Source organism: Pseudophryne corroboree, chromosome 4, assembly GCF_028390025.1.
Source record: "Pseudophryne corroboree isolate aPseCor3 chromosome 4, aPseCor3.hap2, whole genome shotgun sequence".
Classification (NCBI taxonomy): Eukaryota; Metazoa; Chordata; class Amphibia; order Anura; family Myobatrachidae; genus Pseudophryne; species Pseudophryne corroboree.
This window is the reverse complement of record NC_086447.1, coordinates 2545552-2689730: the sequence shown is the minus strand read 5'-3', so window position 1 is coordinate 2689730 and position 144179 is coordinate 2545552. Positions and strand designations below refer to the sequence as shown.

Genomic DNA, 144179 nt, shown 5'->3' with positions numbered 1-144179 from the left:
ACCCGCTAACTGGGACCCTGGTGTCTGTACTCACCACACCACGTCTTCGGCATCTGTTAGGGGTGGCGGAATGCTGCCGGCGTGGGCTCACACCCTGGGGCATGAGAAACAGCTATGTCCTGTCAGTGAGGATACGAACCATTAACTCCGAGGAAGTCGGTTCGGTCCCTCCCTAAGTCACATGACGCAGGAGACTGGTGCCAGCAAGCACTGCCAGAAAATAATAAACTAAAACTCTCTGGGGAGCAACAGAATGCACCCGGCTCCTTGGGCACATTTTCTAAACGGAGCCTGGTAGGAGGGTGTCAAAGTCGAAAAATATTGCAGTACACACATCACGTACAAACTACACACAGATGGCCTCCGCTCGTGTACTTGTTCTGCTGTGCGTACACATATTCGCAATTTGCATATGGTCGCTCCCGCGGTCGTGCGCATCAGCTCGTGGTATGTGTATTTACGGTAGAGTTTGTGAACGCATGGAGAGCCATCAAAACACATTACATATTTAATCCAAATAGTGCACAATGTACACATAGTCCCCCTGCACCGCATCAGAAAGTAACAACAGTTTAAATGATTCCAGAACAAAGGGATTCACCTTTACAGGATAAGAGGGGACAGACTAAGGTTATAAGGTGGTGTTTGGTATCCAGTTGTAGGGTATTTTAAGGGTAACATTCCGGTGTTGGTCTGCGGAAGATCGCATGTTCCTGCGGATAGTTATGTGCAGAAGCAGAATATAGATATAAACTGTATTTACTGTACATTATGTATGCGGCGGGAATACAGAGGAGACCACCCACAAGAGCAGTGAAAATAGACATCGCCCACCTATTCAAACGGACCTATGACCTCTCCTGTACTGTAAAAGTGCATTCCTGTGTCCAATGGACAAAGGGATTACAGTATCCATTGTATTGCTTTTGGAAGAATTGTATAAATAAAGCCTGCTGCAGCCGGCCTGGTACAAGACTCACAAAGTTATCTATCAGATGACCGGGGACTGGCCGGGTTGCGCAAGCGATTCCAATCACGTATGTACATTGACTGTAGCCATTCACTCTGTTATATTGTAGTGTATTATTTGTATTGTAAACCCCCTTTCAGCAATAATCCACTGTGGTGTCGAAACCCAGCGGTAAAATCACAATTGGTGTCGTGTCCTCATTGCCCTGCTAAGGTTTAAAGGGCTTTATCATTGCATTACATTGCCCTGCTAAGGTTTAAAGTGTTTTATCATTGCATTGCATTACTGTAAAGGGTTAAAGTGTATCTCTGGGAGTGCGCGCGCTGTGTGTACTTTGTACCCCCAGCGCGGCGTTTGTACGCAAAGTCCGTACAGTGATACGGGACTCCGTACGCAAACAGTGTATAAAGTACGTAGCGTGTGTACTAAGGTTAGCGGCCGCAGCGGCTCCATGGTAAAGTGTATTCTAAGTGTGTATAAGGTATAGCTTTCTTTCCTGTAAGATAATCGACATTATTAATTGGGGGCTCCTCCGGTTTTCCACATTGTTACTGCCTAACAGGTCACAGCAGACTTAATCTATCAGCATAAGGGTGGACAGAAAGTATCCTACGTATCCATTTCTTGGTCGGTGGATGCACTGAAAACCCTACTTAATTGCTGATTAGATGGCGTCTGCTCTGTATGGTTTGTAGAGATGCTGGTAGAACTCGTAAGGTAAACAGGAAAAAAGCTATTTAAAATCTGTGAAAGTTTTTTTGGTGCCAAAACCGTACACAGCACCCATACTCTTTGCATACCCTCTCACATTGTTGCAAAACAAAGTTCAAATAAGTCATATTGTGTTGGATTCAGATTGGATTGTTTATCTGTTAAGTAGGTTTAAAAACAAAATAGCTGCATAGCCTTGGTATAGTTTTTTTTTTTTTAACTCAGGCCTAAAATAACTTCAGGTGCTTGTATAATGTTTGATTTCTTTGTGACAAAGGAAGCCGCATGGTCTGTCCTCCATTTTGGACTAACCACATGGCCTGTCCACCAGTTTGTGTAACCCTCATGGATGTGGAAGGGGGAGGAGCAGCGGCCATTTTGGGAAGGTCATTTTTCTAAATAGTTGATTTTCACCGCACAGAATAATCAGCTTTCCTTGGTCACATGAAACACGATTTATGAGTTACCAATGCATTTATTTAACCCAAGCCATAGTCAATTACAAATAGTTCCAATGGGGCCTAGTGAAAGGTAATAGTGAGATGAATACTTGATGTAAGAACTACACACAGATAAAAACAAAGTTTTTTTCCCTTCTACCTCTAGGATTCAGTTAACTCTGCTTGCTAGTTTAGGATAGCCATTGAAATGCAAATTAACCTGTGTAACTGCTTTTTCTTAGCAGTGAAAAATAAAAACCACTTTTACAGGCAGACAAAAGCACATAGCTTTGATATGCAAATTAGAAGCACTGAATGGGTTAATGAGTCTCATAGGAGACCAGTGAATGGTACATATATAATATTATTATAATTATGTGTATATTTATATCAGTGTATGTTCTGCAAGATAGCTATCCAATCTGAATCATACCATTTGAATTATTGATTATTGCTAGATTCATTTAGAACTATGTGAAACCGGAGATATTTGTTGCTATATAGTAAAATAAAAATAAAAAAATGTTAAGGAAGTGTAAGACACACACACACGCAGCCTGGCCTTGTTGTAAAGGTTTATACAGAAAGAAACTGTGTGTTGTGTTAAGTGAGCGATTATAGTTAATATTGCTCACATTTATAGAATTGTGTGATTTGTGTTATTGCGGACGTACGGTTTTGTACACGTGTCTCGGACAAAGTACAGGACTGCGTACGCAGCGTAAGAGGCGCGCACGATCGCGTGCTTACGCAAATTGCGTAAGAAGTACGGTCGCTAAGTACAAATTACACAATAGTTCGTTTAGTTTAAAGGTGGGACAGTAGCCACGCTACAATAGCACCAAACTACCCAGTTTCTAAAGAAATTTAGTATAAAAAAATTTTAGTATAAATAATTTTTTTAAATTGCCTCTGGGGGTAAAGCTGCCAACTTGAATGAATCCTAATTTTCTGTACAGAAAAGAAAAAATAAGATTTTACTCACCGGTAAATCTATTTCTCGTAGTCCGTAGTGGATGCTGGGACTCCGTAAGGACCATGGGGAATAGCGGCTCCGCAGGAGACTGGGCACAACTAAGAAAGCTTTAGGACTAACTGGTGTGCACTGGCTCCTCCCAACATGACCCTCCTCCAGACCCCAGTTAGGATACTGTGCCCGGAAGAGCTGACACAATAAGGAAGGATTTTGAATCCCGGGTAAGACTCATACCAGCCACACCAATCACACCGTATAACTCGTGATATTATACCCAGTTAACAGTATGAACATAACAGAGCCTCTCAACAGATGGCTAAACAATAACCCTTTAGGTAACAATAACTATATACAAGCATTGCAGACAGTCCGCACTTGGGACGGGCGCCCAGCATCCACTACGGACTACGAGAAATAGATTTACCGGTGAGTAAAATCTTATTTTCTCTAACGTCCTAAGTGGATGCTGGGACTCCGTAAGGACCATGGGGATTATACCAAATCTCCCAAACGGGCGAGAGAGTGCGGATGACTCTGCAGCACTGAATGAGAGAACTCAAGGTCCTCCTCAGCCAGGGTATCAAATTTGTAGAATTTTGCAAACGTGTTTGCCCCTGACCAAGTAGCAGCTCGGCAAAGTTGTAAAGCCGAGACCCCTCGGGCAGCCGCCCAAGAAGAGCCCACCTTCCTCGTGGAATGGGCTTTCACTGATTTAGGATGCGGCAGACCAGCCGCAGAATGCGCAAGCTGAATTGTGCTACAAATCCAGCGAGCAATAGTCTGCTTCGAAGCAGGAGCACCCAGTTTGTTGGGTGCATACAGGATAAATAGCGAGTCAGTCTTCCTGACTCCAGCCGTCCTGGAAACATAAATTTTCAAGGCCCTGACTACGTCCAGTAACTTGGAGTCCTCCAAGTCCCTAGTAGCCGCAGGCACAACAATAGGTTGGTTCAAGTGAAAAGCTGATACCACCTTAGGGAGAAACTGGGGACGAGTCCTCAATTCTGCCCTATCCATATGGAAAATCAGATAAGGGCTTTTACATGACAAAGCCGCCAATTCTGATACACGCCTGGCCGAAGCCAAGGCCAACAACATTACCACTTTCCACGTGAGATACTTCAAATCCACGGTCTTAAGTGGCTCAAACCAATGTGACTTTAGGAAATCCAACACGACGTTGAGATCCCAAGGTGCCACTAGAGGCACAAAAGGGGGCTGAATATGCAGCACTCCCTTAACAAAAGTTTGAACTTCAGGTACTGAAGCCAGTTCTTTCTGGAAGAAAATCGAAAGAGCCGAAATCTGGACCTTAATGGAACCCAATTTTAGGCCCATAGTCACCCCTGACTGTAGAAAGTGCAGGAAACGACCCAGCTGAAATTCTTCCGTTGGGGCCTTCCTGGCCTCACACCACGCAACATATTTTCGCTATATGCGGTGATAATGGTTTGCGGTTACTTCTTTCCTAACTTTAATCAGCGTAGGAATGACTTCCTCCGGAATGCCCTTTTCCTTCAGGATCCGGTGTTCAACCGCCATGCCGTCAAACGCAGCCGCGGTAAGTCTTGGAACAGACAGGGCCCCTGCTGCAGCAGGTCTTGTCTGAGCGGTAGAGGCCATGGGTCCTCTGACATCATTTCTTGAAGTTCCGGATACCACGCTCTTCTTGGCCAATCCGGAACAATGAATATAGTTCTTACTCCTCTTCTCCTTATTATTCTCAGTACCTTTGGTATGAGAGGAAGAGGAGGGAACACATAAACCGACCGGTACACCCACGGTGTCACTAGAGCGTCCACAGCTATCGCCTGCGGGTCTCTTGACCTGGCGCAATACTTTTCTAGCTTTTTGTTTAGGCGGGATGCCATCATGTACACCTGTGGCTTTTCCCAACGGTTTACAATCATTTGGAAGACTTCTGGATGAAGTCCCCACTCTCCCGGGTGGAGGTCGTGCCTGCTGAGGAAGTCTGCTTCCCAGTTGTCCACTCCCGGAATGAACACTGCTGACAGTGCTAACACGTGATTTTCCGCCCATCGGAGAATCCTTGTGGCTTCTGCCATCGCCGTCCTGCTTCTTGTGCCACCCTGTCGGTTTACATGGGCGACCGCCATGATGTTGTCTGACTGGATCAGTACCGGCTGGTTTTGAAGCAGGGGTTTTGCCTGACTTAGGGCATTGTAAATTGCCCTTAGTTCCAGAACATTTATGTGTAGGGAAGTCTCCTGACTTGACCATAGTCCTTGGAAGTTTCTTCCCTGTGTGACTGCCCCCCAGCCTCGAAGGCTGGCATCCGTGGTCACCAGGACCCAGTCCTGTATGCCGAATCTGCGGCCCTCTCTGAGATGAGCACTCTGCAGCCACCATAGCAGAGACACCCTGGTCCGTGGAGACAGGGTTATCAGCCGATGCATTTGAAGATGCGATCCGGACCATTGGTCCAACAGGTCCCACTGAAAGGTTCTGGCATGGAACCTGCCGAATGGAATTGCTTCGTAGGAAGCTACCATCTTTCCCAGGACTCGCGTGCAGTGACGCACCGACACCTGTTTTGGTCTCAGGAGGCCCCTGACTAGAGATGACAGCTCCTTGGCTTTTTCCTCTGGGAGAAACACTTTTTTCTGGACTGTGTCCAGAACCATCCCCAGGAACAGTAGACGTGTCGTAGGGACCAGCTGTGACTTTGGAATGTATAGAATCCAGCCGTGCTGTTGTAGCACTTCCCGAGATAGTGCTACCCCGACCAACAACTGCTCTCTGGACCTCGCCTTTATCAGGAGATCGTCCAAGTATGGGATAATTAAAACTCCCTTTTTTCGAAGGAGTATCATCATTTCGGCCATTACCTTGGTAAATACCCTCGGTGCCGTGGACAGGCCGAACGGCGTCTGGAATTGGTAATGACAATCCTGTACCACAAATCTGAGGTACTCCTGGTGAGGATGGTAAATGGGGACATGCAGGTAAGCATCCTTGATGTCCAGTGATACCATGTAATCTCCCTCTTCCAGGCTTGCAATAACCGCTCTGAGCGATTCCATCTTGAACTTGAATTTTTTTATATATGTGTTCAAGGATTTCAAATTTAAAATGGGTCTCACCGAACCGTCCGGTTTCGGTACCACAAACATTGTGGAATAGTAACCCCGTCCTTGTTGAAGTAGGGGCACCTTGACTATCACCTGCTGGGAATACAGCTTGTGAATTGCCTCTATCACAGCCTCCCTGCCTGAGGGAGTTGTTGGCAAGGCAGATTTGAGGAAACGGCGGGGGGGAAATGTCTCGAATTCCAGCCTGTACCCCTGAGATACCACTTGAAGGATCCAGGGATCAACTTGTGAGCGAGCCCACTGATTGCTGAAGTTTTTGAGACGGGCCCCCACCGTACCTGGCTCCGCCTGTTGAGCCCCGGCGTCATGCGGCGGACTTAGAAGAAGAAGCGGGGGAGGACTTTTGTTCCTGGGAACTGGCTGTATACTGCAGCTTTTTTCCCCTACCTCTGCCTCTGGGCAGAAAGGACGCGCCTCTACCCCGCCTGCTCTTTTGGGGACGAAAGGACTGTACCTGATAATACGGTACTTTCTTTGGTTGTGAGGGGACATGTGGTAAAAATGCTGACTTCCCAGCCGTTGCTGTGGACACTACGTCTGAAAGACCATCCCCGAACAACTCCTCACCCTTATAAGGCAAAACTTCCATGTGCCTTTTAGAATCTGCATCACCTGTCCACTGCCGAGTCCATAACCCTCTCCTGGCAGAAATGGACAGTGCACTTATTCTAGATGCCAGCCGGCAGATCTCCCTCTGTGCATCTCTCATGTATAAGACAGCGTCTTTAATATGCTCTATGTTTAGCAATATAGTGTCCCTGTCTAGGGTGTCAATATTTTCTGACAGGCAATCAGACCATGCAGCAGCAGCACTGCACATCCATGCTGAAGCAATAGCTGGTCTCAGTATTTTTTATCTGGACAAGCCCACGCTACTTCACACACTTCATTTGATTCTTCAGAAGGGGGAAAAACTACTGGGAGTTTTTTCTCTCCAAACATTTTAGAGCCCCTGATGGCCTTTGAGACGTCTGGGCAGGCACGAGCTGAAAAGCCGGCTGTCCCGCATTTGGCATGTCGTCAAATTTTTTATGTAAGGAGTCGACACTTTCACGTAATTCCTTCCACAAGTCCATCCACTCCGGTGTCTGCCCCGCAGGGGGTGACAACACATTTATAAGCACCTGCTCCTCCTCCACATAAGCCTCCTCATCAAACATGTCGACACAGCCGTACCGACACACCGCACACACACCGGGAATGCTCTGACAGAAGACAGGACCCCACAAAGCCCTTTGGGGAGACAGAGAGAGAGTATGCCAGCACACACCAGAGCGCTATATAATACAGGGATTAACTAAATTATATCCCCTTATAGCTGCTATATGTATATTGCGCCTACATTTAGTGCCCCCCCTCTCTTTTTTACCCTTTCTGTAGTGTAGACTGCAGGGGAGAGCCAGGGAGCTTCCTTCCAGCGGAGCTGTGAGGGAGAAATGGCGCCAGTGTGCTGAGGGAGATAGCTCCGCCCCTTTTTCGGCTGACTTTTCTCCCGCTTTTTAATGGATTCTGGCAGGGGTATTTATCACATATATAGCCTCTGGGGCTATATATTGTGGTATTTTTGCCAGCCAAGGTGTTTTTATTGCTGCTCAGGGCGCCCCCCCCCAGCGCCCTGCACCCTCAGTGACCGGAGTGTGAAGTGTGTATGAGGAGCAATGGCGCACAGCTGCAGTGCTGTGCGCTACCTTGGTGAAGACTGATGTCTTCTGCCGCCGATTTTCCGGACTCTTCTTGCTTCTGGCTCTGTAAGGGGGCCGGCGGCGCGGCTCCGGGACCGAACATCAATGGCCGGTTCCATGCGGTCGATCCCTCTGGAGCTAATGGTGTCCAGTAGCCTAAGAAGCCCAAGCTACCACCAGTTAGGTAGGTTCGCTTCTTCTCCCCTTAGTCCCTCGCTGCAGTGAGTCTGTTGCCAGCAGATCTCACTGTAAAATAAAAAACCTAAAATATACTTTCTCTCTAGGAGCTCACGAGAGCCCCTAGTGTGCATCAGCTCAGCCGGGCACAAGGGTCTGGAGGAGGGTCATGGTGGGAGGAGCCAGTGCACACCAGTTAGTCCTAAAGCTTTCTTAGTTGTGCCCAGTCTCCTGCGGAGCCGCTATTCCCCATGGTCCTTACGGAGTCCCAGCATCCACTTAGGACGTTAGAGAAATAAAGTGTATTTGAGTGAGCGAATGCAAGACTGAGTGGATACTGAACCCAATAACTAGGTGGTCGAAGCTAGGTGGTCTAGGTGGACACACTGGGTTAGTAGAGGCCCGGTGGCGTAAGGTTCGCAACCCTGCGTTATTAACTAGGTGGTCTTGGTGGACTGAGTGGTATCCCATACAACGCTAGGTGGTCTGCTAGGTGGTCTACAGCAATCGTAGGGCATATAGATAGCTATTATCTATAGGCTGTGCTATTGCATCACATGTCCGTTTGTTCTGCACAGAGAAACGTGATATTATTGTGTCATATGCGCTGTGGAAGAGCATACGCAGACGTGATTGTATAGACAAAGGGGTTTTTCTTCGATGACTTCGGGAAATCTCCCTGGTGGGCTTCACTGGAAAGGGTGAAAGATAGTTATCTAATTTCTCTGTTTTTCACCCTACAAACAATTCCAGTTGAAAGATACCGAAAAGGAAATATTCACTGCCTCTCTCAGGAAAATATTCCAAACAGAACTTCCACCGAAAGAAATTACGGTGTTGTAAGGTCTGATAGGAGCCCTAAGTTGGGTACATTGCCTTCGCTATCAACAGTGTATGGTAGTACTGGCCAGCGTGGGCGCGAACGAGTGGAAGGCACTCAGGTATACTTCCACCGTCTACTTATATTGAGTATTTTGGTGTTTGTGGGAATTTTTTAAAGATATTGGAAGAGACCCACAAATATGGGAGCCAGTTGCTCAAGTAAGAGACGTTTAGACAGGGTTCAGGCTGAATTGTGGCCAAAAGGCTCAGCAAAGTTTATCATGTGTGAAAAATATGGTTCACACACCGAAGTCTTATGCAATGAGTGGATATGTATGACTAACAATGATAGGGAACCATTCCCTAGGGTGGGCAGCTTTGAACCAGAAGTACTGCAGAATGTAAGCAGTAAAATAGGTCTTCTTAAATCCAGAAAACAAAGGATTAGACATAATGATTGTTTAAAATTATGGCAACAGGAGGGGGATATGCAAAGAGAACAAATTCGCAAAACAGGTTCAAAACCTAGCGGGAATGGGAACACAAACACACCATTGTCGACACAGGTCGAAGGGGAAGAGATGGCTACAGTCAATGGTATATCCGTAAATGATAGTAGTATGCAAAAACAATGTATTAACCCTAATTTTTGCAAGATGTATCCTGTTTTGAAGTCTTTTCAAGGTTATAGGTCACAAGAAGATGAAGGATCCAGCCAAATTCCAGCTCTCCTCCAAGCAGTCACTTTGCAGGAAACTCAGGTGGGGCCTGTCCAACCAGGTAGAGCAGTAACAGTATTCCCCAATGAAAGAACTGGTGAGGTCACAGCTACCGGTAAGTGTGACACAGTTCATTGCACAGAGACAACAACACCTCACAGTAAACAGGTTAGGAACCGAATGGTAGGATTACACCCTGTCTTGGAAATAGTAACTCCCAATGGGGGAACCGATAGTCAGGGAGTAATCCTCACCAAGAATAATGCAATATATTGCCCGTGGCCCAGAAATGAGCTGCGATCAATCATTTCAGAATTCCCCGACCCTCGGAAGCATTTAGCCAGATGTCAGAAATTTATCAGAGATCTGGGTAATGCGTATGAACCGACAAACAAACATTGGCGGATATTTTTGAAAGCGTGCTTACCCCCTAATATTGACACCCAAAAATTTATCACTGATTGTAGATTAGAGTTGGATAGTCTTTTGACTGACAGAAACAACCAGGAAAATATAGAACGAACTAATAGGCAACTAGAGTTGTGTTTTCCGACTGAGTGGAGAAGAATTTTCTCCATAAAACAGAGGGAAAATGAAATGACATCTGAATATTTCCATCGGGCCCTGCAAATAATGGATAGATACATGGGGGTATCAGATACAGGGAACGATGCGAATTATAGGGAGGTAGCTGTCTCTGTGCTAATGGACGGACTCAATCAGACAGTAAGGGACAGGGTACAAACATCTTTGCCTAATTGGAAAGGGGTCACAGTAGCTTGTCTTAGAGAGTGCGCAATTAAACATCACCAGAATATTATTAGGCGTAGAAAACAACAGGAGGAGAGGCTGAGGATTGAAAGTATACAGGTCCTTACACCAAAGTCTCATCAACCTAAACCTCAAAACACGGATAGTAAGAAAGAACCTAGGATATGCTACACTTGTAGGAAGGAAGGGCAGTTTGCCAGAGATTGTAGGTATAGTAGAACACATAGCCAATATAGGCCCCTAGACAGAGAAAACAAGCCACGTTATTAAACACATAGACGGGATAAAGGGACATATAGTAAGGAATCACGAGCCATATAGAGAACACAGATTCGGTTACTGGGAAGAACAGAATAAATGCAACTTTACCCTTTTGACAGAACTTGCTGGGGTTAGGAGGAGGCCTCTAAACTTCTGCTTCTCTCTCTAGCAGAAGTGACCTCTAAGTAACTTAACAGAGGTTTTGTTAGAGATGGTATACATATAGAGTGCTCCCACCCAGGAAGCACAAAATATGTTGGATACCCACGAAGACTAATGTTGCATTTCACTGTTCTAGATGCTTGTCCATCACAGGTAGAGGAAATTATCTCAAAGATACCGGGTTCCCTATGAACTTAGAATGGACAAGACACTGGATTGATGGCTGGGATAGTCCCAGTAGAGATATAACACACAGAATTTTTTTTAGGGGAACAGACCGATTAGGGAATCATTCCCCGTAGTGCCCAATCCAGATGTCAAACTTTGTAAAATCTTCTTTGCCTCTACAAACTTATCGGTTACTAAACTCTGTGATTTGTCTTCAAAGTTTCCTCTTCATCTCTTACGTTCACCGACAGGATTACAGTTCAAACGTCACATGCCTACTCGGTCTTTTCAGAGTTCTGCCCAAACCCAGTATATCTCACCAGCATAGGGACACCAGTATCAGTGTGTCTGGTCATGCACAAAGGGTGGAGAATGGTGAAGGGAGACTGTGCATAGATACCGATATACATGATGGTGTGACAGCCTGATGGTGAACGCAAATCTGACAAATTTTCTTTTTATTATTTCCCCTCTCTTTTCACTTTCCACAGATGGTTTACTTCACACAACTGATAATACACAACAGTTAAACACATTGAAATGCAAGATTTATGTTCCCTACAGAAAGGACGCTGACCCGGAGAGAACTCGTGACAAAGAGCAGAGTGTAGAGAACATCGTATCACTGGAGTGTCTGTTCCGGGAAAGCTGAGAGGCAGGACTGTTGAGACGGCACCTGAGCGCGGAGAACAACAAGACCAGAGGCAGTTGTCGCACCAGTTTTTCTTTTTCCATCTCCCACTACCCTCCTCCTCTTTTTCCCCCCTTCTTGTCTCCCTCCTCTTCCCTTAACAAGATGGACCTACCCCAAGAGACTGCGTTTCGAGTTTTCCTGTAAATCCTGTTGTTGACCAGGACAGTCTGTCTCGGTGAGGGTCCCAGAGAGGTCGAGCAAGGATCTGGAATGGGTTCTGATGGCGAGGATGGATTTGTAGAATCTCAGGAGCAAAACATCACTCGAGCAAAGGCGGGTATCAGAAAGCGCTCTGGTAGTCAGGGAGCTCGGGGGCAATGTGAAGGGTTATTGTCTGAGGAAAATTGCATTTGTAGGAATTGTGAGAACATAGTCGAGGATGGGTGCATCCAGAGATGTCAGTCCAGCCTTAATATCGACATGGACCGTCATCCGTTGAGTGATTACCACTCACTAGTGGGTAAGGTCTTAAACCAGACAGAATGCTGGGTGTGCTCACAGGTACCTCAAGGTCAGATCAAGTCAGGATTAGTACCATAACCTTTAGCAATAGATGAGGTACTCGAATTACGGGGTGGGAGACCGGTGGACAAGAAATTCAACATTTCTAGGCCCCCTAGTTTGAAGCTCCACCAGTATCATGTAGATAGATCCTTATTATGTTTCAATATTTCCAATTACCGAAAACCGGGAATTGGGAGGTGACATGGAATAACCAGACAATGGCCTTTTCACACAGAGCTGATAGGATAGCCATAGACCCTGAACTTGTGCGCCAAATAGCCAACAGTGGAAGGTATTTTCGGTATAGGTATACTCGAGGAAGCAAGACCATGTGGGTTGGAGAAGTATCACCAGGGTACTGTGCTCATATCATCCAGCCCGATACTTGTTCTGAGCAGATGGGAGAACTAGGGATTCGTTTTTTCACTTGGAAAGTTTGTAATATGGTGATGTCATATTCTGTCCCATATGTTCTCCCCGATGATGCCTATTTCATATGTGGGAGGAAGGCGTATAAGTGGCTTGCCCCGACCTCAGAAGGATTGTGTTATATTGGGAGAGTACTACCAGAGGTCATGACCATAACCCATGATAAGATGAAAGATGTTCACCGCAGTGCTCAGGCTCCTTATACTCATACTCCCTATGAACACATCGTCAAGAGACCCCTCATAGATAGGACAGAGCACGTAGCCTCCGATTTGATCCACGAATCCACCGGGATTCAATTCCTTCTCGCATTTGACATCCCCCGTACTGCCAGAGGAATTATAAATTATAGGTATATCCATGTGCTAGCGAACTTGATAGATAATATCACTGAGATGTATGACGACACCTTCAGGTATACGGGAAGGGAGTTACAAGCTTACAAGAAGAACTGATTCAGCACAGGATGGTTCTAAATTATATCACAGACGTGACGGGTGGGTACTGTGTTACTCTGGCAACTCAATATGGTGTGAAGTGCTGTACATATATCACGAACAGCACTGACGACCCCACGGAGATCATCGATCAAAAGATGGACGATATCTTGCAGTTGAAGTGGGAGTTCCGAAGGAGACACAACCTTACCCTGACTGCTGTGAGTAATGAGCTGACCGGCTGGGTCTCATGGTTGAACCCACGAAATTGGTTCTCAGGATTAGGAGAATGGGCTCAAAATGTTATTATGAGTGTAGGGAAGTTTCTCCTTTGTATCCTGGGAGTCGTCATAATTATTGGCTTGATATTTAGGTGTGTTCGAATTCTGACACGGCGCAAGCACGGCACAAATTTGATGAGTCTAAGGAGTGAGGGCGCTGTTATAGCAGCAGATTTAATTTACGACCCATCCATAGAGACAGTGTTATGATAAGGATTGCAAATGAATTCCATGGTCTGTTTCTTTCACCCGTTTTTCTTTTGTCTCCCCCTCTGCCCAGATACACCCATCCGGAAAAGACATCAGCCCTACACAAGAATGTTTCTGTAAATGTTTATGTGAATGTATTTTAGATATGTGTCTTATTTTCATCTCTACAAACTTCAGTTAATGACACACATATAGTCGACAGGTGATATCCACATATACTAGCACTCACATATGTTCCCCCTCCATGTATCATCAACTAAATGTGCACCCCATTTGTTGGAACAAGAAGCCGAAAAGAGCTCGGTAGTGTTTGTCGGCCTACTTACAGACCCTTAATACGGGATAAGAAGGATTTAATGTATACTTCGCAATACCTCGAAGCTTATTTAGAACATATACGGCACGATGATACATGCCCCTCAGACATGGATTCATACATACATGCTTTTTACTATCCCACCAGGTCATACATTTCCTACCTACCACTCTCACCCGACCATCCAAATCTTCTGTAGATATTGTGTAGATATTTTTCTGTTTAGTGATTAGATAGTGGCAGTTATTGGTGACTGCCAAAGGGTGGACTGTCACAGTCGAAAAATATTGCAGTACACACATCACGTACAAACAACACACAGATGGCCTCCGCAAGTGTACTTGTTCTGCTGTGCGTGCACATATTCGCAATTTGCGTATGGTCGCTCCCGCTTCGTGCGCATCAGCGCGTGGTATGGGTATTTATGGCAGAGTATGTGAACGCATGGAGAGCTATCAAACCACATTACATATTTAATCCAAATAGTGCACAATGTACACATAGTCCCCCTGCACCACACCAGAAAGTAACAGCAGATTAAATGATTCCAGAACAAAGGGATTCACCTTTACAGGATAGGAGGGGACAGAATAAGGTTATAAGGTGGTGTTTGGTATCCCGCTGTAGGGTATTTTAAGGGTAACATTCCGGTGTTGGTCTGCAGAAGATCGCATGTTCCTGCGGATAGTTATGTGCAGAAGCAGAATATAGATATAAACTGTATTTACTGTATATTATGTATGCGGTGGGAATCCAGAGGAGACCACCCACAAGAGCAGTTGGGAAAGACATCGCCTACCTTTTCAAATCGACCTATGACCTCTCCTGTACTGTAAAAGTGCATTCCTGTGTCCAATGGACAAAGGGATTACAGTATCCATTGTTTTGCTTTTGGAATAATTGTATAAATAAAGCCTGCTGCAGCCTGGCCTGGCACAAGACTCACAAAGTTATCTATCAGATGACTGGGGACCGGCCGGATTGCGCAAGCGAATCCACTCTCGTATGTACATTGACTGTAGCCATTTACTCTGTTATATTGTAGTGTATTATTTGTATTGTAAACCCCCTTTCAGCAATAATCCACTGTGGTGTCGAAACCTAGCGGTAAAATCACAATTGGTGTGGTGTCCTCATTGCCGTGCTAAGGTTTAAAGTGTTTTATCATTGCATTACATTACTGCTAAGGTTTGAAGTGTTTTATCATTGCATTACATTACTGCTAAGGTTTGAAGTGTTTTATCATTGCATTACATTACTGCTAAGGTTTGAAGTGTTTTATCATTGCATTACTGTAAAGGGTTAAAGTGTATCTCTGGGTGTGCGCGCGCTGTGTGTACTTTGTACCCCCAGCGCGGCGTTTGTACGCAAAGTCCGTACAGTGATACGGGACTCCGTACGCAAACAGTGTATAAAGTACGTAGCGTGTGTACTAAGGTTAGCGGCCGCAGTGGCTCCATGGTAAAGTGTATTCTAAGTGTGTATAAGGTATAGCTTTCTTTCCTGTAAGATAATCGACATTATCAATGGGCATAGAGGGGAGGAGCCAGCCCACACTATTCATTTCCTAAAGTGCCAGGCTCCAAGCCTAACCCGATCTATACCCCATGGTACTAATGTCAACCCAGTATCCACTAGGACGTTAGAGAAACTCAGAATTCCAACATGGCGATGAGCCACCAATACAGAAGAGACACGGGGCTGGATATGGCACTGTTCTAATGATTATTACTCTGGATGGCGATAGCTGACGAGCGGTACGTGAGACTGTGACACTATCTGCAGCGCTGTGCGGGGAACACTGGCAGCTGCCTGTATATCTGGGGTGGGGAGTCTGGGGAGACCCCAAGTCTCTGTGGGCTCTGTAATGAGACTGTATGGAAATATGATTCTCAGCCCCTCATCTTGTATCCCATCTCGAATGTTCTGGTCACATGACCACTGCGTCACTTACTGGCGCACATCACCGCCGCGTCACTTACTGGCGCACATCACCGCCGCATCACTTACTGGTGCACATCACTGCCGCGTCACTTACTGGCGAACATCACCGCCGCGTCGCTTAGTGACTTACGCATCAGAGCAGAGAATAAAACACGTCAGTCTATAGATGCCAATCATTTTATTAAAGAGTGGTCATCCAAAGAGTTGGCTCAGCAAATCCCTTATATCCAACTTAAAGGCCCTACAGACTGGGCGACCCGCCGCCGAGCTGCCCGACCACCGATACGGGAGACGGACAACCCGGCGGCGGGGGGTGGTGACGGGGAGAGTGCTGTTTCTTCACTCCCCCCCATCACCCGGCTGCATAGTTTAGCGATAATAAGATGTTTCGCCATTGCAAAAATACAACTCGCACCTTAAACATTCCCAAAAGTCGCTGAAACGATAGGCCAGCTTCTGAGAGATCGACAGAAGCATGTACAGGTCCATGAGAAAAAATAGGATTTTGGTACTTACCAGGTAAATCCTTTTCTTTGAATCCATAGGGGGCACTGGAGTACTCTTGGAATATGGACGGCTTTAGCAGAACCAGGGCACTGAATATTTAAATGTAGTAACTCTCCTCCCCTCCATATTCCCAGAGTACCTCAGTGTTTTTTACTGAGCCGAACAGGAGCTATAGAGAGGTTGACAATGGAGAATTACATATAACATAACGGACAACAACAAAGTTGACACATAACGTTACTGACAACGAAACAGTTGACACCATAACCAGAACTTGATAATTTGAACCAGTCGGTGAGAGTGTGTTACCATAAGATCCTCTGAACTTACCACAAACCAGGTAAAACTGCTCTGGGTGGGCGTCCAGTGCCCCCTATGGATTCAAAGAAAAGGATTTACCTGGTGAGTACCAAAATCCTATTTTCTTTTTCATCCACTAGGGGTCACTGGAGTACTCTTGGGACGTACCAAAGCTTCCCCATTGGGCGGGAGAGCTGTTTGGCACCTGTAATACTAGGCGGCCAAAGCTAGATGCTGATGCCGCAAACGTATCAAACTTGTAAAAGCGCACAAACGCGTGCACTGATGACCATGTAGCCGCACGACAAAGCTGCGTCGCAGAAGCTCCACGACCAGCTGCCCATGAAGGTCCCACAGAACGTGTGGAATGAGCTGTTACTGCTGTAAGCGGCTGTAACCTAGCATGAAGGTAAGCCTGACGTATAGTCAGTTTTATCCATCTGGATAAGGTCTGCTTAGACGCTGGCCAACCCATCTTGGCAGCATCATAGAGAACAAACAACAAATCCGTCTTACGAACTGTAGACGTTCGGGATACATAAACGCGTAATGCGCGTACCACATCCAGAGTTCCAGAATGTCCTGTTAACACAGGAACTACTATTGGTTGATTGATGTAAAAAGATGACACTACCTTTGGTAAGAAAGCGGGATTCGTCCGAAGTTCCGCTCTGTCATCATGAAACACCAAATACGGTGGCTTGCATGACAAGGCACCCAAATCTGAAACACGCCTTGCCGAAGCTAAGGCTAGAAGAAAAATTGTTTTCCAAGTGAGAAACTTTATACCCACTTGCTGTAAGGGTTCAAAATATGAAGACTGTAAGAAATCTAAAACCAGACTCAAGTCCCATGGCGCTGTAGGTGGAATGAATGGAGGCTGTACTCCGAGGCCACCTTGCAGAAGTGTGTACCGACGGCAATAGAGCCAATCGTCTTAGAAAATAAATTGACAACGCAGATACCTGCACCTTTAGTGTAGATAAACGCAGTCCTCCATCTAACCCCGTCTGTAAAAATAACAAAAGACGGGATAACCTGGAATCCCCTTTCTTCTTAAGAGTGCGGTCTCAATAGCCACCCCGTCAAACGCAGCCGCGCTAACTTGGGGTAAAGGAACGGACCCTGTTGTAATAAGTCCGGACGTAGTGGGAGCGGCCAAGGATCGTCTGCGAGTAGTCCGCGGAGATCCGAGTACCAAGCTCTCCGAGGCCAATGAGGCGCCACTAGTATGACTGTGACGGACTCTCTTTTGATCCGTTTTAGCACCAGAGGGAGCACCGGAAATGGTGGAAACAGATACACTAGGCTGTACGGCCAAGCGATTGTGAGAGCATCCACCGCCACTGCCTTTGGATCTCTCGTTCTGGACACATACTGGGGCGTTTGGTGATTGTGGCGAGATGCCATCAGGTCCACCTGAGGGTAACCCCACCTTTGGACCAACATGTGAAACACCTCTGGATTTAATGCCCATTTTCCTGGATGAAAATCCCGACGGCTGAGATAATCCGCCTCCCAGTTGTCCACTCCCGGAATGAACACTGCCGACAATATCACTTGGTGATGCTCGGCCCAAATGATGATTCAAGCTACTTCCCGCATGGCCATGCGGCTTCTCGTTCCTCCTTGTTTGTTAATGTACGCGACCGCCGTCGCGTTGTCTGACTGCACTTGGACAGTCTGAGACCGAAGCATGTGCACTGCTTGTCGTAGCGCATTGTAAATTACCTGGAGTTCCAGGACATTTAGAGACAGAAATCTTTCGTGATCTGCCCAGAGACCCTGGAGCTGACAATTTTGAACCACAGCTCCCCAACCTCTGAGACTCGCGTCCGTCGTTAGAATTATCCAATTCCAGGCGCCGAACCGTTCCCTGCGGTTAGATTGTGTACTTTGAGCCACCAGAGTAGAGATACCCTTGCCCATGGCGACAACCTCACCCTGTGGTGAATCTGCAGATGCGAGCCCGACCACTGTGCGAGCACATCCAGTTGAAAAGGACGCAAGTGAAATCTTCATACCTGAAGCGCTTCGAAAGCCGCCACCATTGTGCCTAAGAGGCGAATGCACAAATGTACCGAGACTGTGCGTGGCTTGAGCACTAATTGTACCAGATGGCGAATAATCTGTACTTTCTGTTCTGGTAGGTAAATTCTTTGATTTACCATATCGAGAATCATACCTAGGAATTGAAGTAGTTGAGACGGAATTAGATGTGATTTCTTGAAGTTGACAATCCAACCGTGGTGAACCAGTACCTTGTACGTTAGCAGCGCATGTTGGAGGAGCATCTGTTGAGACGGAGCTTTGATGAGCAGATCGTCCAAATACGGAACTATTGTCACTCCCAGGGATCTGAGATGAGCTATCATCACAGACATCACTTTGGTGAATACCCGAGGCGCTGCCGAGAGGCCAAACGGTAGTGTAAGTACGCATCCTTGAGATCCAGCGCAATCCTGAATTCTTGCGATTCTAAACCTGCAATTACTGACCGCAGAGATTCCATCTTGAATCTGTAGTAAGTGACGTACTGAATGAGACCCTGTAAGTTCAATATTGGTCTGACAGAGCCATCCGGCTTTGGTGCCACAAACAGACTGGAATAATAACCCTGACCTTGTTGGTGTACAGGGACCGGAATCAAAACTGCGGAATTCAGCAGAGACTGAATGGCAATTTGCAGAACCGCCCTCTTGTCGTCCGACACAGGCAGTCTTAACAAAACCGCAGTGACGGGAGACAGTCAAACTCTATTTTGTAACCTTTTTACACTAAATTGCGGATCCACCCATCTGTGGATGTCTGGAACCACGCCAAATGGAACGTCTGAAGGCGTGCTCTCACAACTGGAGATCCGAGATAGCCTGGGAGCCCGTCATGCCACTGGCTTGTCGATGGTCTTAGCGTCCTGACGACGGTTAGTGGTTTGTTGAAACCACGTCCTCGACCACGTCTACCGTGAGTGGTTGTTCTGTATCACGGCCTTGAAAGGGCTGAAGTCTAAAGGATTGGAACGCTGGTCCAGAGTATTACCGTCTAGGTACCTCAGAAATCCATATGTCCACTTCAGGACCAAACAATTTCTCGCCAGCGTAAGGCAACGCTTCTATACCTTGTTTAACCTCTGCCTCCGTCTGCCAAGAACGCAGCCAGAGGGCACGTCGTGCCGCAACTAGTGAAGCTGAAAGGCGATAACAAACCTGGCTGACGTCCATAGAAGCCCTCCCTTCACAGATGTGATCAGTGAGAAGTATAAGGTGGTCTTTCTGTAGGCTGACCTGAGATGTGTTATCCACGTACAGTAACTACAGCCTTATTCTCCCAAATTCCCCCTAAAGTAGGTCTAAGCAACACCCCGGCTGCTGTATACATTGACTTTAGTATAGCTTCCAGCTTACACTCTGACGGGTCTTTAAGCGTAGTAGCAGATGGAATGGGTAACTTCTGTGAAAGTTTTGACACCAGCGAATCCACAGCCGGTGGATTTTCCCATTCATAGACTCTGGTTTATAAAGAGAATCTGAATAAGGAAAACACACTGGAGATCTCTGTTATTTAGCAAATAACACTTCATTTGAAATAGGTTCTTCAGTCTGTACAATCTAGAACCTGACGTACTGCCCTGATGAGATCATCACTGGCGGGGCTAATAGTACCCTCACTATCCGACTACTGGCACACCTCACCCTCCTCATATTCTTCTTGCGATACGAGGTCTGGCATTGAATCGTCATAACTATTTTTCGGAATAGATCTAGACTTTTGTGCAAAGTCCTGGACGTCTCCTGAGCCCCTACTGGTATCTTAGGAGGCATTGCCCTAGCCTCAGATCTCGCCGTCTCACGTTCCTTACATGCCGTGGCCATTTTCGATTGTAAACCCGACATTACATCCTCCAGCCTTGGTATGGAGGCTGAGGGGAAGGGAACGTATTTGTTGTATTTACAAACATATTGTGTGACACTCGCACAGACGTTGCAGTTAAGCTGCCTTTGAGTTAGCATTAGCCGTACTCATTATGTACAGAGACAGACAAGTAAACAAAGATAACAAGTCCCACGACTCAGTAAATGTGACTAAAGTGTATATAAGCCTGAAGTGCAGTGCACATGGGCTACACTACATGAAACCTGATCTGTGCAAAACTCCTAGTAACACCCATGCTCCATCCGATGGCCGAGTGTAGTAGGACAGCAACTTCCTGAAAAAAGAAGCAGGAAGTAGAGTTAAAATGGCGTCCTGCCATGTGCTTAATATATATAAAGATATATATACCTACATCCATTTGTATTTAGATGTATAGAACGAGATCAGCTCACCGGGTGCCCTCCACAGCAATAGCAGCAATATAGGTAATCCAAGCAGGCGGCACTCACGGGTTTTCAAGCAAACAAGAACAGAGATCACTCCACCTTGTATGAACTTAACGTTTCGGTTTATTAACCGTCGTCAGAAGTAACAATAACATTGAAAAGACAATCTTACCTTTATATACTATACATTCACCCCGTGTACTTCCTTTGAATCCCAAAGGATTGACTTCCGGTATCGTCATCAACTAGAGACAAAACTGTCAATGAGAATGTGTTCTCACACACATAAACACAACTAATGAATCAATGAGAACACATTCTCATGATTTTTTAGATCTGAATATGTTTCTGCATGTATTTTTGAACATCTTTGAATATTTTTAATGATGATTTATCATGGCTTCATTACGTCTGTAAAATCATGTATTTTAGTTTGTTTGAGGAATACAAATTCGATTTGAACTTAGTTCATTTGGCAACATTACAATATCGTATTTGAACATTGGTAAATGTAATTGAACTCTCCTCACAAGCAGTGTCATATTGTTGTTTAATTGTCATGGTGATGGTTTGTTTCACACCGGTATACGTCATTCTCATTGACAGTTTTGTCTCTAGTTGATGACGATACCGGAAGTCAATCCTTTGGGATTCAAAGGAAGTACACGGGGTGAATGTATAGTATATAAAGGTAAGATTGTCTTTTCAATGTTATTGTTACTTCTGACGACGGTTAATAAACCGAAACGTTAAGTTTACACAAGGTGGAGTGATCTCTGTTCTTGTTTGCTTGAAAACCCGTGAGTGCCGCCTGCTTGGATTACCTATATATATATATATATATATATATATATATATATACACACACACACACACACACACAGACCAACACATATACATATATATATCCAAATACACAAGCATATATACCCATCTATTTAAAGCTATATGCAATACAGGCTGAAAATCCTGAACGTGTGCTGTGCATATAATGTGCTGCTGCATTAAAATGCAGCTTAGTTTATAGGGCCTCTCGCTTCTATGCGGGCCCAATCCTCTCACGCGCGACCTCCCCCCTCACAGACGGACCGCGGCAGCAAGCACTGTCCGCGGTCAGTCTCCCCTCCCCCGGCAGAAAGTGCCGCGCCAGCCGCTGTTCGCCGCCCGGAGCTCTGAAGAGGAAGGGAGGGGGAGAGCAGCGGCGCAGGGAGCCGTGCGGTGGGGAGCGCCCAGCGGCGGCTGCTAGTACTAGCAGTCCGGGGGGTGGGTAGTGGCCGGCGCTGGCGGGCGGCTGGGTGTGGTAGCAGCGGCGCAAGGTGGCTAAGAATAAAATAGCAAACTTTCCAGACCCCACATGGCGGGCGGCTGCGTGAGCTGACCGCCCCTACCCCCAGCAATATAAATAAAAGGAGCAGGGCCCCTTACCTTATGGTGATGGTGGAGGCTGTGACAGGGCTTTCTGGTAAGTTCTGTCTCCCTCCTGCAGTCTCAGTGACTGAGCTGCCTGTAGGCTATGAGGGTGCTCTGTAGTGAGGACCGACATGCCAAGAGCTGCACGCAGCAGCTTCCACTATCCCGGACCCACGCCTTTTGGAAGGGGGGAAGGGATGTGTGTAAAGTTTACTAAAAATGAAAATCAAAAATAAAAATAAAATATTCAAAATAAGTGTGTGAGCTCCACACAAGCCTTGTTGCTACTTCGAGCACAGAAAAAACATTGAGGTACTCTGGGAATATGGAGGGGAGGAGAGTTACTAAATTTAAATATTCAGTGCCCTGGTTCTGCTAAAGCCGTCCATATCCCAAGAGTACTCCAGTGCCCCCTAGTGGATGAAAAAGAAAGTAAGAAAAATTAATAATAATAATAATGACGTGGGTCCCGCAAATGCATAACCACCCCCCGGGCTCTTTGAGCCGGTCCTGGTTGAGAAAATACAGGGGAAAAATTCACTGAGGTCCCCTGTATTAACAACCAGCACCGGGCTCTTGGACCGGTCCTGGTTCCAATATGGGGGGAAAAAGATGCAGGGCTCCCACGTATTCTTGAAACCAGCACCGGGCTCCACTAGCCAGGGAGGTAATGCCGCAGCCGGGGTACACATTTATACTGATCTCGCCCCTCCCCCCCAAAACTAGTCAGCCTTGGTTGGGGATTCCTGGTGGAGTGGTGACCCCCACAACAAAAGAGTTCCCCCCCCCCCCCCCCCCCTTTAGGGCACCCAAAGCCAGGGCTGAAGCCCAATGCTATCCCCAGCACCCATAGCCGAAGGTGTAAAAATATAGAAATAATACTGTCCTTTACAGATGGCACTACAGGTCCCAGCAAGCATCCCATGCATGCTTATACTTCAAGAACCACAAGTACCAGCATGCGGAGCATTAAGGGCCCGCTGGTACCTGGAGTCTCCCTGTAAAATAAATATTACAATAAAGACAAAAGGGGGTAATCCGGACTGCATCGCTGTCTGAATTACTGTGTGGAGTGCGCACCCCGGGAGCCCAGTGAGATGCTATCAGATTGATTGACAGGCAGAGGCGATCGCAGGGTGGGAGGGGGCATGCCAACGGCATTAGAACACCGTTGGCGGGGCGCGGTCCGGACAACGGAGGTGTGTCCGGACCGCTGGGGTGGCGGGCAGCAGCGTTTGTGTGACATCACAGGCAGACGTTGCGACCCGGGGCAGCAATGAGTAACTCCCGGCCAGACGCAGGAGCTGCGCTGGCTGGGAGTTACTCTACAAGTACAAAAGCAACGCCGCTGTGCGATGCTTTTGTACTTGTGCGGGGAGGAGGGGGGGGGGAGGGCGGCCTGACATGCGGGCAGACTAGCCCTGTGCTGGGCGTCCCCCCGCATGTTGATCGCAGATGTGATAAATTTAGCACATCTACGATCAGATCTGAATTAGGCCCAAACACCGTAGATAGTACAAGTTTATTACACACTCTTGCACACTCACATACATACACACACTTCTCTAGATTCAACCGTTACACTTCAGTCCACTTCACCAGTAGAAATCCACGGTAGCTGTAATTAACAAAAAGAATAAAACCTCTCATACTCACCTATTCCAGTGTAGATCAGTCCTCTTCGTTCCAATGTAGGCATTCAAAGGGATAAAAAAGAAAATCCTGAACCATCCGACTGAGAATGTGTTTCCACATACACATTGTCTGCACAACTGAGCGGCACCCAGGTGACTCGCGTCGCTGTCGGAGCCGCCAGCCAATCTGCTGATTGGCTGTGTGCTTCCAGACTGTAAATCCCAGCTTCCCCATTGAAGTGTATGGAGCGGCTACACTTCAATGGTGAGAACCGCTACATCACCTCAGTTGACCTTGTGGTCAGAGATAGATGCCTACTGTGGAACGGAGAGGACTGATCTATACTGGAGTAGGTGAGTATGAGGTTTTGTGTTTTTACAGCTACCTTAGATTTCTACTGGAGAAGAGTAACCAAGGTGTAACGGGGGATTGTAGGTCTATGTAAGTGTATATAAGTGACTGAGTGTGCAAAGGCGTTTAATAAACTTGTACTAGCTATGGTGTGTGACTGTACGGTCTTTATTGTAATATTTATTTCACAGGCAAGGTACAGGTACCAGTGGGGCCTTGATGCTCCGCATGCTGGTACTTGTGGTTCTCCAAGTACCAGCATGCGGGGAGACCTGTAGTTCCACCTTTAAAAGACATTATTTCTATTTTTTTTCACTTAAAATCTATCAACTCGGCACCCACTACCCACGGGGACAGCATTGGGCTTCAGACCTGGCACTGGAGGGGGAAACCCCTTTATTACAGGAATTCCCGGCCAGGGCTGACTAGTTGGTAGGAGGTAATGATACTGCCACCAGGACCAATATAAACGTGTCCACCTGGCTGTGGCATTAGCTATTAGCTCCCTGGCTAGTGGAGCCCGGTGCTGGTTTCAGAAATACAGGGGACCCCTACTTCTTCCCCCCCCCCAGTATTAATGGAACCAAGAGCCCAATGCTGGTTTTTAAAATACAGGGGAACCTCAGTCACTTTTCCCCCTGTATTTTTACAACCAGGATCGGCTCAAAGAGGCCAGTGGGTCGGTTATGCTTTTTATTTTTTTTTATTTATAGGGGGGGCACACATACATTTTTTTTATACTTTTTAACTCTTACTTCCCTATCACAGACAGAAGCATGCGTGGACCTCGCTGATCTGTACAGGCTGCCGTCAAACTTGTACAATGTAATGAAACATATGAGAAAACTCGTACACACTCACGCAATGTAATAGCCTCCTTCTTATAAACCCGCACCTTTATATGGGGGTAATTCAGAGTTGATCACAGCAGCAAATTTGTTAGCAGATGGGCAAAACCATGTGCACTGCAGGGGAGGCAGATGTAACATGTGCAGAGAGAGTTAGATTTGGGAAGGTTATATTGTTTCTGTGCAGGGTAAATACTGGCTGCTTTATTTTTACACTGCAATTTAGATTACCGTTTGTACACACCCCACCCAAATCTAACTCTCTCTGCACATGTTACATCTGCCCCCCCCTGCAGTGCACGTTACAGCTGCCCCACCTGCAGTGCACAAGTTACATCTGCCTCCCTGCAGTGCACATGTTACATCTGCCCCCCCCCCCTGCAGTGCACGTTACATCTGCCCCCCCCCCCCCCCCCCCCTGCAGTGCACGTTACATCTGCCCCCCCGCTGCAGTGCACATGGTTTTGGCCAACTGCTAACAAATTTGCTGCTGCGATCAACTCTGAATTAGGCCCAATATGTGTTACTTTGTACTGCACAAAACAAATCTCAGACCCCATTACATTCGCCCCTTAGTGTCAGCTATTCCCTGCCGTGGTGACCCTCCTCTATCGCAGGCTATACCTTTATTCTAGCAAAGAAGAGTGTGACGCAGGATCCACCCCACTAAGAGGAGGGGAGCGTAACTTGTGTCCTGAGCTGGAATTGGCTTATATCACCTGGATAGGACATGTCCAGACCTTCAGCCCCGGCTCACAGTAAAAAAAAAAAAAAGTGTGTCCCAAAACCTGGTTATTCTAGTCCTAAAAAAATGGCACTTTGAACAGTTGTTGTCTAGATTACAAAACTTTGTAAAAAGGACAATAGCACCACACTACGTCAGGAGCTAAATGTTGTATCACTAGCTATTTATAATTGTCCAATGGACCTTGTATTAGTGCAACCTATGGAATCTGTCCAATGGGCCTTGCATCATTAGAGCTTGTAGAGTCTGTCTGATGGACCATGTATCAGTGGAGCTTGTAGAGTCTGTCTGATGGACCATGTATCAGTGGAGCTTGTAGAGTCTGTCTGATGGACCATGTATCAGTGGAGCTTGTAGAGTCTGTCTGATGGACCATGCATCAGTGGGGCTTGTGGAATATGTCCGATGGACCATGTATCAGCAGAGCATGTGGAATCTGTCCAATGAACCATGTGTGTGTGGAATCTGTCCCATGGACCTTGCATCAGTGAAGCATGTAGAATCTGTCCAATGAACCATGTATCAATTGAGCGTGTGGAATCTGTCCGATGGACCACGTATCAGTGGAAATGGTGGAATCTGTCTGATTGACCATGAACCAGAATAGCTTGAGGAATCTTTCCGATGGGCCTTGTATCACTGGAGGGTGAGGAATCTGTCTGATGGGCCTTGTATCACTGGAGTGTGAGGAATCTGTCCGATGGGCCATGTACCAGTGAAGCTTGAGGAATCTGTCTGATGGACCATGTATCAGTGGAGCTTGTAGAGTCTGTCTGATGGACCATGTATCAGTGGAGCTTGTAGAGTCTGTCTGATGGACCATGTATCAGTGGAGCTTGTAGAGTCTGTCTGATGGACCATGTATCAGTGGAGCTTGTAGAGTCTGTTTGATGGACCATGTATCAGTGGAGCTTGTAGAATCTGTCTGATGGACCATGTATCAGTGGAGCTTGTAGAGTCTGTCTGATGGACCATGTATCAGTGGAGCTTGTAGAGTCTGTCTGATGGACCATGTATCAGTGGAGCTTGTAGAGTCTGTCTGATGGACCATGTATCAGTGGAGCTTGTAGAGTCTGTCTGATGGACCATGTATCAGTGGAGCTTGTAGAGTCTGTCTGGTGGTCCATGTATCAGTGGAGCTTGTAGAGTCTGTCTGGTGGTCCATGTATCAGTGGAGCTTGTAGAGTCTGTCTGATGGACCAGGTATCAGTGGAGCTTGTAGAGTCTGTCTGATGGACCATGCATCAGTGGGGCTTGTGGAATATGTCCGATGGACCATGTATCAGCAGAGCATGTGGAATCTGTCCAATGAACCATGTGCGTGTGGAATCTGTCCCATGGACCTTGCATCAGTGAAGCATGTAGAATCTGTCCAATGAACCATGTATCAATTGAGCGTGTGGAATCTGTCCGATGGACCACGTATCAGTGGAAATGGTGGAATCTGTCTGATTGACCATGAACCAGAATAGCTTGAGGAATCTTTCCGATGGGCCTTGTATCACTGGAGGGTGAGGAATCTGTCTGATGGGCCTTGTATCACTGGAGTGTGAGGAATCTGTCCGATGGGCCATGTATCAGTGGAGCTTGAGGAATCTCTCTGGTGGGCCATGTATCAGTGGAGCGTGTTGAATCTGTCCAATGGACCATGTACCAGTGGAGCGGGTGGAATCTGTCCGATGGACGTGGTTTCTCCTTGTCCAGTTGCCAAAATGACTGATTTGTGTATCTTGGAATATCCTGCAGATAAATTTGTACCAGGAAATTTCACGTCACTGCCTCAGGGTATCCCGGCTGTTCTGTGCCGGCATCTGCCAGTCTGAGAAACAAGACAGAAGGAGACCGTAGAAACTGCTGAGTTTGTGACAGACAAATCAGATGAATCATGGGAGACAATAATTAGAATGGTTGGGGGAAGAGACAGCAGAGCTACATAGACAGGGTGTGGGGTGGCAGCAGTGAGAGGAGCAGGCAGAGAAATGTGTTAGAGAAGAGAATAGTCATGTTAGGCTGATCAAAACGTCACACGGGAGAAGAATACATTGATGAAAATACAGAGATATGATATCATAGAGACATGTTAGAAGAGAGTATGGAGGAGTAATTACAGAGAGGAGAGGAAAGTAGCATCTATGGAGGAGTAATGATACAGAGGAGAGAGGATAGTAGTGTATATGGAGGAGTAACGATACAGAGGAGAGAGGACAGTAGTGTCTATGGAGGAGTAACAATACAGAGGAGAGGAAAGTAGTGTCTATTGAGGAGTAATGATACAGAGAAGAGAGGACAGTAGTGTCTATGGAGGAGTAACGATACAAAGGAGAGAGGACAGTAGTGTCTATGGAGGAGTAACGATACAGAGGAGAGAGGAAAGTAGTGTTTATGGAGGAGTAACGATACAGAGGAGAGAGGACAGTAGTGTCTATGGAGGAGTAACAATACAGAGGAGAGAGGACAGTAGTGTCTAAGGAGGAGTAACGATACAGAGGAGAGAGGACAGTAGTGTCTATGGAGGAGTAACGACACAGAGGACAGAGGAAAGTAGTGTTTATGGAGGAGTAACGACACAGAGGAGAGAGGACAGTAGTGTCTATGGAGGAGTAATGATACAGAGGAGAAAGGACAGTAGTGTCTATGGAGGAGTAATGATACAGAGGAGAGAGGATAGTAGTGTCTATGGAGGAGTAACGATACAGAGGAGAGAGGACAGTAGTGTCTATGGAGGAGTAACGATACAGAGGAAAGTAGTGTTTATGGAGGAGTAACGATACAGAGGAGAGAGGACAGTAGTGTCTATGGAGGAGTAACGACACAGAGGAGAGAGGACAGTAGTGTCTATGGAGGAGTAATGATACAGAGGAGAGAGGACAGTAGTGTCTATGGAGGAGTAACGATACAGAGGAGAGAGGACAGTAGTGTCTATGGAGGAGTAACGATACAGAGGAGAGAGGACAGTAGTGTCTATGGAGGAGTAATGATACAGAGGAGAAAGGACAGTAGTGTCTATGGAGGAGTAATGATACAGAGGAGAGAGGATAGTAGTGTCTATGGAGGAGTAACGATACAGAGGAGAGAGGAAAGTAGTGTCTATGGAGGAGTAATGATACAGAGGAGAGAGGAAAGTAGTGTCTATGGAGGAGTAACGACACAGAGGAGAGAGGACAGTAGTATCTATGGAGGAGTAATGATACAGAGGAGAGAGGACAGTAGTGTCTATGGAGGAGCACCGATACAGAGGAGAGAGGACAGTAGTATCTATGGAGGAGTAATGATACAGAGGAGAGAGGACAGTAGTGTCTATGGAGGAGTAACGATACAGAGGAGAGAGGACAGTAGTGTCTATGGAGGAGTAACGATACAGAGGAGAGAGGACAGTAGTGTCTATGGAGGAGTAATGATACAGAGGAGAAAGGACAGTAGTGTCTATGGAGGAGTAATGATACAGAGGAGAGAGGATAGTAGTGTCTATGGAGGAGTAACGATACAGAGGAAAGTAGTGTTTATGGAGGAGTAACGATACAGAGGAGAGAGGACAGTAGTGTCTATGGAGGAGTAACGATACAGAGGAGAGAGGACAGTAGTGTCTATGGAGGAGTAATGATACAGAGGAGAAAGGACAGTAGTGTCTATGGAGGAGTAACGATACAGAGGAGAGAGGACAGTAGTGTCTATGGAGGAGTAACGATACAGAGGAAAGTAGTGTTTATGGAGGAGTAACGATACAGAGGAGAGAGGACAGTAGTGTCTATGGAGGAGTAATGATACAGAGGAGAGAGGACAGTAGTGTCTATGGAGGAGCACCGATACAGAGGAGAGAGGACTGTAGTGTCTATGGAGGAGTAACGATACAGAGGAGAGAGGACAGTAGTGTATATGGAGGAGTAACGATACAGAGGAGAGAGGAAAGTAGTGTATGGAGGAGTAATGATACAGAGGAGAGAGGACAGTAGTGTCTATGGAGGAGTAACGATACAGAGGAGAGAGGACAGTAGTGTCTATGGAGGAGTAACGATACAGAGGAGAGAGGACAGTAGTGTCTATGGAGGAGTAACGACACAGAGGAGAGAGGACAGTAGTGTCTATGGAGGAGTAATGATACAGAGGAGAGAGGACAGTAGTGTCTATGGAGGAGTAACGATACAGAGGAGAGAGGACAGTAGTGTCTATGGAGGAGTAACGATACAGAGGAAAGTAGTGTTTATGGAGGAGTAACGATACAGAGGAGAGAGGACAGTAGTGTCTATGGAGGAGTAACGATACAGAGGAAAGTAGTGTCTATGGAGGAGTAATGATACAGAGGAGAGAGGAAAGTAGTGTCTATGGAGGAGTAACGACACAGAGGAGAGAGGACAGTAGTATCTATGGAGGAGTAATGATACAGAGGAGAGAGGACAGTAGTGTCTATGGAGGAGTAACGATACAGAGGAAAGTAGTGTCTATGGAGGAGTAATGATACAGAGGAGAGAGGAAAGTAGTGTCTATGGAGGAGTAACGACACAGAGGAGAGAGGACAGTAGTATCTATGGAGGAGTAATGATACAGAGGAGAGAGGACAGTAGTGTCTATGGAGGAGCACCGATACAGAGGAGAGAGGACAGTAGTGTATATGGAGGAGTAATGATACAGAGGAGAGAGGACAGTAGTGTCTATGGAGGAGCACCGATACAGAGGAGAGAGGACAGTAGTATCTATGGAGGAGTAATGATACAGAGGAGAGAGGACAGTAGTGTCTATGGAGGAGTAACGATACAGAGGAGAGAGGACAGTAGTGTCTATGGAGGAGTAACGATACAGAGGAGAGAGGACAGTAGTGTCTATGGAGGAGTAATGATACAGAGGAGAAAGGACAGTAGTGTCTATGGAGGAGTAATGATACAGAGGAGAGAGGATAGTAGTGTCTATGGAGGAGTAACGATACAGAGGAAAGTAGTGTTTATGGAGGAGTAACGATACAGAGGAGAGAGGACAGTAGTGTCTATGGAGGAGTAACGATACAGAGGAGAGAGGACAGTAGTATCTATGGAGGAGTAATGATACAGAGGAGAGAGGACTGTAGTGTCTATGGAGGAGTAACGATACAGAGGAGAGAGGACAGTAGTGTATATGGAGGAGTAACGATACAGAGGAGAGAGGAAAGTAGTGTCTATGGAGGAGTAATGATACAGAGGAGAGAGGACAGTAGTGTCTATGGAGGAGTAACGATACAGAGGAGAGAGGACAGTAGTGTCTATGGAGGAGTAACGATACAGAGGAGAGAGGAAAGTAGTGTATATGGAGGAGCACCGATACAGAGGAGAGAGGACAGTAGTGTCTATGGAGGAGTAACGATACAAAGGAGAGGGAAGTAGTGTCTATGGAGGCGTACCGATACAGAGGAGAAAGGACAGTAGTGTCTATGGAGGTGTAACGATACAGAGGAGAGGGAAGTAGTGTCTATGGAGGAGTAACGATACAGAGGAGAGAGGACAGTAGTGTCTATGGAGGAGTAACGATACAAAGGAGAGAGGACAGTAGTGTCTATGGAGGAGTAACGATACAAAGGAGAGGGAAGTAGTGTCTATGGAGGCGTACCGATACAGAGGAGAAAGGACAGTAGTGTCTATGGAGGAGTAACGATACAGAGGAGAAACGATACAGAGGAGAGAGGACAGTAGTGTCTATGGAGGAGTAATGATACAGAGGAGAGAGGACAGTAGTGTCTATGGAGGAGTAATGATACAGAGGAGAGAGGACAGTAGTGTCTATGGAGGAGTAACGATACAGAGGAGAGAGGACAGTAGTGTCTATGGAGGAGTAACGATACAGAGGAGAGAGGACAGTAGTGTATATGGAGGAGTAACGATACAGAGGAGAGAGGACAGTAGTGTCTATGGAGGAGTAACGATACAGAGGAGAGAGGACAGTAGTGTCTATGGAGGAGTAACGATACAGAGGAGAGAGGACAGTAGTGTCTATGGAGGAGTAATGATACAGAGGAGAGAGGACAGTAGTGTCTATGGAGGAGTAATGATACAGAGGAGAGAGGACAGTAGTGTCTATGGAGGAGTAACGATACAGAGGAGAAAGGACAGTAGTGTCTATGGAGGAACACCGATACAGAGGAGAGAGGACAGTAGTGTCTATGGAGGAGTAACGATACAAGGGAGAGGGAAGTAGTGTCTATGGAGGAGTAATGATACAGAGGAGAGAGGACAGTAGTGTCTATGGAGGAGTAACGATACAAGGGAGAGGACAGTAGTGTCTATGGAGGAGTAACGATACAGAGGAGAGAGGACAGTAGTGTCTATGGAGGCGTAACGATACAGAGGAGAGAGAACAGTAGTGTCTATGGAGGAGTAACAATACAAACGAGAGGGGTATGTAGAGTCTATGGAGGAGTAACGATACAAAGGAGAGGGAAGCAGTGTCTATGGAGGAGTAATGATACAGAGGAGAAAGGACAGTAGTGTATATGGAGGAGTAACGATACAGAGGAGAGAGGATAGTAGTGTCTATGGAGGAGTAACAATACAAAGGAGAGGGGTATGTAGAGTCTATCGAGGAGTAACGATACAGAGGAGAGGAAAGTAGTGTCTATGGAGCTGTGAGTATGGAGAATTATCACCAGAGGAAAATGGTAAGCAGAAAAGGAAAAACAATGGAGGTATCATAGAGAAATGTTAGAAGAGAGTATGGAGGAGTAATTACAGAGAGGAGATGAAAGTAGTATCTAAGGAGCAATGATAGTGGAGAGAGGACAGTAGTGAGTAAGGAGGAGTAACAAAGGAGAGAGGACAGTAGCGTCTATGGAGGAGTAACGATACAGAGGAGAGAGGACAGTAGTGTCTACGGAGGAGTAACGATACAGAGGAGAGAGGACAGTAGTGTCTATGGAGGAGTAACAATACAAACGAGAGGGGTATGTAGAGTCTATGGAGGAGTAACGATACAAAGGAGAGGGAAGCAGTGTCTATGGAGGAGTAATGATACAGAGGAGAAAGGACAGTAGTGTATATGGAGGCGTAACGATACAGAGGAGAGAGGATAGTAGTGTCTATGGAGGAGTAACGATACAAGGGAGAGAGGAAAGTAGTGTTTATGGAGGAGTAACTATACAGAGGAGAGAGGACAGTAGTGTCTATGGAGGAGTAACGATACAGAGGAGAGAGGACAGTAGTGTCTATGGAGGAGTAATGATACAGAGGAGAGAGGACAGTAGTGTCTATGGAGGAGTAACGATACAGAGGAGAAAGGACAGTAGTGTCTATGGAGGAACACCGATACAGAGGAGAGAGGACAGTAGTGTCTATGGAGGAGTAACGATACAAAGGAGAGGGAAGTAGTGTCTATGGAGGCGTACCGATACAGAGGAGAAAGGACAGTAGTGTCTATGGAGGTGTAACGATACAGAGGAGAGGGAAGTAGTGTCTATGGAGGAGTAACGATACAGAGGAGAGAGGACAGTAGTGTCTATGGAGGAGTAACGATACAAAGGAGAGAGGACAGTAGTGTCTATGGAGGAGTAACGATACAAAGGAGAGGGAAGTAGTGTCTATGGAGGCGTACCGATACAGAGGAGAAAGGACAGTAGTGTCTATGGAGGAGTAACGATACAGAGGAGAAACGATACAGAGGAGAGAGGACAGTAGTGTCTATGGAGGAGTAACGATACAAAGGAGAGAGGACAGTAGTGTCTATGGAGGAGTAACGATACAGAGGAGAGAGGAAAGTAGTGTCTATGGAGGAGTAACGATACAGAGGAGAGAGGACAGTAGCGTCTATGGAGGAGTAACGATACAGAGGAGAGAGGACAGTAGTGTCTATGGAGGAGTAACGATACAGAGGAGAGAGGACAGTAGTGTCTATGGAGGAGTAATGATACAGAGGAGAGAGGACAGTAGTGTCTATGGAGGAGTAACGATACAGAGGAGAGAGGACAGTAGTGTCTATGGAGGTGTAACGATACAGAGGAGAGAGGACAGTAGTGTCTATGGAGGAGTAACAATACAGAGGAGAGAGGACAGTAGTGTCTATGGAGGAGCACCGATACAGAGGAGAGAGGACAGTAGTGTCTATGGAGGAGTAACAATACAGAGGAGAGAGGACAGTAGTGTCTATGGAGGAGTAACGATACAGAGGAGAGAGGACAGTAGTGTCTATGGAGGAGTAACAATACAGAGGAGAGAGGACAGTAGTGTCTATGGAGGAGTAACGATACAGAGGAGAGAGGACAGTAGTGTCTATGGAGGAGTAACGATACAGAGGAGAGAGGACAGTAGTGTCTATGGAGGAGTAACGATACAAAGGAGAGGGAAGTAGTGTCTATGGAGGAGTAACAATACAGAGGAGAGGAAAGTAGTGTCTATGGAGGAGTAACGATACAGAGGAGAGAGGACAGTAGTGTCTATGGAGGAGTAATGATACAGAGGAGAGAGGACAGTAGTGTCTATGGAGGAGTAACGATACAGAGGAGAGAGGAAAGTAGTGTCTATGGAGGAGTAACGACACAGAGGAGAGAGGACAGTAGTGTCTATGGAGGAGCACCGATACAGAGGAGAGAGGACAGTAGTGTCTATGGAGGAGTAACAATACAGAGGAGAGAGGACAGTAGTGTCTATGGAGGAGTAACGATACAGAGGAGAGAGGACAGTAGTGTCTATGGAGGAGTAACGATACAGAGGAGAGAGGACAGTAGTGTCTATGGAGGAGTAATGATACAGAGGAGAGAGGACAGTAGTGTCTATGGAGGAGTAACGATACAGAGGAGAGAGGAAAGTAGTGTTTATGGAGGAGTAACGACACAGAGGAGAGAGGACAGTAGTGTCTATGGAGGAGTAATGATACAGAGGAGAGAGGACAGTAGTGTCTATGGAGGAGTAACGATACAAAGGAGAGGACAGTAGTGTCTATGGAGGAGTAACGATACAGAGGAGAGAGGACAGTAGTGTCTATGGAGGAGTAACGATACAGAGGAGAGAGGACAGTAGTGTCTATGGAGGAGTAACGATACAGAGGAGAGAGGACAGTAGTGTCTATGGAGGCGTAACGATACAGAGGAGAGAGGACAGTAGTGTCTATGGAGGAGTAACGATACAGAGGAGAGAGGACAGTAGTGTCTATGGAGGAGTAACGATACAGAGGAGAGAGGACAGTAGTGTCTATGGAGGAGTAACGATACAGAGGAGAGAGGACAGTACTGTCTATGGAGGAGTAACGATACAGAGGAGAGAGGACAGTAGTGTCTATGGAGGAGTAACGATACAGAGGAGAGAGGACAGTAGTGTCTATGGAGGAGTAACGATACAGAGGAGAGAGGACAGTAGTGTCTATGGAGGCGTAACGATACAGAGGAGAGAGGACAGTAGTGTCTATGGAGGAGTAACGATACAGAGGAGAGAGGACAGTAGTGTCTATGGAGGAGTAACGATACAGAGGAGAGAGGACAGTAGTGTCTATGGAGGAGTAACGATACAGAGGAGAGAGGACAGTAGTGTCTATGGAGGAGTAACGATACAGAGGAGAGAGGACAGTAGTGTCTATGGAGGAGTAACGATACAGAGGAGAGAGGACAGTAGTGTCTATGGAGGCGTAACGATACAGAGGAGAGAGGATAGTAGTGTCTATGGAGGAGTAACGATACAAGGGAGAGAGGAAAGTAGTGTTTATGGAGGAGTAACGATACAGAGGAGAGAGGACAGTAGTGTCTATGGAGGAGTAACGATACAGAGGAGAGAGGACAGTAATGTCTATGGAGGAGTAACGATACAGAGGAGAGAGGAAAGTAGTGTTTATGGAGGAGTAACGATACAGAGGAGAGAGGACAGTAGTGTCTATGGAGGAGTAACGATACAGAGGAGAGAGGACAGTAGTGTCTATGGAGGAGTAACGATACAGAGGAGAGAGGGAAGTAGTGTCTATGGAGGAGTAACGATACAGAGGAGAGAGGATAGTAGTGTCTATGGAGGAGTAACGATACAAAGGAGGAGAGGGCAGTATTGTCTATGGAGGAGTAACGATACAGAGGAGAGAGGACAGTAGTGTCTATGGAGGAGTAACGATACAGAGGAGAGAGGACAGTAGTGTCTATGGAGGAGTAACGATACAGAGGAGAGAGGGAAGTAGTGTCTATGGAGGAGTAACGATACAGAGGAGAGAGGACAGTAGTGTCTATGGAGGAGTAACGATACAGAGGAGAGAGGACAGTAGTGTCTATGGAGGAGTAACGATACAAGGGAGAGGACAGTAGTGTCTATGGAGGAGTAACGATACAGAGGAGAGAGGACAGTAGTGTCTATGGAAGAGTAACGATACAAAGGAGAGGGAAGTAGTGTCTATGGAGGCGTACCGATACAGAGGAGAAAGGACAGTAGTGTCTATGGAGGAGTAATGATACAGAGGAGAGAGGACAGTAGTGTCTATGGAGGAGTAACGATACAGAGGAGAGAGGGAAGTAGTGTCTATGGAGGAGTAACGATACAGAGGAGAGAGGACAGTAGTGTCTATGGAGGAGTAACGATACAGAGGAGAGAGGACAGTAGTGTCTATGGAAGAGTAACGATACAAAGGAGAGGGAAGTAGTGTCTATGGAGGCGTAACGATACAGAGGAGAGAGGACAGTAGTGTCTATGGAGGAGCACCGATACAGAGGAGAAAGGACAGTATTGTCTATGGAGGAGTAACGATACAGAGGAGAGAGGAAAGTAGTGTTTATGGAGGAGTAACGATACAGAGGAGAGAGGACAGTAGTGTCTATGGAAGAGTAATGATACAGAGGAGAGAGGACAGTAGTGTCTATGGAGGAGTAACGATACAAAGGAGAGAGGACAGTAGTGTCTATGGAGGAGTAATGATACAGAGGAGAGAGGAAAGTAGTGTTTATGGAGGAGTAACGATACAGAGGAGACAGGACAGTAGTGTCTATGGAAGAGTAATGATACAGAGGAGAGAGGACAGTAGTGTCTATGGAGGAGTAATGATACAGAGGAGAGAGGAAAGTAGTGTATATGGAGGAGTAACGATACAGAGGAGAGAGGACAGTAGTGTCTATGGAGGAGTAACGATACAGAGGAAAGTAGTGTATATGGAGGAGTAACGATACAGAGGAGAGAGGACAGTAGTGTCTATGGAGGAGTAACGATACAGAGGACAGAGGAAAGTAGTGTCTATGGAGGAGTAACGATACAGAGGAGAGAGGACAGTAGTGTCTATAGAGGCGTAACGATACAGAGGAGAGAGGACAGTAGTGTCTATGGAGGAGTAACAATACAAATGAGAGGGGTATGTAGAGTCTATGTAGGAGTAACGATACAAAGGAGAGGGAAGCAGTGTCTATGGAGGAGTAATGATACAGAGGAGAGAGGAAAGTAGTGTATATGGAGGAGTAACGATACAGAGGAGAGAGGATAGTAGTGTCTATGGAGGAGTAACGATACAGAGGAGAAATGAAAGTAGCATCTATGGAGGAGTAACAATACAAAGGAGAGGGGTATGTAGAGTCTATCGAGGAGTAACGATACAGAGGAGAGGAAAGTAGCGTCTATGGAGCTGTGAGTATGGAGAATTATCACCAGAGGAAAATGGTAAGCGGAAAAACAATGGAGGTATCATAGAGAAATGTTAGAAGAGAGTATGGAGGAGTAATTACAGAGAGGAGATGAAAGTAGTATCTAAGGAGCAATGATAGTGGAGAGAGGACAGTAGTGAGTAAGGAGGAGTAACAAAGGAGAGAGGAAAGTAGCGTCTATGGAGGAGTAACGATACAGAGGAGAGAGGACAGTAGTGTCTATGGAGGAGTAACGATACAGAGGAGAGAGGACAGTAGTGTCTATGGAGGAGTAACGATACAGAGGAGAGAGAGGACAGTAGTGTCTATGGAGGAGTAACGATACAGAGGAGAGAGGACAGTAGTGTCTATGGAGGCGTAACGATACAGAGGAGAGAGGAAAGTAGTGTTTATGGAGGAACACCGATACAGAGGAGAGGATAGTAGTGTCTATGGAGGAGTAACGATACAGAGGAGAGAGGACAGTAGTGTCTATGGAGGAGTAACGATACAGAGGAGAGAGGACAGTAGTGTTTATGGAGGAGTAACGATACAGAGGAGAGAGGACAGTAGTGTCTATGGAGGAGTAACGATACAGAGGAGAGAGGACAGTAGTGTCTATGGAGGAGTAATGATACAGAGGAGAGAGGACAGTAGTGTCTATGGAGGAGTAATGATACAGAGGAGAGAGGACAGTAGTGTCTATGGAGGAGTAACGATACAGAGGAGAGAGGACAGTAGTGTCTATGGAGGAGTAACGATACAAAGGAGAAAGAAGTAGTGTCTATGGAGGAGTAATGATACAGAGGAAAGTAGTGTTTATGGAGGAGTAACGATACAGAGGAGAGAGGACAGTAGTGTCTATGGAGGAGTAACGATACAGAGGAGAGAGGACAGTAGTGTCTATGGAGGAGTAACGATACAGAGGAAAGTAGTGTTTATGGAGGAGTAACGATACAGAGGAGAGAGGACAGTAGTGTCTATGGAGGAGCACCGATACAGAGGAGAGAGGACTGTAGTGTCTATGGAGGAGTAACGATACAGAGGAGAGAGGACAGTAGTGTCTATGGAAGAGTAACGATACAGAGGAGAGGAAAGTAGTGTCTATGGAGGAGTAATGATACAGAGGAGAGAGGACAGTAGTGTCTATGGAGGAGTAACGATACAAAGGAGAGAGGACTGTAGTGTCTATGGAGGAGTAACGATACAGAGGAGAGAGGACAGTAGTGTCTATGGAGGAGTAACGATACAAAGGAGAGGGCAGTAGTGTCTATGGAGGAGTAACAATACAAAGGAGAGGGGTATGTAGAGTCTATGGAGGAGTAATGATACAGAGGAGAGAGGACAGTAGTGTCTATGGAGGAGTAACGATACAGAGGAGAGAGGACAGTAGTGTCTATGGAGGAGCACCGATACAGAGGAGAGAGGACAGTAGTGTCTATGGAGGAGTAACGATACAGAGGAGAGAGGACAGTAGTGTCTATGGAGGAGTAACGATACAGAGGAGAGAGGACAGTAGTGTCTATGGAGGAGTAACGATACAGAGGAGAGAGGACAGTAGTGTCTATGGAGGAGTAACGATACAGAGGAGAGAGGACAGTAGTGTCTATGGAGGAGTAACGATACAGAGGAGAGAGGACAGTAGTGTCTATGGAGGAGTAACGATACAGAGGAGAGAGGACAGTAGTGTCTATGGAGGAGTAATGATACAGAGGAGAGAGGACAGTAGTGTCTATGAGGAGTAACGATACAAGGGAGAGGGAAGCAGTGTCTATGGAGGAGTAACGATACAGAGGAGAGAGGACAGTAGTGTATATGGAGCAGTAATGATACAGGAGAGAAAAGAAAGTATTGCGAGTATGGAGGAGTAACGACAGAAAAGAGTGAAAGGTTTAGTGACTATGGAGGAGTAATGACTGAAGAGAGAAAAGTAATGAGTATGGGGGAGTAACAACAGAGGAGAGAGGAAACTGTTGAGTATGGAGAAGTACTGACAGATAAGAGAGTAGAGTGTCGAGTATGGAGGAGTAACTACTGAGAAGAGAGGACAATAGTGAGTATGGAGGAGAAACAGAAAAGAGGAAAATACAGTGAGTATGGAAAAGTAGCAATAGAGAGAGGAAAGTAGCGAAAATGGAGGAGTAGTGATAGAGAAAAGAGTAAAGCATCGAGCATGGAGGAGTAACAACAGAAGAGAGAGGAAAGTTTAGTGAGTATGGGGGGTAATTCCAAGTTGATCGCAGCAGGAAATTTTTTAGCAGTTGGGCAAAATCATGTGCACTGCAGGGAGGGGGGCAGATGTAACATGTGCAGAGAGAGTTAGATTTGGATGGGTTATTTTGTTTCTGTGCAGGGTAAATACTGGCTGCTTTATTTTTACACTGCAATTTAGATTTCAATTTGAACACACCCCACCCAAATCTAACTCTCTCTGCACATGTTACATCTGCCCCACCTGCAGTGCACATGGTTTTGCCCAACTGCTAACAAAATTCCTGCTGCGATCAACTCGGAATTACCCCCATGGAGAGGTAACGACTGAGAAGAGAAAAAAGTAATCAGTATGGAGCAGCAATGTCAGAGGAGAGTGGCAATTGGCGAGTATGGAAGAGTAATGACAGAGGAGTAAGGAAAATAGAGAGTATGAAGTAGTAAGGACAGAAGTACAAGGAAAGCAGTGAGTATGGAGGAGTAATGATTGAGAAGTATAGAGAAGAAAAAACAGATAAGACAGGGAAGTATAGCGTGGAGGGAATAACGATGGGTAAGAGAGGAAAGTAAAGGGTATGAAAGGGTAACAATAGCAGACAGGAAAGTATAGTGAGTATGGAGGGTTAATGACTGAAGAGAGAATATTAATGAGCATGGAGGAGTAAAGACTGAAGAGAGAAAATTTATGAGTATGGAGAAGTAACAAGAGGAGAGAGGAAGGCAGTGAGTATGGAGGAGTAAGGACAGAAGAAAGAGGAAAGAATTGAGTATGGAGGAGTAACGATTGAGAAGTATGGAGAATAAAAAACAGAAGAGGCAGGGAAGTATAGCGTATATGGAAGAGTAGCGACAGAGAAGAGAGGAAAGAATTGAGTATGGAGGAGTAACGATTGAGAAGTATGGAGAATAAAAAACAGAAGAGGCAGGGAAGTATAGCGTGTATGGAAGAGTAGCGACAGAGAAGAGAGGACAGTAGTGAGTATGAAGGAATACCAAGAGAGAAGAGAGGAAAGTTTAGTGAGTATGGAAGAGTAACGACTGAAGAGAAAAAATTAATGACTACGGAGGAGTAACAAGAGGAGAGAGGAAGGTAGTGAGCATGGAGGGGTAATGATCGGTAAGAGAGGAAAGTAGAGCGTATGGGCCCTCATTCCGAGTTGTTGGCTCGCTAGCTGCTTTTAGCAGCATTGCACACGCTAGGCCGCCGCCCTCTGGGAGTGTATTTTAGCTTAGCAGAAGTGCGAACGAAAGATTAGCAGAACTGCTACTAAATAATTCCCTGCAGTTTCTGAGTAGCTCCAGACCTACTCACAGATAGCGATCAGTTCAGTCAGTTCCGTTCCTGGTTTGACGTCACAAACACGCCCTGCGTTCGGCCAGCCACTCCTCCGTTTATCCAGCCACTCCTCCGTTTCTCCAGCCACTCCTCCGTTTTTCCCTGACACGCCTGCGTTTTTTAGCACACTCCCGGAAAACGCTCAGTTACCACCCAGAAACGCCCCTTTCCTGTCAATCATTCACCGATCAGCAATGCGACTGAAATGCGTCGCTCGAACACCAGCAAATCTACTAAGTTTTGTGTTAAATAACTTGGCGCATGCGCTCTGCGTACCATGCGCAGTAAGCAACAAATCGCAGCATAGCGAAAATCGGCAACGAGCGAACAACTCGGAATGACCACCCTGGAAGGGTAACAATAGAATAGAGTATAGTGATTATGAAGTAATGATAGATAAGAGAGTAAAGTAGTGGGTGTGGAGGAGTAACAATAGAAGATAGAGTATAGTGAGTATGGAGGAGTAATGACAAAGAGAGGAAGGTAGTGAGTATGGAGGGGTAATAATAGGTAAGAGAGGAAAGTAGAGCGTATGGAAGGGTAACAATAGAAGAGTATAGTGAGTATGGAGTAATGATAGGTAAGAGAGGAAAGTAGAGCGTATGGAAGGGTAACAATAGAAGAGAGTATAGTGAGTATGGAGGAGTAATGATAGAGGAGAGAGGAAAGTAGTGGGTGTGGAGGAGTAACAATAGAAGAGAGAGTAGAGTGAGTATGGAAGGAAACAATGGTCAGCATTGGTGTCACATATCTGTGTAGAGTTTGTATTTTGTATGTGTTTGCGTGGGTTTCCTACGGATTCTCCGGATTCTTCCCACACTTTATAAACATACTGGTAGTCTACGGAGTACAATGATCACTAGTGTGAGTGTACGTGTGAGTGTTAGGCCCCGCGTGGGACTGGTGTGAGTGACCATGATTCTCGTGTGTAATATGGGTGCGTTATATGAACAATACTGATAACAATACAGACACCACTGCAGTTGTCACACGTTACCCATTGTGTCTGCACATTCCTCCATAAAGCAGCTTCAGGAAGAGAAGTTTTATAACAGATGAGTGGTGATGACACCCATATAATGTACAAGTCAGGTGACTAGTGATGTCAGAGAGGGAGAAGGAGAAACATTTCCAACCACAACACTAACACCTTCTGTCCCCCCCCCTACTGGCCCATCTCCCGGGTGCACGTCATCAGTATAACCACCACCCCAAATACACAATGCAGGGTCAGTACGTGGACGCTTTCCTGTACCAGAAGATCATACTACAATCCTAATAGAAGTACTAAAGTCATATCCTTCTACCTCTCAGGGTCTGACATCTCTAGTCATCATAGATAATGGTGGCCACAGCAATATAACAGTAAGAGGAATTTTATCATTAACTCCTTCTGTTTGAGCCCACTGGGGAACACTGGGACGCTGGTATATTGTGGTGGTCCATAGATCCTCTAACCTATATCCATGCCGCATTGCCTTCAGTTATTATCATGTAACCAACACAAGAGGAGAGAGGAAGGAAACATCAAAGAGAAGACAGAACAAGAGCATTAAGAGCCGTGGCACAGTACCCCACAATGCACTAAAGAAAGTACAGAACCCTCCTCCTACACCTCCCAACGCTGGAAGAATACACATGAACCTTACAGAACCCTCCTACACCTCCCACCGCTGGAAGAATACACATGAAGCTTACAGAACCCTCCTTCTACACCTCCCATCGCTGGATGCATACACATGAAGCTTACAGAACCCTCCTCCTACACCTCCCATCGCTGGATGCTTACACATGAAGATTACAGAACCCTCCTCCTACACCTCCCACCGCTGGATGCATACACATGAAGATTACAGAACCCTCCTTCTACACCTCCCATCGCTGGATGCTTACACATGAAGATTACAGAACCCTCCTTCTACACCTCCCATCGCTGGATGCATACACATGAAGATTACAGAACCCTCCTTCTACACCTCCCATCGCTGGATGCTTACACATGAAGCTTACAGAACCCTCCTTCTACACCTCCCACCGCTGGATGCATACACATGAAGATTACAGAACCCTCCTTCTACACCTCCCATCGCTGGATGCTTACACATGAAGATTACAGAACCCTCCTTCTACACCTCCCACCGCTGGATGCATACACATGAAGATTACAGAACCCTCCTTCTACACCTCCCATCGCTGGATGCTTACACATGAAGCTTACAGAACCCTCCTTCTACACCTCCCACCGCTGGATGCATACACATGAAGATTACAGAACCCTCCTTCTACACCTCCCACCGCTGGATGCATACACATGAACCTTACAGAACCCTCCTACACCTCCCACCGCTGGAAGAATACACATGAACCTTACAGAACCCTCCTACACCTCCCACCGCTGGATGCATACACATGAACCTTACAGAACCCTCCTTCTACACCTCCCATCGCTGGATGCATACACATGAAGCTTACAGAACCCTCCTACACCTCCCACCGCTGGATGCATACACATGAAGATTACAGAACCCTCCTCCTACACCTCCCACCGCTGGATGCTTACACATGAAGATTACAGAACCCTCCTTCTACACCTCCCATCACTGGATGCATACACATGAAGATTACAGAACCCTCCTCCTACACCTCCCATCGCTGGATGCATACACATGAAGCTTACAGAACCCTCCTTCTACACCTCCCATCGCTGGATGCTTACACATGAAGCTTACAGAACCCTCCTTTCTACACCTCCCATCGCTGGATGCATACACATGAAGCTTACAGAACCCTCCTTCTACACCTCCCATCGCTGGATGCATACACATGAAGATTACAGAACCCTCCTCCTACACCTCCCATCGCTGGATGCTTACACATGAAGATTACAGAACCCTCCTCCTACACCTCCCACCGCTGGATGCTTACACATGAAGATTACAGAACCCTCCTTCTACACCTCCCATCACTGGATGCTTACACATGAAGATTACAGAACCCTCCTTCTACACCTCCCACCGCTGGATGCTTACACATGAAGATTACAGAACCCTCCTCCTACACCTCCCATCGCTGGATGCTTACACATGAAGCTTACAGAACCCTCCTTTCTACACCTCCCATCGCTGGATGCATACACATGAAGCTTACAGAACCCTCCTTCTACACCTCCCACCGCTGGATGCTTACACATGAAGATTACAGAACCCTCCTTCTACACCTCCCACCGCTGGATGCTTACACATGAAGATTACAGAACCCTCCTTCTACACCTCCCATCGCTGGATGCTTACACATGAAGATTACAGAACCCTCCTACACCTCCCACCGCTGGATGCTTACACATGAAGCTTACAGAACCCTCCTCCTACACCTCCCATCGCTGGATGCTTACACATGAAGATTACAGAACCCTCCTACACCTCCCACCGCTGGATGCTTACACATGAAGCTTACAGAACCCTCCTCCTACACCTCCCATCGCTGGATGCTTACACATGAAGATTACAGAACCCTCCTTCTACACCTCCCACCGCTGGATGCTTACACATGAAGCTTACAGAACCCTCCTCCTACACCTCCCATCGCTGGATGCATACACATGAAGATTACAGAACCCTCCTACACCTCCCACCGCTGGATGCTTACACATGAAGATTACAGAACCCTCCTTTCTACACCTCCCATCGCTGGATGCATACACATGAAGCTTACAGAACCCTCCTTCTACACCTCCCACCGCTGGATGCTTACACATGAAGATTACAGAACCCTCCTTCTACACCTCCCACCGCTGGATGCTTACACATGAAGATTACAGAACCCTCCTTCTACACCTCCCATCGCTGGATGCTTACACATGAAGATTACAGAACCCTCCTACACCTCCCACCGCTGGATGCTTACACATGAAGCTTACAGAACCCTCCTCCTACACCTCCCATCGCTGGATGCTTACACATGAAGATTACAGAACCCTCCTACACCTCCCACCGCTGGATGCTTACACATGAAGATTACAGAACCCTCCTTCTACACCTCCCATCGCTGGATGCATACACATGAAGCTTACAGAACCCTCCTCCTACACCTCCCACCGCTGGATGCTTACACATGAAGATTACAGAACCCTCCTTCTACACCTCCCATCGCTGGATGCATACACATGAAGATTACAGAACCCTCCTCCTACACCTCCCATCGCTGGATGCTTACACATGAAGATTACAGAACCCTCCTCCTACACCTCCCATCGCTGGATGCTTACACATGAAGATTACAGAACCCTCCTCCTACACCTCCCACCGCTGGATGCTTACACATGAAGATTACAGAACCCTCCTCCTACACCTCCCACCGCTGGATGCTTACACATGAAGATTACAGAACCCTCCTCCTACACCTCCCACCGCTGGATGCTTACACATGAAGATTACAGAACCCTCCTTCTACACCTCCCACCGCTGGATGCATACACATGAAGATTACAGAACCCTCCTACACCTCCCACCGCTGGATGCTTACACATGAAGATTACAGAACCCTCCTTCTACACCTCCCATCGCTGGATGCTTACACATGAAGATTACAGAACCCTCCTCCTACACCTCCCACCGCTGGATGCATACACATGAAGATTACAGAACCCTCCTCCTACACCTCCCATCACTGGATGCATACACATGAAGCTTACAGAACCCTCCTACACCTCCCACCGCTGGATGCTTACACATGAAGATTACAGAACCCTCCTCCTACACCTCCCACCGCTGGATGCATACACATGAAGATTACAGAACCCTCCTTCTACACCTCCCATCACTGGATGCATACACATGAAAATTACAGAACCCTCCTCCTACACCTCCCATCACTGGATGCATACACATGAAAATTACAGAACCCTCCTCCTACACCTCCCATCACTGGATGCATACACATGAAGCTTACAGAACCCTCCTACACCTCCCATCGCTGGATGCTTACACATGAAAATTACAGAACCCTCCTCCTACACCTCCCACCGCTGGATGCATACACATGAAGATTACAGAACCCTCCTACACCTCCCACCGCTGGATGCTTACACATGAAAATTACAGAACCCTCCTCCTACACCTCCCACCGCTGGATGCATACACATGAAGATTACAGAACCCTCCTACACCTCCCACCGCTGGATGCTTACACATGAAGATTACAGAACCCTCCTACACCTCCCACCGCTGGATGCTTACACATGAAGCTTACAGAACCCTCCTTCTACACCTCCCACCGCTGGATGCATACACATGAAGCTTACAGAACCCTCCTTCTACACCTCCCATCGCTGGATGCATACACATGAAGCTTACAGGACCCTCCTCCTACACCTCCCATCGCTGGATGCTTACACATGAAGATTACAGAACCCTCCTTCTACACCTCCCATCGCTGGATGCATACACATGAAGATTACAGAACCCTCCTACACCTCCCACCGCTGGATGCTTACACATGAAGATTACAGAACCCTCCTTCTACACCTCCCATCGCTGGATGCTTACACATGAAGCTTACAGAACCCTCCTCCTACACCTCCCACCGCTGGATGCTTACACATGAAGATTACAGAACCCTCCTTCTACACCTCCCACCGCTGGATGCTTACACATGAAGATTACAGAACCCTCCTACACCTCCCATCGCTGGATGCTTACACATGAAGATTACAGAACCCTCCTCCTACACCTCCCATCGCTGGATGCATACACATGAAGATTACAGAACCCTCCTCCTACACCTCCCATCACTGGATGCATACACATGAAGCTTACAGAACCCTCCTACACCTCCCACCGCTGGATGCCTACACATGAAGATTACAGAACCCTCCTTCTACACCTCCCATCGCTGGATGCTTACACATGAAGCTTACAGAACCCTCCTACACCTCCCACCGCTGGATGCTTACACATGAAGATTACAGAACCCTCCTTCTACACCTCCCATCGCTGGATGCATACACATGAAGATTACAGAACCCTCCTACACCTCCCACCGCTGGATGCTTACACATGAAGATTACAGAACCCTCCTTCTACACCTCCCATCGCTGGATGCTTACACATGAAGATTACAGAACCCTCCTTCTACACCTCCCACCGCTGGATGCTTACACATGAAGATTACAGAACCCTCCTTCTACACCTCCCACCGCTGGATGCTTACACATGAAGATTACAGAACCCTCCTTCTACACCTCCCATCGCTGGATGCTTACACATGAAGATTACAGAACCCTGTCGAATACTGTGACTGAGGCAACCTGCTGAAGGCCTAACAGTTATGTGTGTGCACTACGGGATAGTACGTATATTATGTATACATCCAATGAGCAAAGGGTTCTCATATTCACTAGTATAATATGAAAGCATAACAGAATCCATTTTGATTCTAGCTAGATGATATAGCAAATTCATCTTGAACTTTATACACACCCTGAGAGAAAAACAACTTTGTTGGCTGAGTATTAATTCCACATACGCACTTTCTAAAAGCTCAGAGTCCAGATGTAATTCCTAATATGGACACAGTTGACGATCACGAGTATCATTTTAGTATTCTTGATAATTGTCCCAATATTGCATAACTCTATTTCCTAACATTGTATTCCAGAAGAATGAAATCATATGGGAGGGATATACAAAAGGGGCGTTACTTTGTATTATATAAAACTCATTGTTGATACGTGTATGTTGTTGTTAAATGATTTGACACAGGACGAGAGGATGTCCCTCTTCCCTGTATACGGGCGTGGCCCTTTGAATAAATAATAATTGATTTTTATAAATCCATTTTCAATTCATTAATTTTACCTAACAACCCAAACAGCAACAAGATGGTTAATTTAGTTAATCCAAGAGAATTCAACAGATGGGGGCTCGCAATCGTTGGAACTATAGATCTCGATCTCTTCATCAAATTCTCAAAGGGGTGTGCCAGCCAGCCAGCAGCTGATGATGGAAGGGACATCCCAAGTCATTACAGCACTGGTAAGTATAGAATACCATGGTATGTGCTGTATTCCAGTACATGCTGTTTCTATACCTGCCAGCTGTCTGTGTGATTGTATTTTTTATAATATGAGAAGTATGAGTGGAGAGATTGAAAAAAACTAGTAAAATAACTCAGGGACCTGTTTGTTGTTGCTTGTTTGTAAAATTAATACCAATATTATGTCCAAATCGGTTGTAGGACCAAGTAACTCGGAAATTATGATTGACAGATGCTGTTGCATGTAAATAAGAATACCAAAATTAATTCAAAGATTTGAGCAAAGAACCTGTGTTTTTCACTCTATGAATGATTGCGTGAATAAGTGCTTTGGACCAAGAGCCAAATAAAGTAAAAAGCACATAGATCACCTCCCCTTGTTAGTCAGCTACACGTGTATAAGAAGGGTACATTAGAAAAAAATAGAGTGAACAACCCGAGGTTATAGGGATTATATGTAACTGAGTGTAAGTATATATTGCAATACTGAGCTGCTAAGAGCTGCTGGTTGTTTTAACCATAAGAGGTGTTGTGCTAACCATAACAAGGCATGTTGCTTTGTGATTGTAGTTGTGATAAGAGGATCTACTGCAGCTTCCCAGTGACAGACGTGTCACGTGTGTGAAAAATTGCAGGGATTGCGAATTTTTCCAGCGTATGGGAAGGGCAGGGAGGATTAACCCTAAGTGTGCATATCATGTATGGAAGAAATATTCCATAGAAGCACAAATTTTGTATAGTACTGTGACAAAGGGTACAGTCTATGTTTTGCATTTCAATCATGCTGTATAATATTGGCCTGATCAACCAATACTAAGCGTATTTTGAAATCGGCAAAACTGTTGAAATCTGCAAGAAATTGAAGTTTGCAAACTATTTAAATTTTTTTTGTGTTATGGTTTTGTGTGTGGAACATAATGTTCAGTAAGTATATTCTCAGATCTGGGTCTAATGGAAACCTTATGTCTGTGATTGGCATGGTTACAAGTTTTGAAATAATAAGGTTTATATATATATATATATATATTTGTGAACGGAGGAAACAAAAGTTGATGTCCGTGTTCAAATGGCTTTTGGCAGATCTGTAGTTAAAAATATGTGTTTATCTAATGTTACTATCTAACTATGAAGTGAAGTTTCCATATGGTATTGTTTAATACGCAAATATTCTTTAATGCAATATATTGTGAGAAGGTCTGCCAGCAGAAAGAAAAAGAAAAAAAAAAAAGAAAAAAAACACTTCAGTTTCCTATGCTGTGAATCACTGAGAACACGGAGAGTTTTAACAGCGCAGAAACGTGCCCCCTCCTTTCCAGCAGCAGTGTAAGCCATGACGCAGTAAAGAAAAAAAAAAGTGTTCAGTGAGCTTTAATTTTTTTCATCTAACAAGATGGATCATAATAAGCATAAGTCAGTGGTTCTCAATTTTTTTTAATCATGTGGCCCTAGAATATCAGAATTCTTTTCACAACACCCCTAGGGAAAAAAAATGTATTATTGAGAAATGTAAAAATAGATATATTACATTAAGTAGATGGCATTTATATGTCATCCTTAGAGTCAGTTGTGTGGTGAGGGAGATTTGCTTCTGTTTGGCCACATATTTTATGACTGGCAGCCACCAGCACTGGATAATTTGAATTGGTCCTGGACCACCAACTCAGGGCACCCCTGCAAGTGTCCTAGGCACCCCAGGTAGCTACGGCACACAGTTTGGGAACCTCTGCATAAGCAATACTCTAGAAATGTTTGTTATACAAACTATCTACTCTAGTTTTAATATAAAAAGCTAATATCTTTACCAGATAACCTGTAGAAAATGCTGCCAATTTCTTTCTACAGCATAACTGTAATCAGAAAAAAAATAAAAATAAAAATCCCAGCAACAGATATGGGCTAGAGATACGCGTTAAAGCTAACAGATCTGCATCTGGCAGACAGTCAAGAAGACAACGCCCTAACTCTGGTAAACTAGACGGAGAAAAAGAGTTTTCAAAGCAGCAGCTAAAATCATAGGGAAAGATAAAGGAATATGCATTCTTTAATGTATATGCTGTAAATCTAGTATTAACATACTTTTAGACCATTCTTCAAAGTTATTTGGAAGAATCCTAATGTAAAGTTACCCTGGGTATTTCTAAAGATTCCAGGAAGAATAAAGTAGGAACAGATTAAGTTGGATGCATAGCATATCTATATATCACTTACCCTGGGTTCGTGAGGTAGAAAAAAAAATATGCTTGCTAAAATCCATCTCATTGTATAGGCATCGATATAATACATTGCAAAAGTTCTTAGTGGACTGCACAATATGCAGTGATGAACCAGGTTCCGTAGCCAGGAAGTGTGGGGATATGATTGTATAGAATAGTTATACAGATAGAAATGTGAGCAGGAGCGTTGTTAAGTTTGTAAGTGATTTTTCAGTGAATATGTATATGTGCCAAGACATTCCATAGGATGGACACAATCCAAGAAAAGTTTGCTTGGAAGCAAATAAGAGTGTGCATGAAAAACTTAGAGTTTGTGTGGACTGGCCAGTCTGAATGATATGTTGAAATAAGTAAAGAAATGTAACCAGTATGTGGATGATATACCTTTGTGCTATAAATTAACTGAAGTGTTGGTGTCAGATACTAAACAGTTATGTTTTTTTTTACAGAAAAGACCACAAGGTGTCGCAAGACAAAAGTCAACGGTGTGCTGACATAGTTAACTACCTAGATCATTATTTGGCGCTAGGCCAAAGATAGTTAAAACCCTTAGAGGGTTGAGCCTTGGTATACATTTATTGATAGATAGATATGTATGACCAGATGATAAATCTCTAGATACAGTAATTTTTTTTTTGGAAATGCTATATGCATACATTCAAGTTCATAACCAAAGAAATTATAGAAGGTAATACAATATTACACTTTATCATAAATAAAACATTATGGATACACAGTCAGAGCCAAACCATCCACTTATGCAGAAGCAAGAACATATATGTTTAATACTGAGTATATAGGTTTAATACTGAGGTTAAGCAGTAGATTTATATGATGTGTACATTTTACCTATAACAGTATACAACTCAGATATAATATAGCAATAGTGTAGCTTACGGAGGGATTTCAGATTTGAAGATATATCCCTTCACTCAATAGGGGATATATGAACCAACAGGGAAATTGTAACTAAAGATTTGTTCCATGAAAAATGTGTTTATTAGGACACCTAAACTCACTGACATACTACATACATAAAGTGCATGGGTGAATCTGGACCAGTTAAAGTGACCGTGTGATAGATGTAAATCTCTCACCATATAATGGGATTGCGTTGGGCTAGCTTAAAGAAGCAACATGGGTCCGAGGCTGAAGATAGCCTAGGCACCACCGCAGATGGTTTATTCAGCGTATCAGTCCTTTTACTTGCTTCACTGACCCTCGTCACCCGATTCCCCTGTCCAAGAACCTATCCTGGTAGGGTTTCCTCTGGTGGCACAGTGATGCCCAGCTCAGAGTGTTTCCCGATTCACAGGATCCACCACAACTTAGATACAGCTGCATACTTGTCTTCCTCACCCCCAAAAGTGGGGAGTATAAGGAATATAATGTGGATGAGTAAGACAATTATGATTACATCGCATTTTACATTGCATTTAAAGGAATTGAAAAAAAAAAAAGAGCATCTCGAGCATCCATAGGGGATAATGGGATGGTGAATTAGTGAATTAGTATTATTAATGATAACGTGTTGTTGCCAATTTTCATTAAGGGGAAATTTTCATGAGTTATGCAAGTCTAAGGGTAATTAACATGAAATAGATTCACAAGCTTTCTATAGTGGGATGAAGTTTAATGGAGAAGTGTACATTGTGTTTTGGCATGGGACCAAAATAATTTATGTGATAATAAGAGGGATCGTGATGGTGATAAAGAAAGCTATAGCATGTTTACTGCAGATGATTGGGTTGATTAAAAACAACATTGTTTTAATACAACATAGTGTAATGCTAAAAAGGAACTATAGGATGTGTAACAGGTGTTAAGGGGTTATTTGAGAAATGAATAATAAGGCCAGAGGTGTGAGATAGTGTTTCAAAAGACAGTAAAGTTTCTTTACTGATAGAAAGAGTTTATAGGAGTTTGAAAAATATTTTGTGTTTATTATGTGTAATGTTGAGAATAAAAAGTCATAATGTGACCAGGAAAGTTTAAAGAATTAAGCATTATTAATCTACAAAAGAGACAGGAAAGGCAGAATTTGAATCATGGCATGGTCCAATCGTTGGTTCAATAGTGGTAGAATTACACCTAAGCCTCTGCTTTGTCTCTCTTCTATATCATTTTTTTGTTATTCTTTTTGGAATCCAGCAAAGATATGTTATCCCGCAAAGATATATTATCCAGAGACTGATTCAAAACTACAAAATGATTTGACGATTCAAATGTGTCACACAAATTATTTAAACAGTTACAAGAATATCAAAAGCTGCAAGAACCTTGGAAAGATATTTAACCAACACGAAAACACACAGTCCGGCACAGGACAATCACTAAGAGAGTGAAGACGGTGTTATGGTGAGAAGTTGCTTATGTTTTGGTTCCATTACAGATCGCATAGGATGGTCCTGGGCAAGTACCGCTGACTCTGATACAGCCGTTGCAAAGGCTGCAGAAGAAGGACACCTAGATTTATGAGCTTGCAATGAAATGAAAAGGTCAGAGACCAGAGCTTAAAGGAACCTAACACTAAAAACAATTGTATGGAGATACAATACAGAGACTGTTACTACTGTTACTACCACAGAGTTGTATTTGAATGAACCCTTCAATCAAGATAGAGATGATTATGATCATTGATAATAGACTATGTGCTTATAAGCTAATATCCTACAGAACTTTTAATATTTTTGAAAGTATACGGGAGCGATGTTATCCATAACAGCATTAGGACTTAATTTATTTATTTTTCTTTGAAGAGAGAGCGAGCAAACGTGTGGTGTAGGTATGAGTACTCATCCATTATTGTGGATGGGAATTATTTCAATAAGACCCTTCCTTCCTCTTTTCTTTTCTAAGCAGGAAATCCAGAGGGATTTATGACTGGTGTAACAAACACACACTTTGAAAAACGTGGTTGTGAGTATTATACTCCACTTGAAGACAGATGTATAGATTAATGCATGAATAATTTAAATAATTTAGGATATTATTCTGAGGAGTATCCAGTCCAGCAATACCATTAATTGTTGGAAAGATTTTAAGTACTGCAGCTATATAAATTGTATTGCTAATCATTATTTAAGACTATTATAATTGTTAGATATGTATACATAGACACTAGCAGGCCAAAGTTCTCTATGCAATTTACATTTGATGTGATTACCAAAACTTTATAGTCGTGACTCGTGATAATAGTGAAACACGGTACATGTGTATAGATACAACAGTATCTCAAGAAAGAACCACTGGTGATAATATTAGTTACACATGTCGGGTGTATTTCAGTTAGTGGAAATAAAATAGGTCAATAATACACGAAAAAAATTTTTTTATCTTATGTAGATAGAAAAGGTTGATTTAAGGGAATGTGAAATGATTGTTACAATATACTAACCTAAGGTTTCTAGATGTGCTAGATATAATGAGTTAGGTATATAAATAGTAATGGTTACATAGGATGTTCATTAAAGTTTATGATTTAATAAATGTATTTTACCAGTAGTAGATTCAAAGGTTAAAAGAAGATATCATACATAACGGGGAATGGTAGTTGTCACCATGTCCTTAGGATATGATATATATAATCGATTACCTATTAATTCTAAAAATGTTTGTTATTTAAGAAGATTGATTTAGCAGTTTTATACAAAAACATAATAACTTGAGAAAAGTTTTCTTGCAGGATGAACTATTCCTAAAAAGAGTAATTAACTCAGTAATCAGGAAACATGTTCCTGCCACCAGAGTATCAATAAAACCTCGAAGTGGTAAAGATGGCTAATAAGTTCTCCTATGGCTAATGAAGTCGTATGATTAATCAACTGGAAGTTGACGTTTTATTTCAATTAAATTATTGATAACATGATTGATCTTTATGATAGGATATTCCAGAACTGTGGACATTTGTGATGATTCCAGGACATTGGACATGAACTATTACGATACCATATTGTTCTACATTTTTTAATACCACAAATTGGAGGATATTGTTGATGTCCGGAAACAGCACTTTGAGCTCACTGCTGTGCTTATCTGACCAAAGACATTACGGATCCTGATACGTGTAATGCCAAGTATATAAAGGAGGTCCATGATATAAAAGAACTTTAACCAAGGCATTATGATATGGACTGGAAAAGATAAATGTTTAAATCCTAGTATTCAATTTTTAGGATTAGGAAAATGTTTTTTAAGTATATTGTATGTGATTGTATGTGATGATGTATTCTGTGATGAGGTTTATTCTTTGACGACCCCGATGTGATTATAGCCATTCATTTGATGTTCACCGCATACAGGTGCGGCCTATGTTGTAGTTAGAAGGCTACTGTCAAACGCAGAATAGCAATACTACATGAAAAGATTATTAGTGAACTATACGTTCCCAGAAATTCTCCTGAGATGACAGGGCACATGGATAATGTCCCTGATCAAAGGGTGGAGCTGTCGAATACTGTGACAGAGGCAACCTGCTGAAGGCCTAACAGTTATGTGTGTGCACTACGGGATAGTACGTATATTATGTATACATCTAATAAGCAAAGGGTTCTCATATTCACTAGTATAATATGAAAGCATAACAGAATCCATTTTGATTCTAGCTAGATGATATAGCAAATTCATCTTGAACTTTATACACACCCTGAGAGAAAAACAACTTTGTTGGCTGAGTATTAATTCCACATACGCACTTTCTAAAAGCTCAGAGTCCAGATGTAATTCCTAATATGGACACAGTTGACGATCACGAGTATCATTTTAGTATTCTTGATAATTGTCCCAATATTGCATAACTCTATTTCCTAACATTGTATTTCAGAAGAATGAAATCATATGGGAGGGATATACAAAAGGGGCGTTACTTTGTATTATATAAAACTCATTGTTGATACGTGTATGTTGTTGTTAAATGATTTGACACAGGACGAGAGGATGTCCCTCTTCCCTGTATACGGGCGTGGCCCTTTGAATAAATAATAATTGATTTTTATAAATCCATTTTCAATTCATTAATTTTACCTAACAACCCAAACAGCAACAAGATGGTTAATTTAGTTAATCCAAGAGAATTCAACACCCTCCTACACCTCCCACCGCTGGATGCTTACACATGAAGCTTACAGAACCCTCCTCCTACACCTCCCATCGCTGGAAGAATACACATGAAGATTACAGAACCCTCCTTCTACACCTCCCATCGCTGGATGCTTACACATGAAGATTACAGAACCCTCCTCCTACACCTCCCATCGCTGGATGCTTACACATGAAGATTACAGAACCCTCCTTCTACACCTCCCACCGCTGGATGCTTACACATGAAGATTACAGAACCCTCCTTCTACACCTCCCACCGCTGGATGCTTACACATGAAGATTACAGAACCCTCCTCCTACACCTCCCATCACTGGATGCATACACATGAAGATTACAGAACCCTCCTTCTACACCTCCCACCGCTGGATGCTTACACATGAAGCTTACAGAACCCTCCTTCTACACCTCCCATCGCTGGATGCTTACACATGAAGATTACAGAACCCTCCTCCTACACCTCCCATCACTGGATGCTTACACATGAAGCTTACAGAACCCTCCTTCTACACCTCCCATCGCTGGATGCTTACACATGAAGATTACAGAATCCGGTGAATCTGCTGCCCTGATGAGATGCGGTGCCGCACCGCCAAGGAGGCACTCCCTGATATCATGTGCTAGGAGACAGACTGGGCGTAGATTAGATCTCTACAAAAAGGTCTACAGCCAATAGGTTGACCACTAATGGTAGACATGCATTAGGTCGACAGGGTCAAAATGTCAATATGGAAATGGTCGACAAAAAAAAGTTAGACATAATTTATTTTTCTCTTTAGGTGTTTTGTCATGTTTCTGCCACAAAGAAGCCCCATTAGTGTACTACGTCCCCTCGCTTCATGAAGGTGTTTACTATTCCCAATCATAGTCCTTGTGTATGGTAAAGTATGAAAAAGTAGAAAATAAAAAATGTGTGTCGGCCATTTTTATGTCAACCTAATGCATGTCTACCATTAGTGGTCGACCTACTAACTGTAGACCTTTTTAGTGAAGATCTATAGACCGGATACCAGACGGAGTATGCCCCGAGACTGACAAATGCAGAAGTAATCCATCCAGCTACTGACCACGTGTGGCCAGCCTAAACCTTTCCTGAGCATCACAGAGGATCCATCCAGCTACTGACCACTTGTGGCCAGCCTAAACCTTTCCTGAGCATCACAGAGGATCCATCCAGCTACTGACCACTTGTGGCCAGCCTAAACCTTTCCTGAGCATCACAGAGGATCCATCCAGCTACTGACCACGTGTGGCCAGCCTAAACCTTTCCTGAGCATCACAGAGGATCCATCCAGCTACTGACCACTTGTGGCCAGCCTAAACCTTTCCTGAGCATCACAGAGGATCCATCCAGCTACTGACCACTTGTGGCCAGCCTAAACCTTTCCTGAGCATCACAGAGGATCCATCCAGCTACTGACCACTTGTGGCCAGCCTAAACCTTTCCTGAGCATCATAGAGGATCCATCCAGCTATTGACCACTTGTGGCCAGCCTAAACTTTTCCTGAGCATCACAGAGGATCCATCCAGCTATTGACCACGTGTGGCCAGCCTAAACTTTTCCTGAGCATCATAGAGGATCCATCCAGCTATTGACCACTTGTGGCCAGCCTAAACTTTTCCTGGGCATCATAGAGGATCCATCCAGCTATTGACCACTTGTGGCCAGCCTAAACTTTTCCTGAGCATCATAGAGGATCCATCCAGCTATTAACCACTTGTGGCCAGCCTAAACTTTTCCTGCACATCATAGAGGATCCACCCAGCTATTGACCACTTGTGGCCAGCCTAAACTTTTCCTGCACATCATAGAGGATCCATCCAGCTATTGACCACTTGTGGCCAGCTTAAACATTTCCTGAGCATCACAGAGGATCCATCCAGATATTGACCACTTGTGGCCAGCCTAAACCTTTCCTGGGCATCATAGAGGACACTGCATTCATTGCAGAGATCTGTGATGGTCTAAAGCGGTAATTAATGAGAAAATGGAAGACAACTTAGGGGGTAATTCAGATCGGATTGCTGCTGTGCGTTTTCACACAGCGGGCGATCAGATCTGAACTGCGCATGCATATGTACTGCACCGGCACATCGCATGGCTGCAATGGGCATCGGCGCCCTGAGACGAGATGATGCTAATGCTCTATTCACATGGGCGTTCGCAAGTAGATTGACAGGAAGAGGCCGTTTGTGGGTGTCAACTGACCGTTTTCAGGGAGTGTCTGGAAAAACGAAGACGAGCTCAAGCGTATTCAGGAAGGGTGTCTGACGTCAGCTCTGGACCTGATCAGCCCGTCTCATCGCACTGGAAGAGTAAGTCCTGGGCTGCGCACACACTGCACAAACTGATTTTTGTTGCAGCTCTCCAACACAAGCGAACGCACACTTTCACAGCGAATTAACCCTTCCCCCGTAGGCGGCGTCTATCTGATTGCAGGACAGCAAAAAATGGAGCCCAGCGATCAGATCTGAATTAGGCCCTTAGTGCTGAGAAGGAGGATTGCTCCTCATGATTGCCCAGTCCTCATGGAAGATGAGATGAGATAAGTAGACTTACAGCACAGAACAGTAAGTTCTAAAACTCTCCTAACAGTTGTACTAACCGTATGCCCAGCCAGGGACTTCCACTCCACCCAATCCAACAGCTGAGGGGCAGGATGGTGTGAAGCTAAGACCCCTCATGCTGTACATCCCGGAAAATGACTGGACTAGGGGTAATAAGGAGACTTTTCTCTGAAAGAACACCTTAGCAGCCAAAAGCTAAAACCTCCAAGGAACACAGTATTTTTCATACTTTACGATCCTGTGGAATAAGTTTGAGAATAGTAACCGAGCGCAGCAGTAGCAGAGTGAGGCACCTTGCCCGAAGCATGGCGAGTGAACATGGTGAACTAATTGGGGTTCCCAGTCACTTTACGAAATAAACGACACAAAAAATAAGAATTTACTCACCGGTAATTCTATTTCTCGTAGTCCGTAGTGGATGCTGGGGACTCCGTAAGGACCATGGGGAATAGATGGCCCCGCAGGAGACTGGGCACATCTAAAGAAAGATTTAGGACTATCTGGTGTGCACTGGCTCCTCCCCCTATGACCCTCCTCCAAGCCTCAGTTAGGAACTGTGCCCGGAAGAGCTGACACAATAAGGAAGGATTTTGAATCCCGGGTAAGACTCATACCAGCCACACCAATCACACCATATAACACGTGATAGGAACCCCGGTTAACAGTATGATAACAATTGGAGCCTCTGAAGAGATGGCTCACAACAAAACCCGATTTTTGTAACAACAACTATGTACAAGTATTGCAGACAATCCGCACTTGGGACGGGCGCCCAGCATCCACTACGGACTACGAGAAATAGATTTACTGGTGAGTAAAATCTTATTTTCTCTGACGTCGTAGTGGATGCTGGGGACTCCGTAAGGACCATGGGGATTATACCAAAGCTCCCAAACGGGCGGGAGAGTGCGGATGACTCTGCAGCACCGAATGAGAGAACTCCAGGTCCTCCTCAGCCAGGGAATCAAATTTGTAGAATTTAGCAAACGTGTTTGCCCCTGACCAAGTAGCTGCTCGGCAAAGTTGTAAAGCCGAGACCCCTCGGGCAGCCGCCCAAGATGAGCCCACCTTCCTTGTGGAATGGGCTTTTATTGATTTAGGCTGCGGTAATCCTACCGCAGAATGCGCCAGCTGAATAGTGCTACAAATCCAGCACGCAATAGACTGCTTAGAAGCAGGAGCACCCAGCTTGTTGGGTGCATACAGGATAAACAGCGAGTCAGTTTTTCTGACTCCAGCCGTCCTGGAACATAAATTTTCAGGGCCCTGACTACGTCCAGCAACTTGGAATCCTCCAAGTCCCTAGTAGCCGCAGGCACCACAATAGGTTGGTTCAAGTGAAAAGCTGAGACCACCTTCGGGAGAAACTGAGGACGAGTCCTCAATTCTGCCCTATCCATCTGGAAAATCAGATAAGGGCTTTTTCAAGACAAAGCCGCCAAATCTGAAACCCGCCTGGCCGAAGCCAGGGCCAACAGTATGACCACTTTCCACGTGAGATATTTTAATTCCACAGTCTTAAGTGGTTCGAACCAATGTGATTTCAGGAATGCCAAAACCACATTGAGATCCCAAGGTGCCACTGGGGGCACAAAAGGAGGCTGAATATGCAGAACTCCTTTGACAAAAGTCTGAATTTCAGGCAGTGAAGCCAGTTCTTTCTGGAAGAAAATCGACAGAGCCGAAATCTGGACCTTGATGGACCCCAATTTGAGGCCCAACGTCACCCCTGCTTGCAGGAAGTGTAGGAATCGACCCAGTTGAAATTCCTCCTTCGGGCCTTCATGGCCTCACACCAAGCAACATATTTCCGCCAAATGTGGTAATAATGTCTTGCGGTGACATCCTTCCTGGCTTTGATCAGGGTAGGGATGACTTCCTCCGGAATACCCTTTTCCTTTAGGATCCGGTGTTCAACCGCCATGCCGTCAAACGCAGCCGCGGTAAGTCTTGGAACAGACAGGGTCCCTGCTGCAGCAGGTCTTGTCTGAGCGGCAGAGGCCAAGGGTCCTCTGCCAGCATCTCTTGAAGTTCCGGGTACCAAGCACTTCTTGGCCAATCCGGAACCATGAGTATGGTTTTCACTCCTCGCAGTCTTATTATTCTCAGCACCCTGGGTATGAGAGGTAGAGGAGGAAACACATAAACCGACTGGTACACCCACGGTGTCACTAGAGCGTCCACAGCGATCGCCTGAGGGTCCCTTGACCTGGCGCAATATCTTTTCAACTTTTTGTTGAGGCGGAACGCCATCATGTCCACCCGTGGTCATTCCCAACGGTTTACCCGCATTTGGAAAACTTCTGGAAGAAGTCCCCATTCTCCCGGGTGTAGGTCGCCCATCGGAGAATCCTTGTGGCTTCTGCCATCGCCATCCTGCTTCTTGTGCCGTCCTGTCTGTTTACATGGGCGACCGCCGTGATGTTGTCTGAATGGATCAGTACCGGCTGGTTCTGAAGCAGGGGCCTTGCTTGGCTTAGGGCATTGTAAATGGCCCTTAGCTCCAGAATAATTATGTGAAGCGAAATCTCCTTGGAAATTTCTTCCCTGTGTGACTGCACCCCAGCCCCGAAGGCTGGCCTCCGTGGTCACCAGGACCCAGTCCTGTATTCCGAATCTGCGGCCCTCTAGTAGATGAGCCCTCTGCAGCCACCACAGCAGCGACACCCTGTTTCTTGCCGACAGGGTTATCCGCTGTTGTATCTGTAGATGGGACCCGGACCATTTGTCCCACTGGAACGTCCTTGCGTGGAACCTTCCGAATGGAATTATGCTTCGTACGAAGCTACCATTTTTTTCCAGGACTCGTGTGCTTCCACTGGAAGAAACACTCTTTTCTGGTCTGTGTCCAGAATCATTCCCAGGAACAGAAGACGTGTCGTCGGGACCAGCTGTGACTTTGGAATATTGAGAATCTAGTCGTGCTGTTGTAGCACTTCCCGAGAGAGTGCTACCCCTACTACCAACTGTTCTTTGGACCTCGCCTTTATCAGGAGATCGTCCAAGTACGGGATAATAAAAACTTCCTTCCTGCGAAGGAGTATCATCATTTCGGCCGTTACCTTGGTAAAGACCTTCGGTGCCGTGGACAACTCCAACGGCAGCGTCTGGAACTGATAGTGACAGTCCTGTACCACACATCTGAGGTACTCCTGGTGAGGAGGGTAAATGGGGACATGCAGGTACGCATCCTTGATGTCCAGGGAGACCCTGTAATCCCCCTCGTCCAGGCTCGTAATAACCGCCCTGAGCGATTCCATCTCGAACTTGTTCAAGTATTTTAATTTTAAGATGGGTCTCACCGAACCGTTCTGTTTCGGTACCACAACCATTGTGGAATAGTAACCCCTTCCTTGCTGAAGGAGGGGCACCTTGACAATCACTTGTTGTGATTATAGTGTTGAATAGCCACCAACACCGCCTCCCTGGCAGAGGGAGGTGCCGGTAAGGCAGATTTTAGGAAACGGCGGGGGGAAGAACGTCTCGAACTCCAGCCTGTACCCCTGAGATACTACTTGAAGGACCCAGGGATCCATGTGAGAGAGCCCACTGGGCGCTGACATTTCTGAGACGGGCCCCCACCGTACCCGGGTCCGCCTGAGCAGCCCCAGCGTCATGCTGTGGACTTACAGGACGCAGGGAGGACTTCTGGTCTTGGGAACTAGCTGTGCGCTGCAGCTTTTTCCTCTACCTTTGCCTCTCGGCAGAAAGGATGAGCCTCTAGCCCTCTTGCTTTTCTGGGGCCGAAAGGACTGTACTTGATGATACGGTGCTTTCTTTTGCTGTGGGGTAGCCTGTGGCAAAAAAGTCGATTTCCCAGCAGTAGCTGTGGAAACGAGGTCTGAAAGACCATCCCCAAACAGTTTTACCCCCTTATAGGGCAAAACTTCCATGTGCCGATTCGAGTCGGCATCGCCTGACCATTGGCGAGTCCATAACCCCCGTCTGGCGGCAATGGACCTAGCGCTTATTTTTGATGCCAGCCGGCAAATATCCCTCTGTGCATCACGCATGTATAAGACCACGTCTTTTATATGCTCTATTGTCAGCAAAATATTGTCCCTATCCATAGTTATTTTCCGACAGGGAATCTGACCACGCAGCGGGAGCACTGCACATCCATGCCGAAGCAATGGCTGGTCGCAATATAATGCCCGAGTGTGTGACTATATCTCTCAGGGTAACCCCCTGCTTTTTATCAGCAGGTTCCTTCAGGGCGGCCGTATCCGGAGACGGTAGTGCCACCTTTTCTGATAAGCGTGTAAGCGCTGTATCTACCCTATGGGGTGTTTCCCAACGTGACCTATCCTCTGGCGGGAAAGGGTACGCTGCCAATAACCGTTTAGAAATTATCAATTTCTTACCGGGGGAAGACCACGCTTCCTCACACACCTCATTTAATTTCTCAGATGCAGGAAAAACTACTGGTAGTTTTCTGTCACCAAACATAATACCCTTTTATGTGGTACCTGGGGTATTATCATAAATGTGTAATACATTTTTCATTGCCTCAATCATGTAACGGGTGGACCTATTTGGAGGGTACACTAGTCTCATCGTCGTCGACATCTGTTGTCGGTATCCGTGTCGACATCTGTTTCTGCCATCTGAGGTAGCGGGCGTTTTTAGAGCCCCCCATGACATTTGAGACGCTGGAACAGGCACAAGCTGAGTAGCCGGCTGTTCTGTGTCGTCGACCTTTTGTGTAAGGAGTTGACACTTTCACGTAATCCTTACATAAGTCCAACCACACCGGTGTCGATCCCGCAGGGGGTGACATCACATTTACAGGCATTCGCTCCGCCTCCACATCATTATCCTCCTCATACATGTCGACACAGCCGTACCGACACACAGCATACACACAGGGAATGCTCTGACAGAGGACAGGACCCCACAAAGCCCTTTGGGGAGACAGAGGGAGAGTATGCCAGCACACACCAGGGCGCTATATATCACAGGGATATCACATATAAAGAGTGTTTTCCCTTATAGCTGCCTATATATATTGTATACTGCGCCTAAATTGTGCCCCCCCTCTCTTTTTAACCCTTTCTGTAGTGTATTGACTGCAGGGGAGAGCCAGGGAGCTTCCCTCCAACGGAGCTGTGAGGGAAAAATGGCGCCAGTGTGCTGAAGGAGATAGCTCCGCCCCTTTTTCGCGGACTTTCTCCCGCATTTTTATGGATTCTGGCAGGGGTTAAAAAGCACCTATATAGCCTCTGGGGCTATATATGGTGCCAGTTTGCCAGCCAAGGTGTCAGTATTGCTGCTCAGGGCGCCCCCCCCCAGCGCCCTGCACCCATCAGTGACCGGAGTGTGAGGTGTGCATGAGGAGCAATGGCGCACAGCTGCAGTGCTGTGCGCTACCTTGGAGAAGACCGAAGTCTTCAGCCGCCGATTTTCCGGACCACCTTCTTGCTTCTGGCTCTGTAAGGGGGACGGCGGCGCGGCTCCGGGAACGGACGACGAGGTCGGGTCCTGTGTTCGATCCCTCTGGAGCTAATGGTGTCCAGTAGCCTAAGAAGTCCAAGCTACCACCACTTAGGTAGGTTCGCTTCTTCTCCCCTTAGTCCCTCGTTGCAGTGAGCCTGTTGCCAGCAGGTCTCACTGAAAATAAAAAACCTAACAAACACTTTCTTCCTAGGAGCTCAGGAGAGCCCCTAGTGTGCATCCAGCTCAGCCGGGCACAGAAATCTAACTGAGGCTTGGAGGAGGGTCATAGGGGGAGGAGCCAGTGCACACCAGATAGTCCTAAATCTTTCTTTAGATGTGCCTAGTCTCCTGCGGAGCCGTCTATTCCCCATGGTCCTTACGGAGTCCGCAGCATCCACTAGGACGTCAGAGAAAAAGGGTTAAAAAACTCATGTCGACTTTTTGAACTGTCGACCTAGTACATGTCGACCTAATGACCATGTTGACCTAATGACTGTCGACCTAAGTTGTGTCGACCCAACGACCCATACCCGGCGGTGTGAATAGGGTATTAGTGACCTCCTTTATGGTACCACCCATTAAGTCAAAGTCTTTATCTGAGCTTTAATGGCGTGCCTTAGAGCCTAGGATATGCCTGAGAAGACAACTCAAATAAGTGGATTTTGGTACTTACCAGATAAATCCTTTTCTTTGAATTCACAGGGGGATACTACCTTTGGTAGGAAAGCGGGATTCGTCCGTAGTTCCGCTCTATCATCATGAAACACCAGATACGGTGGCTTGCATGACACTGCACCTAACTCTGAAACACGCCTTGCTGAAGCTAAGGCTAGGAGAAACACAGTTTCCCAAGTTATAAACTTAACATCCACGTGTTGTAAGGGTTCAAAAATTGAGGACTGCAAAAAGTCTAAGACTAGATTGAAGTCCCATGGCGCTGTAGGTGGCATAAACGGAGGTTGAACTCTAAGGACACCTTGCAGGAAAGTGTGAACTGTTGGCAAAAGAGCCAAACGGTGCTGAAAGTAAATTGACAAAGCAGAGACCTGCACCTTTAGTGTAGATAAACGCAGTCCTCCATCCAACCCCGTCTATAAAAATAGCAAAAGACGGGATAACTTGAAAGAAGATGTCGGCAACTCCCGAGCTTCACACCAACCTATATAAGCACGCCATATTCTGTGATAATGAGCTGCTGTAACTGGCTTACTAGCACGTAACATGGTTGGTATAACCGACTCTTGAATGCCCTCTCATCTTCAGAGAGCGGTTTGAACAGCCACCCCGTCAAACGCAGCCGCACTAAATCAGGGTAAAGAAATGGACCCTGTTGTAGAATGCCTGGATGTAGTGTAAGCGGCCACAGATTGTCTGCGAGTAGACCGTGGAGATCCGAGAACCATGCTCTCCGAGGCCAATGAGGCGCCACTAGTATGACTGTGGTGGACTCTCGTTTGATCCGCTTTAGCAACCGAAGAAGCAGCGGAAATGGTGGAAATAGATACAAGAGGCTGTACAGCCACACTATTGTGAGAGCATCCACTGCCACCGCCTTTGGATCTCTTGTTCTGGACACATACTGGGGTGTCTGATGATTTTGGTGAGATGCCAGTAGATCCACCTGTGGGTAACCCCACCTCTGTACTAACATCTGGAACACTTCTGGATGTAAGGCGCATTCTCCTGGATGAAAATCCTGATGACTGAGATAATCCGCCTCCCAGTTGTCCACTCCTGGAATGAACACTGCCGACAATATCACTTGGTGATGCTCGGCCCAATTCAGGATTCGAGCAACTTCCAGCATGGCATTGCGAATTTGAGTCCTTCCTTGTATGTTAATGTATGCGAATGCCATCGTGTTGTCTAGCTGAACATTAACAGTCTGTAAATTAGTTTATACACTCTATCCAGAATCATTCCTAGAAATTTAATTTGTTGAGACAGAACCAGGCTGGACTTCTTGAAGTTTACAATCCAACGGTGCTGAACTAGTACATTGTACGTTAGTAAGGCATGTTGAAGGAGTATTTGTTGAGATGAAGCCTTGATGAGAAGGTCGTCTAAGTACAGAACTATTATCAATCCCAGAGACCTGAGATGAGCTATCACCACAGACATGACCTTTGTGAACACCCGAGGCGCTGACAAGAGGCCAAACAGTAGTGCCTAAAATTGATAATGGTTTTGTTATACTGCAAACCTTAAGCACGCCTGATGCGGTGGCCAAATTGGAATGTGTAAGTACGCATCCTTGAGATCCAGCAAAATCATGAAATCCTGTGGTTCTAAATCTGCAATCACTGACCGCAGGGATTCCATCTTGAATCTGTAGTAAGTGACGTACTGATTGAGCCCTTTTAGGTTCAATATCGGTCTGACCGAGCCGTCCGGCTTTGGTACTAAAAAAAGATTGGAATAAAACCCTTGACCTTGTTGGTGTACTGGTACTTGAATTAAAACGGCTGAATCTACGACAGACTGAATAGCGGTCTACAGAACCGCCTTCTTGTCTGCTGACACAGGTAGGCCTGTCTTGAAAAAATAGGATTTTGGTACTTACCAGGTAAATCCTTTTCTTTGAATCCATAGGGGGCACTGGAGTACTCTTGGGATATGGACGGAGCGTAGCCGGAAATGGCACATTTAAATATTTAAATTAGTAACTGGTCTCCCCCTCCATACTCCCATAGAGCCTTCAGTATTTTTACTGGGCCGAACAGGAGCGATAGAGAGGATGAACCATAGAGAATTACATATAATATAACGGTCAACACTAAAGTTGACACACAACGTAACTGACAACTAAACAGTTTACACCATAATAGATATCACCGTAACAACGTATCCATTGGTGATAATGTGTTCCCATAAGATCCACAGACCTTACCACAAGACAGGTAAAACTGCTCTGGGTGGGCGTCCAGTGCCCCCTATGGATTCAAAGAAAAGGATTTATCTGGTAAGTACCAAAATCCTATTTTCTTTTTCATCCACTAGGGGTCACTGGAGTACTCTTGGGACGTACCAAAGCTTCCCCCGTGGGCGGGAGAGCTGTTTGGCACCTGTAACACTAGACGGCCAAAGCAAAATGCTGATGCCGTAAACGTATTTAACATGTAACAGCGCACAAACGTGTGCACTGATGACCATGCACTCAGGACCTTGTAGCAGCGCGTGTAGGTTGTTTCGTAGAAACTTCACAACCTGCTGCCCATGACGTTCCCAAAGAACGGGTGGAATGGACTGACACTGATGTAGATTTTTGTAGCCTGCCTATGACGTTCCGAAGAACGTGTGGAATGGCCTGACACTGATGTAGGCGGCCGTAGTCTATAATGAAACTAAGACTGACGTATGGTGTAAGGTCTGCTTGGAAGCTGTCTAAGCTATCTTAACTACCTTATGTCACAACTGAGGGCCTGAGCTGACGGGAGGCAGCCTCAGTTGTAGGGGCTGAGATGTACCGGAACCTGGGAGGTTGTATCAGACCCCTGGACATGTAAGTAACATGAATAATAACTGCCCGAAGGCGTGACCACGACAACTTGGATAAAAGTCAATGATGTTTATTATGACAACTCCGCAACACAGCAGCAGTAAAAGAAAACGTAAAAGTCAGCAAAGAATAAATACAGTTCCTGGGTACTACAGGATGGCAGGAGCCACAGGGCACTGGTAGTGTGAGATAGTTCTTATAATCTTCTAGATGGAAAGTCCTTACCAGGCCCGACTGTAGCAATGGAGATAACCCAGGATTGTGCCAGCTGGTGTTCCAGGAAAAGCTGGGTTGCTGAAGGTAAAACAGCTGCTGTGGATACTGGCTGGAACCAGACTGTTGTTAGCACGGAGTGGATACTGGCTGGAACCAGTTAAATAATAGATGAACTTGGGAGCGATGAAATATGAACTGAAATGTAGAACTTGAGAGCGGAGAAATAATAATACCGGTGGAGAGTGGTAAAGTGTAGAAAGGACACCGGCCCTTTAAGGGAAGCTGTACTCTGCTGGAAGCTGAGCTGGAAGCAGGTAATGTTGTAGCTGGAAACAGATGAATCCACAATGGATTGGAGAGTCAGGCTACACCGCAGGTGGAATGCTGGTGCGGGTCTCTATGGTGGAAGTCTTGAGACAGGAGCTGGAACCTGGAAGACAATCACAGGAGAGAGACAAACAGGAACTAGGTTTGACAACCAAAGCACTGACGCCTTCCTTACTCAGGCACAGTGTATTTATACCTGCAGCAAGGAAGGGATTGGCTAGGCAATTATGCAGATTATCAATACTGAGAACAGATTGGTGGAAATGATCAGCTGACAGAATCCAAGATGGCTGCGCCCATGCAGACACTTGGAGGGAAGTTTGGTTTGTAATCCATGTGGTAATGAAAACAGTAATGGCGGCGCCGGCCACCGGAGACAGGAGGCGCCAGGCTGACAGATGCACATCCAACCACGCGGACACAGCGGAGGCCGCGGCTGACGTAATCACCACGCAGACACTCTGCATGCAGAAGTTCAGGGACGGCGGCGGAGGCCGCGGGAGACGCCATGCCAGGTGTAATATGGCGTTTACTGTGACAGCGTCCCAGAGTGACAGGAGAGGATACAGGAATGTACACATCAGGATAACAGATGGGATCCGGTCCTGGAGCGCTGAGCCAGCCTTAGGAGGCATCTGATGGGTAAGAAATGGCGTCCAGATACCCGGATCGTGACAGCACCCCCCCCCTTTAGGAGTGGCCCCAGGACACTTCTTTGGCTTTTGAGGAAACTTGGAATGGAATCTCCGGACCAAGGCAGGAGCATGGACATCAGAAGCATTGGTCCATGAACGTTCCTCAGGACCATAACCCTTCCAGTCAATAAGATATTGTAGTTGACCGTAACGGTGACGTGAGTCCAGGATCTTGGCCACTTCATACTCAACGCCTCGTTGAGTTTGGACTTTCGGAGTTGGAGGAAGTGAGGAATGAAACAGATTCAAGATCAGCGGTTTCAACAGGGAAACATGGAATGTCCTGGGTATTTTTAAGAAGGGAGGCAACTGGAGTCTGTAAGCAACAGGATTGATGACTTGTTCAATCTTGAAAGGACCGATATAGCGAGGTGCAAACTTCATACTGGGAACTCTTAACCTCAAATTCTTCGTGGATAACCATACCCGATCACCCACCTTGAGAGCAGGAACTGCTCGACGCTTCTTATCCACAAACTTCTTGTACCTGAACGATGCCTTGAGCAGAGCTGATCGTACGCTCTTCCAGATATTGGCAAACTGATGCAAGGTGATATCCACTGCGGGAACAGAAGTTGCTGGAAGCGGTTGGAACTCAGGGACTTTAGGGTGGAATCCAAAGTTAGTGAAGAATGGTGTTGAAGCAGATGAAGAATGATACTGGTTGTTATGACAGAACTCGGCCCAAGGAAGTAATTGAACCCAGTCATCTTGAGAGGAGGACACATAGATGCGGAGGAAGGCCTCCAAGTCCTGATTCACCCTCTCGGTTTGACCATTGGTCTGAGGATGGTAAGCCGTGGAAAACTTTAGCTTGACTTGGAGGACTTGACATAAACTTCGCCAGAATTTGGCTGTGAATTGAACTCCTCGATCTGAGATAATTTCTTCAGGAAGACCGTGGAGTCGGAAGATCTCTTGTATGAATACTTGAGCCAACTTGGAAGCTGACGGAAGACCGGTGAGAGGAATGAAGTGTGCCATCTTGGTGAACCGGTCAACTACCACCCAGATGGTATTGAACTTGTTGCACATGGGTAAATCTGTAATAAAATCCATCGACAAATGGGTCCAAGGTCGACGGGGAACAGATAGTGGAACCAGTTGCCCCGCAGGCGACTGGCGGGATACCTTATGTTGAGCACACTTTGGGCAAGATGCAATAAACTCCAAGACGTCCTTTTTCAGAGTTGGCCACCAATAGGACCTAGAGATAAACTCCAGGGTTTTTTGGATACCTGTATGTCCGGCAAAACGGGAAGCATGGGCCCAATGCATGAGCTTCTTCCTTAGCATCGGTTTCACAAAACTTTTCCCTGATGGGGGCGTAGAGTCCATCCCTACCGTGGAGAATGCCAACGGATTTATAATAGGATGCTTGTCTGAAGACTCTGACTCATTTTCTTGCTCCCATGAGCGGGAAAGGGCATCGGCCTTGCGATTCTGAGAGCCCGGACAGAACTGGAGTTTAAAGTCGAACCTGGAAAAGAAAAGTGTCCATCTGGCCTGACGAGGGTTGAGACATTGTGCGCCTTTCAGATATAAAAGGTTCTTGTGGTCTGTAAGGATGGTGATTGAATGAGAAGCTCCCTCCAACAGATACCTCCACTCTTCTAGAGCGAGCTTGATGGCTAGCAACTCCTGGTCGCCAATGGCATAGTTGCGCTCAGCTGGGGAGAACTTCCGGGAGAAGAAACTGCAAGGGTGTAAATGGCCATCTTTAGCCCTCTGAGATAACACCGCTCCTACTCCAACGGAGGAGGCATCCACCTCTAAGATGAAAGGAGAGTCGATGTCAGGCTGTTTCAGAACAGGCGCAGAGATGAACCTTTGTTTTAAAAGATGAAATGCTTGCATGGCTTCTTCAGACCACTTGGACGGGTTAGCACCCTTCTTAGTGAAAGCAGTAATAGGCGCCACAATGGTGGAAAAGTCTCGTATAAACTTTCGGTAATAGTTGGCGAACCCTAAGAACCTCTGGACCCCTTTGAGGGTTAAGGGTACCGGCCAATTTTGGATTGCTTGTAGTTTCTCAGGATCCATCTCTAGTCCGGAACCGGACACAATGTACCCTAGAAACGGAATGGACTTGACTTCAAAGACGCATTTTTCTAATTTGCAATAGAGATGATTGACACGGAGACGGGACAGAACCTCTTTAACCCAAAAACGATGTTCCTCTAAATCGTTGGCAAAAATGAGGATATCGTCTAGATAGACCACGACATGACGGTATAGAATGTCTCTGAAGATCTCATTGACAAAATGCTGGAAGACAGCTGGAGCATTGCTCAATCCGAAGGGCATGACGAGGTACTCATAATGTCCGTCACGGGTGTTAAAGGCGGTCTTCCACTCGTCACCCTCACGGATCCGGATGAGATTGTATGCACCTCTCAAGTCCAGCTTTGTAAAGATGGTAGCTCCGCTAACTCTGTCAAAGAGCTCAGTAATCAGGGGTAAAGGATAACGGTTCTTGATGGTAATGTCGTTCAAACCTCTGTAGTCGATGCACGGCCGCAGACCACCATCTTTCTTTTTTACAAAAAAGAAGCCTGCGCCGGCTGGAGAAGAAGAAGGTCGAATGAACCCCTTTGCTAGGTTCTCTTTAATATATTCCTCCATAGAATGCGTCTCAGGCAGAGACAACGGATAAGTTCGGCCTCGAGGTGGAACCTTCCCTGGAACGAGATCAATCGGGCAGTCCCATTCTCTATGAGGAGGAAGGATATCAGCAGAAGCTTTACTGAACACATCCGTGAAATCTTGATATGGAGGAGGTGGAACATCAGACGACCTGGGGGAGGAAGAACAGACAGGCAATACTTTAAACAAACATGTCTCAGCACAGGAGGAACCCCATGCCAGGATTTGCGTAGTCGTCCAATCAATTGTAGGATTGTGAAGACGGAGCCATGGAAGGCCCAGGACCACAGGATGTGTGGCTCTTGGAATCACTAAAAAAGAAATAAGTTCGGAATGAAGAACTCCCACTCTCAGACGAACTGGTAGAGTCCTTAAAGAAATAACTGCATCAAAAATTTTGCTGCCATCCACGGCAGTTAAAGAAATGGACGAAGGAAGTCTCTCGGTGGGTAGGGACCACCGTTTAACATAGGCTTCGGTAATAAAGTTCCCAGCTGCTCCGGAATCAAGGAGGGCAATGACGTTCCGATAACGTTGAGCAACTTGAAGCGAGACTGGGAGATTACAATCTTGAGGAGATGGAGAGGAGATCATTACTCCTAGCCGGCCCTCTCCTTGGCGAGCTAGGATTTGGAGTTTCCCGGACGTTTGGGACAGGCATTAATGGTGTGAGACGGAGCTGCACAATAGAGACAGAGAGACTCGGAGAGACGTCTTCGGCGCTCAGCAGGAGTTAAACGGGAACGGCCAAGTTGCATGGGCTCATCTTTAGATGGTGACAGTTGACGAGGAGGAGGAGCAGAAGATTTTGGAGCAGATGATCTTCCACGCTCAGTTGCTCTCTCTCTGAAACGTAAATCAACTTTCGTGCAGAGTGAGATTAGCTCATCTAACTTAGAAGGTAAGTCTCTGGTAGCTAACTCATCTTTAATACGCTCAGATAAGCCATGCCAGAATGCAGCATACAGGGCCTCGTCGTTCCATGCCAGTTCGGATGCCAGGATCTGGAACTGTATCAGATTTTGTCCTACAGTACGTGACCCCTGGCGTAAACGGAGAATCTCGGATGAAGCTGAGGTTACCCGGCCTGGCTCGTCGAAGATGCGCCTGAATGTTGACACGAAGGCAGTGTAGGAAGATAGCAGGGTGTCGGACCTCTCCCATAACGGTGATGCCCAATCAAGGGCTGAGCCACTGAGAAGAGAAATAATGTAGGCAATTTTTGTACGGTCACTGGGAAAATTGCCAGGTTGTAGCTCAAACTGAATCTCACACTGGTTGAGAAATCCCCTGCAGAATCTTGGAGATCCGTCAAATTTTGCTGGCGTTGGAAGATGAAGACGTGGAGCAGAAATGGGTAAGGTGGGTGGGGTTATAGCTGGAGTCACTGTGGTTGACGCACCAGACGCGCCTGATCCACGGAGAGTTGTCTGAATCCCATCCAGCCGAGTAGAGAGATCCTGGAGACAGCGGATGATGTGGCCCTGTGCAGCCTCCTGATGTTCTAGTCGGGCTGCCAGTTCTTGCATCGGCCTGGCCGCTTGATCCTGGTCTCCGGCTGGATTCATTAGGTCAGTGCTTACTGTCACAACTGAGGGCCTGAGCTGACGGGAGGCAGCCTCAGTTGTAGGGGCTGAGATGTACCGGAACCTGGGAGGTTGTATCAGACCCCTGGACATGTAAGTAACATGAATAATAACTGCCCGAAGGCGTGACCACGACAACTTGGATAAAAGTCAATGATGTTTATTATGACCACTCCGCAACACAGCAGCAGTAAAAGAAAAACGTAAAAGTCAGCAAAGAATAAATACAGTTCCTGGGTACTACAGGATGGCAGGAGCCACAGGGCACTGGTAGTGTGAGATAGTTCTTATGATCTTCTAGATGGAAAGTCCTTACCAGGCCCGACTGTAGCAATGGAGATAACCCAGGATTGTGCCAGCTGGTGTTCCAGGAAAAGCTGGGTTGCTGAAGATAAAACAGCTGCTGTGGATACTGGCTGGAACCAGACTGTTGTTAGCACGGAGTGGATACTGGCTGGAACCAGTTAAATAATAGATGAACTTGGGAGCGATGAAATATGAACTGAAATGTAGAACTTGAGAGCGGAGAAATAATAATACCGGTGGAGAGTGGTAAAGTGTAGAAAGGACACCGGCCCTTTAAGGGAAGCTGTACTCTGCTGGAAGCTGAGCTGGAAGCAGGTAATGTTGTAGCTGGAAACAGATGAATCCACAATGGATTGGAGAGTCAGGCTACACCGCAGATGGAATGCTGGTGCGGGTCTCTATGGTGGAAGTCTTGAGACAGGAGCTGGAACCTGGAAGACAATCACAGGAGAGAGACAAACAGGAACTAGGTTTGACAACCAAAGCACTGACGCCTTCCTTGCTCAGGCACAGTGTATTTATACCTGCAGCAAGGAAGGGATTGGCTAGGCAATTATGCAGATTATCAATACTGAGAACAGATTGGTGGAAATGATCAGCTGACAGAATCCAAGATGGCTGCGCCCATGCAGACACTTGGAGGGAAGTTTGGTTTGTAATCCATGTGGTAATGAAAACAGTAATGGCGGCGCCGGCCACCGGAGACAGGAGGCGCCAGGCTGACAGATGCACATCCAACCACGCGGACACAGCGGAGGCCGCGGCTGACGTAATCGCCACGCAGACACTCTGCATGCAGAAGTTCAGGGACGGCGGCGGAGGCCGCGGGAGACGCCATGCCAGGTGTAATATGGCGTTTACTGTTACAGCGTCCCAGAGTGACAGGAGAGGATACAGGAATGTACACATCAGGATAACAGATGGGATCCGGTCCTGGAGCGCTGAGCCAGCCTTAGGAGGCATCTGATGGGTAAGAAATGGCGTCCAGATACCCGGATCGTGACACCTTATAGAGAACAAACAATGTAACTGGTTAACGTACAATTGATGTTTGGCTACATAAACGCGCAGTGCGCGTACCATATCTAAAGTAGCTGAAGTTCCTTAACCTACTGATAACACAGGAACTACGATTGAGTAATTGATGTGTAACATTATACCATCTTTGGTAGGAAAATGGAATTTGTGCGAAGTTCCGCTTTATGATTATAAAACACCAGATAAGGTGGCTTGCATGACAAGGCACCCAATGTAAAACACGCCTTGCTGAGGCCAAGGCTAAGAGAAACTGTTTTCCAAGTGAGAAACTTAACCTCCACTTGCTGTAAGGGTTCAAAATATGAAGACTGTAAAAAAATCAACAACCAGAATCAAGTCCCATGGCGCTGTAGGTGGTATAAATGGAGGTTGTACTCGGAGGACACCTTACTGGAAAGTAAGTACAGCCGGCAAAAGAGCCAAACGCCTTTGCAGGTAAATTGAAAAGGCCAAGATCTGCACCTTGAGTGTAGAAACGTAATCCTCCACCTAACACAGTCTGTAAAAATATGAAAAGACGGGATAATGATAAAGATGATGTCGGAACTTCCGAGCTTCCCACCAACCTATATAGGCACGCCAAATTCTGTGATAATGAGCTGGCGTAACCGGCTTCCTAGCACTTAACATGGTTGGTAGGACAGATTGTGTAATGCCCTCCCTTCTTAAGAGGGCGGCGTCAACAGCCACCCCGTGAAGCGTCACCTCGCGAGATCGGATAAAGGCCCGGAGCTTGTTGTAACAGGTCTGTACGTGGCAGGAGCGGGTAACAATCGGCTGCGAATAGCTCGCAGGGATCCGAGAACCATGCCCTCCGAAGGCAATGAGGCGCCAGTAGTACGACCGTCGTGGACTCTCATTTGGTCTGTTTTAGCAAGCGAGGAAGCAGCGGAAACGGTGGAAACAGATGCACAAAGCTGTACGGCCACGCGATCATGAGAGCATCCACTGCCCCTGCCTTTGGAGCTCTTGTTCTGGACACATTCTGAGATGGTTGATGATTTTTGGCAAGATGCCATTAGATCCCCCTGTGGGTAACTCCACCACTGGACCAACATCAGGAACGTTTCTGAATTTAATGCCCAGTTTCCTGATGAAATCGTGACCGCTGGGATCATCTGCCTCCCAGTTGTCCACTCCCAGAATGAACACTGCCGATTATATCACCTGGTGACGCTCGGCCCAATTGAGGATTTGAGCACTTGTCACATTGCCATGCGACTTCGAATTCCTCCTTGTTTGGGTATGTATGCGATCGCCGTCACGTTGTCTGACTGCACGTGGACAGGCTGAGCCAGGAGCATGTGCACCGCTTGCCGCAGCGCGTTGTAAATTGACCGAGTTCCAGGACATTTTATTGACAGCAATCTTCTGTGAAGTTGATAATTTGGGACCACAGCTTCCCAACCTCTGAGACTCGCGTCCGTCTTAGAATTAGCCAATTCCAGATGCCGAACATTTTCCCTGCGGTGATTGTGTATTTGGAGCCACTAGAGTAGCGATACTCCGGCCCTTGAAGACAACCGCACCATCTGATGAATCTGTAGATGCGTGCAATAACATCCAGGTGACAATGACCTGAGCGAACTTTTGCGAACTGGAGTCCGTCGAAAAACGCCACCCTCCTTCCTAACAGTCGAATGTCCAAATGGATGGAGACTGTCCGTGGAATGCGTACTAACCGTACGCAATGACGAACCCTTTGTGTGTTGTGTTCAAACAGGTAAATCCGTTGATCCACGGAATCAATCCTATGCATGAATCCTTTGTGACGGAATGAGGCTTGATTACTTTAGGTTGACAATCCAACCGTGCTGAACGACGCCATTGTACGTTAGTAAGACACGTTGCAGGAATAAGCGTTGAGATGGAGCTTGAAAGTGAAAATGGTTTCTACTGCAAAACATAAGCAGGTTTGTGGAAAGTCAGAACTACTGTGGATTTTAACTTGCATTCACCAACTGCAGGTATTCCTGTTGAAGCTGTAGTAAACTACGTACTGATAGACCTCTCTTAGGGTCAGTATCAAACTGACAGAAACATCCGGCGTTTGTATCGCGGTCTGCAGATCCGCCGTCTTGTCTTCTGACCCAGGCAGACCTGAATTGCAAATTGCAATGGTGAAAGACAATCGACCTGTATTATGAAAGCTGAGATCCAAATTTGCAGATTCACCCAACTGTGGACGCCCACAACTGACGATTGGTAATGGTCTGGAAACACGTTATGGCACTTGCCTGTCAGTGGGCTTCGCGTCCTGTAAAAGCCACTGAAAGCCTGTTAACGATGCCTTGAAATAGGTGGCAGTACCCTAACCGTACACATGTTGACGATAATTAGTGGTTTGTTGAAACCACGTTCTCTACCACATATCCTGTATGTGGCTGTTTTTGTAGCACGGCCTGAAAAGGACTGAGGTGTAAAGACTATATCCTGAGTATTCTAATCAGGAATTTGTGTAGACAATGGCAGGAAATTAGATTTTTATCTTTCGTACGAAATGCGTTTGTCCAAGACAGGACGAAACCTGTAGCCAGTGTAAGGTAATGCTTCTGACTTCGTTCTGTTAAGAACATAGCGAAAGTGCACGTCGTGCCGCAACTAGTGAAGCTGAAGGGGAAACTAAACTGGCCGACGTCCACAGAAGCTGTACCTAGATATTGAGCAGATTCACAAGTGTGATCAGCGAGAAGTACAAGGTGTTCTTCTTGGAGGGCAAACGTGAACTGAATTGCCATGCAAATACCGCCTTGTTAACCTAAAACCTGCTCCGAAGCAGGGCTAAGCAACACCCCTACTGCTGTACCCAGGGCAAACACGCGCTAGTATCCCCCCAAAGAGGATCGGTTTGAGTCCGTATGCGTCTTAGTAAGATATGCTGATTAAGGAAACCACACTAGAGTTCCCTGTTTAGCCACCATACTGCATTATTGGTAAAAATGGTCTCTAATATTCGTTGAGAACCTGTACTTCCTGTTAATTATCAATGGCCGGCTGTAATATGAGGGCTGGCATTGAATCGACAGAAAACAACCTAGCTGAAACTGTCAATTTATAAGACAATTAATAGCAAAGTTTCCCCAGGCAGTATACGCGTTGTATGTGCAGTCGTATTTGTTCGACGTACTGTCTGACAGACTTTGCAGCGAAGCTGCTTGTTTGACTTTTGCATTAGACGTGCACACCGACAAATAAGCACAGAAGGACAGACCAGAACCGTGCTTAGTATCATGTAAGGAAGGTGTGAATGAATTCGCATGACAGTGCGCGTGTTTAACCTACAATAGTGAAACTATGTGTACAAAACCAGTAAAATAAAATAAAATTCCTAACACCCCGGCTCCTCCAGAGGTTGAGTGTTGTAGTGCAGCCACTTCCTGGGAAGAACCAGGAAGTAATAATAAAATGGTGTCTGCCATGTGCTTGCCATTGCAAGATAAGTGTATTGATACCTACTCATTATGTAGCCATATACAAAGATCTACATATACATATATAGATATATAGGTCTATATATATATATATATATATATATATATATATATATATATATTCCCACATACAATTATACTTTTGGAAATATATATCCATAAATATACATACATATCCAATGATATAGATATACATATATACCTCCTATATACATCTTTACAGGTAACATAGCCTTACAGTGCCCAGCAGTCCTGAAAATCACTGACCCCCGCACAGGCTTAATAGCCTGAGCTGCTTGCTGCCTGAAACGCAGCTTAGTTATGGGGCCTCCCTGCGGGCATTACTCCTCCCCTCTCCCCGCGATCTCCCTTCTTAGAGACGGACCGCGGCAGCAGTGAGAGCTGTCCGCGGTCAGCCTTCCACCTCTCCCCTCTCTGCATACAGAGCCGCCGTTCGCGGCTCCGGAGCTCTGGCGGGTAGCGGCTAGCATTAGCTAACCGCGGGAGGGAGGGGGGAAGCAGCGGTGTGCTGAGCCGGGGACTGGGGAGCGCGGTTAGGGGAGCGGGCGGCCGGGAAGCGGCGGCGGCTTGGCGCCCAGCGGCGGCTGCTGTGCAGTCCGCGAATGGGCAGGAGGGATCAGAGTATATAAATAAACAAAAATGAAGATATACAGTCCCCACATAGCGCCCCTCACCCCTAGCATATAACACATGTGAGCGGCGGCAGTGTGAGCTGCCTAACCGCTCATTACCTGTACCAGGGGAGGCTATCACGGGCTTCTCAACTAAGCACGGTCCAGCTTCTTTGTGCAACCTGAGGCTGCAATCAGCTGTGCTGATTGTGGTCAATGGTGGGGCCCTTTTCATGAGCACCGGGAGACCATCTGCTGCTGTTCTGCAGCACCCACCATCCCGGACCCCACTTCTCTGATAAGTTGGGAAGGGAGTGGGTAGAAAAAACTACAAATAATCTTGCTTGAAGAATCTAAAGACAATCCTGTCCAATGTACCTTCCGACTAGAGGCACAGAAAAATACTGAAGGCTTTATGGGAGTATGGAGGGGGTGACCAGTTACTAATTTAAATATTTAAATGTGCCATTTCCGGCTACGCCCCGTCCATATCCCAAGAGTACTCCAGTGACCCCTAGTGGATGAAAAAGAAATCGCATTGGTGGAAGACAATCAAACTCTATTTTGTAACCTTTGAACACTAAATTGCAGATCCACTCATCTGTGGATGTCTGAAACCACGCCAAGTGAAACGTTTGAAGGCGTGTTCCCACAACAGAAGATCCGAGATGTACTGGAATCCCGTCATGCCACTGGTTTTGTCAGTGGTCTTGATGACGGTTAGTGGTTTATTAAAAACCACATCCTTACCACGTCTACTCTGTACAGTTGTTCCTCGAGCATGGCCTCGAAAGGACTGAGGTCTAAAGGATTTTAATGCTGGTCCAGTGTATTTCCTTTTAGGAACTGGTGCGGGCAATGGTAGGAAAACAGACTTACCCCCAGTAGCCTGAGAAAACTATTTGTACAATTCAGGACCAAACAACATATCGCCAGTATAAGGCAACGCTTCTATTCCTCATTTTGACTCTGCCTCGGCCTGCCAAGAACGCAGCAAAAGCACCCTACGGGCCACAATTATTGAAGCTGAAAGGCGAAAACTAACTAGTCCAACATCCATAGCAGCCGTACCTAAATACTCAGTCAATTCACAAATGTGATCAGCAATAAATATAAGCTGGTCTTTGGAAACATACTGCTGTAGGCCTAACTTGAGCTGTTTTGCCCATGCAACTACAGCCTTGTTAACCCAAACTCAAACTAAAGCAGGTCTAAGCAACACTCCTGCTGCTGTATAAATGGACTTTACCATGGCCTCCAGCTTACACCCTGATGGGTCCTTAAGCGTCGCTGCAGCTGGGACTGGAATAGTTAACTTTGTTGAAAGTTTAGAAACCGAAGAATCCACTGGCGGTGAAGTTTCCCATTTAGTTGTTATAGCCTGTGGGAAAGGGTAGTTAGACAGAAATCGTTTTGGCACCGAAAAGCGTTTATCTGGATTTTGCCATGCTTCCATTAACTGCTTATTAAGAGAATCTGAATAAGGAATACACACCATCGCCCTTTGGGGGTCATTCCGAGTTGATCGCACGCTAGCAGTTTTTAGCAGCCGTGCAAACGCATTATCGCCGCCCACCGGGTAGTGTATTTTCGCTTTGCAGAAGTGCAAACGCTTGTGCAGCAGAGCGCCTGCAAAATTTATTTGTGCAAAACAAGACCAGCCCTGTAGTTACTCTTCATGTGCGTTGATTCTAACAAAGGAGGGACGGCTTTTGACGTCACACACCCGCCCAGCGAACGCCTGCGTTATTTTTTGCCACGCCTGAAACGCCCTCTTTCTGTCAGTCTCCTTGCGGTCGGCTGTGCGATTGGAATCGTCGCTAGAACCAGTGCAAAACCACAACGGACTTTGTACCCGTACGATGCACGTACGCATTGCGGAGCATACGCATGCGCAGATTAGCTGTTTTTTTCACTGATCGCTACACAGCGAACAACGGCAGCTAACGATCAACTCAGAATGACCCCCTTTGTCTCTTCGCAAATGAAACCTCATCCTTTGACAGAGGTTCCGCTGTCTCAGTGAAATCTAGTACCTGGCATACTGCCCTGATGAGATCATCAATGCCTGGGCTATTAGTATTAACCCTCATGCTGTGAAACCATTAAGTTCCCACATATGGCGGGGCGGCAGCATAAGCTGACCTCCCCGCTCCCCTGGTAACAACTGGCGCAACGGAGCGGCGGCAGTGTGAGCTGCCCCCCCCCTTACCTCAGTGTAATGTGGAGGTTCTGACGGGGCTTCTCTAAGCTCTGTCCAGCTCCTTTGCAGCCAAGGCTGAATCAGCTAACACCGATTAAGGTCTATTGCGGGGATCTTCTGTATGAGCGCCAACAAGCCTATGCTGCACATCAGCAGCACACAGTCCTGGACCCAAGCTTCTTAGTAAGCTGGGAAGGGACTGTGAAAGTAAAAAGTTTTAGAAAAATTAAAAGTAAAAAGTCTGGAGACTTCCAGAACGTGTCCTTCCCTGTGAAGGCACAAAAAACACTGAGGCATCTTGGGAGTATGGAGGGGGAGGAGGGTTACTAATTTAAATATTTAAATGTGCCTGTCCCTGCTAGCGCCCCAATCATATCCCCCAAGAGTACTCCAGTGCCCCCTGTGGATGAAAAAGAAATGTGAGTTCCAGATAACCGATTTCTGCCAAATATTACAAAGCGTTCTCAGAAGCTACAGCTTCTCTAATTTCCTGTTATCCACCATCACTTTCCTCAGCCAACCATTACACTAGCACCAGCCCTGTGTCCAGGGCACCAGTCCTATAACCCAATGCCAAACCTATACCAGAGAAGCCGGTCTGTGGCCAGCTGAAGGAATAAACACTCTACTGTGAATCTTAGAAAGCTTTCTGAATAAGCCTAGACAAACCTTGAGAAGTCCTCATCCAGATCACCAAACCCGTCCTCCTCCTCCTCGTCCTCCTGACAAGAAGGAACAATAGCAGCGTTTGGTAAAAGCACGGAATACATCATGACAAACAAAAATCACTGGTTACATTACAACATACTACATTCCCCGCACAGACGACTGGGCCTGAGTCATGGCGTGCGCAGATAATCTCGGTGCTGCGTCTGAGAAGCGTCTTCTGTAAGGAGAAGCTCACCGGCGGCTTCTAAGATTCCCCACTTGTGTCCAATGACACAACATCAGTCACACATCGGGAACATTGCCTGCACATGGGGAACATCGGTCACCTCTGAGCAACCCTATGGCTACAGAATATTGGAGCTGCTCAGAATGACCATCGCAACTGGGACGCCGGAAGTACTGCGTCCGGTGGTGCATTCACTCGCTGCAACACATCCCCAAAATGACGTGCCTGTGTTTTCAAACACATTCCCTGTTCACCCCCCTACATGCCTGCAGTCTGTCATTGAAACTGTGACTAACATGCGCACTTCGCCCACAATACATTGGTCATTTGTGACCAAATCTAAGCTGCGTCCACATTTGAAATAAGACCCAATGTCCTCTATACTAAAACCTATTCTGCACTACTACTATCTATACCACCACCCCTTGTGCACCACCATCTATACCACCACCCATTGTGCACCACCATCTATACCACCACCCATTGTGCACCACCATCTATACCACCACCCATTGTGCACCATCTATACCACCACCTATTGTACACCACCATCTATACCACCGCCCATTGTGAACCACCATCTACAGTATACTACACCTCTTGTACACCACCATCTATACCTCCGTCCATTGTACACCATCTATACCACCCCTTGTGCACCACCATCTATACCACCACCCATTGTGCACCACCATCTATACCACCATCTATACTACCACCCCGGGTGTACCATCCTCTATCTCAACGCCCATTGTGCACCACCATCTATACTACCACCCACTGTGCACCATCCTCTATCTCACTGCCCATTGTGCACCACCATCTATACCACCACCCACTGTGCTCCACCATCTATACCACCGCCCACTGTGCACCATCCTCTATACCACGCACCCTGTGCACCACCATCTATACAACAGCTCCATTTGTGCACCACCATCTATACCAAGGCCCATTGTCCGCCATCCTCTATACCATCGACCACTGTGCACAATCCTCTATATCACCGCCCACTGTGCGCCATCCTCTATACCACCGCTCACTGTGCGCCATCCTCTATACCACCGCCCACTGTGCGCCATCCTCTATACCACCGCCCACTGTGCGACATCCTCTATACCACTGTCCGCCATCCTCTATACCACCGTCCACTGTGCGCCATCCTCTATACCACCGCCCACTGTGCGCCATCCTCTATGCCACCGCCCACTGTGCACCATCCTCTATACCACCGCCCACTGTGCACCATCCTCTATACCACCGCCCACTGTGCACCATCCTCTATACCACCGCCCACTGTGCACCATCCTCTATACCACCGCCCACTGTGCACCATCCTCTATACCACCGCCCACTGTGCACCATCCTCTATACCACCGCCCACTGTGCACCATCTTCTATGCCACCGCCCACTGTGCACCATCCTCTATGCCACCGCCCAGTGTGCACCATCCTCTATGCCACCGCCCAGTGTGCACCATCCTCTATACCACCGCCCACTGTGCACCAAACTCTATACTACCGCCCACTGTGCACCATTCTCTATACCACCGCCCACTGTACTCCATTATCTATACCACCGCCCAGTGTGCACCATCCTCTATACCACCGCCCACTGTGCACCATCCTCTATGCCACCGCCCACTGTGCACCATCCTCTATGCCACCGCCCACTGTGCACCATCCTCTATGCCACCGCCCACTGTGCACCATCCTCTATACCACCGCCCACTGTGCACCATCCTCTATACCACCGCCCACTGTGCACCATCCTCTATACCACCACCCAGTGTGCACCATCCTCTATACCACCGCCCAGTGTGCACTATCCTCTATACCACCACCCAGTGTGCACCATCCTCTATACCACCGCCCACTGTGCACCATCCTCTATACCACCGCCCACTGTGCACCATCCTCTATACCACGCCCACTGTGCACCATCTTCTATGCCACCGCCCACTGTGCACCATCCTCTATACCACCGCCCACTGTGCACCATCCTCTATACCACCTCCCAGTGTGCACTATCCTCTATACCACCGCCCAGTGTGCACTATCCTCTATACCACCGCCCAGTGTGCACCATCCTCTATACCACCGCCCACTGTGCACCATCCTCTATACCACCGCCCACTGTGCACCATCCTCTATACCACGCCCACTGTGCACCATCTTCTATGCCACCGCCCACTGTGCACCATCCTCTATACCACCGCCCACTGTGCACCATCCTCTATACCACCTCCCAGTGTGCACTATCCTCTATACCACCGCCCAGTGTGCACTATCCTCTATACCACCGCCCAGTGTGCACCATCCTCTATACCACCGCCCACTGTGCACCATCCTCTATACCACCGCCCACTGTGCACCATCCTCTATACCACCGCCCACTGTGCACCATCCTCTATACCACCGCCCACTGTGCACCATCCTCTATACCACCGCCCAGTGTGCACTATCCTCTATACCACCACCCAGTGTGCACCATCCTCTATACCACCGCCCACTGTGCACCATCCTCTATACCACCGCCCACTGTGCACCATCCTCTATACCACCGCCCACTGTGCACCATCCTCTATACCACCGCCCACTGTGCACCATCTTCTATGCCACCGCCCACTGTGCACCATCCTCTATGCCACCGCCCAGTGTGCACCATCCTCTATGCCACCGCCCAGTGTGCACCATCCTCTATACCACCGCCCACTGTGCACCATTCTCTATACCACCGCCCACTGTACTCCACCATCTATACCACCGCCCAGTGTGCACCATCCTCTATACCACCATTCTCTATACTACCGCCCACTGTGCACCATTCTCTATACCACCGCCCAGTGTGCACCATTCTCTATACCACCGCCCAGTGTGCACCATCCTCTATACCACCGCCCACTGTGCACCATCCTCTATACCACCGCCCACTGTGCACCATCCTCTATACCACCGCCCAGTGTGCACTATCCTCTATACCACCACCCAGTGTGCACCATCCTCTATACCACCGCCCACTGTGCACCATCCTCTATACCACCACCCAGTGTGCACCATCCTCTATACCACCGCCCACTGTGCACCCCGCTGTATACCACCACCCAGTGTGCACCTCCATCTATACCACCGCCCAGTGTGCACCATCCTCTATACCACCGCCCACTGTGCACCATCCTCTATACCACCGCCCACTGTGCACCATCCTCTATGCCACCGCCCACTGTGCACCATCCTCTATACCACCGCCCACTGTGCACCATCCTCTATACCACCACCCAGTGTGCACCATCCTCTATACCACCGCCCAGTGTGCACTATCCTCTATACCACCACCCAGTGTGCACCATCCTCTATACCACCGCCCACTGTGCACCATCCTCTATACCACCGCCCACTGTGCACCATCTTCTATGCCACCGCCCACTGTGCACCATCCTCTATACCACCGCCCACTGTGCACCATCCTCTATACCACGCCCACTGTGCACCATCTTCTATGCCACCGCCCACTGTGCACCATCCTCTATACCACCGCCCACTGTGCACCATCCTCTATACCACCGCCCAGTGTGCACTATCCTCTATACCACCGCCCAGTGTGCACCATCCTCTATACCACCGCCCACTGTGCACCATCCTCTATACCACCGCCCACTGTGCACCATCCTCTATGCCACCGCCCACTGTGCACCATCCTCTATACCACCGCCCACTGTGCACCATCCTCTATACCACCGCCCAGTGTGCACCATCCTCTATACCACCACCCAGTGTGCACCATCCTCTATACCACCACCCAGTGTGCACCATCCTCTATACCACCACCCAGTGTGCACCATCCTCTATACCACCGCCCACTGTGCACCCCGCTGTATACCACCACCCAGTGTGCACCTCCATCTATACCACCGCCCATTGTGCACCATCCTCCATACCACCGCAAGCAATGTTCAGCACACGTCTAGTTAATACCCTGTGCGGGAATGTCTTCAGGGATCCAGAACATACATCCGCAGGCACTGGCTGGTCACCATCCAAAGTGAAGGCATCTGGAATCTGGGCGGAGTGATCTGAGATGGAGAAATATGGGGAGTGAAGGAAGATATATACAGATAGATAACAGCACATTACATAGAAGCATCTCGCCCACTGGGCCTGATCTAGATGCAGTTACAACTGAGTGATTATCAGACTGTGCATGTGTCGCTGCCGCAGTGTGCACATGGCAAGATACCGCTGCGGAACCGCTCGCAGTGAGGAATCAGTCACAGAGTGATTGACAGGAACAGGCCATCTGGTAAAGGGAAGGGTCTGTGAAGACGAAGACGTGTCGTCACTGTTTTTGTGGGTGTGTCTCGGCACGCGACTGCGATGTAGTATACATAAAACATGGCGCCAGTGCCGCAGCTCCCGCGGCTATTCTGCACAGCTATGGAGGCACTCTGCGTCTCATCTTTTCTGGAGTACGTCGCTGCATTGCCTCGCAGTTCTGTCGCAGTAAAGGATCGCTGCGATATCGGTATTAGGCCCATTGTGTCAGATACTGATGGAGTAATTACTATCACACATCACATGGTACATTTACTGCTAATGTCCAGACCTCGGTGTGTCTACCGTAACCGCACTGACAGGACACGCCGGCTTTCCACCAATCACCACCCCACATCTAATGAAGTAACAGCACTGACAGGACACGCCGGCTTTCCACCAATCACCACCTCAGATCTAAGGAACTAACAGCACTGACAGGACACGCCGGCTTTCCACCAATCACCACCTCAGATCTAAGGAAGTAACAGCACTGACAGGACACGCCGGCTTTCCACCAATCACCACCCCAGATCTAAGGAAGTAACAGCACTGACAGGACACGCCGGCTTTCCACCAATCACCACCTCAGATCTAAGGAAGTAACAGCACTGACAGGACACGCCGGCTTTCCACCAATCACCACCCCAGATCTAAGGAAGTAACCGCACTGACAGGACACGCCGGCTTTCCACCAATCACCACCCCAGATCTAAGGAAGTAACAGCACTGACAGGACACGCCGGCTTTCCACCAATCACCACCCCAGATCTAAGGAAGTAACAGCACTGACAGGACACGCCGGCTTTCCACCAATCACCACCCCAGATCTAAGGAAGGGTTACACAAATCCTAAGAAGTAATACAGAGAGTACATGACATGGGCGTCGGGTTTGCCAAGAAGGGGTATTCACTAAGAATCACCCGGAGAAGCCGGGCTCACCATATTCCCACGGAGCGCAGGATGGCGTCACCACGCAGTATGATGTTACCAGGCGTCATCATTGGATCATTTATCATGTCCAGAGGTCAGGAAGAGGGGGTGACAGGGGTCGTACATACAAAGGCCCCACAAGGATAAATTACAATTCCTTTATTACAGATTTGTTCTCCATAACCGCTAACTTGTGCTATGTTTAATGTTTGTTATATGTTATTTATATAAATGTTCAGCCCTTTTGTGTATGTGTATGGAGGCTGTGGACGGTGGCCCCACGGGGACCCCTGGAGTGTGCGCTGGTCCTGTAATAATCATTATCTATAGAGCATATATTGTGATTTATACTCCTGAGGGCTGCTGTGGGTGTGAGGGGCACTTACTGTACAGCAGGGGTGGGGAACGGCCGGCCGGCGGGCTATATAAGGCACTTACTGTACAGCAGGAGTGGGAACGTCCGGCCGGCGGGCTATATAAGGCCCTTACTGTACAGCAGGAGTGGGGAACGTCCGGCCGGCGGGCTATATAAGGCCCTTACTGTACAGCAGGAGTGGGGAACGTCCGGCCGGCGGGCTATATAAGGCCCTTACTGTACAGCAGGGGTGGGGAACGTCCGGCTGGCGGGCTATATAAGGCACTTACTGTAGAGCAGGGGTGGGTAACGTCCGGCCGGCGGGCCGTATAAGGCCATTACTGTACAGCAGGGGTGGGGAACGTCCGGCTGGCGGGCTATATAAGGCACTTACTGTACAGCAGGGGTGGGGAACGTCCGGCCAGCGGGCCGTATAAGGCCATTACTGTAGAGCAGGGGTGGGGAACGTCCGGCTGGCGGGCTATATAAGCACTTACTGTATAGCAGGGGTGGGGAACGTCTGGCCAGCGGGCCGTATAAGGCACTTACTGTATAGCAGGGCTGGGGAAAGGCCGATCGGCGGGCTATATAAGGCCCTTACTGTACAGCAGGGGTGGGGAACGTCCGGCTGGCGGGCTATATAAGGCCCTTACTGTATAGCAGGGGTGGGGAACGTCCGGCTGTCGGGCTATATAAGGCCCTTACTGTAGAGCAGGGGTGGGGAACGTCCGGCTGGCGGGCTATATAAGGCCCTTACTGTATAGCAGGGGTGGGGAACGTCCGGCTGGTGGGCTATAAGGCCCTTACTGTAGAGCAGGGGTGGGGAACGTCCAGCCGGCGGGCCGTATAAGGCCCTTACTGTACAGCAGGGGTGGGGAACGTCCGGCTGGCGGGCTATATAAGGCCCTTACTGTACAGCAGGGGTGGGGAACGTCCGGCCGGCGGGCCGTATAAGGCCATTACTGTATAGCAGGGGCGGGGAACGTCCAGCCAGCGGCCCGTATAAGGCCCTTACTGTACAGCAGGGGTGGGGAACGTCCGGCCGGCAGGCTATATAAGGCCCTTACTGTACAGCAGGGGCAGAGAACGTCCGGCCGGCGGGCCGTATAAGGCCATTACTGTATTGCCAGGGCGGGGAACGTCCGGCCGGCGGGCCGCACCGCCTTTTCATCCGGTCAGTGCTGCAGCCGCTGCTATGTGAGGGGAGGAGAGTGCAGCGCCTCTCCTGCCCCTCAATGTGCTCAGTGATCTCCGGCGGCGGCAGAGTGATGCACAATGGTTTGTTAGCCAATCAGAGCTCGTGGACATACAACGCCGGCTCCCGATTGGCTAACAAACCTCATTTGAGATGCCCGTCGCTGGAGACCGGACTTCACGGAGCATTGAGGGGCAGGAAAGGCGCTGCGCCCCCCTCCCGACATAGCAGTAACAACAACAGAGGCAGCGGTGAACGTGGAAGGGTGGGGAGGGGTTTGGCACTGTGTGGGGCAATATGTACCTGGCACTGTGGGGCAATGCGTACCTGGCACTGTGGGGCATTTGTGTATCTGGCACTGCGGGGCATTTGTGTATCTGGCACTGCACTACTGGGGGCATATGTGTATCAAGCCTCATTTTAATTGGCCACGCCCTGTGTGGCATGTGGCCACACCCATTTTCACAGTGCCACAAAGGTGCATATCTACTGGGGCATGACTACTGGGGGCAGGCTAATTTTTAAGTTGCTAATTTTTGTATGGCCCCGAATGATTTTATAAATATCCAAATGGACCTTGGTAGAAAAATAAAGTTCCCCACCCCTGCTGTATAGTGATTGCCTGGTTGTTGTACATCACGCCACTATACATCATCTCTCATAGTGTGCAGTATGTGCAATCTCAGAGCGGCCGGGCTGGACTGCAGAGGGCGCAGGTCACAATGAGATTTACAAGTAATAGGATTTGGTACTTACCAGATAAAGCCTTTTCTTGGACTCCACAGGGGGCACTGGAGTACTCTTGGGATATGGGCGGGGTGTTAGCAGGATAGACACATTTAAATATTTAAATTAGTAACTCTCCTCCCCCTCCATACTCCCAAAGGTACCACAGTGTTTTTTACTAAGCCGAACAGGAGCGATAGAGAGGTTGACCAATAGAGAATTACATATAACATTACGGACAACTAAACAGGTGACACAATAATAGATAACAATCACCATAACATTTGAACCAGTCGGTGATAGTGTGTTACCATAAGATCCTCTGAACTTACCACAAACCAGGTAAAACTGCTCTGGGTGGGCGTCCAGTGCCCCCTATGGATTCAAATAAAAGGATTTACCTGGTAAGTACCAAAATCCTATTTTCTTTTTCATCCACTAGGGGTCACTGGAGTACTCTTGGGACGTACCAAAGTTTCCCTTGTGGGCGGGAGAGCAGTTTGGCACCTGTAACACTAGGCGGCCAAAGCTAGATGCTGATGCCGCAAACGTATCAAACTTGTAAAAGCGCACAAACGTGTGCACTGACGACCATGTAGCCGCACGGCAAGGCTGTGTCGTAGAAGCTCCCCGACCAGCTGCCCATGAAGTTCTCACAGAACGTGTGGAATGAGCTGTTACTGATGTAGGCGGCTGTAACCTAGCATGAAGGTAAGCCTGACGTATGGTCAGTTTTATCCATCTGGATAAGGTCTGCTTAGAAGCTGGCCAACCCACCTTGGCAGCATCATAGAGAACAAACAACGTATCCGTCTTACGAACTGTAGACGTTCGGGTCACATAAACACGTAGTGCACGTAACACATGCAAAGTAGCTGAAGTTCCTGAACCTTCTGATAACACAGGAACTACTATTGGTTGATTGATGTGAAAAGATGACACTACCTTTGGCAGGAAAGCGGGATTCGTCCGAAGTTCCGCTCTGTCATCATGAAACACCAATTACGGTGGCTTGCATGACAAGGCACCCAAATCTGAAACACGCCTTGCCGAAGCCAAGGATAGAAGAAAAATTGTTTTCCAAGTGAGAAATTTAACATCCACTTGTTGTAAGGGTTCAAACATGGAAGACTGTAAAAAATCTAAAACCAGATTCAAGTCCCATGGCGCTGTAGGTGGAATGAATGGAGCTTGAACTCTGAGGACACTTTGCAGGAAAGTGTGAACTGTTGGCAAAAGGGCCAAAAGCCTTTGAAAGTAAATTGACAAAGCAGATACCTGCACCTTCAGTGTAGATAAACGCAGTCCTCCATCTAACCCAGTCTTTAAAAATAGCAAAGACGGGATAACTTGAGAGAAGATGTCGGAAACTTCCGAGCTTCACACCAACCTATAAAGGCACTCCAAATCCTGTGATAATGAGCTGCCGTAACTGGCTTCCTAGCTCGTAGCATGGTTGGTATAACTGATTCCGGAATGCCCTCTCGTCTCAAGAGAGCGGTTTCAACAGCCACCCCGTCAAACGCAGCCACGCTAAATCGGGGGTACAAGAATGGCCCCTGTTGTAGGAGGTCTGGATGTAGCGGGAGCATTCACGGAACGTCTGCGAGTAGTCCGCGGAGATCCGAGAACCAAGCTCTCCGAGGCCAATGAGGCGCCACTAGTATGACTGTGGTGGACTCTCGTTTGATCCGCTTTAGCAACAGAGGGAGCAGCGGAAACGGTGGAAACAGATAGACGAGGCTGTACGGCCACGCGATTGTGAAAGCATCCACCGCCACTGCCTTTGGATCTCTTGTTCTGGACACATACTGGGGCGTTTGATGATTTTGGAGAGATGCCATTAGATCCACCTGTGGGTAACCCCACCTCTGGACCAACATGTGAAACACTTCTGTATTTAATGCCCATTATCCTGGATGAAAATCCCGACGGCTGAGATAATTCGCCTCCCAGTTGTCCACTCCTGGAATGAACACTGCCGACAATATCACTTGGTGATGCTCGGCCCAATTGAGGATTCAAGCTACTTCCCGCATTGCCATGCGACTTCTCGTTCCTCCTTGTTTGTTGATGTATGCGACAGCCGTCGCATTGTCTGACTGCACCTGGACAGTCTGAGACCGGAGCATGTGCACTGCTTGTCGCAGCGCATTGTAAATCGCAGAGTTCCAGGACATTGATTGACCGTAATCTCTCTCTGTCTGACCAGAGACCCCTGAAGCTGACAATTTTGGATCACAGCTCCCCAACCTCTGAGACTCACGTCCGTCGTCAGAATTATCCAATTCCAGACTCCAAATCTTTTCCCTGCGGTTAGATTGTGTACTTTGAGCCACCAGAGTAGAGAGACTCTAGCCCGTGGCGACAACCGCACCCTGTGGTGAATCTGCAGATGCGAGCCCGACCACTGTGCGAGAACATCCAGTTGAAAAGGACGTGAGTGAAATCTTCCGAACTGAAGCGCTTCAAAAGCCGCCACCATTGTGCCTAAGAGGCGAATGCACAAATGTACCGAGACTGTGCGTGGCTTGAGCACTAATTGTACCAGATGATGAATAATCTGTACTTTCTGTTCTGGCCGGTAAATTCTTTAATCCACTGTATCGAGAATCAATCCTAGGAATTGAAGTCTTTGAGATGGAATCAGGCTTGATTTCTTGAAGTTGACAATCCACCCGTGCTGAACTAGTACACTGCCCCTCATTCCGAGTTGATCGCACCAAGCAACGCTTTGCTGCTGGTGCGATCAACTAATTTCCGCCTATGGGGGAGTGTATTTTAGCATAGCAGGGATGCGATGGCTTGTGCAGCCGAGCTATGCTAAAAAAGTTTCACACAAAATAAGACCAGCCCTGGACATACTTACCCTGTGCCACGGATCCAGCAATGAAGGTCCCAGTCCTGACATCAGACATCCGCCTTCCAAACACCTCGCCACGCCTGCGTTGGACTCACCACGCCTGGAAAACGGTGACTACCGCCTGTCCATCTTCTTGCGATCGCCGCTGCGATCACATTTGTCGCTGGCGTAGTCGTTGCCCGGCAACAACGTGCGTGCGCAATGCGACCGCCAAGCATGCGCATTTCCGACCCGTTTGCACCGCAGCGAAGAACCGATGCATGCGAACGAGTCGGAATGACCCCCATTGTACGTTAGTAAGGCATGTTGAAGGAGTATTTGTTGCGACGGAGCTTTGATGAGCAGATCGTCTAAGTACGGAACTATTATCACTCCCAGGGGTCTAAGATGAGCTATCATCACAGACATCACCTTTGTGAATACCCGAGGCGCTGATGAGAGGCCAAACGGTAGTTCCTGAAATTGATAATAGTTTTGTTGCACTGCAAACCTTAAGTACGCCTGATGCGGTGGCCAAATTGGAATGTGTAAGTACGCATTCTTGAGATCCAGTAAAATCATGAATTTCTGTGGCTCTAAACCTGCAATAACTGACCGCAGGGATTCCATCTTGAATTTATAGTAAGTGACGTACTGATTGAGCCCCTTTAGGTTCAATATCGGTCTGGCAGAGCCATCCTGCTTTGGTACTACAAAAAGATTGGAATAATAACCTTGACCATGTTGGTGAACTGGAACCGGAATCAAAACTACTGAATGTAGGAGAGACTGGATCGCGGACTGCAGAACCGCCTTTGTGTCTTCTGACACAGGTAGTCCTGTCTTGAAAAATTGTCTTGGTGGAAGACAATCAAACTCTATTTTGTAACCTTTGAACACTAAATTGCGGATCCACCCATCTGTGGATGTCTGAAACCACGCCAAGTGAAACATCTGAAGGCGTGCTCCCACAACTGAAGATAAGAGATGGGCTGGAAGCCTGTCATGCCACTGGCTTGTCGGTGGACTTAGCATCCTGACGACAACGGTTAGTTGAAAACCACGTCCTCTACCACGTCTACTGGGTATGGTTGTTACTCTAGCACGGCCTCGAAAGGACTGAGGTCTAAAGGATTTGAACGCTGGTCCAGAGTAATTGCGTTTAGGAACCTGTGTAGGCAATGGTAGGAAAACAGACTTTCCCCCAGTGGCCTGAGCAATCCATTTGTCCAATTCAGGACCAAACAACATCTCGCCAGCATAAGGTAACATTTCTATTCCTTGTTTGGACTCTGCCTGCCACGAATTCAGCCAAAGTGCACATCTAACCTGGCCGACGTCCATAGAATCCGTACCTAGATAGATACTCAGCAGATTCACAGATGTGATCAGCCAGAAGTATAAGATGGTCTTCTTGTAGACCCAACTTGAGCTGTGTTGCCCATGCAACTATAGCCTTGTTAACCCAAACTCCAACCAAAGCAGGTCTAAGCAATACCCCTACTGCTGTATACATTGACTTTAGCATAGCTTCTAGCTTACGCTCAGACGAGTCTTTAAGCGTCGTGGCAGCTGGTACTGGAATGGTTAACTTCTTAGACAGTTTGAACACAGAGGAATCCACAGCCGGTGGATTTTCCCATTTAGACGTCATAGAATCCGGGAACGGGTAGCTAGACAGAAACCGCAGAGGCATAGAAAACAGTTTATCCGGATTTTTCCATGCTTCTGTTAACTGCCTATTAAGAGAATCTGAATAAGGAAAACACACCGGTGTTCTGGTCTTTTAGCAAATAACACTTCATCCTTTGAAAGAGGTTCTTCAACTTCCGTAAAATTGAGAACCTGACGTACTGCCCTGATGAGATTATCAATGGCCGGACTATCAATAACCTCACTATCTGACTCCTGGCCCAATTCCCCCTCCTCATGTTCCTCTTGAGATATTGAATTGTCAGAATGCAGCAAAGCTGAAACTGGTAAATTATAAGACAAATGATAACTATTTTTTGGAATTGAGCTAGACTTGGACTTTTGTAACCCTTGCAAAGTCCTAGACATGTCCTGTGCCTCTTGTGGTATCTCAGGAGGTATTACTCTAGCCTCAGATCTAGCCGCCTCATGCTCTTTTCGTGCAGTGGCCAACCAGTCACCACATCCGCCAGCATTGCCCATGGAGGATCAGAGTAAGGGTTCGTATTTGATGCCATATTTGCTAGACACACTGTGCATGTGGGAGTACCATCAGGTAACACTCTCACAGACCTTGCAGCTAAGCTGCTTTTTAGGTTTTGCATTTACCTTACTCATGTCACAGACAGACAAGTAGACAAAGACAGACAAGTCCCACGACTCAGTAAAAATGTTACTGAAGTGTGTATAAGAAAGAAGTGCAGTGCATGTGGGACACTACAATCACTGAAACCTGTGCTGTACAGAATTCCTACCAACACCCCTGCTCCTCCAGCAGCAAACTTCCTGCAAGAAGCAGCAGGAAGTATGGTTAAAATGGCGTCCTGCCATGTGGTAACATACACAATCCTATGTTGCAGAAGTGTTACACAGGCTTAATAGCAGCTATTAAAATTAATATTACAAGACATGCAGAAATTTAACTGATCCTTAGTACAGCCAGTGGCGCTGCTGTGGGCATAATCTTCCCCCCTCCCTTCTTGCGATCTTCCCCATGCAGCATCGCTGTATACTTATGGACCGCGGCAGCAGTGAACATGTCTGCGGTCCGACCTAAGACAGAGACGCGTCAGCTTAGAAGCTGACTGCGGCCGTTAGCGGGAGAGAGGAGGGGAGCGGTGGTGGACGCCCAGCAGCGGCTGCTAGGCAGTCTGCAGCTGGGCTGGAGAGCGGCTGCGGCTGGAGAGCGGCTGCGGCTGGGAGCGGCGGCTAGCAGACAGCAGGGGCACGAAAAAAAAAAAAAAATCTTACAGTCGCCACATGGCACGCTGCCGCCCCACACCCCCAGCAAGACAAAGGAAGTGAGCGGCGGCAGGGTGAGCTGCCTAATCACTCCTTACCTGGATACAGTGGAGGCTATGACGGGGCTTCTCTCAGCAAGCTCTGTCCGGCTCCTTCTGCAGCCCCAGGCTGCAATCAGCTCAGCTGCTTGTGGTCTATGGTGGTGCTCCTCTCTTGAGCGCCAACAAGCCAATTGCTGCAGCAGCAGCACCAACAATCCCGGACCCAAGCTTCTTTATAAGCTGGGAAGGGATTGAGTGTAAAAAGTTAAAAAATAGAAGAAAACCTATGGAGACCTCTCCACATGTCTCGTCCCGGTGAGGCACAAAAAACACTGAGGAACCTTTGGGAGTATGGAGGGGGTGGAGAGTTACTAATTTAAATATGTAAATGTGCCTGTCAAGGGCTAACGCCCCGTCCATATCCCAAGAGTACTCCAGTGACCCCTAGTGGATGAAAAAGAAAAGTCTGTTACATATGCACAGTATTGGCTTGCACACCAGCCAAGCGTTGCCGTATGGAACGCAAGCCGGAGGCACAGTCCTGCAGATGAAGGGCTGGGTTAGTGCTTGCTGAACATGCACAATTAGGGACTGCATCTCTGCTAGGTGGGGCGGGTATATGGCTATCATGTAAGTTATAAACAGGAAGTGCAGGGCTGACCCCCCTCTGTCGCAGCCCCCCTTCACAGGAAACAGCAGTCAGCTGAAGGGCTTGTGACATCACAAATGACTACATGGGGTTAATCGTGACTCATTTCACTATACCAATGTGAACTACCCCCTTATCAGCATAATTACCTGTCCTTTATTCTAACAGGGCTCTTTCTAGACTTAGTGACTCCAAATCCACAGGGGTCCCGTGGTGTCCCTGGAAACTTTTAAATATTAGGATTGAAAATCCAACCAATCCCAGAGAGAGAATTGTCTCCTAACTCCACCAGCATCAGAGGTTTTAAAAGGTCACGCGGAAGGGCTTTTGGGCTGAGTTGAGTGAAGCTCCTGCCGTGTGAGGAGTTTTGGAATGAGGCTGTTGCCAGGAATCGAGAGATCCTATCAGCCTGTTGTCTGGAGACCTGGCTCTGCGGAGAGGGTCCAGTATACACAGCCAAGCGTACTGCTCCCACCAGAGCTATGCTAGGTAACTGGTTTAAGCGTGCCAGCAGGAGCTGGGTGACTTATCCGGGTTACCATACTCACAAGAGTAGTGGATTCACACAGGCCATGCGGCCCGGATCAGCAGGACAGGCCTCATAGCCCATTCCAGCAATCAGCACCCACCAGGAGTCACCAAACGTCCTTGTTCCCTGAGGTGGCTAGTGACTGTGTAGGGGCAGGAGTTGTTGCTTTTGTGTGGTTCTTTCTCTGCTATAATCTTAACTGTAATTGTTATTAATGCTACCTGTATATATTGTACAAAGTGTGGTTATGGTATTTCCTGTATAAGGTGTGTTTTGTACCTTGCTATTGTGTGCGTACTGTGTGATCTCAGAACTCGGTAGTGACCCCGGGGCGCCGTGCGGAGCTGTAAACGCTGCCTTTCTCAAGGCGGAGATGAGCGACAGGCGAGAATAATGCACACATGAACCTGGGGTCCTCACACCAGCCCAGGAGGGGACCAGCGTCATCCGATAAATATTACATTGTAGGCAAGTGTCATTTTTGCTGATGCTACTATATACATAAAGATACTGGTGAGCGTGCTTATACTGACTAGGTGGTGATATCAATCAATAACAATGTACTGCACTGGCGAGGGCCCTTCACATTTGGATCAAAATATATTATATTATATATATATATATATATATATATATATATACATATACATACATATACATACACATACACACACACACACACACACACATACATATACAGGGCATACCACACTCTCACCCAACCAAAGCAGCCACTGGGCCAAGTCAGAGTCCACCCCACACACAGGTGGGACCCACAGGACAGTACAGTGGAAATGACGCACTCTCCAGACTTATATACTGATAATCACTCAGTGAGACCTTTTTTTTCAGATTTTTCTAATTAAATTGATTGCTGTTGATTATCAGTATATAAGTCTGGAGGGGTGTAGTATGGTATGTCGGCTGTCTGGGTCTCGGCACACAGCATACCGGCACCGGAATTCCGATCGCCGGCATTCCAACAGCGTGGCGAGCGCAAATGAGCCCCTTGAGGGCTTGCTGCGCTCGCCGCGCTGCAGGCACAGTGGCGCGCTATGAGCGCCACGCTATCTATTCTCCCTCCAGGGGGGGTCGTGGACCCCAAGAGCGAGAAAAGGTGTCGGTATGCCGGGTGTCGGGATTCCGGCACCGGTATACTGTGCGCCAGGACCACGACAGCCGGCAAACTGAAGACCAACCATCTGGAGAGTGCTATCATTTCCACCGTTTTTGAAAATACTGTACTATATTTATATATAAATATATATATATAATATATATATATATATATATATATATATATCTATATCATAGATAGTGTGTAGGTGTGTGTGTGCGTATATATTATATACATACATACATACATATACATACATACATACATACACATATACACACACATACATACATACACATATACACACACACACACTACTGTGCAAAAGATACTGCAACTACATCTATGTTCCTCAACACTGCCCGTTTCTTTGCGCTTCTTCAAAAGAGCATGAACAGCACATCTGGAAACCCCGGCCTCCTTTGTAATCTTTGCCTGGGAGAGACCGTGCTGACTCAGTATAACTACCTTGGTTTGTTGCTGCGCGCAGTCTTGCCGTGGTGTATGACCTGTTACATGAGACTGTCTTCCACAACTTCACATATACAGCAGTTTGGCTGTTCCTCACCCAGTTTTAAACCTCCTACTCAGCTGTTTCTGTTTCAGTTAATGAGTGCGTTTCAACCTACATATGAAAATGATGATCATTATCACCTGTCTGGTATGATTGGTTAATCATACACCTGACTATACGAATACAAAATCCATGACTTTGTGCAAGTGTACCTAGAAGAATTGTTGCTGTTTAGAAGGCAAAGGTCGGTCACCCCAAATACTGATGTCATTCAGATTTCTCTTCTGTTCAGTCACTTTGCATTTTGTTAATTGAAAAAAATAAACTATTAACATTTCATTTTTGAAAGAATTCTTACTGTGCTGCATTTTATCCACACCTGCCTAAAACGATTGCACAGTATTGTATATTACAGAATACATGCATACATACACAATATATACCCCTTCTATATAATCATATACAGGTGCACAGACCGCAAATTACTCCGGCTCATACCTGGTAATGGGTTGATATACGCATAGGTTATAGAATGGTGAACTAAATTCAAGCGGGCATATTTCCTGATGGCACCGGAGCGCCTTAACATTTAACAGGGGAGAGTGCCGATCCATCTACCCAGTATATTTATTATATATATATATATATATATATATATATATATATATATATATATATATATATATATATATATATATACATACATACATACATACACATACATACATACATACACACACACAGTACCTGGCCGGACCTCTGCAGCCTGAAGAAATCCCTGGGACGAATCTTCCTTCCCTAATGAATAGAGGAGACATGTTACCTATAAAGCTGCAAGAATCAGCAGAATGATCGGATTACATGACTGTGGGAGCCGGTTCATCTGTATAAACTTTACATAACAAGATACTTCATACACTACAGAGTAAGGGGCTTATTTACTAAGCTGCGCCCGCTTCCCAAAGCACATAACCCGTCATGCGTCCGCCGCTTAGTAAATAAGCCCCTCTTCTACAAGGTCTGATAACAGAACAGCCGCCGGTTTTGCTGGTTGTAGGACTGCATGTAACAGATCAGTAATGGGATGAGACACGTGGCGGGGGAACATGGAGCTCACTCTCTGCAGGACGTGGACTATGAGACGTCTATGAGGACCACGCCTGGGGCGTATTCTCCGCAGCCTCCATACCTTCCCTCGCAGATTGCCACAGCTCCAGAGCCATTGTGAATGCCTGGGCGACGGTCATGGTCACAGTCTGGGCCTGCAAAGAGAGCAATGCACGCTGGGTAATATGCAGATAATACCGCACTGACCACACTACAACATTCTCTGTCACATGACCCATTACCGGATTTCCCAGAGAGAGTGCGCACTCCAGAGCCAGCGCACTCCAGAGCCAGCAGTGAGAGCCGCGCACATTGCAGAGATCCATTGCGACACATGCCCACCCCGGCGATGGCAGGAAGAAATACCCCCTAGTTCAGAAAGGAGCCAGTGCCCCCTGGAGGGTGTGGTGCCAGCATCATAAAGGGGGAGGGGCATGGTCATGCCTAACCTGCACTCCTGGGGCCCTATAGAGGCCTCGTACTCTGTGCACGCCCCACCCCCCAGCACCCTTACCGTCACTCCCATACTGATATGTGGCGGCTGTACATCACATATAGCGAATACAGGATCTGGGAACGCGCCTCCGCAATGCCTGAGCTACAAACACGGACAGAAAGAGTCACACCTTTTGTCCTGGCACCACCACACTATTGTCCTACCACCATCATGCCACCACTTGCATTGCCCTACCACCGCCACAATCATGCCGCCACCACACCACTGCCATTGTCCTACCACCATACTGCCACCATCACCATCCTGCCACCACTGCCATTGTCCTACCACCATCACATCCTGCCACCACTGCCATTGTCCTACCACCATCACCATCCTGCCACCACTGCCATTGTCCTACCACCATTACCATCCTGCCACCACTGCCATTGTCCTACCACCATCCTGCCACCACTGCCATTGTCCTACCACCATCACCATCCTGCCACCACTGCCATTGTCCTACCACCATCACCATCCTGCCACCACTGCCATTGTCCTACCACCATACTGCCACCACTGCCATTGTTCTACCACCATCACCATCCTGCCACCACTGCCATTGTCCTACCACCATCACCATCCTGCCACCACTGCCATTGTCCTACCACCATCCTGCCACCACTGCCATTGTCCTACCACCATCACCATCCTGCCACCACTGCCATTGTCCTACCACCATCACCATCCTGCCACCACTGCCATTGTCCTACCACCATACTGCCACCACTGCCATTGTTCTACCACCATCACCATCCTGCCACCACTGCCATTGTCCTACCACCATCACCATCATACCACCATTGCCATTGTCCTACCACCATCAAACCACCACCACACCACTGCTATTGCCCTACCACCACCACAATCATGATGCCACCCCACCACTGCCATTGTCCTACCACCATCCTGCCACCACTGCCATTGTCCTACCACCATCAAACCACCACTGCTATTGCCCTACCACCGCCACAATCATGATGCCACCCCACCACTGCCATTGTCCTACCACCATCCTGCCACCACTGCCATTGTCCTACCACCATCACCATCTTGCCACCACTGCCATTGTCCTACCACCATCACCATATCACCACCCCACCACTGCCATTGTCCTACCACCATCCTGCCACCATCACCATCCTGCCACCACTGCCATTGTCCTACCACCATGACCATCCTGCCACCACTGCCATTGTCCTACCACCATGACCATCCTGCCACCACTGCCATTGTCCTACCACCATGACCATCCTGCCACCACTGCCAGTGTCCTACCACCATGACCATCCTGCCACCACTGCCATTGTCCTACCACCATGACCATCCTGCCACCACTGCCATTGTCCTATCACCATCCTGCCATTGTCCTACCACCATCACCATCATACCACCACTGCCATTGCCCTACAACCATCCTGCCACCGCCACAATCATGCCGCCACCCCACCACTGCCATTGCCCTACCATCATCCTGCCACCGCCACAATCATGATGCCACTCCACTGCCATTGTCCTACCACCATCCTGCCACTGCCACCATCATACCACCACCACACCACTGCCATTGTCCTACCACCATCCTGCCACCACTGCCATTGTCCTACCACCATCACCATCCTGCCACCACTGCCATTGTCCTACCACCATCCTGCCACCATCACCATCCTGCCACCACTGCCACTGTCCTACCACCATACTGCCACCATCATACCACCACCCCACCACTGCCATTGCCCTACCACCATCCTGCCACCGCCACAATCAAGATACCACCCCACCACTGCCATTGTCCTACCACCGCCACCATCAAACCACCACCCCACCACTGTCATTGTCCTACCACCATCACCATCCTGCCACCATCACCATCCTGCCACCACCGGCATTGTCCTACCATCATCCTGCCACCACTGGCATTGTCCTACCACCATCCTGCCACCACTGCCATTGTTCTACCAACATCCTGCCCCCACCGGCATTGTCCTACCACCATCCTGCCAACACTGGCATTGTCCTACCACCATCCTGCCACCAATGCCATTGTCCTACCAACATCCTGCCACCATCGGCATTGTCCTACCACCATCCTGCCACCACTGGCATTGTCCTACCACCATCCTGCCACCACTGCCATTGTCCTACCAACATCCTGCCACCACCGACATTGTCCTACCACCATCCTGCCACCACTGGCATTGTCCTACCACCATCACACCACTGCCACGGTGACCGTCCTGCCACCTCCCCACCACTGCCATTGTCCTGTTACTTACGCACCACTGGCATTGTCCTACCACCATCCTGCCTAAGTCCCCCCACCGCCAATATCCTGCAACTGCCACACCACACCACCCCACCACTGCCACTATGCTGCCATAGCCGTACCTCCACCACTATCCTGTCACCGCTACACCACTGCCAATGTCGCACCACTGAGACTGGCAAATCACCCACTCCCAGTACAAGGCAGCACTTCCCCAAATTCTGTCTGGTTAGAGCTCTGACCCAATCTTCAACCTCAGCGCTGCTGTGCATCCCCAGTGCCTCCCCCAACACAGAGCTGCTGTGCATCCCCAGTGCCTCCCCCAACACAGAGCTGCTGTGCATCCCCAGTGCCTCCCCCAACACAGAGCTGCTGTGCATCCCCAGTGCCTCCCCCAACACAGAGCTGCTGTGCATCTCCAGTGCCTCCTCTAACACAGAGCACCCGCAGTGCGCTCTTACATCTCATCCCCACGGGCCCCTAACTGCTACCGCCTGCACCCAAGTGTGACCATCCCAGCATTCTCCAAAGAGGACCTGTGCCCCACATACCGCTCTGTGATGGCTGTGCCCCACATACCGCTCTGTGATGGCTGTGCCCCACATACCGCTCTGTGATGGCTGTGCCCCATATACCGCTCTGTGATGGCTGTGCCCCATATACCGCTCTGTGACGGCTGTGCCCCATATACCGCTCTGTGACGGCTGTGCCCCATATACCGCTCTGTGACGGCTGTGCCCCACATACCGCTCTGTGATGGCTGTGCCCCATGTACCGCTCTGTGATAGCTGTGCCCCACATACCGCTCTGTGATGGCTGCCCCTCTGCGCTGATTCCGATAAGCTCTATATACACTTACCAGCTTCTTCTTAGGAGACAGGAAGGCGTGGCACTCCAGGGCGCCATTACTCTGGTTCTGGGCTACATAGGCGAAGACTTTATTCTGCACCTTATCCGTCGTACAATAGGAGATCCTGGTAATACACAAAGAGAAAGCAATGTCATGCTCCATAAATCTCACCTGCATATAGCGGAGTGCTGTATGGGAGATGTATGGGGGGAGAGGGATACATATCACCTGTATACAGAGACGCTGTGTATATACCTGGGATGTGGGGATACATATCACCTGTGTACAGAGACGCTGTGTACCTGCTGTGTATATACCTGGGATGTGGGGATACATATCACCTGTATATAGAGACACTGTGTACCTGCTGTGTATATACCTGGGATGTGGGTATACATATCACCTGTATACAGAGACGCTGTGTACCTGCTGTGTATATACCTGGGATGCGGGGGATACATATCACCTGTATATAGAGACGCTGTGTACCTGCTGTGTATATACCTGGGATGCGGGGGATACATATCACCTGTATATAGAGACACTGTGTACCTGCTGTGTATATACGTTGTATGAGGGGGGGGGGAAATACATATCACCTGTATATAGAGACGCCGTGTACCTGCTGTGTATATACCTGGGATGAGGGGGGGGGGAATACATATCACCTGCATATAGAAACGCTGTGTACCTGCTGTGTATATACCTGGGATGTGGGGATACATATCACCTGCATATAGAGACACCGTGTACCTGCTGTGTATATACCTTGTACAAGGGGGGGGGGGAATACATATCACCTGTATATAGAAACGCCGTGTACCTGCTGTGTATATACCTGGGATGTGGGGATACATATCACCTGTATATAGAGACACCGTGTACCTGCTGTGTATATACCTGGGATGTGGGGGATACATATCTCCTGCATATAGAGACACCGTACACCTGCTGTGTATATACCTTGTATGAGGGGGGGGGGGGAATACATATCACCTGTATATAGAAACGCCGTGTACCTGCTGTGTATATACCTTGTATGAGGGGGGGGAATACATATCACCTGTATATAGAAACGCCGTGTACCTGCTGTGTATATACCTGGGATGTGGGGATACAGATCACCTGTATATAGAGACGCCGTGTACCTGCTGTGTATATACCTGGGATGTGGGGATACATATCACCTGTATATAGAGACACCGTGTACCTGCTGTGTATATACCTGGGATGTGGGGGATACATATCACCTGTATATAGAGACACCGTGTACCTGCTGTGTATATACCTGGGATGTGGGGGATACATATCACCTGTATATAGAGACACCGTGTACCTGCTGTGTATATACCTTGTATGAGGGGGGGGAATACATATCACCTGTATATAGAGACGCCGTGTACCTGCTGTGTATATACCTGGGATGTGGGGATACATATCACCTGTATATAGAGACGCCGTGTACCTGCTGTGTATATACCTGGGATGTGGGGGATACATATCACCTGTATATAGAGACACCGTGTACCTGCTGTGTATATACCTTGTATACCGTGTACCTGCTGTGTATATACCTTGTATGAGGGGGGGGGGGGAATACATATCACCTGTATATAGAGACGCCGTGTACCTGCTGTGTATATACCTGGGATGTGGGGATACATATCACCTGTATATAGAGACGCCGTGTACCTGCTGTGTATATACCTGGGATGTGGGGATACATATCACCTGTATATAGAGACGCCGTGTACCTGCTGTGTATATATCTGGTATGTGTGGTATACATATCACATGTATATAGAAACACTGTGTACCTGCTGTGTATATACCTGGGATGAGGGGGGGGAATGGTGGGGAATACATATCACCTGTATATAGAGACGCTGTGTATATACATGGGATGTTGGGGGGGGGGAGATACATCTCACCTGTATATAGAGACGTTCTCTATCTGATTCCCGGACGCAGCATCTTGTAGAGCGATTCCCCGTGGCGTTACCGTTAATACCACTTTCTGCAGCTTATTTGCGCCGGCTCGGGTCTGCGGGAGAGGAGGCGCGAGGTTAGCGTGGCCAGAGATAGTGATATATTGCAGGACTTTGTCCACAGCCACAAATGCAGAGGAATAGATAAAAGATAAATAGAGAACTCTGCCCCATAAATCATTACACAGTTCCATGTGTCCGGAACACTAGGTTATTATACCAGTATTATTGCACACGTCAGGCTATTATACCAGTATTATCATACACGTGTTAGGCTATTATACCAGTATTATCATACACGTGTCAGGCTATTATACCAGTATTATCATACACGTGTCAGTCTGTGGCCGGAGACCCTGGCGGCCACATGGTTAATGGTGGCCATGGAACGTAAGGGGTTAGCCCTTAAGTGCCCAGCGCCATTTTAAGGACAACTGGTGCTAGGCACCATATATAAAACGTACTTACGGCGCGGACTGTTTAAAAATATGTTTAATGATGTGTATAACATGACATATGTAGTGCTCTGTGCACAATTGTAGGATTGCATGTTTAAATGTATTTATATTTAAGATCTGGTCACCTGTACTTTAAAGGGAAAAATGCACTCACTATATCTGTCTGAATAAGGATCCCCTATCTTCTGTGACTAGGAAATGTGATGCTAATCCCCTCTGCTAGCAGATGTGTGAATGACAAAACCTTTTTGATGTTGGACAGTGCCCGGCAGGTAAAGACTGGGTGTGAGTTCCTTAGAGAAAGATGTTAATCACGGGAGATTTCCTTATCCCATATGTAAAGTGGTATGGGGATGGAAACCTGTATTTATTTATGTAGCTGGTTTAATTTATATACGAATACTGAATGGTATATGCAGGAATGAAGAACATTTGTTTGGGGAAATCAAATACAAACCGTATGTGATAAATGTATCTATGGCCAAGTGTAAACTACCAGGTGGTAGGAATTGGAGTTTAAATGGCACCAAACTTTGTGTGTGACAGGAAGGAGGAAATTGCTTTATGCACTTCTATCCTTTTAAAGGGTGGTCTTCTGTTTGCCGGCGGCCGGGCTCCCGACGACCAGCATACCGACGCCGGACCCCGACATACCGACATTTTTTCTCCCTCTTGGGGGTCCACGATCCCCCTGGTGTGAGAATAGATAGTGTGGCACGCCACCGTGCCCGCAGCGTGGCGAGCCCGCAAGGGGCTCATTTGCGCTCGCCCAGCTGTCGGTATGCCGGCTGTCGGGATTCCGGCGCCGGTATGCTGGTCGCCGGGAGCCCGGCCGCCGGCATACCCTACTACACCCCTTTTAAAATGTAATTTATTTATATTTTGTAAGTTATACTGATTGGATGGAAAGGACTCAAGGGGAAACTACCTCCTGAGATGCATTGTGGTATAACTGTATAAAAAGAGGAGGCCTGTGAGCTCCAGGTGTATTATACCATTTTCATTCTGCTGTAACATCTTGCTGTACTGCTGTTGCCCCTAGCAATAGGGAAGAGTCTTTCTTAAGACTATTTGAGCAAAGAAACATCATCTGCCTCAAGACGACCGCTTCATCTTGTGACCTGCAGACAAAACCTAGCTCCGTTTTCCGGCTGTCCGGGGTGTACCCAGCGTCTTCAAGCTCCGCCTCCAGCCAGCTACTGGCAGAGGCCTAGTCAAGCGACTAGTGAGGATTCCTCAGTACAACACAGGTGTGGTAAGGCGGCGTGTCGATGCATACAGAGCAGAACCGTGGTTCCAAACGCCACGGCAGGTTAGGAGTTTGGTAGTGGCAGCGTAGAACCCGCCTATTGTGCAGTGGGTGGAGTAACAGGTGGTTACTGACGGTAAGCGGGAATCCTCTATGTGGCCAGGTCCCGGGTGACCTAAACATCCATTCTGTGACTGGGGACGGGACGCGAAGTGGTAAGGGCTGTCGTAGAGGACCGTCCGGTCACAAAACAATTCAGATAATTTCATGTTTTTAACATCATTTGATTATTATATCAGTGCTTTATTTTATATCTATAGAAAGGTGGTTGATGTTTGTTATTAATATGGTGTTTTTAATGGGACAAGAAGGGATGAATTATATATTCCAGCCTACGTAAACTAGAAATTGTGAATGTTAAATTAGCCCTGATCTACCTGGATGAACCATTGACTGCAGAAGTGCCAGGATGATCTGAATATAACTCAGCCTCTAGACGCAGAGGGCGGGGCTCCTGAGTTTGCTGATGTGAATGCTGTATTGAACATCTGTTGAACTGATCAATAACCTTACGTATACAATAAATTCATATTTATATATTCAAGTTACTGGTTGAAGTACTTTTCTGGTAATCCACTCATCTGGGTCTCCTCGAATTTAACCCAACTGTAACAATACCCAAATTATTATACATGTGTCTGGCTATTATACCTGGATTACTATACACATGATGGGGTAATATACACAGATTATTATACCTGATGTAAGGTTATTATACCAGGACTATTATACACGTTTCAGGCTATTATACCCATATTATTACACACAGCAGGCTATTATACTTGGATTATTATACACGTCAGGCTATTATATCTGGATAACCCTGTCATGCTATCATACCCGAATAATTATACACGTCAGGTTATTACACCTGTGTCATGCTACTATACCTGGATTATTATACACGTGTCAGGCTATTATGCCCGGATAAGTATAAAATTTTTAGGTTATTATACCTGGATTATTATATACATTTCAGGCTATTATACCAGGATTATTATACCCGTGTCAGGCTATTATACCCAGATTATACCAGGATTATTATACCCGTGTCAGGCTATTAAACCCAGATTATTATACATGGATTATTATACCTGTGCCATGCTATATATCTGTATTAATATACATGTGCCAGGCTATATATCTGTATTATTATACACGTGCCAGGCTCCATACCAGGATTATTATATCCATGTAACTGTACCGGCCGAGCATGGGGAACAGATGACGGCTGTACGGCCACTTACCAGGAACACTGTAACATGCAGACACCAGGCGGGGGGGGGGGGGGGGGGGTGTGTGTGTGTGTGTGTGTGTGTGTGTGTGTGTGTGTGTGTGTGTGTGTGTGTGTGTGTGTGTGTGTGTGTGTGTGTGTGTGTGTGTGACTAGGAGACAGGGCACGCAAGCCTGGCAGCGACCAGAAGACCCTGATTAATGAGCCGCGATATACTCACAGCCGCCATTAGGTAGCGCTATACACCACTGTTACAGAACCGCCATACTCGCAGAATTCTGTTCACAGAGCTGCGTACTAATATCCACAAGTCCTCGGGAAAGATAGGGCTGCGAGGGGGTGAGCTGCGGGGTCGTGGGGTCATTTCCACGCCGTTACCCTGGTGTAGACCCTAGATAGGGATGGCGAGGCGCGCACAGGGTATGATCAGGCCTGCAATGTCTGACAGTGTATCGCAATATAACTTTACAGTTACCATGGTGATAATGCGGCGTATAGCAGCAGCCGCCATTTCCTCGCCTTTCGGTGTCTCTACCAGCGTCATGCCGAGGTACTTCAGGTGAAAGATGACACCTTCCAGGAGCGACTCCTGCGAGTCCGTCCAGCTCTCCGGCAGCTCTGAAATGACAGAGAATTATGTAGCCCTACGCGTTCCGCCAGAGTCACAGACCATCTGCAGGACTCCAGGAGAACGCATTGCATTAGCCACCGCCACACGAGGAGCGTCTGCTGGAGTATACATATATAACAGGTCATCACGTGAGGAGGGAGACCCCAGTCATTTCTTCCTCCTTCATCTCCTCATGTGACCCCTCCTGCAACGTGTGACCCCTCCTCGTGACCCCTCATGCACCTTGTGACACCTCCTCGTGTGACCTCTTCTGCACCCTGTGACCCCTCCTCATGTGACCTCTCCTGCACCGTGTGACCCCTCCTCGTGTCCCCTCATGCACCTTGTGACCCCTCCTCGTGTGACCCCTTCTGCACCCTGTGACCCCTCCTCATGTGACCCCTCCTGCACCGTGTGACCCCTCCTCGTGACCCCTCATGCACCTTGTGACCCCTTTTCGTGTGACCCCTTCTGCACCCTGTGACCCCTCCTCATGTGACCTCTCCTGCACCGTGTGACCCCTCCTCATGTGACCTCTCCTGCACTGTGTGACCCCTCCTCATGTGACCTCTCCTGCACCATGTTACCCCTCCTCATGTGACCTCTCCTGCGCCGTGTGACCCTCCTCATGTGACCTCTCCTGCGCCGTGTGACCCCTCAACATGTGACCTCTCCTGCACCTTGTGACCCTCCTCATGTGACCTTTCCTGCACCTTGTGACCCCTCCTGCACAGTGTGAAACCTCATGTGACCACTCCTGCACCGTGTGACCCCTCCTTACGTGACCCCTCCTTCACCATGTGACCCCCTCCTCATGTGACCCCTCCTTCACCATGTGACCCCCTCATGTGACCTCTCCTGCACCATGTGACCCCCTTATGTGACCTCTTCTGCACCATGTTACCCCTCCTGCGGCATGTTACTCCTCCTCATGTGACCTCTCCTGTACCATGTGACCCTCTCATGTGACCTCTCCTGCACCATGTGACCCCCTCATGTGACCTCTCCTGCACCATGTGACCCCCTCATGTGACCTCTCCTGCACCATGTTACCCCTCCTGCGGCATGTTACCCCTCCTCATGTGACCTCTCCTGTAACATGTGACCCCCTCATGTGACCTCTCCTGCACCATGTGACCCCTCCTGCGGCATGTTACCCCTCCTCATGTGACCTCTCCTGCGCAGCGTGAACCTCCTCATGTGACCTCTCCTGCGCCGTGTGACCCTCCTCATGTGACCTCTCATACACCATGTGATACCATCTCATGTGACCTCTCCAGCACCGTGTGACCCTCCTCATGTGACCTTTCCTGCATCGTGTGACCCCTCCTCAAAGTGACCACTCCTGCATCGTGTGACCCCTCCACATGTGACCTCTCATACACCATGTGATACCATCTCATGTGACCTCTCCAGCACCGTGACACCCTCATGTGACCTCTACTGCACCGTGTGACCCCTCCTCATGTGACCCCTCCACATGTGACCTCTCCTGCACATCATTTGACACACGTATAACACAGGCATCGCTCCAGTAATCAACTAAACAATATATACCCCGCTCCCCATATCCCGCACCAGTCACCTCTCCTGCTCCCCGTATCCCGCACCAGTCCCCTCTCCTGCTCCCCGTATCCCGCACCAGTCCCCTCTCCTGCTCCCCGTATCCCGCACCAGTCCCCTCTCCTGCTCCCCGTATCCCGCAACCAGTCACCTCTCCTGCTCCCCGTATCCCGCACCAGTCACCTCTCCTGCTCCCCGTATCCCGCAACCAGTCACCTCTCCTGCTCCCCATATCCCGCACCAGTCACCTCTCCTGCTCCCCGTATCCCGCACCAGTCCCCTCTCCTGCTCCCCGTATCCCGCACCAGTCCCCTCTCCTGCTCCCCGTATCCCGCACCAGTCACCTCTCCTGCTCCCCGTATCCCGCACCAGTCACCTCTCCTGCTCCCCGTATCCCGCACCAGTCCCCTCTCCTGCTCCCCGTATCCCGCACCAGTCACCTCTCCTGCTCCCCGTATCCCGCAACCAGTCACCGCTCCTGCTCCCCGTATCCCGCACCAGTCACCTCTCCTGCTCCCCGTATCCCGCACCAGTCCCCTCTCCTGCTCCCCGTATCCCGCAACCAGTCACCGCTCCTGCTCCCCGTATCCCGCACCAGTCACCTCTCCTGCTTCCCGTATCCTCCACCAGTCACCTCTCCTGCTCCCCGTATCCCGCACCAGTCACCTCTCCTGCTCCCCGTATCCCGCACCAGTCACCTCTCCTGCTTCCCGTATCCTCCACCAGTCACCTCTCCTGCTCCCCGTATCCCGCACCAGTCACCTCTCCTGCTCCCCGTATCCCGCACCAGTCACCTCTCCTGCTCCCTGTATCCCGCACCAGTCACCTCTCCTGCTCCCCGTATCCCGCAACCAGTCACCGCTCCTGCTCCCCGTATCCCGCACCAGTCACCTCTCCTGCTCCCCGTATCCCGCACCAATCACCTCTCCTGCTCCCCGTATCCCGCACCAGTCACCTCTCCTGCTTCCCGTATCCTCCACCAGTCACCTCTCCTGCTTCCCGTATCCTCCACCAGTCACCTCTCCTGCTCCCAGTATCCCGCACCAGTCACCTCTCCTGCTCCCCGTATCCCGCACCAGTCACCTCTCCTGCTCCCCGTATCCCGCACCAGTCACCTCTCCTGCTCCCCGTATCCTCCACCAGTCACCTCTCCTGCTCCCCGTATCATCCACCAGTCACCTCTCCTGCTCCCCGTATCCCGCACCAATCACCTCTCCTGCTCCCCGTATCCCGCATCAGTCACCTCTCCTGCTCCCCGTATCCCGCACCAGTCACCTCTCCTGCTCCCCGTATCCAGCACCAGTCACCTCTCCTGCTCCCCGTATCCCCCACCAGTCACCTCTCCTGCTCCCCGTATCCTCCACCAGTCACCTCTCCTGCTCCCAGTATCCCGCACCAGTCATCTCTCCTGCTCCCCGTATCCCGCACCAGGCACCTCTCCTGCTCCCCGTATCCCGCACCAGTCCCCTCTCCTGCTCCCCGTACCCTCCACCAGTCACCTCTCCTGCTCCCCGTATCCCGCACCAGTCCCCTCTCCTGCTCCCCGTATCCCGCACCAGTAACCGCTCCTGCTCCCCGTATCCCGCACCAGTCACCTCTCCTGCTTCCCGAATCCCGCACCAGTCACCTCTCCTGCTCCCCGTATCCCGCACCAGTCACCTCTCCTGCTCCCCGTATCCCGCACCAGTCACCTCTCCTGCTCCCCGTATCCAGCACCAGTCACCTCTCCTGCTCCCCGTATCCCGCACCAGTCACCTCTCCTGCTCCCCGTATCCAGCACCAGTCACCTCTCCCGTTCCCCGTATCCAGCACCAGTCACCTCTCCTGCTCCCCGTATCCCGCACCAGTCACCTCTCCCGTTCCCCGTATCCAGCACCAGTCACCTCTCCTGCTCCCCGTATCCCGCACCAGTCACCTCTCCTGCTCCCCGTATCCCGCACCAGTCACCCATAGCTCCCCGTATCCCGCACCAGTCACCTCTCCTGCTCCCCGTATCCAGCACCAGTCACCTCTCCTGCTACCCGTATCGCACCAGTCACCGCTCCTGCTCCCCGTAACCTCCACCAGTCACCTCTCCTGCTCCCCGTATCCCGCACCAGTCACCTCTCCTGCTTCCCGTATCCCGCACCAGTCACCCATAGCTCCCCGTATCCCGCACCAGTCACCTCTCCTGCTCCCCGTATCCAGCACCAGTCACCTCTCCTGCTACCCGTATCGCACCAGTCACCTCTCCTACTCCCCGTATCCCACCAGTCACCGCTCCTGCTCCCCGTAACCTCCACCAGTCACCTCTCCTGCTCCCCGTATCCCGCACCAGTCACCTCTCCTGCTTCCCGTATCCCGCACCAGTCACCTCTCCTGCTCCCCGTATCCCTCACCAGTCACCTCTCCTGCTCCCCGTATCCCGCACCAGTCACCTCTCCTACTCCCCGTATCCCTCACCAGTCACCTCTCCTGCTCCCCGTATCCCGCACCAGTCACCTCTCCTACTCCCCGTATCCCGCACCAGTCACCGCTCCTGCTCCCCGTATCCCTCACCAGTCACCTCTCCTGCTCCCCGTATCCCGCACCAGTCACCTCTCCTGCTCCCCGTATCCCTCACCAGTCACCTCTCCTGCTCCCCGTATCCCGCACCAGTCACCTCTCCTACTCCCCGTATCCCGCACCAGTCACCGCTCCTGCTCCCCGTAACCTCCATCAGTCACCTCTCCTGCTCCCCGTATCCCGCACCAGTCACCTCTCCTGCTCCCCGTATCCCTCACCAGTCACCTCTCCTGCTCCCCGTATCCCGCACCAGTCACCTCTCCTACTCCCCGTATCCCGCACCAGTCACCGCTCCTGCTCCCCGTAACCTCCATCAGTCACCTCTCCTGCTCCCCGTATCCCGCACCAGTCACCTCTCCTGCTCCCCGTATCCCGCACCAGTCACCTCTCCTGCTCCCCGAATCCCGCACCAGTCACCTCTGCTGCTCCCCGTATCCCGCACCAGTCACCTCTCCTACTCCCCGTATCCCGCACCAGTCACCTCTCCTGCTCCCCGTATCCCGCACCAGTCACCTCTCCTGCTCCCCGTATCCCGCACCAGTCACCTCTCCTGCTCCCCGTATCCCGCACCAGTCACCTCTCCTGCTCCCCGAATCCCGCACCAGTCACCTCTCCTGCTCCCCGTATCGCACCAGTCACCTCTCCTGCTCCCCGTATCCCGCACCATCCACCTCTCCTGCTCCCCGAATCCCGCACCAGTCACCTCTCCTGCTCCCCGTATCGCACCAGTCACCTCTCCTGCTCCCCATATCCCGCACCAGTCACCTCTCCTGCTCCCCGTATCCCGCACCAGTCACCTCTCCTGTTACCCGTATCCCGCACCAGTCACCGCTCCTGCTCCCCGTATCCCGCACCAGTCACCTCTCCTGCTCCCCGTATCCCGCACCAGTCACCTCTCCTGCTCCCCGTATCCCGCACCAGTCACCTCTCCTGCTCCCCGTATCCCACACGAGTCACCGCTCCTGCTCCCCGTATCCCACACCAGTCACCTCTCCTGCTCCCCGTATCCCGCACCAGTCACCTCTCCTGCTCCCCGTATCCTCCACCAGTCACCTCTCCTGCTCCCCGTATAACGCACCAGTCACCTCTCCTGCTCCCCGTATCCCGCACCAGTCACCTCTCCTGCTCCCCGTATCCCGCACCAGTCACCTCTCCTGCTCCCCGTATCCCGCACCAGTCACCTCTCCTGCTCCCCATATCCCGCACCAGTCACCTCTCCTGCTCCCCGTATCCCGCACCAGTCACCTCTCCTGCTCCCCGTATCCCGCACCAGTCCCCGCTTCTGCTCCCCGTATCCCGCACCAGTCACCTCTCCTGCTCCCCGTATCCCGGACCAGTCACCTCTCCTGCTGCCCGTGTCAAGCACCAGTCACCTCTCCTGCTCCCCGTATCCCGCACCAGTCCCCGCTTCTGCTCCCCGTATCCCGCACCAGTCACCTCTCCTGCTCCCCGTATCCCGCACCAGTCACCTCTCCTGCTCCCCGTATCCCGCACCATTCACCTCTCCTGCTCCCCGTATCCCGCACCAGTCACCTCTCCTGCTCCCCGTATCCTCCACCAGTCACCTTTCCTGCTCCCCGTATCCTGCACCAGTCACCTCTCCCCGTATCCCGCACCAGTCACCTCTCCTGCTCCCCGTCTCCCGCACCAGTCACCTCTCCTGCTCCCCGTATCCCGCACCAGTCAACTCTCCTGCTCCCCGTATCCCGCACCAGTCACCTCTCCTGCTCCCCGTATCCCGCACCAGTCACCTCTCCTGCTCCCCGTATCCCGCACCAGTCACCTCTCCTGCTCCCCGTATCCCGCACCAGTCACCGCTCCTGCTCCCCGTATCCTCCACCAGTCACCTCTCCTGCTCCCCGTATAACGCACCATTCACCTCTCCTGCTCCCCGTCTCCCGCACCAGTCACCTCTCCTGCTCCCCGTATCCCGCACCAGTCACGGCTCCTGCTCCCCGTATCCCGCACCAGTCACCTCTCCTGCTCCCCGTATAACGCACCAGTCACCTCTCCTGCACCCCGTATCCTGCACCAGTCACCTCTCCTGCTCCCCGTATCCCGCACCAGTCACCGCTCCCCGTATCCCGCACCAGTCCCCTCTCCTGCTCCCCGTATCCCGCACCAGTCACCTCTCCTGCTCCCCGTATCCCGCACCAGTCACCTCTCCTGCTCCCCGTATCCCGCACCAGTCACCGCTCCTGCTCCCCGTATCCCGCACCAGTCACCTCTCCTGCTCCCCGTATCCCGCACCAGTCACCTCTCCTGCTCCCCGTCTCCCGCACCAGTCACCTCTCCTGCTCCCCGTATCCCGCACCAGTCACGGCTCCTGCTCCCCGTATCCCGCACCAGTCACCTCTCCTGCTCCCCGTATCCCGCACCAGTCACCTCTCCTGCTCCCCGTATCCCGCACCAGTCACCGCTCCTTCTCCCCGTATCCTCCACCAGTCACCTCTCCTGCTCCCCGTATCCCGCACCAGTCACCTCTCCTGCTCCCCGTATCCTCCACCAGTCACCTCTCCTGCTCCCCGTATCCCGCACCAGTCACCTCTCCTGCTCCCCGTATCCCGCACCAGTCACCTCTCCTGCTCCCCGTATCCCGCACCAGTCACCTCTCCCCGTATCCCGCACCAGTCACCTCTCCTGCTCCCCGTCTCCCGCACCAGTCACCTCTACTGCTCCCCGTATCCCGCACCAGTCACGGCTCCTGCTCCCCGTATCCCGCACCAGTCACCTCTCCTGCTCCCCGTATCCAGCACCAGTCACCTCTCCTGCTCCCCGTATCCCGCACCAGTCACCTCTCCTGCTCCCCGTATCCCGCACCAGTCACCTCTCCTGCTCCCCGTATCCCGCACCAGTCACCTCTCCTGCTCCCCGTATCCAGCACCAGTCACCTCTCCTGCTCCCCGTATCCAGCACCAGTCACCTCTCCTGCTCCCCGTATCCAGCACCAGTCACCTCTCCTGCTCCCCGTATCCCGCACCAGTCACCTCTCCTGCTCCCCGTATCCCGCAACCAGTCCCCTCTCCTGCTCCCCGTATCCCGCACCAGTCACCTCTCCTGCTCCCCGTATCCAGCACCAGTCACCTCTCCTGCTCCCCGTATCCAGCACCAGTCACCTCTCCTGCTCCCCGTATCCCGCACCAGTCACCTCTCCTGCTCCCCGTATCCCGCACCAGTCACCTCTCCTGCTCCCCGTATCCCGCACCAGTCACCTCTCCTGCTCCCCGTATCCCGCAACCAGTCACCGCTCCTGCTCCCCGTATCCCGCACCAGTCACCTCTCCTGCTTCCCGTATCCTCCACCAGTCACCTCTCCTGCTCCCCGTATCCCGCACCAGTCACCTCTCCTGCTCCCCGTATCCCGCACCAGTCACCTCTCCTGCTTCCCGTATCCTCCACCAGTCACCTCTCCTGCTCCCCGTATCCCGCACCAGTCACCTCTCCTGCTCCCCGTATCCCGCACCAGTCACCTCTCCTGCTCCCTGTATCCCGCACCAGTCACCTCTCCTGCTCCCCGTATCCCGCAACCAGTCACCGCTCCTGCTCCCCGTATCCCGCACCAGTCACCTCTCCTGCTCCCCGTATCCCGCACCAATCACCTCTCCTGCTCCCCGTATCCCGCACCAGTCACCTCTCCTGCTTCCCGTATCCTCCACCAGTCACCTCTCCTGCTTCCCGTATCCTCCACCAGTCACCTCTCCTGCTCCCAGTATCCCGCACCAGTCACCTCTCCTGCTCCCCGTATCCCGCACCAGTCACCTCTCCTGCTCCCCGTATCCCGCACCAGTCACCTCTCCTGCTCCCCGTATCCTCCACCAGTCACCTCTCCTGCTCCCCGTATCCTCCACCAGTCACCTCTCCTGCTCCCCGTATCCCGCACCAATCACCTCTCCTGCTCCCCGTATCCCGCATCAGTCACCTCTCCTGCTCCCCGTATCCCGCACCAGTCACCTCTCCTGCTCCCCGTATCCAGCACCAGTCACCTCTCCTGCTCCCCGTATCCCCCACCAGTCACCTCTCCTGCTCCCCGTATCCTCCACCAGTCACCTCTCCTGCTCCCAGTATCCCGCACCAGTCATCTCTCCTGCTCCCCGTATCCCGCACCAGGCACCTCTCCTGCTCCCCGTATCCCGCACCAGTCCCCTCTCCTGCTCCCCGTACCCTCCACCAGTCACCTCTCCTGCTCCCCGTATCCCGCACCAGTCCCCTCTCCTGCTCCCCGTATCCCGCACCAGTAACCGCTCCTGCTCCCCGTATCCCGCACCAGTCACCTCTCCTGCTCCCCGTATCCAGCACCAGTCACCTCTCCTGCTCCCCGTATCCCGCACCAGTCACCTCTCCCGTTCCCCGTATCCAGCACCAGTCACCTCTCCTGCTCCCCGTATCCCGCACCAGTCATCTCTCCCGTTCCCCGTATCCAGCACCAGTCACCTCTCCTGCTCCCCGTATCCCGCACCAGTCACCTCTCCCGTTCCCCGTATCCAGCACCAGTCACCTCTCCTGCTCCCCGTATCCCGCACCAGTCACCCATAGCTCCCCGTATCCCGCACCAGTCACCTCTCCTGCTCCCCGTATCCAGCACCAGTCACCTCTCCTGCTACCCGTATCGCACCAGTCACCGCTCCTGCTCCCCGTAACCTCCACCAGTCACCTCTCCTGCTCCCCGTATCCCGCACCAGTCACCTCTCCTGCTTCCCGTATCCCGCACCAGTCACCCATAGCTCCCCGTATCCCGCACCAGTCACCGCTCCTGCTCCCCGTAACCTCCACCAGTCACCTCTCCTGCTCCCCGTATCCCGCACCAGTCACCTCTCCTGCTTCCCGTATCCCGCACCAGTCACCCATAGCTCCCCGTATCCCGCACCAGTCACCTCTCCTGCTCCCCGTATCCAGCACCAGTCACCTCTCCTGCTACCCGTATCGCACCAGTCACCTCTCCTACTCCCCGTATCCCACCAGTCACCGCTCCTGCTCCCCGTAACCTCCACCAGTCACCTCTCCTGCTCCCCGTATCCCGCACCAGTCACCTCTCCTGCTTCCCGTATCCCGCACCAGTCACCTCTCCTGCTCCCCGTATCCCTCACCAGTCACCTCTCCTGCTCCCCGTATCCCGCACCAGTCACCTCTCCTACTCCCCGTATCCCTCACCAGTCACCTCTCCTGCTCCCCGTATCCCGCACCAGTCACCTCTCCTACTCCCCGTATCCCGCACCAGTCACCGCTCCTGCTCCCCGTATCCCTCACCAGTCACCTCTCCTGCTCCCCGTATCCCGCACCAGTCACCTCTCCTGCTCCCCGTATCCCTCACCAGTCACCTCTCCTGCTCCCCGTATCCCGCACCAGTCACCTCTCCTACTCCCCGTATCCCGCACCAGTCACCGCTCCTGCTCCCCGTAACCTCCATCAGTCACCTCTCCTGCTCCCCGTATCCCGCACCAGTCACCTCTCCTGCTCCCCGTATCCCTCACCAGTCACCTCTCCTGCTCCCCGTATCCCGCACCAGTCACCTCTCCTACTCCCCGTATCCCGCACCAGTCACCGCTCCTGCTCCCCGTAACCTCCATCAGTCACCTCTCCTGCTCCCCGTATCCCGCACCAGTCACCTCTCCTGCTCCCCGTATCCCGCACCAGTCACCTCTCCTGCTCCCCGAATCCCGCACCAGTCACCTCTGCTGCTCCCCGTATCCCGCACCAGTCACCTCTCCTACTCCCCGTATCCCGCACCAGTCACCTCTCCTGCTCCCCGTATCCCGCACCAGTCACCTCTCCTGCTCCCCGTATCCCGCACCAGTCACCTCTCCTGCTCCCCGTATCCCGCACCAGTCACCTCTCCTGCTCCCCGAATCCCGCACCAGTCACCTCTCCTGCTCCCCGTATCGCACCAGTCACCTCTCCTGCTCCCCGTATCCCGCACCATCCACCTCTCCTGCTCCCCGAATCCCGCACCAGTCACCTCTCCTGCTCCCCGTATCGCACCAGTCACCTCTCCTGCTCCCCATATCCCGCACCAGTCACCTCTCCTGCTCCCCGTATCCCGCACCAGTCACCTCTCCTGTTACCCGTATCCCGCACCAGTCACCGCTCCTGCTCCCCGTATCCCGCACCAGTCACCTCTCCTGCTCCCCGTATCCCGCACCAGTCACCTCTCCTGCTCCCCGTATCCCGCACCAGTCACCTCTCCTGCTCCCCGTATCCCACACGAGTCACCGCTCCTGCTCCCCGTATCCCACACCAGTCACCTCTCCTGCTCCCCGTATCCCGCACCAGTCACCTCTCCTGCTCCCCGTATCCTCCACCAGTCACCTCTCCTGCTCCCCGTATAACGCACCAGTCACCTCTCCTGCTCCCCGTATCCCGCACCAGTCACCTCTCCTGCTCCCCGTATCCCGCACCAGTCACCTCTCCTGCTCCCCGTATCCCGCACCAGTCACCTCTCCTGCTCCCCATATCCCGCACCAGTCACCTCTCCTGCTCCCCGTATCCCGCACCAGTCACCTCTCCTGCTCCCCGTATCCCGCACCAGTCCCCGCTTCTGCTCCCCGTATCCCGCACCAGTCACCTCTCCTGCTCCCCGTATCCCGGACCAGTCACCTCTCCTGCTGCCCGTGTCAAGCACCAGTCACCTCTCCTGCTCCCCGTATCCCGCACCAGTCCCCGCTTCTGCTCCCCGTATCCCGCACCAGTCACCTCTCCTGCTCCCCGTATCCCGCACCAGTCACCTCTCCTGCTCCCCGTATCCCGCACCATTCACCTCTCCTGCTCCCCGTATCCCGCACCAGTCACCTCTCCTGCTCCCCGTATCCTCCACCAGTCACCTTTCCTGCTCCCCGTATCCTGCACCAGTCACCTCTCCCCGTATCCCGCACCAGTCACCTCTCCTGCTCCCCGTCTCCCGCACCAGTCACCTCTCCTGCTCCCCGTATCCCGCACCAGTCAACTCTCCTGCTCCCCGTATCCCGCACCAGTCACCTCTCCTGCTCCCCGTATCCCGCACCAGTCACCTCTCCTGCTCCCCGTATCCCGCACCAGTCACCTCTCCTGCTCCCCGTATCCCGCACCAGTCACCGCTCCTGCTCCCCGTATCCTCCACCAGTCACCTCTCCTGCTCCCCGTATAACGCACCAGTCACCTCTCCTGCTCCCCGTCTCCCGCACCAGTCACCTCTCCTGCTCCCCGTATCCCGCACCAGTCACGGCTCCTGCTCCCCGTATCCCGCACCAGTCACCTCTCCTGCTCCCCGTATAACGCACCAGTCACCTCTCCTGCACCCCGTATCCTGCACCAGTCACCTCTCCTGCTCCCCGTATCCCGCACCAGTCACCGCTCCCCGTATCCCGCACCAGTCCCCTCTCCTGCTCCCCGTATCCCGCACCAGTCACCTCTCCTGCTCCCCGTATCCCGCACCAGTCACCTCTCCTGCTCCCCGTATCCCGCACCAGTCACCGCTCCTGCTCCCCGTATCCCGCACCAGTCACCTCTCCTGCTCCCCGTATCCCGCACCAGTCACCTCTCCTGCTCCCCGTCTCCCGCACCAGTCACCTCTCCTGCTCCCCGTCTCCCGCACCAGTCACGGCTCCTGCTCCCCGTATCCCGCACCAGTCACCTCTCCTGCTCCCCGTATCCCGCACCAGTCACCTCTCCTGCTCCCCGTATCCCGCACCAGTCACCGCTCCTTCTCCCCGTATCCTCCACCAGTCACCTCTCCTGCTCCCCGTATCCCGCACCAGTCACCTCTCCTGCTCCCCGTATCCTCCACCAGTCACCTCTCCTGCTCCCCGTATCCCGCACCAGTCACCTCTCCTGCTCCCCGTATCCCGCACCAGTCACCTCTCCTGCTCCCCGTATCCCGCACCAGTCACCTCTCCCCGTATCCCGCACCAGTCACCTCTCCTGCTCCCCGTCTCCCGCACCAGTCACCTCTACTGCTCCCCGTATCCCGCACCAGTCACGGCTCCTGCTCCCCGTATCCCGCACCAGTCACCTCTCCTGCTCCCCGTATCCAGCACCAGTCACCTCTCCTGCTCCCCGTATCCCGCACCAGTCACCTCTCCTGCTCCCCGTATCCCGCACCAGTCACCTCTCCTGCTCCCCGTATCCCGCACCAGTCACCTCTCCTGCTCCCCGTATCCAGCACCAGTCACCTCTCCTGCTCCCCGTATCCAGCACCAGTCACCTCTCCTGCTCCCCGTATCCAGCACCAGTCACCTCTCCTGCTCCCCGTATCCCGCACCAGTCACCTCTCCTGCTCCCCGTATCCCGCAACCAGTCCCCTCTCCTGCTCCCCGTATCCCGCACCAGTCACCTCTCCTGCTCCCCGTATCCAGCACCAGTCACCTCTCCTGCTCCCCGTATCCAGCACCAGTCACCTCTCCTGCTCCCCGTATCCCGCACCAGTCACCTCTCCTGCTCCCCGTATCCCGCACCAGTCACCTCTCCTGCTCCCCGTATCCCGCACCAGTCACCTCTCCTGCTCCCCGTATCCAGCACCAGTCACCTCTCCTGCTCCCCGTATCCAGCACCAGTCACCTCTCCTGCTCCCCGTATCCAGCACCAGTCACCTCTCCTGCTCCCCGTATCCAGCACCAGTCACCTCTCCTGCTCCCCGTATCCCGCACCAGTCACCTCTCCTGCTCCCCGTATCCCGCAACCAGTCCCCTCTCCTGCTCCCCGTATCCCGCACCAGTCACCTCTCCTGCTCCCCGTATCCCGCACCAGTCACCTCTCCTGCTCCCCGTATCCCGCACCAGTCACCTCTCCTGCTCCCCGTATCCCGCACCAGTCACCTCTCCTGCTCCCCGTATCCAGCACCAGTCACCTCTCCTGCTCCCCGTATCCAGCACCAGTCACCTCTCCTGCTCCCCGTATCCAGCACCAGTCACCTCTCCTGCTCCCCGTATCCCGCACCAGTCACCTCTCCTGCTCCCCGTATCCCGCAACCAGTCCCCTCTCCTGCTCCCCGTATCCCGCACCAGTCACCTCTCCTGCTCCCCGTATCCCGCACCAGTCACCTCTCCTGCTCCCCGTATCCCGCACCAGTCCCCTCTCCTGCTCCCCGTATCCCGCACCAGTCACCTCTCCTGCTCCCCGTATCCCGCACCAGTCACCTCTCCTGCTCCCCGTATCCAGCACCAGTCACCTCTCCTGCTCCCCGTATCCCGCACCAGTCACCTCTCCTGCTCCCCGTATCCCGCACCAGTCACCTCTCCTGCTCCCCGTATCCCGCACCAGTCACCTCTCCTGCTCCCCGTATCCAGCACCAGTCACCTCTCCTGCTCCCCGTATCCAGCACCAGTCACCTCTCCTGCTCCCCGTATCCAGCACCAGTCACCTCTCCTGCTCCCCGTATCCCGCACCAGTCACCTCTCCTGCTCCCCGTATCCCGCAACCAGTCCCCTCTCCTGCTCCCCGTATCCCGCACCAGTCACCTCTCCTGCTCCCCGTATCCCGCACCAGTCACCTCTCCTGCTCCCCGTATCCCGCACCAGTCCCCTCTCCTGCTCCCCGTATCCCGCACCAGTCACCTCTCCTGCTCCCCGTATCCCGCACCAGTCACCTCTCCTGCTCCCCGTATCCAGCACCAGTCACCTCTCCTGCTCCCCGTATCCCGCACCAGTCACCTCTCCTGCTCCCCGTATCCCGCACCAGTCACCTCTCCTGCTCCCCGTATCCAGCACCAGTCACCGCTCCTGCTCCCCGTATCCCGCACCAGTCACCTCTCCTGCTCCCCGTATCCCGCACCAGTCACCCATAGCTCCCCGTATCCCGCACCAGTCACCTCTCCTGCTTCCCGTATCCCGCACCAGTCACCCATAGCTCCCCGTATCCCGCACCAGTCACCGCTCCTGCTCCCCGTAACCTCCACCAGTCACCTCTCCTGCTCCCTGTATCCCGCACCAGTCACCTCTCCTGCTTCCCGTATCCCGCACCAGTCACCCATAGCTCCCCGTATCCCGCACCAGTCACCTCTCCTGCTCCCCGTATCCAGCACCAGTCACCTCTCCTGCTCCCCGTATCCCGCACCAGTCACCTCTCCTACTCCCCGTATCCCACCAGTCACCGCTCCTGCTCCCCGTAACCTCCACCAGTCACCTCTCCTGCTCCCCGTATCCCGCACCAGTCACCTCTCCTGCTTCCCGTATCCCGCACCAGTCACCCATAGCTCCCCGTATCCCGCACCAGTCACCTCTCCTGCTCCCCGTATCCCTCACCAGTCACCTCTCCTGCTCCCCGTATCCCGCACCAGTCACCTCTCCTACTCCCCGTATCCCGCACCAGTCACCGCTCCTGCTCCCCGTAACCTCCATCAGTCACCTCTCCTGCTCCCCGTATCCCGCACCAGTCACCTCTCCTGCTCCCCGTATCCCGCACCAGTCACCTCTCCTGCTCCCCGAATCCCGCACCAGTCACCTCTCCTGCTCCCCGTATCCCGCACCAGTCACCTCTCCTGCTCCCCGTATCCCGCACCAGTCACCTCTCCTGCTCCCCGAATCCCGCACCAGTCACCTCTCCTGCTCCCCGTATCGCACCAGTCACCTCTCCTGCTCCCCATATCCCGCACCAGTCACCTCTCCTGCTCCCCGTATCCCGCACCATCCACCTCTCCTGCTCCCCGTATCCCGCACCAGTCACCTCTCCTGCTCCCCGAATCCCGCACCAGTCACCTCTCCTGCTCCCCGTATCGCACCAGTCACCTCTCCTGCTCCCCATATCCCGCACCAGTCACCTCTCCTGCTCCCCGTATCCCGTACCAGTCACCTCTCCTGTTACCCGTATCCCGCACCAGTCACCGCTCCTGCTCCCCGTATCCCGCACCAGTCACCTCTCCTGCTCCCCGTATCCCGCACCAGTCACCTCTCCTGCTCCCCGTATCCCGCACCAGTCACCTCTCCTGCTCCCCGTATCCTCCACCAGTCACCTCTCCTGCTCCCCGTATAACGCACCAGTCACCTCTCCTGCTCCCCGTATCCCGCACCAGTCACCTCTCCTGCTCCCCGTATCCCGCACCAGTCACCTCTCCTGCTCCCCGTATCCCGCACCAGTCACCTCTCCTGCTCCCCATATCCCGCACCAGTCACCTCTCCTGCTCCCCGTATCCCGCACCAGTCACCTCTCCTGCTCCCCGTATCCCGCACCAGTCCCCGCTTCTGCTCCCCGTATCCCGCACCAGTCACCTCTCCTGCTCCCCGTATCCCGGACCAGTCACCTCTCCTGCTGCCCGTGTCAAGCACCAGTCACCTCTCCTGCTCCCCGTATCCCGCACCAGTCCCCGCTTCTGCTCCCCGTATCCCGCACCAGTCACCTCTCCTGCTCCCCGTATCCCGCACCAGTCACCTCTCCTGCTCCCCGTATCCCGCACCATTCACCTCTCCTGCTCCCCGTATCCCGCACCAGTCACCTCTCCTGCTCCCCGTATCCTCCACCAGTCACCTTTCCTGCTCCCCGTATCCAGCACCAGTCACCTCTCCCCGTATCCCGCACCAGTCACCTCTCCTGCTCCCCGTCTCCCGCACCAGTCACCTCTCCTGCTCCCCGTATCCCGCACCAGTCAACTCTCCTGCTCCCCGTATCCCGCACCAGTCACCTCTCCTGCTCCCCGTATCCCGCACCAGTCACCTCTCCTGCTCCCCGTATCCCGCACCAGTCACCTCTCCTGCTCCCCGTATCCCGCACCAGTCACCGCTCCTGCTCCCCGTATCCTCCACCAGTCACCTCTCCTGCTCCCCGTATAACGCACCAGTCACCTCTCCTGCTCCCCGTCTCCCGCACCAGTCACCTCTCCTGCTCCCCGTATCCCGCACCAGTCACGGCTCCTGCTCCCCGTATCCCGCACCAGTCACCTCTCCTGCTCCCCGTATAACGCACCAGTCACCTCTCCTGCACCCCGTATCCTGCACCAGTCACCTCTCCTGCTCCCCGTATCCCGCACCAGTCACCGCTCCCCGTATCCCGCACCAGTCCCCTCTCCTGCTCCCCGTATCCCGCACCAGTCACCTCTCCTGCTCCCCGTATCCCGCACCAGTCACCTCTCCTGCTCCCCGTATCCCGCACCAGTCACCGCTCCTGCTCCCCGTATCCCGCACCAGTCACCTCTCCTGCTCCCCGTATCCCGCACCAGTCACCTCTCCTGCTCCCCGTCTCCCGCACCAGTCACCTCTCCTGCTCCCCGTATCCCGCACCAGTCACGGCTCCTGCTCCCCGTATCCCGCACCAGTCACCTCTCCTGCTCCCCGTATCCCGCACCAGTCACCTCTCCTGCTCCCCGTATCCCGCACCAGTCACCGCTCCTTCTCCCCGTATCCTCCACCAGTCACCTCTCCTGCTCCCCGTATCCCGCACCAGTCACCTCTCCTGCTCCCCGTATCCTCCACCAGTCACCTCTCCTGCTCCCCGTATCCCGCACCAGTCACCTCTCCTGCTCCCCGTATCCCGCACCAGTCACCTCTCCTGCTCCCCGTATCCCGCACCAGTCACCTCTCCCCGTATCCCGCACCAGTCACCTCTCCTGCTCCCCGTCTCCCGCACCAGTCACCTCTACTGCTCCCCGTATCCCGCACCAGTCACGGCTCCTGCTCCCCGTATCCCGCACCAGTCACCTCTCCTGCTCCCCGTATCCCGCACCAGTCACCGCTCCTGCTCCCCGTATCCTCCACCAGTCTCCTCTCCTGCTCCCCGTATCCAGCACCAGTCACCTCTCCTGCTCCCCGTATCCCGCACCAGTCACCTCTCCTGCTCCCCGTAACCTCCACCAGTCACCTCTGCTGCTCCCCGTATCCAGCACCAGTCACCTCTCCTGCTCCCCGTATCCAGCACCAGTCACCTCTCCTGCTCCCCGTATCCCGCACCAGTCACCTCTCCTGCTCCCCGTATCCCGCACCAGTCACCTCTCCTGCTCCCCGTATCCCGCACCAGTCACCTCTCCTGCTCCCCGTATCCAGCACCAGTCACCTCTCCTGCTCCCCGTATCCAGCACCAGTCACCTCTCCTGCTCCCCGTATCCAGCACCAGTCACCTCTCCTGCTCCCCGTATCCCGCACCAGTCACCTCTCCTGCTCCCCGTATCCCGCAACCAGTCCCCTCTCCTGCTCCCCGTATCCCGCACCAGTCACCTCTCCTGCTCCCCGTATCCCGCACCAGTCACCTCTCCTGCTCCCCGTATCCCGCACCAGTCCCCTCTCCTGCTCCCCGTATCCCGCACCAGTCACCTCTCCTGCTCCCCGTATCCCGCACCAGTCACCTCTCCTGCTCCCCGTATCCAGCACCAGTCACCTCTCCTGCTCCCCGTATCCCGCACCAGTCACCTCTCCTGCTCCCCGTATCCCGCACCAGTCACCTCTCCTGCTCCCCGTATCCAGCACCAGTCACCGCTCCTGCTCCCCGTATCCCGCACCAGTCACCTCTCCTGCTACCCGTATCGCACCAGTCACCTCTCCTGCTCCCCGTATCCCGCACCAGTCACCTCTCCTGCTCCCCGTATCCCACACCAGTCACCTCTCCTGCTCCCCGTATCCCGCACCAGTCACCTCTCCTGCTCCCCGTATCCCGCACCAGTCACCTCTCCTGCTCCCCGTATCCCGCACCAGTCACCTCTCCTGCTCCCCGTATCCCGCACCAGTCACCTCTCCTGCTCCCCGTATCCCGCACCAGTCACCTCTCCTGCTCCCCGTATCCCGCACCAGTCACCTCTCCTGCTCCCCATATCCCGCACCAGTCACCTCTCCTGCTCCCGGTATCCCGCACCAGTCACCTCTTCTGCTCCCCGTATCCAGCACCAGTCACCTCTCCTGCTCCCGGTATCCCGCACCAGTCACCTCTTCTGCTCCCCGTATCCCGCACCAGTCACCTCTCCTGCTCCCCGTATCCCGCACCAGTCACCTCTCCTGCTCCCCGTATCCCGCACCAGTCACCTCTTCTGCTCCCCGTATCCCACACCAGTCACCTCTCCTGCTCCCCGTATCCAGCACCAGTCACCTCTCCTGCTACCCGTATCGCACCAGTCACCTCTCCTGCTCCCTGTATCCCGCACCAGTCACCTCTCCTGCTCCCCGTATCCCGCACCAGTCACCTCTCCTGCTCCCCGTATCCCGCACCAGTCACCTCTCCTGCTCCCCGTATCCAGCACCAGTCACCTCTCCTGCTACCCGTATCGCACCAGTCACCTCTCCTGCTCCCTGTATCCCGCACCAGTCACCTCTCCTGCTCCCCGTATCCCGCACCAGTCACCTCTCCTGCTCCCCGTATCCCGCACCAGTCACCTCTCCTGCTCCCCGTATCCCGCACCAGTCACCTCTCCTACTCCCCGTATCCCGCACCAGTCACCGGTCCTGCTCCCCGTAACCTCCACCAGTCACCTCTCCTGCTCCCCGTATCCCGCACCAGTCACCTCTCCTGCTCCCCGTATCCCGCACCAGTCACCTCTCCTGCTCCCCGTATCCCGCACCAGTCACCTCTCCTGCACCCCGTATCCCGCACCAGTCACCTCTTCTGCTCCCCGTATCCAGCACCAGTCACCTCTCCTGCTCCCCGTATCGCACAAGTCACCTCTCCTGCTCCCCGTATCCCGCACCAGTCACCTCTCCTGCTCCCCGTATCCCGCACCAGTCACCTCTCCTGCTCCCCGTATCCCGCACCAGTCACCTCTCCTGCTCCCCATATCCCGCACCAGTCACCTCTCCTGCTCCCCGTATCCCGCACCAGTCACCTCTCCTGCTCCCCGTATCCCCCACCAGTCACCTCTCCTGCTCCCCGTATCCCGCACCAGTCACCTCTCCTGCTCCCCGTATCCCGCACCAGTCACGGCTCCTGCTCCCCGTATCCCGCACCAGTCACCTCTCCTGCTCCCCGTATCCCGCACCAGTCACCTCTCCTGCTCCCCGTCTCCCACACCAGTCACCTCTCCTGCTCCCCGTCTCCCGCACCAGTCACCTCTCCTGCTCCCCGTATCCCGCACCAGTCACCTCTCCTGCTCCCCGTATCCCGCACCAGTCACCTCTCCTGCTCCCCGTATCCCGCACCAGTCACCTCTCCTGCTCCCCGTATCCCGCACCAGTCACCTCTCCTGCTCCCCGTATTCCGCACCAGTCACCTCTCCTGCTCCCCGTATCCCGCACCAGTCACCTCTCCAGCTCCCCGTATCCCACACCAGTCACCTCTCCTGCTCCCCGTATCCCGCACCAGTCACCTCTCCAGCTCCCCGTATCCCACACCAGTCACCTCTCCTGCTCCCCGTATCCAGCACCAGTCACTTCTCCTGCTCCCCGTATCCCGCACCAGTCACCTCTCCTGCTCCCCGTCTCCCACACCAGTTACCTCTCCTGCTCCCCGTCTCCCGCACCAGTCACCTCTCCTGCTCCCCGTATCCCGCACCAGTCACCTCTCCTGCTCCCCGTATCCCGCACCAGTCACCTCTCCTGCTCCCCGTATCCCGCACCAGTCCCCTCTCCTGCTCCCCGTATCCCGCACCAGTCCCCTCTCCTGCTCCCCGTATCCCGCACCAGTCACCTCTCCTGCTCCCCGTCTCCCGCACCAGTCACCTCTCCTGCTCCCCGTATCCTCTACCAGTCACCTCTCCTGCTCCCCGTGTCCCGCACCAGTCACCTCTCCCGTTCCCCGTATCCTCCACCAGTCACCTCTCCTGCTCCCCGTATCCAGCACCAGTCACCTCTCCTGCTCCCCGTATCCAGCACCAGTCACCTCTCCTGCTCCCCGTATCCAGCACCAGTCACCTCTCCTGCTCCCCGTATCCCGCACCAGTCACCTCTCCTGCTCCCCGTATCCCGCACCAGTCACCTCTCCTGCTCCCCGTATCCTCCACCAGTCACCTATCCTGCTCCCCGTATCCCGCACCAGTCACCTCTCCTGCTCCCCGTATCCCGCACCAGTCACGGCTCCTGCTCCCCGTATCCCGCACCAGTCACCTCTCCTGCTCCCCGTATCCCGCACCAGTCACCTCTCCTGCTCCCCGTATCCCGCACCAGTCACCTCTCCTGCTCCCCGTATCCCGCACCAGTCACCTCTCCTGCTCCCCGTATCCCGCACCAGTCACCTCTCCTGCTCCCCGTCTCCCACACCAGTCACCTCTCCTGCTCCCCGTCTCCCACACCAGTCACCTCTCCTGCTCCCCGTCTCCCGCACCAGTCACCTCTCCTGCTCCCCGTATCCCGCACCAGTCACCTCTCCTGCTCCCCGTATCCCGCACCAGTCACCTCTCCTGCTCCCCGTCTCCCACACCAGTCACCTCTCCTGCTCCCCGTATCCCGCACCAGTCACCTCTCCTGCTCCCCGTATCCCGCACCAGTCACCTCTCCTGCTCCCCGTATCCCGCACCAGTCACCTCTCCTGCTCCCCGTCTCCCACACCAGTCACCTCTCCTGCTCCCCGTCTCCCACACCAGTCACCTCTCCTGCTCCCCGTCTCCCGCACCAGTCTCCTCTCCTGCTCCCCGTATTCCGCACCAGTCACCTCTCCTGCTCCCCGTATCCCGCACCAGTCACCTCTCCTGCTCCCCGTCTCCCACACCAGTCACCTCTCCTGCTCCCCGTATCCCGCACCAGTCACCTCTCCTGCTCCCCGTATCCCGCACCAGTCACCTCTCCTGCTCCCCGTATCCCGCACCAGTCACCTCTCCTGCTCCCCGTATCCCGCACCAGTCACCTCTCCTGCTCCCCGTATCCCGCACCAGTCACCTCTCCTGCTACCCGTATCGCACCAGTCACCTCTCCTGCTCCCCGTATCCAGCACCAGTCACCTCTCCTGCTACCCGTATCGCACCAGTCACCTCTCCTGCTCCCCGTATTCCGCACCAGTCACCTCTCCTGCTCCCCGTATCCCGCACCAGTCACCTCTCCTGCTCCCCGTATCCCGCACCAGTCACCTCTCCTGCTCCCCGTATCCAGCACCAGTCACCTCTCCTGCTCCCCGTATCCCGCACCAGTCACCTCTCCTGCTCCACGTATCCCGCACCAGTCACCTCTCCTGCTCCCCATCTCCCACACCAGTCACCTCTCCTGCTCCCCGTATCCCGCACCAGTCCCCTCTCCCGCTCCCCGTATCCCGCACCAGTCCCCTCTCCTGCTCCCCGTATCCCGCACCAGTCACCTCTCCTGCTCCCCGTCTCCCGCACCAGTCCCCTCTCCTGCTCCCCGTATCCCGCACCAGTCACGGCTCCTGCTCCCCGTATCCCGCACCAGTCACCTCTCCTGCTCCCCGTCTCCCGCACCAGTCACCTCTCCTGCTCCCCGTCTCCCGCACCAGTCACCTCTCCTGCTCCCCGTCTCCCACACCAGTCACCTCTCCTGCTCCCCGTCTCCCGCACCAGTCACCTCTCCTGCTCCCCGTCTCCCGCACCAGTCACCTCTCCTGCTCCCCGTCTCCCGCACCAGTCACCTCTCCTGCTCCCCGTATCCCGCACCAGTCACCTCTCCTGCTCCCCGTATCCCGCACCAGTCACCTCTCCTGCTCCCCGTATCCCGCACCAGTCACCTCTCCTGCTCCCCGTATCCCGCACCAGTCACCTCTCCTGCTCCCCGTATCCCGCACCAGTCACCTCTCCTGCTTCCCGAATCCCGCACCAGTCACCTCTCCTGCTCCCCGTATCCCGCACCAGTCACCTCTCCTGCTCCCCGTATCCCGCACCAGTCACCCCTCCTGCTCCCCGTATCCCGCACCAGTCACCGCTCCTGCTCCCCGTATAACGCACCAGTCACCTCTCCTGCTCCCCGTATCCCGCACCAGTCACCTCTCCTGCTCCCCGTATCCCGCACCAGTCACCTCTCCTGCTCCCCGTATCCCGCACCAGTCACCTCTCCTGCTCCCCGTATCCCGCACCAGTCACCTCTCCTGCTCCCCGTATCCCGCACCAGTCACCTCTCCTGCTTCCCGAATCCCGCACCAGTCACCTCTCCTGCTCCCCGTATCCCGCACCAGTCACCTCTCCTGCTCCCCGTATCCCGCACCAGTCACCCCTCCTGCTCCCCGTATCCCGCACCAGTCACCGCTCCTGCTCCCCGTATAACGCACCAGTCACCTCTCCTGCTCCCCGTATAATGCACCAGTCACCTCTCCTGCTCCCCGTATCCCGCACCAGTCCCCTCTCCAGCTCCCTGCATCCTCCACCAGTCACCTCTCCTGCTCCCCTTATCCCGCACCAGTCACCTCTCCTGCTCCCCGTATCCCGCACCAGTCACCTCTCCTGCTCCCCGTATCCCGCACCAGTCACCTCTCCTGCTCCCCGTATCCCGCACCAGTCACCGCTCCTGCTCCCCGTATCCCGCACCAGTCACCTCTCCTGCTCCCCGTATCCTCTACCAGTCACCTCTCCTGCTCCCCGTATCCCGCACCAGTCACCTCTCCTGCTCCCCGTATCCCGCACCAGTCACCTCTCCTGCTCCCCGTATCCAGCACCAGTCACCTCTCCTGCTCCCCGTATCCCGCACCAGTCACCTCTCCTGCTCCCCGTATCCCACACCAGTCACCTCTCCTGCTCCCCGTATCCAGCACCAGTCACCTCTCCTGCTCCCCGTATCCCGCACCAGTCACCTCTCCTGCACCCCGTATCCCGCACCAGTCACCTCTCCTGCTCCCCGTATCCCGCACCAGTCACCTCTCCTGCTCCCCATCTCCCACACCAGTCACCTCTCCTGCTCCCCGTATCCCGCACCAGTCCCCTCTCCCGCTCCCCGTATCCCGCACCAGTCACCTCTCCTGCTCCCCGTCTCCCGCACCAGTCCCCTCTCCTGCTCCCCGTATCCCGCACCAGTCACCTCTCCTGCTCCCCGTATCCCGCACCAGTCCCCTCTCCTGCTCCCCGTATCCCGCACCAGTCACCTCTCCTGCTCCCCGTATCCCGCACCAGTCACCTCTCCCGCTCCCCGTATCCCGCACCAGTCACGGCTCCCGCTCCCCGTATCCCGCACCAGTCACCTCTCCTGCTCCCCGTCTCCCGCACCAGTCACCTCTCCTGCTCCCCGTCTCCCGCACCAGTCACCTCTCCTGCTCCCCGTCTCCCGCACCAGTCACCTCTCCTGCTCCCCGTCTCCCGCACCAGTCACCTCTCCTGCTCCCCGTATCCCGCACCAGTCACCTCTCCTGCTCCCCGTATCCTGCACCAGTCACCTCTCCTGCTCCCCGTATCCCGCACCAGTCACCTCTCCTGCTCCCCGTATCCCGCACCAGTCACCTCTCCTGCTCCCCGTATCCCCCACCAGTCACCTCTCCTGCTCCCCGTATCCCGCACCAGTCACCTCTCCTGCTCCCCGTATCCCGCACCAGTCACCTCTCCTGCTCCCCGTATCCCGCACCAGTCACCTCTCCTGCTCCCCGTATCCCGCACCAGTCACCTCTCCTGCTCCCTGTATCCTCCACCAGTCACCTCTCCTGCTCCCCGTATCCCGCACCAGTCACCTCTCCTGCTCCCCGTATCCCGCACCAGTCACCTCTCCTGCTCCCCGTATCCCACACCAGTCACCTCTCCTGCTCCCCGTATCCCGCACCAGTCACCTCTCCTGCTCCCCGTATCCCGCACCAGTCACCTCTCCTGCTTCCCGAATCCCGCACCAGTCACCTCTCCTGCTCCCCGTATCCCGCACCAGTCACCTCTCCTGCTCCCCGTATCCCGCACCAGTCACCTCTCCTGCTCCCCGTATCCCGCACCAGTCACCTCTCCTGCTCCCTGTATCCTCCACCAGTCACCTCTCCTGCTCCCCGTATCCCGCACCAGTCACCTCTCCTGCTCCCCGTATCCCGCACCAGTCACCTCTCCTGCTCCCCGTATCCCGCACCAGTCACCTCTCCTGCTCCCTGTATCCAGCACCAGTCACCTCTCCTGCTCCCCGTATCCCGCACCAGTCACCTCTCCTGCTCCCCGTATCCCGCACCAGTCACCTCTCCTGCTCCCTGTATCCCGCACCAGTCACCTCTCCTGCTCCCCGTATCCCGCACCAGTCACCTCTCCTGCTCCCTGTATCCCGCACCAGTCACCTCTCCTGCTCCCCGTATCCCGCACCAGTCACCTCTCCTGCTTCCCGTATCCCGCATCAGTCACCGCTCCTGCTCCCCGTATCCAGCACCAGTCACCTCTCCTGCTCCCCGTATCCCGCACCAGTCACCTCTCCTGCTCCCCGTATCCCACACCAGTCACCTCTCCTGCTCCCCGTATCCAGCACCAGTCACCTCTCCTGCTCCCCGTATCCCGCACCAGTCACCTCTCCTGCACCCCGTATCCCGCACCAGTCACCTCTCCTGCTCCCCGTATCCCGCACCAGTCACCTCTCCTGCTCCCCATCTCCCACACCAGTCACCTCTCCTGCTCCCCGTATCCCGCACCAGTCCCCTCTCCCGCTCCCCGTATCCCGCACCAGTCACCTCTCCTGCTCCCCGTCTCCCGCACCAGTCCCCTCTCCTGCTCCCCGTATCCCGCACCAGTCACCTCTCCTGCTCCCCGTATCCCGCACCAGTCCCCTCTCCTGCTCCCCGTATCCCGCACCAGTCACCTCTCCTGCTCCCCGTATCCCGCACCAGTCACCTCTCCCGCTCCCCGTATCCCGCACCAGTCACGGCTCCTGCTCCCCGTATCCCGCACCAGTCACCTCTCCTGCTCCCCGTCTTCCGCACCAGTCACCTCTCCTGCTCCCCGTCTCCCGCACCAGTCACCTCTCCTGCTCCCCGTCTCCCACACCAGTCACCTCTCCTGCTCCCCGTCTCCCGCACCAGTCACCTCTCCCCGTATCCCGCACCAGTCACCTCTCCTGCTCCCCGTATCCCGCACCAGTCACCTCTCCTGCTCCCCGTATCCTGCACCAGTCACCTCTCCTGCTCCCCGTATCCCGCACCAGTCACCTCTCCTGCTCCCCGTATCCCGCACCAGTCACCTCTCCTGCTCCCCGTATCCCCCACCAGTCACCTCTCCTGCTCCCCGTATCCCGCACCAGTCACCTCTCCTGCTCCCCGTATCCCGCACCAGTCACCTCTCCTGCTTCCCGAATCCCGCACCAGTCACCTCTCCTGCTCCCCGTATCCCGCACCAGTCACCTCTCCTGCTCCCCGTATCCCGCACCAGTCACCTCTCCTGCTCCCCGTATCCCGCACCAGTCACCTCTCCTGCTCCCTGTATCCTCCACCAGTCACCTCTCCTGCTCCCCGTATCCCGCACCAGTCACCTCTCCTGCTCCCCGTATCCCGCACCAGTCACCTCTCCTGCTCCCTGTATCATCCACCAGTCACCTCTCCTGCTCCCCGTATCCCGCACCAGTCACCTCTCCTGCTCCCCGTATCCCGCACCAGTCACCTCTCCTGCTCCCTGTATCCCGCACCAGTCACCTCTCCTGCTCCCCGTATCCCGCACCAGTCACCTCTCCTGCTCCCTGTATCCCGCACCAGTCACCTCTCCTGCTCCCCGTATCCCGCACCAGTCACCTCTCCTGCTTCCCGTATCCCGCATCAGTCACCGCTCCTGCTCCCCGTATCCAGCACCAGTCACCTCTCCTGCTCCCCGTATCCCGCACCAGTCACCTCTGCTGCTCCCCGTATCCCGCACCAGTCACCTCTCCTGCTCCCCGTATCCCGCACCAGTCACCCCCAGCTCCCCGTATCCCGCACCAGTCACCTCTCCTGCTCCCTGTATCCCGCACCAGTCACCTCTCCTGCTCCCCGTATCCCGCACCAGTCACCTCTCCTGCTTCCCGTATCCCGCACCAGTCACCTCTCCTGCTCCCCGTATCCAGCACCAGTCACCTCTCCTGCTCCCCGTATCCCGCACCAGTCACCTCTGCTGCTCCCCGTATCCCGCACCAGTCACCTCTCCTGCTCCCCGTATCCCGCACCAGTCACCCCCAGCTCCCCGTATCCCGCACCAGTCACCTCTCCTGCTCCCCGTATCCCGCACCAGTCACCTCTCCTGCTCCCCGTATCCCGCACCAGTCACCGCTCCTGCTCCCCGTATCCCGCACCAGTCACCTCTTCTGCTCCCCGTATCCCGCACCAGTCACCTCTCCTGCTCCCCGTATCCCGCACCAGTCACCTCTCCTGCTCCCCGTATCCCGCACCAGTCACCTCTCCTGCTCCCCGTATCCCGCACCAGTCACCTCTCCTGCTCCCCGTATCCCGCACCAGTCACCTCTCCTGCTCCCCGTATCCCGCACCAGTCACCTCTCCTGCTCCCCGTATCCTCTACCAGTCACCTCTCCTGCTCCCCGTATCCCGCACCAGTCACCTCTCCTGCTCCCCGTCTCCCGCACCAGTCCCCTCTCCTGCTCCCCGTATCCTGCACCAGTCCCCTCTCCTGCTCCCCGTATCCCCCACCAGTCACCTCTCCTGCTCCCCGTATCCCGCACCAGTCACCTCTCCTGCTCCCCGTATCCCGCACCAGTCACGGCTCCTGCTCCCCGTATCCAGCACCAGTCACCTCTCCTGCTCCCCGTATCCCGCACCAGTCACCTCTCCTGCTCCCCGTATCCCGCACCAGTCCCCTCTCCTGCTCCCCGTATCCTGCACCAGTCCCCTCTCCTGCTCCCCGTATCCCCCACCAGTCACCTCTCCTGCTCCCCGTATCCCGCACCAGTCACCTCTCCTGCTCCCCGTATCCCGCACCAGTCACGGCTCCTGCTCCCCGTATCCAGCACCAGTCACCTCTCCTGCTCCCCGTATCCCGCACCAGTCACCTCTCCTGCTACCCGTATCCCGCACCAGTCACCTCTCCTGCTCCCCGTATCCCGCACCAGTCACCTCTCCTGCTCCCAGTATCCCGCACCAGTCACCTCTCCTGCTCCCCGTATCCCGCACCAGTCACCTCTCCTGCTCCCAGTATCCTCCACCAGTCACCTCTCCTGCTCCCCGTATCCAGCACCAGTCACCTCTCCTGCTACCCGTATCCCGCACCAGTCACGGCTCCTGCTCCCCGTATCCAGCACCAGTCACCTCTCCTGCTCCCCGTATCCCGCACCAGTCACCTCTCCTGCTCCCAGTATCCCGCACCAGTCACCTCTCCTGCTCCCCGTATCCCGCACCAGTCACCTCTCCTGCTCCCAGTATCCTCCACCAGTCACCTCTCCTGCTCCCCGTATCCAGCACCAGTCACCTCTCCTGCTACCCGTATCCCGCACCAGTCACGGCTCCTGCTCCCCGTATCCCGCACCAGTCACCTCTCCTGCTCCCCGTATCCCGCACCAGTCACCTCTCCTGCTCCCCGTATCCCACACCAGTCACCTCTCCTGCTCCCGTATCCCGCACCAGTCCCCTCTCCTGCTCCCCGTATCCAGCACCAGTCACGGCTCCTGCTCCCCGTATCCCGCACCAGTCACCTCTCCTGCTCCCCGTATCCCGCACCAGTCACCTCTCCTGCTCCCCGTATCCCACACCAGTCACCTCTCCTGCTCCCGTATCCCGCACCAGTCACCTCTCCTGCTCCCCGTATCCAGCACCAGTCACCTCTCCTGCTACCCGTATCCCGCACCAGTCACGGCTCCTGCTCCCCGTATCCCGCACCAGTCACCTCTCCTGCTCCCCGTATCCCGCACCAGTCACCTCTCCTGCTCCCCGTATCCCGCACCAGTCACCTCTCCTGCTCCCGTATCCCGCACCAGTCACCTCTCCTGCTTCCTGTATCCCGCACCAGTCACCTCTCCTGCTCCCTGTATCCCGCACCAGTCACCTCTCCTGCTCCCCGTATCCAGCACCAGTCACCGCTCCTGCTCCCCGTATCCTCCACCAGTCACCTCTCCTGCTCCCCGTATCCCGCACCAGTCACCTCTCCTGCTCCCCGTATCCCGCACCAGTCACCTCTCCTGCTTCCCGTATCCTCCACCAGTCACCTCTCCTGCTCCCCGTATCCCGCACCAGTCACCTCTCCTGCTCCCCGTATCCCGCACCAGTCCCCTCTCCTGCTCCCCGTATCCCCCACCAGTCACCTCTCCTGCTCCCCGTATCCCGCACCAGTCACCTCTCCTGCTCCCCGTATCCCGCACCAGTCACCTCTCCTGCTCCCCGTATCCCGCACCAGTCACCTCTCCTGCTCCCTGTATCCCGCACCAGTCACCTCTCCTGCTCCCCGTATCCCGCACCAGTCACCTCTCCTGCTCCCCGTATCCCGCACCAGTCACCTCTCCTGCTCCCCGTATCCCGCACCAGTCACCTCTCCTGCTCCCCGTATCCCGCACCAGTCACCTCTCCTGCTCCCCGTATCCCGCACCAGTCACCTCTCCTGCTCCCCGTATCCCGCACCAGTCACCCCTCCTGCTCCCCGTATCCCGCACCAGTCACCTCTCCTGCTCCCCGTATCCCGCACCAGTCACCTCTCCTGCTCCCCGTATCCCGCACCAGTCACCTCTCCTGCTCCCCGTATCCCGCACCAGTCACCTCTCCTGCTCCCCGTATCCCGCACCATCCACCTCTCCAGCTCCCCGTATCCCGCACCAGTCACCTCTCCTGCTCCCCGTATCCCGCACCAGTCACCTCTCCTGCTCCCCGTATCCCACACCAGTCACCTCTCCTGCTCCCCGTATCCCGCACCAGTCACCTCTCCTGCTCCCCGTATCCCACACCAGTCACCTCTCCTGCTCCCCGTATCCCGCACCAGTCACCTCTCCTGCTCCCCGTATCCCGCACCAGTCACCGCTCCTGCTCCCCGTATCCCGCACCAGTCACCTCTCCTGCTCCCCATATCCTCTACCAGTCACCTCTCCTGCTCCCCGTATCCCGCACCAGTCACCTCTCCTGCTCCCCGTATCCCGCACCAGTCACCTCTCCTGCTCCCCGTATCCCGCACCAGTCACCTCTCCTGCTCCCCGTATCCCGCACCATCCACCTCTCCTGCTCCCCGTATCCCGCACCAGTCACCTCTCCTGCTCCCCGTATCCAGCACCAGTCCCCTCTCCTGCTCCCCGTATCCCGCACCAGTCACCTCTCCTGCTCCCCGTATCCCGCACCAGTCACCTCTCCTGCTCCCCGTATCCCGCATGGTCTTACTCTGGTGCCGGGTGACGCGGCGGGTGTGCCGGGCGATGCTCGGGCTCCGGAGAATGGCTTTACCGGCGGATTTCAGGGCGTCCATTGCACAGAAGAGACAGCGGGGAGACGCCCATGTGGGTGGTACGCAACAGTGCCCCACCCTGATAGGGGCGGAGCCAAGGCTGCCTTAGTGAGGAGCGCGGCGGTTAAAAGGGGCGTGGCTGGAAAGAGATGGACAGCGGGCAAGGAAGGAGATGCGGGCTGAGGAGGCGGGGCAGAGTTAGAAGGAGGCGGGGTCACTGTCAGTAAAGAATATGAGTAGGTAGGGAGGCGGGTCAAGTGGGGATGTGGGCGGGAGGGGGCGGAGCATATGCAGAGCTAGATATAAGGAGATGTAACAGTGAGAAGAGAGGTTTCCCATAGCAACCAATCAGCTTCTCTCTATCATTTTATACAATGTGTTTTATAAACGCTAGCTACATGCTGATTGGTTTCTATGTACAACACTTCTCCCCACATCCAGTCCTGGAGCAACATAGGATTTATACAGGGGGGTCCTAATAATAGCTGTATGAGAGCCCTGTACCCTGTATTGTGTATGAGAGCCCTGTACCCTGTATTGTGTATGAGAGCCCTGTACCCTGTATTGTGTATGAGAGCCCTGTACCCTGTATTGTGTATGAGAGCCCTGTACCCTGTATTGTGTATGAGAGCCCTGTACCCTGTATTGTGTATGAGAGCCCTGTACCCTGTATTGTGTATGAGAGAGCCCTGTACCCTGTATTGTGTATGAGAGCCCCGTACCCTGTATTGTGTATGACAGAGCCCTGTACCCTGTATTGTGTATGAGAGCCCTGTACCCTGTATTGTGCATGAGAGCCCTGTACCCTGTATTGTGTATGAGAGCCCTGTACCCTGTATTGTGTATGACACTGCCCAGTACCCTGTATTGTGTATGAGAGCCCTGCACCCTGTATTGTGTATGAGAGCCCTGTACCCTGTATTGTGTATGACACTGCCCAGTACCCTGTATTGTGTATGAGAGCCCTGCACCCTGTATTGTGTATGAGAGCCCTGTATTGTGTATGAGAGCCCTGTACCCGTATTGTGTATGAGAGCCCTGCACCCTGTATTGTGTATGAGAGCCCTGTATTGTGTATGAGAGCCCTGTACCCTGTATTGTGTATGAGAGCCCTGTACCCTGTATTGTGTATGACACTGCCCAGTACCCTGTATTGTGTATGAGAGCCCTGCACCCTGTATTGTGTATGAGAGCCCTGTACTGTGTATGAGAGCCCTGTACCCGTATTGTGTATGAGAGCCCTGCACCCTGTATTGTGTATGAGAGCCCTGTATTGTGTATGAGAGCCCTGTACCCGTATTGTGTATGAGAGCCCTGTACCCTGTATTGTGTATGACAGAGCCCAGTACCCTGTATTGTGTATGAGAGCCCTGCACCCTGTATTGTGTATGAGAGCCCTATATTGTGTATGAGAGCCCTGTACCCTGTATTGTGTATTAGAGCCCTGTATTGTGTATGAGAGCCCTGTACCCTGTATTGTGTATGAGAGCCCTGTACCCTGTATTGTGTATGAGAGCCCTGTACCCTGTATTGTGTATGAGAGCCCTGTACCCTGTATTGTGTATGACAGAGCCCTGTACCCTGTATTGTGTATGAGAGCCCTGTACCCTGTATTGTGTATGAGAGCCCTGTTCCCTGTATTGTGTATGAGAGCCCTGTACCCTGTATTGTGTATGAGAGCCCTGTACCCTGTATTGTGTATGAGAGCCCTGTACCCTGTATTGTGTATGAGAGCCCTGTACCCTGTATTGTGTATGAGAGAGCCCTGTACCCTGTATTGTGTATGAGAGCCCCGTACCCTGTATTGTGTATGACAGAGCCCTGCACCCTGTATTGTGTATGAGAGCCCTGTACCCTGTATTGTGTATGACAGAGCCCCGTACCCTGGATTGTGTATGACAGAGCCCTGTACCCTGTATTGTATATGACAGAGCCCTGCACCCTGTATTGTATATGACAGAGCCCTGTACCCTGGATTGTGTATGACAGAGCCCTGTACCCTGTATTGTATATGACAGAGCCCTGTACCCTGTGTTGTGTATGAGAGCCCTGCACCCTGTATTGTGTATGACAGAGCCCTGTATTGTGTATGACAGAGCCCTGTACCCTGTATTGTGTATGAGAGCCCTGCACCCTGCATTGTGTATGAGAGCCCTGTACCCTGTATTGTGTATGAGAGCCCTGTACCCTGTATTGTGTATGAGAGCCCTGCACCCTGTATTGTGTATGAGAGCCCTGTACCCTGTATTGTGTATGACAGAGCCCTGTACCCTGTATTGTGTATGAGAGCCCTGTACCCTGTATTGTGTATGAGAGCCCTGTACCCTATATTGTGTATGAGAGCCCTGTACCCTGTATTGTGTACGACAGAGCCCTGCGCCCTGTATTGTGTATGACAGAGCCCCGTACTCTGTATTGTGTATGACAGAGCCCCGTACCCTGTATTGTGTATGAGAGCCCTGCACCCTGTATTGTGTATTAGAGAGCCCTGTACCCTGCATTGTGTATGACAGAGGAGCCCTGTACCCTGTATTGTGTATGAGAGTGCCCCACACCCTGTATTGTGTATGACAGAGCCCTGCGCCCTGTATTGTGTATGAGAGCCCTGCACCCTGTATGTGTATGAGAGCCCTGCACCCTGCATTGTGTATGAGAGCCCTGTACCCTGTATTGTGTATGAGAGAGCCCCACACCCTGTATTGTGTATAACAGAGCCCTGCACCCTGTATTGTGTATGAGAGCCCCGCACCCTGTATTGTGTATGACAGAGCCCTGTACTCTGTATTGTGTATGAGAGCCCTGCGCCCTGTATTGTGTATGAGAGCCCTGCGCCCTGTATTGTGTATGAGAGCCCTGTACCCTGTATTGTGTATGAGAGCCCTGCACCCTGCATTGTGTATGAGAGAGCCCCGCACCCTGTATTGTGCATGAGAGCCCCGTACCCTGTACTGTGTATAAGAGAGCCCCACACCCTGTATTGTGTATGAGAGCCCTGCGCCCTGTATTGTGTATGAGAGAACTGCGCCCTGTATTGTGTATGAGAGCCCTGTACCCTGTATTGTGTATGAAAGAGCCCCGCACCCTGCATTGTCTATAACAGAGCCCTGCACCCTGTATTGTGTATGAGAGCTACGTACCATGTATTGTGTATGAGAGCCCTGTACCCTGTATTGTGTATGAGAGAGCCCCACACCCTGTATTGTGTATGACAGAGCCCTGCACCCTGTATTGTGTATGAGAGCCCAGTACCCTGTATTGTGTATGAGAGAGCCCCTGTGCCCTGTATTGTGTATGAGAGAGCCCTGCACCCTGTATTGTGTATGGGAGCCCCGTACCCTGTATTGTGTATGAGAGAGCCCTGTATTGTGTATATGAGAGATACACTGTCAGTGTGATGCAAGTGCTGTGTATATGAGAGATATACTGTCAGTGTGATACAAGTGCTGTGTATATGAGAGATATACTGTCAGTCTGATACAAGTGCTGTGTATATGAGAGATATACTGTCAGTGTGATACAAGTACTGTGTATCTGAGAGATACACTGTCAGTGTGATGCAAGTGCTGTGTATATGAGAGATACACTGTCAGTGTGATACAAGTGCTGTGTATATGAGAGATACACTGTCAGTGTGATACAAGTGCTGTGTATATAAGAGATACACTGTCAGTGTGATACAAGTGCTGTGTATATGAGAGATACACTGTCAGTGTGATACAAGTGCTGTGTATATGAGAGATATACTGTCAGTGTGATACAAGTGCTGTGTATATGAGAGATACATACAAGTGCTGTGTATATGAGAGATATACTGTCAGTGTGATACAAGTGCTGTGTATATGAGAGATATACTGTCAGTGTGATACAAGTTCTGTGTATATGAGAGATATACTGTCAGTGTGATACAAGTACTGTGTATATGAGAGATACACTGTCAGTGTGATACAAGTACTGTGTATATGAGAGATATACTGTCAGTGTGATACAAGTGCTGTGTATATGAGAGATACACTGTCAGTGTGATACAAGTGCTGTGTATATGAGAGATATACTGTCAGTGTGATACAAGTACTGTGTATATGAGAGATACACTGTCAGTGTGATGCAAGTACTTTGTATATGAGAGATACACTGTCAGTGTGATACAAGTGCTGTGTATATGAGAGATATACTGTCAGTGTGATACAAGTGCTGTGTATATAAGAGATACACTGTCAGTGTGATACAAGTGCTGTGTATATGAGAGATACACTGTCAGTGTGATACAAGTGCTGTGTATATGAGAGATATACTGTCAGTGTGATACAAGTGCTGTGTATATGAGAGATACATACAAGTGCTGTGTATATGAGAGATATACTGTCAGTGTGATACAAGTGCTGTGTATATGAGAGATATACTGTCAGTGTGATACAAGTTCTGTGTATATGAGAGATATACTGTCAGTGTGATACAAGTACTGTGTATATGAGAGATACACTGTCAGTGTGATACAAGTACTGTGTATATGAGAGATATACTGTCAGTGTGATACAAGTGCTGTGTATATGAGAGATACACTGTCAGTGTGATACAAGTTCTGTGTATATGAGAGATACACTGTCAGTGTGATACAAGTGCTGTGTATATGAGAGATATACTGTCAGTGTGATACAAGTGCTGTGTATATGAGAGATACACTGTCAGTGTGATACAAGTGCTGTGTATATGAGAGATATACTGTCAGTGTGATACAAGTGCTGTGTATATGAGAGATATACTGTCAGTGTGATACAAGTGCTGTGTATATGAGAGATATACTGTCAGTGTGATACAAGTGCTGTGTATATGAGAGATATACTGTCAGTGTGATACAAGTGCTGTGTATATGAGAGATATACTGTCAGTGTGATACAAGTGCTGTGTATATGAGAGATATACTGTCAGTGTGATACAAGTGCTGTGTATATAAGAGATATACTGTCAGTGTGATACAAGTGCTGTGTATATGAGAGATACACTGTCAGTGTGATACAAGTGCTGTGTATATGAGAGATATACTGTCAGTGTGATGCAAGTGCTGTGTATATGAGAGATATACTGTCAGTGTGATACAAGTGCTGTGTATATGAGAGATATACTGTCAGTGTGATACAAGTGCTGTGTATATGAGAGATATACTGTCAGTGTGATACATGTGCTGTGTATATGAGAGATATACTGTCAGTGTGATACAAGTGCTGTGTATATGAGAGATACACTGTCAGTGTGATGCAAGTACTGTGTATATGAGAGATATACTGTCAGTGTGATGCAAGTACTGTGTATATGAGAGATATACTGTCAGTGTGATACAAGTACTTTGTATATGAGAGATACACTGTCAGTGTGATACAAGTACTGTGTATATGAGAGATACACTGTCAGTGTGATACAAGTGCTGTGTATATGAGAGATACACTGTCAGTGTGATGCAAGTGCTGTGTATATGAGAGATATACTGTCAGTGTGATGCAAGTGCTGTGTATATGAGAGATATACTGTCAGTGTGATACAAGTGCTGTGTATATGAGAGATATACTGTCAGTGTGATACAAGTGCTGTGTATATAAGAGATATACTGTCAGTGTTATACAAGTGCTGTGTATATGAGAGATACACTGTCAGTGTGATACAAGTGCTGTGTATATGAGAGATACACTGTCAGTGTGATACAAGTGCTGTGTATATGAGAGATATACTGTCAGTGTGATACAAGTGCTGTGTATATGAGAGATATACTGTCAGTGTGATACAAGTGCTGTGTATATGAGAGATATACTGTCAGTGTGATACAAGTGCTGTGTATATGAGAGATATACTGTCAGTGTGATACAAGTGCTGTGTATATGAGAGATATACTGTCAGTGTGATACAAGTGCTGTGTATATGAGAGATATACTGTCAGTGTGATGCAAGTGCTGTGTATATGAGAGATATACTGTCAGTGTGATACAAGTGCTGTGTATATGAGAGATATACTGTCAGTGTGATACAAGTGCTGTGTATATGAGAGATATACTGTCAGTGTGATACAAGTGCTGTGTATATAAGAGATATACTGTCAGTGTTATACAAGTGCTGTGTATATGAGAGATACACTGTCAGTGTGATACAAGTGCTGTGTATATGAGAGATACACTGTCAGTGTGATACAAGTGCTGTGTATATGAGAGATATACTGTCAGTGTGATACAAGTGCTGTGTATATGAGAGATATACTGTCAGTGTGATGCAAGTGCTGTGTATATGAGAGATATACTGTCAGTGTGATGCAAGTGCTGTGTATATGAGAGATATACTGTCAGTGTGATACAAGTGCTGTGTATATGAGAGATATACTGTCAGTGTGATACAAGTGCTGTGTATATGAGAGATATACTGTCAGTGTGATACAAGTGCTGTGTATATGAGAGATATACTGTCAGTGTGATACAAGTGCTGTGTATATGAGAGATACACTGTCAGTGTGATACAAGTGCTGTGTATATGAGAGATACACTGTCAGTGTGATACAAGTGCTGTGTATATGAGAGATATACTGTCAGTGTGATACAAGTGCTGTGTATATAAGAGATATACTGTCAGTGTGATACAAGTGCTGTGTATATGAGAGATACACTGTCAGTGTGATGCAAGTGCTGTGTATATGAGAGATATACTGTCAGTGTGATGCAAGTGCTGTGTATATGAGAGATATACTGTCAGTGTGATACAAGTGCTGTGTATATGAGAGATATACTGTCAGTGTGATACAAGTGCTGTGTATATGAGAGATATATTGTCAGTGTGATACAAGTGCTGTGTATATGAGAGATACACTGTCAGTGTGATACAAGTGCTGTGTATATGAGAGATACACTGTCAGTGTGATACAAGTGCTGTGTATATGAGAGATACACTGTCAGTGTGATACAAGTGCTGTGTATATGAGAGATATACTGTCAGTGTGATACAAGTGCTGTGTATATAAGAGATATACTGTCAGTGTGATACAAGTGCTGTGTATATGAGAGATACACTGTCAGTGTGATACAAGTGCTGTGTATATGAGAGATACACTGTCAGTGTGATACAAGTGCTGTGTATATGAGAGATATACTGTCAGTGTGATGCAAGTGCTGTGTATATGAGAGATATACTGTCAGTGTGATGCAAGTGCTGTGTATATGAGAGATATACTGTCAGTGTGATACAAGTGCTGTGTATATGAGAGATATACTGTCAGTGTGATACAAGTGCTGTGTATATGAGAGATATACTGTCAGTGTGATACAAGTGCTGTGTATATAAGAGATATACTGTCAGTGTGATACAAGTGCTGTGTATATGAGAGATATACTGTCAGTGTGATGCAAGTGCTGTGTATATGAGAGATATACTGTCAATGTGATACAAGTGCTGTGTATATGAGAGATATACTGTCAGTGTGATACAAGTGCTGTGTATATGAGAGATATACTGTCAGTGTGATACAAGTGCTGTGTATATAAGAGATATACTGTCAGTGTGATACAAGTGCTGTGTATATGAGAGATACACTGTCAGTGTGATACAAGTGCTGTGTATATGAGAGATACACTGTCAGTGTGATACAAGTGCTGTGTATATGAGAGATATACTGTCAGTGTGATACAAGTGCTGTGTATATGAGAGATACACTGTCAGTGTGATACAAGTGCTGTGTATATGAGAGATACACTGTCAGTGTGATACAAGTGCTGTGTATATGAGAGATACACTGTCAGTGTGATACAAGTGCTGTGTATATGAGAGATAC

The 144179-nt window shown here is 50.4% G+C and overlaps 1 protein-coding gene across 2 annotated transcripts; it reads right to left on the bottom strand.

Annotated features, from left to right (window-relative positions):
* Positions 1 to 26048: 26048 nt before the first annotated feature.
* Positions 26049 to 136475, bottom strand: LOC134908793 (low density lipoprotein receptor adapter protein 1-A-like). 2 transcript variants are annotated; one of them, XM_063914912.1, is made up of 10 exons: positions 136318 to 136475; positions 107123 to 107265; positions 103590 to 103702; positions 101668 to 101782; positions 98129 to 98201; positions 97687 to 97737; positions 84768 to 84865; positions 80567 to 80619; positions 41968 to 41999; positions 26049 to 27721 (listed from the first exon to the last, which is right to left on the bottom strand). In XM_063914912.1, the coding sequence occupies exons 1-10, from the start codon at positions 136400 to 136402 to the stop codon at positions 27675 to 27677; spliced, it is 810 nt and encodes a 269-aa protein (XP_063770982.1). In that variant the 5' UTR covers positions 136403 to 136475; the 3' UTR covers positions 26049 to 27674. The 2 variants fall into 2 exon arrangements, with proteins under 2 accessions (XP_063770982.1, XP_063770984.1); XM_063914914.1 differs by lacking the exon at positions 41968 to 41999.
* Between the last annotated feature and the right edge of the window lie 7704 nt (positions 136476 to 144179).

Bases quoted from the DNA above. Each gene is read 5' to 3' on its own strand.
- LOC134908793 (XM_063914912.1), bottom strand. From the start codon at position 136,402: ATGGACGCCCTGAAATCCGCCGGTAAAGCCATTCTCCGGAGCCCGAGC. The intron at 80,620-84,767 runs GTATTAACTAGA...CCTTCTTGTCAG, and splicing joins TGAAGACATTCCCGCACAGG to GAGGACGAGGAGGAGGAGGA. The intron at 27,722-41,967 runs GTAACGTGTGAC...CTTGTTTCTCAG, and splicing joins GGAATGTGCAGACACAATGG to ACTGGCAGATGCCGGCACAG.